We start from the raw sequence: 144179 nt of genomic DNA, 5'->3' as shown, positions 1-144179 counted from the left end.
CAAATTCGCCTTAGAGAGTTAACCACTGTCAACATTTTAGTGTTAACATTTAGGATTTACTTTCCTCTGTAGATTTCCATATGTAAATGTACATTTTGAAATATGCTAAGATATTATACATGCTGTTATTTTCATTTTTGTACCTGTTTTTATAATAAGAACATAAATCTTCAAAAATAAAGTTGATATAATTTTTCTGAGAAATCTCATTGCCTTTTAACCTTCTTTTTACATACAGGTTTGGAGAGATATGCAGATGTACACAAATAATGTAAACACAGGAACAATCATACCAGGCCCCAAAATAACAGTGTAAAAACTGTGCCGCTAAACAGCAATCCACACATGAGGAAAGCCGCTATTTAGCAACTTGGAGGAGAAGGCTTCTTGGTGCTCCCTTTTCTCTTATGGTAGCAGGTCTGCCTTAGAGGACTTTGAACCTGACTCTCACCCACAGCAAGTGAGGCCTGTTAAGCAAAGAGCTATGCCCAGCCAGCCTGCCTGAGTTAGAATTCTTCCTCTTCTTCCCCATACCGGCTCCCTGACCTTGGACAAATGACTTCATTTCTGTAAACTTCCATTTTCTTATCGAAAAAACAGAGGCAATTCTGTTAATGACCTCAAAGAGATACTATGTTGAATTGGGCAGTCCTTGCCATGTGCTTAGCACATTCAGTTAATATCTAGGTGGTGGTGATGTCATTATTATTTTCTAGGAAAGGTTGTCACATTTGTTTTGACTTGAATCCCACCCAGACAACAGGTATTTAGTCCTTGCACATATTCTGTTCACATTATGATGAAAGATTTTAATATAGGAAAATGAAGAAAATCAACAGGCAGGGGCATGATACATTATATAGTATGTATGTTATAATAATGTTCCACAGTCTGTTAGTATCCCATGTTGAGCATTAACAAAAAGTTTGGAAATGGGAAGAAAGGTTAACCTTTAGGTATTTACGCATTTCATTAGGCATTAGACATAACAACAGGAAGAGAGGGAAAAAAGGGCAGCTACAATTTTTGCATGCTTTCCATAGACCAAGCAGCATGTTCAGGACAGCTACAGAACCAAATCCTCCATACACATATTATTACCTCCATTTTATAAGTGGGGAAACTGAGGCTTAAAGAAATTAAGCGACTTACCAAAGGACATACACCTGGTAAATGGGTGACCCAGGATTTGAACCCAGTGCTTTTGATTCCAAACCTCTGAACTCAACCACAAGGGTAACCTTCTCAGCAAACTCCATGAAGTAGGCATTACCTGCAGTGTTACCCAAGGTTACCACCTAAGAGGGTGTCCATGCTGGAATTCACAAGATCTCTTCTGGAATAGTCACTCCCTCATGGCCCACATGTATTATATGCCTGTTCAGAAGCCGATTTCATGGCTGCACATTAAAATTGCCTGAAGAGGATTTTAAACAGTCTCCCATTTTCCACGGTTTCCCCCGGTCAACCATGGTCTGAAAATATTAAATGGAAATTTCCAGAAATAAACAATTCATAATTTTTAAATTTCACACCATTCTGAGCAGCGTGATAAAAATCTCACGCTGTCCCGCGGGGGATGTGAATCAGGCCTTGTTCAGAGCATCCCACCTGTCAGTCACTTAGTAGCCATGTTGGTTATCAGATCAACTCTTGCGGAACTGCGGTGCTTGTGTTCAAGTAACCCTTTACTAATAATGGTCCCAACGCACAAAAATAGTGATGCTGACAGCTCAGATATTCCCTTACTGTGTGTAATTTATAAATTAAACTTTACCATAGATATGTATGTATAGGAAAAGGACATAGTATGTATAGGGTTCAGTACTATCCATGGCTTCGGGCATCCACTGAGGGGTCTTAGAACACATCCCCCATGGATAAGGCAGGACTACTATAGAGAGTCCTCTCTATGGAGATTCTAATATACTATGTCCTAGTGGCCCCAGGCTCATCTTGGCCCAACTGAGCCAGCACAGAGAAGCACTGCCCTCAAGGGTGCCAGGGACACCCTCTGCTTCCAAAGGGACACTCAAGGAGTTTCCCCATCCCCTCAGCTCCCCAGAGATTTTCACTACATCCAGCAGCGCTTACAGCTTTTGTCCTAGGTTTGCTCTGCTCTCTGTCTCCTTGATTCTCTGCTCTGCCACCAGGGACCTTAAGTCGCTTTGCTAAATAATCCACCTCCCCCCTACGCCGCCACCCTTTCAAAGTTTCCTAGAAAGCTTTGGTGAAAGTGTGTTCTATTTCTTTGTTGCAGTGTACTTGGGAAGCCACTCTCTCTGTGGTTTCAACAATAAATAGGAAAAAAGAAAATAAACAGAAAAGAGAAAAGGGATGCTCAAAATCACCATTCATTGTTCCTAAGAACCTACCCTATCAGTGATTTTTTTTAAATATTTAAAAAAATTTATTTATTCTTTTTTTTTTTGGCTGTGTTGGGTCTTCATTGCTGCACACAGGCTTTCTCTAGTTGAGGTGAGCAGGGGCTACTCTTCATTGCGGTGCGTGGGCTTCTCACTGCGGTGGCTTCTCTTGCTGCAGAGCACGGGCTCTAGGTGTGCAGGCTTCAGTAGCTGCAGCACGCGGGCTCAGTAGTTGTGGCTCATGGTCTCTAGAGTGCAGGCTCAGTTGTTGTGGCTCACGGGTTTAGTTGCTCCATGGCATGTGGGATCTTCCCAGACCAGGGCTCAAACCCGTGTCTCCTGCATTGGCAGGTGGATTCTTAACCACTGCACCATGAGGGAAGCCCTCAGTGATTTTTAAGAAGAAAGGAAGACTTGTCAAACCTCTCTTGCCCCCAAAATTAGCTGGAAGGGATTTTGCTGGCTTTTTAGAAGTGTGTTCTTCTGGATAGGGGGGCTATCTTGGGGGCTGGCTGATCCTGAGGAGTTATAACTTCTGTCTTCTAAAAGTTACCCCCTTACATTGTCTGTGGAAGACTCTAATTACATAGATCTTGTCCCTCAAAGAGGGTTCAGTTCTTAAAAATCTCAGACCTTGGGTTTCCCTGGTGGCGCAGTGGTTGAGAGTTCGCCTGCCGATGCAGGGGACACAGGTTTGTGCTCCGGTCCGGGAAGATCCCACATGCCGCGGAGCGGCTGGGCCCGTGAGCCATGCCACTGAGCCTGTGCTCTGCAACGGGAGAGGCCACAACAGTGAGAGGCCCGCGTACCGCAAAAAAAAAAAAAAAAAAATCTCAGCCCTTTTAACTGCTAGAAGGGAAACACCACACTGATTTTTTCCCCAGTAAAACCATATTAAGCTATGGCTCCAAAGTAATAAATCTAGTTTTCTCTGCTTTAAATGATGTGCCACTATTGTTTGTATTGACTACTCCCTCCAGCACGTTCTATATTCACGTATGGAATACAATTCTGAAAATACTTCTTTTGACCTACTTAAGTCTTTATCCTCCCATTTTAGTTGTTTATCTCCACCTCAGATAACTCACAGAGGCATCAGTCAATGTAAAACTTTTACTACTTTTCACTGATAAACCCACCCAAAGGGGCTTTTATTTGAGATGAATTAACTGTTCTCTCTCCTCTTCTCTGACAGTTTAACATCTGTGTGGCCACAAGAAAAGCTTTCAATAGTTCAACCTTCAGCTCTTCCTCTGGTGGGAACTGAGAATAAGAATGATGATCTTGTCTGAACAACCTGAAACTGATTCCAGCCTCTACAGAAGGTTTTGCAGTTTTATATCCCAGTAGAGTCCAAGACTTTAGGCAGAATGTGAGAACTGAAAGCCCGATGTTGCTGTACAGGCTTCTCTTGAAAGGGCTTTGGCCTGATTCATCTGCACCTCATTATTAATTTACCTTTTGCTGCAGTAGAGACCAAGAGAAAAATGCCCAAGGACCAAATCTCAAAGAGGCCTCACTGAGCGCACTGAACAGGCTTTATCCTGCTGTTTCTGGAAAGCAGTCCCAAATTAGTACAGAAATAAGAATAAGTTGTTCCAGCAGCACAAGTCTGCTTCTTTTCCAAACTAGTCTTTAAAAAAAAGTACATAGAAAAGTAAGAGTTAAACAATGCTTCAAAAAGTTACTAAATCCAGCAAAAGCGTTGGAACTTGGGTAAGTAGTCACTTAGGGATAACACTGATTGGAAGAGCAAAGTGACTGAGAATTTTTGAAATCCTAGTTTACGGATTTAAGTTCTTAACTATTAAAAGTCACTCAAATCATATTTATTGTGAAATCAGCATCTTCTGGAGAAGGCACAATAAAATGCAGTGGATGTGCTCAGTTTTATAGATGAGGCGAAATAAATTGAAATCAGAATCAGACAACCAAAACGTGGACCAGGTTGTTGCAGTATTTAAATACACTTGTTTAAAACTGCTCTAAGGACACAGATATAGATGTGTATGAAGATACATTTTTTTCTGGACTGATAATCACGAACGTTGGCTATTTTTAGTTTTCATTTCATGTTCAGTGTAAAGCTACTCAGTTGAGCTTTCTAACCACATACTAGTGACAGTTTCTAATATAAAACGTTTTGTCTGGTCAGTGAGGCTAGAGTCCATTTTAATTTTTCTATATGCTTTCTTATATTAAAAACCAAATACAGGGTTTCCCTGGTGGTGCAGTGGTTGAGAGTCCGCCTGCCGATGCAGGGGACACGGGTTCGTGCTGGTCCGGGAAGATCCCACATGCCACGGAGCGGCTGGGCCCGTGAGCCATGGCCGCTGAGCCTGTGCGTCCGGAGCCTGTGCTCCGCAGCGGGAGAGGACACAACGGTGAGAGGCCCGCGTACCGCAAAAAAAACACAAACAAACAAAACTAAAACTAAAAACATTCTATTTTAAAGTTAAATATCATTACCTATTCTATTATGCAAAAAAATTGGGGAAGCGGGAAGCCATCCCATTAAAGTTAGAACTAGTAGAAAAACATTACGCAAGACATTCTCTAGGAATCCAATGCAAGACATTCTCTAGGAATCCAAACATTTGTTCCTGGTAATATATTTATTTCACTGCCCATTCATGACCAGTAGATTTCAGTTGTGTTATGTTCTAGTTGTTAAACTTCCTGAAATAAAAAAAAGCACCTCAAGACCAACCAGAATAGAGTCTTTTGAATACTAACAAGTTATTATGTGGTCATATTTTGAGTAGAGCCATAGGAGAGAAAAAGGAAATCTACAGTTTCATGAACTCTATTGCAGATTTTTGAGTAGAGTATGCTATTCCTCAGAGCTATGGGTACTTTTGTACTTCTTTACTTCTTTGTTCCTTACAAAGTATTATTGTTTTATGTTTTCCATTGTCCAGACCCCAAGAACCTTGAGTGAAGAACCAGCAGTCTGTGCCGGGTTTGAATTCACCATTAGCACCCAGGGTAACCTCAGTCCACAGAATGTAAGAAGACAAGCAAGGCAATGTTTGTGGAGTCCAGCGACTGAACCCACTCCACTCCAGAAGAAATACCCCAATTGTCCTTCCTAAGCAAAAATTGCCACGATTCCCCATAAACAAGCAGTTGTCCGTTGACTGTTATAAATAGACTTTAATACACAACCAGCTGTCTGAGAGAGTTTATAACTGTTGACCAAAGACACAGTGGGGAAGGGAAATGGGAGATTTCCGCATAGCAGGAGAATGGCTTGTCTGCAGTGAGTGAGCTTGTGCACAGATCCCCCATTAAAAATATGTCAGCATGCCTGGATTCGAGCTAAAATTAGGGAAAGGCACAACGGGCTTCATGTTGGAGTCTTCTCAATAGTTACTGTATTCTTGTCTCATGGGCATCCTCGAATTCAGGATTGTGAAATAAGTGGCAGTCACCAGCAGATAGCCTGTAAAGTGCTGGTCAGAGGAGATATTTTAGACGATACAGAGCAAGATGCCCCAGTTTGGCTGTGATAAGAGCTAACCTTTCCCCCTGGTTCTTCCCCCATTTCCGGTACTGTTTTCTTTTATCTTGAAGATGATTCTCCTTTTCCTTCTTTCCCAACCTCCCCAGATAAACTGGTGAGAACACCCCTAGAGAATGGTTATTTTCACCAGGCCCAATCCCTGGGGCAAGATGCTGTCTCAAAAATCTGATGGGGTGTGATAGAATGGGGCCGGAGCAGCCTGCCAGGAGCACACGCTTCCCTGTTCTGCCGCAGGATCCCGCCCACGGCTGCTCCGAGTTCTGACCAGCCAGCCGGAGATCGCTGGCTGTGGCTATGGCTGAAGGTGCAAGGGCTGTTGTTGCAAAGCTGAATGAAACTAAGCGTGGAAGGACAAACAGGCCTTAGAGGAACGAACATGGACACAAAGGGGCAGACCCAGAAGACAGACACAGGAGTAGAACCCAGAAGGGAAGACTTACATTTCTTTCCCCTGTAAACTAAGTAGGGACAGAGAATGAAGGCCATATTTGAAGAGAAAATAGTAAGTTGTGTGTAGTTTTTAGATATACCTCTTCCCAAAGGTCTGTGAAATATGCTTTGAGACACTGAAATTTCTCTTCAAATTCCCAGTTTGATCCCCACCCGCTAAAAATTTTAAGAGGTATTATGAACTTTTTACATTGAAGTATAATTGATGTAATTATATTAGGCTCAGGTGTACAACATAGTGATTTGATATTTTCATGTTACAAAATGATCACCATGATAGATCTCGTTACCATCTGTTACCGTACAAAGACAGTGCCTCGTTTACTATGTTCGCCCACACTTCACGTTTCATACCCATGACTCATTTATTTTACAACTGGAAGTTTGTACCTCTTCATCTCCCTCACCTATTTTACTCATTCGCCCACCACCACGGCCTCCCCTCTGGCAGCCACCAGTTCGTTCTCTGTATCTATGCCTCTGTTTGTTTTGTTACGTTTGCTCATTTGTTTTTTAGATTCTGTATATGAGTGATATTATATGGTATTTCTCTTTCTCTGTATGACTAATTTCACTTACCATAATACCCCTTAGATCTCTCCATGGTGTCGCAAATGGAAAGATATCATTTCTTATGGCTAATATCCCATTGTGTGTGTGCACGTATATATGTATACACACTGTGTGCACGTGTGCATATATATGTACATACACATTGTGTGTGCATATATATACACATTCTGTGTGTGTGTATATATATATATATATATATATATCCCACATCTTTAGCCACTCGTCTGTTAAACACTTATGTTCCTTCCATATTAGAGAGTATTATAAATTCTCTGTGGAGAAAAAGCCTCTCATGACTGGCTTTGAACTATCCAGAGCTAGCACCCATCCTATAATTCCAGCTTACCCTGAAATTAACATGAATGAGAAAGTTTATGGCTAAATGAGAATTTTTTTTCCTTCTGGTTGAGAAACATGCAATTTAACACCAGGTCCTATTTTTTTTAGGAATTAGAAGTTCTATTCTATAGACTGAAAAACTTTAAACTGAGTAAACAAGGGAGTGTACCTCTAGAGATGTATACCCTGAAGATCTGAGATATTGGATATCTCCTACTACACACCTACATACAACTACTCTTTCCTCAATAAACCTGTTCGTTCATTTCCTCTTTTAGAAAGTAGCACCTAACTCAGTATTATAAGAGGGTTAAATGAGTTAGAAGAGTGCCTTGCACCTGGCACTCAATAGTGTAACCTATTACAAATTCATTCGTTTCAAAACTTCCTGAGTCTTTTTCTTCCAGGATAACTTTGTACCAAAGCATAACGTTCAGACAGAAGTGCATGTAAGATACCTCTTGGTAAATCTTCACGAACTGAGGATAACCATGAGAGCCCTGCCTGGAATAAGAACATTCCCAGCACCTTAAGACCCTCCCCTCTAGCCATTGCTGCCTCACCTGCCAGCTAACAATAACCATTATCCTGACAATATTAGTTTTGCTTTTTTATAATATACTTTCATATTTATAATTGATATGCTTTATATATAAGATATATTTACATTTATATTTATGATATAATTATAAAATACAACCTAAAATTTGCCATCTTAACCATTTATGTGTATAGTTTTGTAGTATTAGCTATGTTCACAGTGTTGTGCTACCATCATCGGCACTCATTTCTAGAGCTCTTTATCCTTAAACTGCAACTCTGTACCCATTAAACAATCTCTCTATTCCCACCCCCAGGTCTTGCCAACCACCTTATATTTTCAGTCTCTGAATCTGACTATTCTAGGTACCTCATATGAGTGGACTCGCACAGTATTGGTGCTAGTTTTGGCCGTTGGTTTTCTCTAAAGATGGAATCATCCAAGTGTGTATTCTTCTGTGTCTGGCTTTCCCCACCTCAACATCATGTCTGTGGGGTTCATCACTCCCGTGGTAGACCGTTACACTTTATTTATTCTCACTGTTACATAGTATTCCTCTGTGTGACCATACCACAATTTATTCTACTGGTGATAGGCATTTGGGTAGTTTCCAGTTTGAGGGTTTTTATATATAGTACTGCTATATCTTAGGAGCAACATTGCTAGGCCATAGGTGCATGTGTTCAGCTTTAGCAGATAGCCCCATGAAGTTTTTTTTACTACAAGTCACTACAGAGAAGTGATCTCTTGTATCATGTGACTTAGATAATCTTCCAAGAAGAGCAATTACATGTTTGAATACATATGATGCCACAGGCTCTGCCCAGAACAGTTCTTCTCTTCCCAGGGTCTATCTGTCCACCCCACTTCCCTCAACTTCCCCTACCTCAAATCCATGCTCCAGCTCCACTGGGCTTTCTGCACTAACCCAAATGCAGGTCTTACTCTCCCTTCTTTTCTAGGCCATTGTGGATGCTGCTTTGTTCAGCTGGAAAATCTCACTACCCCACCCCAATAGTGTTTCAAATCAGTGGGGGAAAGTGTGAATAGACAATAAAAAAGGTCAGGACAGTTGGCTATTTATGTATTGTTTCAGTTGGCTATTTAAAAAAAAAAAAGATTCTCCTCAGGTAAGAATGCATTTAACTGCAAGTAACCAAAAAAACTAACAGTGGCCTAAACAGCTAGGGCTACATTTTCTCATGTAAGTCAGGAGAGACAGTTGCTAGCAGTGGCCCACCTGTTCAATGATACCGTTGGGCAGAGGTTGGCCAAACTATGGCCCATGAGCCAATCACTACCAGTTTTTGTACAGCTCACAGACTAAGGATGGTCTTTTTAAACGACAAAAAAGAAAGCAAAAAAATGTTTTGTGGCAAGTGAAAAGTCTATGAAATTCAAGTTTTGGGGCCTATGAATAAAGTTGTTGGAATACAGCTATGCTCATTTGTTGACATTTCCTCTGTGGCTGCTTCCACAGTGCAACAGCAGGGTTGAGTAGTTGCGGCCGACTGTATGGCCCACAAAGCCTAAGATAGTAACTATCTGGCCCCTTACAGAAAAAGCTTGCTGATCTCTGCCCAACAGAACCCAAGGTCATTTCAGTTTTCTCCTTTGCCATCTTTGCCACATGACCCCCAGTAATTTGCTAGGTCCCAAGCTCCAAAGCCGAGCTTTCCCGGAAACCTTGCAGACCTCTACTTCCACCTCATAGAACAGAATATCACAGGGCCCTAGATGCAGGAGGGTGTGGGAGATATCCATGTCTCCTCACTCAGAAACAAACTTCAGAAGGAGGAGACATGTAGGTAAAACTATCAATACAAAACACAAAAACGAGGAAGTGCAGAATGTGTATGATCCTTTTACATGGAAAACTAAGCAAACATGAAACCAAGGGTCAATAAAGACAGTGATTGACTTGTCTATATAAACCTCCATGTAGAAAAGATAAACTTTATATATTTGCCACATGCTAAGAGTTTCTACAAGAAAATAGAGAAATGATAGAGAAATTCAAAGAATTCACGTGTCCTACAAGATATTCAAATCTTCATTTTTAAAGATGCAACTTAAAACAATGAAATAATCAGATTAACAAAAATTATCTTGCCCAGTGTGTGTGGGGGGCAGGGAGAGAATGGACACTCACAGTGGATGAGAATATAAGTTGATACAGTCCTTTTTAGGAGGAAGCTCAGTATTGCAGCAAGACCAAGACACATCTCTGACTAGCTGTTCTATGTCTAGCACTTTCCCCTAGAGAAATTCTCCTAGAGCATGAAGAAATGTACTCAAAAATTATCATAGCACTCTAACAGCGTGTAACTTTAAATATTCTCTGAGGACCCACCAAGAATGCAATCCGTTAATTGGAACTTTGTTCATATGCAAAGCAAGCAATCTGGCAGGGCACAGTCAGGCCAATGGTAATGACTTCAGGATAGGATCAGTGGTGGGAGGTGGGCCTTTCATTTGTATATTTTGCTTTTCTTTACATTTAAAGCACAGACTACTTCCATAAATGTGTTAGAACTTCAGTTGCACAAACTTCCATAAATATGTTGAACTTCTGTTGCAGGAGTACTAAAAATCTAGCAAACAAGTTAGTGCATCCATTTAAAAAATACCATAAAACTGAGACAGAGCTTGGAACAGACAGGAGCCAGGGACCGTTATGTCTTCTAACTCAGTCCCCACCCCAACCACTATTCTTCCATATTGTCAACTTCATAAATTATGCTGCAAGGACAGGCTAACATGGAGAACTATGAATACTGCTGAGAACATTGAATGCAGTGATCTTAAGGTTATTTCCAAATGTAACTGATGTATTCCTCTCCTTTCCTAGGATTTTAGGACCCATCATACAATATTAAGGTATTCAGTAAATGCAGAGTGTCATCTTGAACTTTTCAGTTTCTCTCCTGCATCAACGTCTAACAAGTAATTTTTGCATGAGTAGTCACATTGGAGTACTTCCTTATATTTGTGTAGCTAGGTTTTAGAACTTAAAACCAAAAGTCATGAATAAATACTATAAAGGACAAACATTTCAAAGAGCATTTGAGTTACTTCTCTTTTCTGTGATCCTAGACAATAAGACTTGTGACCCAATACCTTTACTCATTCTGATTCAGACTCTCAAGGATATCAAAAGATAGCATGAGACCCACAAAACTAGTACAGATTGTAAAGAATATTAAAGATAGTAAAAGAGCTAATATAACTGAGTTAAACCATCTTTAGGCAGAAAGTCTCTTAAGTGATAATGAGAGACTTAATCTGTCTGTGAGGTTCAAGTTCTCTGCACCCAGGGTCAGTCTCCAGCGATGTCATCCATACCCAGCGGTTCCCAGGCTCTCAGCTGACACTCACCACTATCTAAAGCCTGGTGTCCTGCACCACGACTAGCCCATGCAGAATGCTCCCTTGGACAGAGTCCTCACCTACTCCAAAGAGGCCAGGAATGTTAACTGGGGAGGAGTTGACAGTCTGAGACTTAAGCCTGCTTTGGGCCAGCTGCAGGCCTATGGTATAGAGACGGACAAGAGGAGGGGAATAGCTTGGAAAGGTCCAAAGCAGAGCCCTGATTAACACCAGTAACAGTTCTACCCCTACCCCAAGGGCAGGCACACACCCATTCCAACTCCTCCTTCCCCTCCTAAGTGACCCCCAAGGTGACACAGAGCCTGGCCAACTCACCCATCTAGGACAGAGCAGTATCCAGACATCCTGACACACAGTGGGCCCAGCTCCCCCAGTGATGGGGTGGTGACAACAGCACTAGAGGGGCCTCTGCCCACAAAGACAAGCATCCAAGGAGGAGTTATTCTCATAGCTCCATCCTTCCTACTGTGCTTTGACAAATAGAAACCAAAGAGCTTCAAAGAGCTCTCATCGCTCTGAGGACTAACCCCAGGCCCTCACTAGAGTCCCGAGATTGCAGTGGCTGTGAGGCTGGTGGGAGGCTCCAGCGTATCTCAAAAGCAGCCTCACTTTTCTATCAGGGATGTGTTCATGCAATACACACTCATTGTGTTCACCATCCCGGACCATCAAGGAGAAAACCCTGACCTTGATGGGACCGCAGACCTGGAAGAACCACGCATGTCTCCTGACATTAAGGGGAGTTGGAAGCTGGGTGCAGCAATACTCTTTGCAGGCATCTCTGAAGTTTCACCTTGTGATCCTGCAGGTGATAGAACTTTTCTGCTGAAGACTTGGCCTGGCCAGGCCCTGTCTACCAGTGACACTGGCCTGGGACCCCCAGGACCAGCTGCTCCACATCAGGGATAAAGGGGTCCTGCAGGTAAGGCAGGAGAAACAGAGGGGGTCGTGCGAGGAACCAGGACATAACCAGCATCCCTGTATCCTGCCTGCCATTGGTGTAGACACACTCATTCAGGCCGGTGTCAGTAACATCAGCGATGGAAACTTTTCCTCTGCCATGAGGGTGGGTACCAGCTCCACCCAATACCTTAGTCAACAGTAGATCTCCAATAATGATCCTCTGTCTGACAGATAGGATGGAAAGATAATGGGGAAAGAACCCAGGAGGAATCTTTTGGTGCCCCTCCAATGATCCTCAAACTCTAGAAGTAGCTCAGCTCTGTGGGGGGCAATAGGTACTCAGGCCCACAGCTGAATCCCCAAGAAGGAAGCTGTTTCAGAATGGAGAAGCCAGTAACTGTACAGGATCCGGGAGCCTGGACGAAAGAACAGAGGATGCTCAAGGAGGCTGCTATCACAGAATGTCTCACAGAGGAAGCTCCTTCCTCCCCATGCACTCAGCCTCACAGGATAGGGCGAAGACTAAGCAGCCCCAGCACATGCACACCCACCCACCGAGCCAGCTCTGACTCCACAGCAGCCAGGCATGGACAGAGATTCCTCTAATCCCATCACCTACCACTTGTATTAAGGCCAAGAAAGACAGCTCCGGGGCTGACAACAATCCCAGTCACCATGACCTAGGATAAGCCACTTGCCCCGTCATGTCTCCTAAACACACTGTAGTTGCCCAGGTTACCAGATGTACACTTCATGCTTTAGAGCATCCTCGCACACAGAATATCAAGGACATCAGCCACAAAACTTAAGAACACCTCACCATCAGAGCTGCAGAGCCAAGACCAGGAAACAGACTCCTTTCCTGCTAGACCAGCTCTGGAGTATTTCCTGTCCCCAACTCCTAGCTCTACCCCCAAGAGGCCCAAACATTTGTGGTCTCTTACACCCCACTCCCACACTGGCCCCGCAAAATGCTACCAGGCAGCTTCTGGAACATTCGTTCCCTGGCAGGGACCAGAGCTCCAGTTACTTACTTTTGAACGTGAGGGGGAAGCCGCGTTGCCTGGCAGAAAAGGTCTCATTCATCTGGGAAGGCAGAATCTGGCCGGGACAGTCCTATGGCTCTGGCTAAACTTCATGAACCAAAAACCCAGAGCCGAAAGCACAGGGACAAACCAAAGCAGCCCCTCCTACCGACACCATCCCCATTGTGCCTACTCTCAGATCCTGGACTGCCCGCTCCATGGCCTTTAAATATCCTTCTGCACAGGTGTAGGCCCTTGTCTAACCCCTGCAACCTGGGGCCGATCCTGAATCCAAGAAGAACTGAATTCAGGTGAGAGAACCTCCCTCTCCCAGCACAACTTCAACACCTACTCCTGCTTATAGAGTGGAGGTGCAAGAAGAGGTAATACAGAGTATTTCTTAACCTAAACCCGAAAGCACAGTACACAGTTAGTAGGTAGATGCGCTTATGAGGAATGTGTCAGCCTATGTCAGCCCAAATGCTGGCAATAAGACAGAGGGGGGCAGTTTACAAGTTACATAACTTTACCCTACCTTTCAATCCTCCAGAGTGGCGCTCTTTAGACTTTAGCAAACAAACAGCAGAATCACCAAGAGGGTTTGTTAAAACATCTATTGCTGGGCCCCATTCCCAGGGTCCCTGATTCAGAGGTCTTGGGTGAGATCCGAGAATTTCTCTAACAAGTTCCCAGGTGATGTTGGTTCTGAGGCTACACTTTCAGAACAACTGATCCAATCATCTACACCAGGACTAGTAGATAGAAGTTGCTCACTAAGTGTATATTGATTCATTGATAACAAGCCATGCCTGGTGTGTTTTGCAGCTCTAGAATTCTTTAAAAAAAAAACAAAACAAAAAACCTTTGGAGTTCCCTGGTGGTCCGATGGGTAGGACTTCGTGTTCCCAGTGCGGGGCGGTGGGGGGGTGGAAGGGGCGGGGTTCGATCCCTGATCTGGGAACTGGATCCTGCACACGTGCTGCAACTAAGAGCTCACATCGCATAACTGAGTCTTCACGCGGCAACTAAGATCCCACGTGCCGCAACTAAGACCCGGCGCAGCCAAAATAAATAAATAAAACTTAAAAAAAAAACCCTTCAGGTTAAAAAGAGAAAATTCACTAAATCTGGAAATTATTGGAGGAAGTATCCGTGTAAGCAAAGTAACTGGTATTTGGAATTCATGTTCCCAGCATTCTTTTATCTTGTTTGAGGAGAGGAAATAGCTGGATCTCCAAAATTTTTGAATAATGAAGACTTAAGAAGCCAATACAGCCCTCCTCATGCTTCTTAACACTTACAGGTTATTATGAATATCATAGTAATAGTCTGTCAAGTAAACATGCAAGGGAGGCATACTTCATTCACAAATTAACCCGCACTTCACAATATTTGCTTTTCTTAGAAGACCAAATCACACTGACACACACACACTCAAAAGAAGAGAAACTCGAAGTTTATTTATTCTCACTAAAAAATCTGGAGTGTGTGTCCCAAATTATACAAATGTATCGAAAGGAGCCATAATCAGGACATTCCATCTTTTAAAAAAAATAAATTTATTTATTTTTGGCTGTTGGGTCTTCGTTTCTGTGCTCGGGCTTTCTCTAGTTGTGGCAAGCAGGGGCCACTCTTCATCGCGGTGCGCGGGCCTCTCTCGTTGTGAAGCACAGGCTCCAGACGCGCAGGCTCAGTAGTTGTGGCTCACGGGCCTATTTGCTCCGCGGCATGTGGGATTTTCTCAGACCAGGGCTCAAACCCGTATCCCTTGCACTGGCAAGCAGATTCTCAACCACTGCACCACCAGGGAAGCCCACTGGACATTCCATCTTTAGAAATGCTTCACCAACATTAGCTAATAGTCTCACACACCAAGCTGGTAGGCGTGATTATCCTTGTTTTGCAGATGGAGAAACTCAGCAAGGAGGTAATGACTTGCCCCAGGCAGGCATGAGTCAGCACCAAATGCAGAGACTCTATGTTAAGACAATTGCTTTGGATTTTCGTCTCTTAAAAATCAAGAAATACAAAACAGAAACAAAGGAGAAAATAACTCAATTTAGAAAAATGCGCTTTGGTGTGAGAAATAGGCTTTTTTTTTTTTTTAAACTAAGAACAGAATTTCACAAGCTAATAATTTGTATGCCCCCCAAGGTTCCTGCTAATTACCACCTCCTCCTCTGGGTTGTCTTTCTAGTCAATGAGAGGTTGATGATAACTCTCTCTTTCTACCTGATATGCTTTGCTTTTTAATGAGTAGTTTTTTATGAAACCCAATTAAATATGTAGTGAGCTTATGAAATTTCTAGCAAGCATGGCTTTCCTTTTTGTTTACATAAATTAATCTTCAAATTCTCAGCAAAGAATAAAGGGGTTGCTCCCATGTAATCCCCAGACCTTCCCTAAATGGCTTCAAAAGCTGTATCAAGTATGAATGTGTTAATTAAAATCCTTCATGACTTTGTAAATTGCTCTGAATAAAGCCTTTCAATAGTAATCTTGAACGAGAATCTTGTTTTAGTAATTTATAGCTAAGCAGCTGTTGTTTTGGTAGCATCTTCAGTTTCTTTTACACAAGAAAATCTGAAAAGGAGTCATGTAGACGGGAAGACCAGATTGCTTTCCATGGTAAATGTTTTTGTATGCTTATCTCATAGAACTCTTAAAGTTTCAGAGACGCAAACACCAGAAGAGACCATTCGTTAACCATCACATGGGAGAAAATGTTGGCCAATAATATGTTCGATTCATATTCCAATGGATTTTCTATTTCATCATTGCCATGTGATAGCTGAGCGTGTGTGATTAGCACATGGGCTAGCAAAATACAAGTCAACTGCTCTGAGGCCCTGCAAAGCTTAGCAAATGCCTCTTCAAGGGTGTAAGGTAGGATTGACTCCTCAAGTTATTTCCTCTGGTATACCTGTCTGTACCACTCAGTTCGGTTCACTTGGACTTGGCAAGAATCAGGAGCTGATGAAAGGTACATAGTTACTAATATGCTCAGGATCTTCTTGGCACTTGAGGTAATTTATGTAAAGCATATATTATAAATTGTAAATTACAATTCTCTTCCGTATACAAGAATGTCATATACTTCAGTAATGCAATTATTTCTAAGCTTTTGATTGAGTACCAACAAAAAGAAATTAACATTTACCCCCAAATCTATATGTGTTTAGTCATTCATTAATAAACTATACATGTATAATCTCTAATAATATATTATATATTATAAGACAAAAAATAGAAGTTGAAAATGAATAAGAAAATAAATAGGAATAGTTGCTCTAGTATTTTCTTCCTTCTTTCAATGGATAATCTTTGGAGACTACTGCTCTAATGGAATGTTAAATCTATCTTGAAAATAAGGGGTGATAACTATAATTAGCATTTAACATAGTGTAAGTAAATATTGCAAAAAATCATTAATTCTCATGCTTTATGTATATTAACTTGTTTTATCTTGGTATGAGCCTTATGCAAGAGGTATAATTATTATCTTCACTTCCCAAATGATGAAACTGAGCACAGACTTGTCACCTAACTTGCCTGTGGCCAAATAATTACAAAGTAAGAGGATGCGATTTTAACCCAGGCAGTCTAGAGCTAGATTCTAGCTGAAACTGAAGACCTGGCAAGTTATTATCATTCTAACCAGTGAGTGATAGAGGCCCCAATGCATTAGTTTCCATAATACCTGCATAATGGCATGTATCCTACCATATTAAAATGGTTCTTTTGAGTGTTTCTCTCTCCCACTAGAATAGAAACTTCTTGAGTCTGGTGACTGAAGCATTTTTATATTTGTATCACAGCACTGAGCACAGTGCCTGATATCTAGAAAGCACTTGGTATAGACACTTGTTGAATGGATGGCTGGATGAAAGAAGAAAAGATTTTAAAAATGGATGGATCAAGGGGTAGATTTACCTAAAGCTACTAGATATCCATTGAAATTTTTTTTTTCTTTTCCTTTTTTTTTTTTTTTTTTTCTGCGGTACGCAGGCCTCTCACTGTTGTGGCCTCTCCTGTTGCGGAGCACAGGCTCCGGACGCGCAGGCTCAGCGGCCCTGGCTCACGGGCCCAGCCGCTCCGCGGCATGTGGGATCTTCCCGGACCGGAGCACGAACCCGTGTCCCCTGCATCAGCAGGCGGACTCTCAACCACTGTGCCACCAGGGAAGCCCTCCACTGAAATTTGAATGTCCTTGAAATAGGGACAGGAAGCTATCCTGCCAACAAAGATATTCTCAGACTTTCTTCTTAATGGGATATTGCTCCATTGCTAAACCAACACATAGGAAAAAAATATCTGCTGATGTTATCCAAACCCCTTCAGATAGGAGTATTGTCCCACCCATGAGCTTTCCAATTCTTGACCCTAGAGAAACTGAAAAGATGAAAGAAGAAAAGATGGAAATGTTGTTTATGGAAATAATATGTCTCTCAGGAGCCTTATTCACAGTTTCTCTCATGAAAAGAACAAAACAACAAGCAAATCTGCCCTCATGCTCTGGAGTCAACAGGAAACTATTTCATTACAAACTTAGCCTGGATACCACTGGTGGCGGGGTAGGGCCATGTTGGGGGATGCATGGGTGAATGAATGAATGATGGGCTTGCTTCCTAAGAAATGGAATGCACATATCTGGGTCTCAATCCAGTCTCAGTCCAGCATATATGGTTATACTTCCTTTAGCAATATGCTTTGTCATAACACGAGCTACCCAAGCTGCAAACTGACATTTATCCTCAAACCACGGGAGTTAGTGTATTTCCTTCCCTTCATACTGAGTGGCACAAATCAGCACCAGAATGTGTCAGCCAAACCTTGAAAAGTTCCTTCTTATATTTGAAGCTGGAAAAACTTCAAGGCACTTTGACCCAAATGCACTTTCTAGTAAAACGTGTGTTTCTTTCACACCAGTTACTCTGTACATAGCTTAAAGCACAAAGGTCTCTGAATCAAAACAATGACTATGGAACTGCTTCAACAAATCAAACAATATACATAATGTAATGTGATGGGTTCCATCTAAGTACTATATAATTTTGTCTGTTTTCCATTGCTTTATATTCTTTCAAAGGAAATGCAGTTTCATGTCAGTTGAATTCTGGACTTTCTTTGTTACAATTATATATATTGTATATATTAATTATTGAATATATAACATATTTTCTATATAATATATATTTTATTTAGGCTCATTAGTGTTGCTCTTTGGACCTTTCTTTTGTTTGAAGCAATCAGATACAACTATCACTGTTCTAAAACACTGCCAGTCAAACTCATCATTTCACTCTGAGAGCTGTGCCTGCCTGTCTTTATTCTTCCCTCCTCAGGACAATGTCCAGCACACCGTTGATAAATTTTTACTGAACTGAGTAACTGTTGAACTACTTAGCAAAGGTAGAATTTTTCAAAGATGTTCATTTTAATGAGGAGGGAGGGAGTAGAGTCCTGCTAAAGTGTGGTTAAGAGGACCAGCAAAGCAGCATCAGTGTCACCTAAGAGCTTCTTAGGAATGCAGAATCTCAAAAACTCTCTTTCGTGTGCATTTGAACCAACTGGGGATTGTGGTAAAAAGCAGGTTCTGACCCCAAGAGTTGGGGTGGGACCCAAGATCCCGCAGTTCAGTGAGTTCCCAGGTGATGCCTATACAGCTAGTCCTCAGACCACACTAAATGGGAGGTGTAGGTAAGAAGCCCAGGAAGACACTGCACCCACCAGGTCTTCCGACCAAAACAAAGAGATTTAATGGGACAAGTAAGTAGTTGATAAATAAGGATTCACTTAGTATTGATATACAGTCTCTGACTAGACCTTTTATGACTGAGTTGCTATTTGACTTTAGTTAGACCATAAGATTTCTCTGCTTATTATCTCTATGTATTTAATGAAAGTAGGGCTTCAATTTGTTTTCTGATAATGTTTACATTTGTCCTTTGGATTCACTTTATGCATGCTATTCGTTGATACTACCAAGACCAGCTAATTTTTATTTATAGAAGAAATAATATAAAGATATAATTTTCAAGTAAAAAAGAGGACTGGTCTGTTAAAAATCTTTTCAATCTTGTTATGATTTAATCTTAATTAAAAGTTGTGGCAACAAAACCCAAGAAATCTCAGGGTTCCCCAGGTCTATTTTGTTAGTACAAACCTCAGAAAATCATCTAATTGATTTCCGCATTAGATTCCTCATCTATAAAATAGGTTTAAAGTTAAGTTTTCTCAAAGCATTAACGCTGAAAGATGCTAAGAAAATATATTGATTCCTCTACATAAGTGGGTCTCAGAGAGTGGTCCCAGGTGATGCCTACACAGCTAGTATGACTCCAAGGTCAGCGGCCCCAGCATCACCTGAGAACTTATTTGAGAAACAAATTCTCAGAGCCCACCCAAGACCTACTGAATCAAAAACTCTGGGGACAGGGCCTGGGAATCTATGATTTTAACAAGCTCTTGTGTGAATCTGATATATGCTAAAATTTTTAAAACCCCCGCTCTCTCTATAAAGTGTAACAATGATCATTCTTAGTCAGATTTTCCCAATTTTTAAAGGACTTTTATATTTAGTTACATAAGTTCATAGGGTTGCGTGGTACAAAGATTTTATTTCTTTTTTTAATTGATAAATTTATTTTTGGCTACATTGGGTCTTCGTTGCTGCACACAGGCTTTCTCTAGAGTTGCGGCAAGTAGGGGCTACTCTTCGTGCGGTGCGCAGGCTTCTCATTACGGTGGCTTCTCTTGCGGAGCACGGGCTCTAGGCACATGGGCTTCAGTAGTTGTGGCACATGGGCTCAGTAGTTGTGGCTCGCGGGCTCTAGAGCGCAGGCTCAGTAGTTGTGGCGCACGGGCTTAGCCGCTTCATGGCATGTGGGATCTTCCCAGACCGGGGCTCGAACCCGTGTCCCCAGCATTGGCAGGAGGATTCTTAACCACTGTACCACCAGGGAAGTCCCCAGAGATTTTGTTTTAACAGTATAAAAGCAATGTAAACTGGTTCCAAGAACATGGAAGACTGGGGTACTGAAGAATCTCTCATATCACAGCATATAGAAATGTATAATACAAAACTAAGCTCCAAAGAAATAATAGGAAATCTCAAGATGAAAAAAGTGATGTGGGAACCCACAGACAGAACAGTAAGTAAGAACGACAGAGTGTCCCAGGGGATGGGGTTTATTACCCACAAGGGAACAGAGATGTGGCCTGGGCCCAATGAAGTCAGGGACCTAAAATTAAGACTCCTTCAGAAAGCTGAGATACACACCCCCTCCCATATTGAAAGGAGGATTAGAAAAACTCTGCTCTCTGCCCAAGGAAGCTTGTCTTTTCCTCAGGCTCTGAGGAGAAAAAAGAAAGATTATGTGGGAGATTTCAATCCCCAATGGGCCGTGTGTGAATGTGGAGACTGTTTTAACACTGCAGGATGTGGAAATCCCAAAGTGAAATACCTGAAACTCCCGGGACCAGCGGAAGCAAAAATGAAACCTCCTTGCAGGAATGTTTCCACAGCCCAGAATAGCAGGCAAAAATGAAACCTCCTTGCAGGAATGTTTCCACAGCCCAGGATAGCAGACTGTCACGAGAAGACAGAGAGAGAAAAGGTAAGTGTAAAAAAAAAAAGACATTTTCAAACAAGGAAAGTCTACCATCCAAAAACCTTGGCCAAAGAAGCCACTAAAGATTGTACTTCAGTGCAAAGAAAAATGAACCCAGAAAGAATTTCTTACAATTCCACAATAAAAAGACAACCCAGTTTAAAAATGAGTAAAGAATTGGAATAGACATTTCTTCAAAGATGATAAATGAGTGACCAATAAGCATAAGAAAAGATGCTCAACATCATTAGCCATTAGAGAAATGTAAACCAAAATCACAATGAAATACCAATTCATGCTCACTAGGACAGCTACAATTTTAAAAACCGATAGCAGTAAATGTTGGCAAAGGTGTGGAAAATTAGACCCCTTGTACATTTCAAGTGTGAATGCAAAATAATGCAAACATTTTGGAAAATAGTTTGGCAGTTCCTCAAAATGCTAAACGTATAGTTGTCATGTGACCTCACAACTCCATTCCCAGGTATCTACCTATGAGAACTGAAACATGTTCACATAAAAACTTGTACATGAATATTCATAACAGCACTATTCGTAATAGCCAAAGGTGGAACAGCTCAAATATTCATCAACTGGCGAATGGTTAAATAAAGTGTGATGCATCTATACAATGAAATATTATTTAATAGTAAAAAAGGAATGAAGTACTGCTACATGCTACAACATGGATGAACCTTGAAAACATTACAGTAAGTGAAAGAAGGCCACCCCAAAACTTGGGAAAATGTCTAAAATCTTTATGGAGGAAATTATAAACATTTATTCCAGACAAAAATGAAGACTTAAATATTTGGTGGAAATCTCCCACCATATTTTCCTGTAGTAACTTTCCCTGTAGTAACACTTTAGGCATTGCTTCCCACTCCTTAAGTGAGTTTTTAGTAGAGAGTTTGTCTGACCTCCATGGGTCCCATTTTCTCTATTGGATGCAGCTAATCTATTAAATTGCTCCAAGCAGTGCCGATTCTCCCTCTCTGTTGTCCCTCTTCACTCTATCTGACCTTAAGTAACAAAGCTGGTTGGAGTGTTTACTTTGCAAGCCCAAACTTTCCCTAAATCCCAAGGTCTCCAAGACTGACTGGGGAAGAGAGTAGAGGAAACCATGTCTTCACAGACCTAAAGCACATTCCCTAACCACTTTTATCAACAATAAAAGCAATACTTTGATCACCATTTATCCATCTCTGCTAGAGCAATTTGGGAGGGAAAGGGGGGAATTATTTAATGATCTCCGAAAACCCCAACACGACATCATCACATTGAAGGCTTACTATGTGCTGTACCCTATTCTAAGTGTGCTTTGTGAATTAGCATTCTTAAGCCCCACCAAACTCTGAAATAAGCACTATTGTTAGCCTTTTTGTATATGAGGAGAGTGGGACACACTGAGTAAATAAAAGGATGTATCACCTCATGAATGGAAAGATCCAATAAAATAAAGAGGTCAGTTCTCTCCCAAATGATCCTGTAAATCCAGTGCAAACTACAATCAAAATTGCAACAGGTATTTTCAGTAAACTTGAAAGTGGATCCTAAAATACACATAGAAGAGGAGAAACAAGAATAAAAAGCAAGAATATTCAAGATTTTGAAGAGGAGTGGAGAGAGGGAGGTTAATCCTTCCAGATATTAAACTTAAGATAAATCAGTGTGGTTGGTAGATAAATAGATCATCAATGGAGATTAGCAAGTCCAGAAACAGAGCCAGTATCCACGAGAACTTGGCGTGTGACAGAAGAAGCTTCACAAATCCGTGGAGAAAAGGGTGTGCTCATCTAATTAGCTGTCCGTATAGAGCAATAAACTAGGCCTCACCTCACAAGAACATAGATTTATTTATTTTGGCTGTGTTGCGTCTTCGTTTCTGTGCGAGGGCTTTCTCTAGTTGTGGCGAGCGGGGGCCACTCTTCAATGCGGTGCGCGGGCCTCTCACTATCGCGGCCTCTCTTCTTGCAGATCAGAGGCTCCAAACGCGCAGGCTCAGTAGTTGTGGCTCACGGGTCTAGTTGCTCCGTGGCATGTGGGATCCTCCCAGACCAGGGCTCGAACCTGTGTCCCCTGCATTAGCAGGCAGATTCTCAACCACTGCACCACCAGGGAAGCCCAAGAACATGGGTTTAAATCAACACTTATTAAAGGTATATGTATGAAAAATAAAACATTTAAAACTTTTTAAAATTTTTAATACATTAAAATTAAGTGTCTAGACAACAAGAGACACAACATACAAAATTAAGACAAATACTAAGAGAAGATACATCCAATGTAAAGTTCTTAAAATCCAGTAGCCCTAGTATAAATTTCTTAGAACTTTACAAATCAATTTGAAAAACACTATCCTTTTTTTTTCAAATGGGCAAAAGATAACAGCTAGTTCACGTAAGAATGATCAATAAATATGTGAAAAGATTCTCATCAACAATCAATGAAACACAAAGGAAAAGAATATGGAATTCTATTTCTTACACAAAGGATTGGCAGGAGATCAAAAGTCTAATAATATAAACATTGAGGAGTTGGCAGAAAATCAAAAGTCTAATAATGTAAACATTGAGGGGTATGTGGGGAAGCAAGCACCCTAAGTGTAAATTATAAAATTTGGCAATATCTAGTAAAACTGAAAATGTACATATCCTACAAACTAGCAATTCTACTTCTAGGAACTGACCCAGAGGCTCTCTTTCACATTTTCACTGGAAAGCTATACAAGGATATTCCAGGTAGCATCCTTTATCTTAGGGAAAAACTGGAAGTAATCTAAATGTTCAGTGATAGGCCAATAGATTAAAATAAAATTGAAGAATATTTACACCTAAGTGTCCCTCAACACAGTGGAACACTATAGAGTCTTAAAATACATAAGATAGTTCTACACGCATGAAGGTGATTAAATCTCAAAAACATTTCAAGATAGATTCATATAAATTTTTACAAACCATGAAACAATATTATATTTTGTTTATGGATACAAACACATAGTAAGAGCATGAAAATATGGAACAATTTCAGGATGGTGATTACTTTTGGGGTTCAGGGAAGGGAATAGGAAAAGGAAGATTTCATCCTTATCTGTCATACTGTTTTATTTCTGCAAAACAATATTTGAAGCAAGAGCAGTGAAATATCAGCGCACATTAAAACTGGTTAGTGAGTATCTAACTCTTTACTACCGCCAGCAATTTTTGTAATTTTATATGGTTTAATAATTTAAGAAACAAAATATAAGCTTCATTTATTTCTGTGTTCCTCAAATTTTTCTGTGCTCCTCAAATTCTTCTAAGTCATCAGCTACCTTTACGTCTCCTTAACTACATATGAGAAACATATGCTTTAAAAACTAATAAAAAAGTAACAAACTTCATTTTTATCGATTGTCACTATGATATCAAATATCTATAAAATTGTGAAGAAAACAAAAATATATATACAAATAAAACCTTTCTAGTTGGTTTTGGAGTAGGGAAAATGCCAAAGTAGAGAATTTTCTGCATCTTTATGTGGTGTAGAAATGGACTTGAAGGCTATAAGGAAAAAATCAAGACCATAATTTATTCCCATGAATCCATCTAGAATGCACTGCTTGAATGAAGGAAAAAGTAGCTGTTTACCAATCCAAAAATGGGCAGAAGACCTAAATAGACATTTCTCCAAAGAAGATATACAGATTGCCAACAAACACATGAAAGGATGCTCAACATCGCTAATCATTAGAGAAATACAGATCAAAACTACAACGGGTATCACCTCACACCAGTCAGAATGGCCATCATCAAAAAATCTACAAACAATAAATGCTGGAGGGGGTGTGGAGAAAAGGGAACTCTCTTGCACTGTTGGTGGGAATGTAAATTGATACAGCCACTGCGGAGAACAGTATGGAGGTTCCCTATAAACTAAAAATAGTTTACTAAAACTAAAACCATACGACCCAGCAATCCCACTACTGGGCATATACTCTGAGAAAACCATAATGCAAAAAGAGTCATGTACCACAATGTTCATTGCAGCTCTATTTACAATAGCCAGGTCATGGAAGCAACCTAAGTGTCCATCAACATATGAATGGATAAAGAAGATGTGGCACATATATACAATGGAATATTACTCAGCCATAAAAGGAAACGAAATTGAGTTATTTGTAGTGAGGTGGATGGACCCAGAGTCTGTGATACAGAGTGAAGTAAGTCAGAAAGAGAAAAACAAATACTGTATGCTAACACATACATATGGAATCTAAAAAAAAAAAAAACTCATTCTGAAGAACATAGGGGCAGGACAGGAATAAAGACTAAGACGTAGAGAATGGACCTGAGGACACGGGGAGGGAGAAGGGTAAGCTGAGATGAAGTGAGAGAGTGGCATGGACATATATATACTACCAAATGTAAAGTAGATAGATAGTGGGAAGCAGCCGCATAGCACAGGGAGATCAACTTGGTGCTTTGTGACCACCTAGAGGGGTGGGATAGGGAGGGTGGGAGGGAGACGCAAGAGGGAGGAGATATGGGGATATATGTATATGTATAGCTGATCCACTTTGTTATAAAGCAGAAGCTAACACACCATTGTAAAGCAATTATACTCCAATAAAGGTGTTAAAAAAAAAGTGGCTGTTTAGTGCTTAGGGGCTTTTTTAGAGGATTTAAGAGACTTATTAGATGCTTAGATATTTGAAACAGGATAACCAGCTTTCAGGCACAGGTGGGCCTTAATTCCAGTTGGTTTCCTTCTGGTAGGACAAAGTTTCCATATGCCCAGCTTCTAAAATGTTATCTCAATTTTACCTGCAAAAATTAGATTATCCAATTTATGTGTGGGGAGTTAGAGAATTGTCACTTGACTTTGTACATATAGGGTGTGGCTTCTCACAGCCAGGGCCCTTTGGAGACCACAAACACTGAAAAGATTATGGAGTCCTCTCACCCAATTGGTAATTCAAATTTCTATTTTGACACAAGACTTTCATGCATGCTGAAATTAAAAGAATCCCTCTCTCCATTTTTGAGTGTGAAATTCTAGAAAACTATGTCAAAGTTAACTTGTTTATTTGTAGAGGGAGGATGCCCTTGCTTTTCTGGTGCTCTGAACACATCATAATCTATGGAGTAGTCCTGCACTGTCTCAGCTATCTGTAAAGCTAAAGGGCTCTTTAAGGCAACCCATTATTTTAAACCTTAGAAGTGACTAGAAAAAGCTACTAGAAGCTGTAAGTTTTCTCACTGGTTCAGGACTCAGATTCTAGTCTGAAAAAGCAAACACTCTAGTAGTTGAATGAGTAAGTACCACAGGGCTGAAGCCTAATGTTGAGATAGATGTTCATTTACACTCTCCCGTCCTCTGCCACAAAACGAGAATGTAAGACATCAGTGGAATTTGGACCTAAAACCTTATGAATATGCTACGTGAACACTTTTTGAAAAAGGTATACACTTTAGCTTCAGGACTTCTTTTGTTGTGTTTGATAGAGTGCAATTACTGGAATAAGATTGCCAAAATGCCTTTCCCAACCAATGCTACAGACTTCTGCAAATAAAGGTCATGTAGACACGCTCTTTTAGGTTTCAAAAATAAGGTTAATTGTAACAGTAGGTATAGCTTTAAGCCAATTAATTTTAAGCCCATGCAATCTTACCAAAGAGCTTTATATTTTTATAAACTTGTTTCAGCAAACTTATTGAGAGCCGGGTCTGTCTATCTGTGACATTCTGCTCAGTGCCCAGTGAGGCGATGGGTAAAATGTCTAGTTGTTACATTACAAATCATAAGTCACCTGTTTTCAAGTTATGTAAAGACATTCAAAAGTATATGAGTTAGGGACTTCCCTGGTGGCACAGTGGATAAGACTCTGCACTCCCAATACTGGGGGCCTGGGGTTGATCCCCAGTCAGGGAACTAGATCCCACATGCATGCTGCAACTAAGAGTTCACATGTCACAGCTGAGGAGCTGGCGAGCTGCAACTAAGGGGCCTGCCTGCCACAACTAAGACCCAGAACAACCAAACAAACAAATAAGTAAATACTCTTTTAAAAATAAATAAATAAAATTTAAATAAATTTTTTTAAAAAGTACATGAGTTAAAATTCACATTAATCTAAAAATTTAATTTTTTAAAACACATTCATGGAACTGTAGTAGGAAATACCACCTGAGACCTTTTTGTAAAAAGTCCTTTTTTTGTGTGAGTCTCCAAATCAGTTTAGTAAATCCAAGAACACCACCAATCAATCTGTCAATTAATCAATGTTCTTGAGTCCTTGTTATACGAAAAGAATCACAACAGTTGCTGTGTGGAATTTTTTTTTTTTAAATATAAAGGGTTTGCCCTTAAGAGATTTATAATTTGGTCAGGAAGAAAAGGCTTAAGTGCATTAAAACATAAATTACCACATAAGAAAACAACACAAAAGCAGACAAAGGCAATGTATGATCAGTTGTCCAATCTAAATAAATGTGATTCTTTCATAAAAGGAAGAAATCATTGTGAACAAAATTTGGTATGTGAAAATTTCACTATTTAACCAAGAAATGCTAAAGGACAGGCCAGTCACAGACCAGTTGAGCAAGAGGGCTCCCTTGCTCCAATGTTAAGACCAAACTAGGTCAAAACTATTGGGTATTTACATGTCTTTACGGTTGTGAACTGAGATTGTAAACAGGGGAAAGATTAGGATAGCAAGCTGAGGTTGGAGAACCAAAATGCTGAGAGCTCCTTGCGCAGCTCCTAGGAACCCTTCTGGTCAGCAATTCTGACACATCTGACATGTTTAATGTGGATGGTTACATTTGCGTGTGATCTCACAAAACGGATAGTATTGTTTTAACTGCAGTTAACTGTAACTCAACCTTAATGAGATATAGTTCACATACCATACAGTTCACTCATTTAAAGTGGACAATTCATTGGTTTTTAGTACATTCACAAAGTTGTGCAATCATCACCACAATAAATTTTACTATATTATCTTCCCACAAAGAAACTCTGTACCCCCTGATGAGTCACTACCTATTTCCCTCTGCCCAGCCCTTGGCAACCATCTGCTTTCTGTCCCTATGGATTTGCCTCTTCAGGACATCTTGCATACGTGGAATCAGACAATATATGGCCTTTTGTGTCTCACTTCTTCCACTTAGCATAACAAGGTTTATCCATGTTGCAGCACAAATCAGTACATACTTCATTCCTTTTTATGGCTATATAATATTTCACTCTATGAATTGACCATACTTTGTTTTATCCACTCATCAGTTGAATGGATAACATTTGGGCTATTATGAATAATGCTGCTATGAACATTCATGCACAAGTTTTTGTGTGAACATATGTTTTCAATTCTCTTGGGTATAAACCCAAGAATGGAATTGCTGCATCATATGGTATGTCCATCTTTAGCATGTTGAGGAACCACCAAACTTTTTCAAAGTAGCTACATGATTTTATATTCCCATAAGCAATTTCTCCACAATCTCACCAACACTTGTTATTATTTGTCTTTTTTTTTTTTTTTTTTTTTTTGCGGTACGCGGGCCTCTCCCGTTGCGGAGCACAGACTCCGGACGCGCATGCTCAGCGGCCATGGCTCACGGGCTCAGCCGCTCCGCGGCATGTGGGATCTTCCCAGGCCGGGGCACGAACCCATGTCCCCTGCATCGGCAGGCGGACTCTCAACCACTGCGCCACCAGGGAAGCCCTATTTGTCTTTTTTTATTATAACCATCATAGTGGGTGTAAAGTGGTATTTCAGTGTGCTTCTGATGTTCATTTCCCTGATAGTTAATGACGTTAGGCATCTTTTCATGTGCTCATTGACCACTTGTATATCCTCCTTGGAGAAATGTCTATTTCAATCTTTTTCCCCCTTTTTAAAATAATTAATTAATTTTTATTTTTGGCTGCATTGGGTGTTCGTTGCTGCTCACGGGCTTTCTCTAGTTGCGGTGAGTGGGGGCTACTCTTCATTGCGGTGTGCAGGCTTCTCATTAAGGTGGCTTTTCTTGTTGCAGAGCATGGACTCTAGGCGTGCAGGCTTCAGCAGTTGTGGCACGCAGGCTCTAGAGCACAGGCTCAGTAGTAGTGGTGCACGGGCTTAGTTGCTTCGCAGCATGTGAGATCTTCCCGGACCAGGGCTCAAACCCGTGTCCCCTGCATTGGCAGGCAGATTCTTAACCACTGAGTCACCAGGGAAGTCCTGCCCCTTTTTAAATCAGGTTATCTGTCTTTTTATTATTGAGTTGGGAGAATTCTTCATATGTATTCTAGATACAAGTTCTTTATCAGGGTTGTGTTTTCAATTCCTTAATAGTGTCCTATGAAACACGAAAGTTTTTCATTTTGGTGAAGTCCACTTTGTCTATTTTTCTTTTGCCTCTTGTGCTTTTGGTGTCACATCTAAGAAATGATTATGAAACACAGGTCACAAAGATTTACCTCTATGTTTTCTTCCAAGAGTTTTATAAGTTTAGCTCTTACATTTAGCCCTTTGATCCAATTTGAGTTAATTTTTGTATATGCTATGAGGTAGGGATTCCACTTCATTCTTTTGCATATGGTTATCTCATCCCAGAATCATTTGTTGGAAATACTATTCTTTCCCCATTTAATTTTCTTAGCACTCTTGTCAAAAATCAACTGACTCTAAATGTGAGGGTTTATTTCTGGATTCTCAATTCATTCTATTGATCTAGATGCCTGTCCTTATGCTAGTACCTCAATGTTTTGATTACTGTTGCTTTTTAAAATGTTTTGAAATGTTTGACTCTTCCAATTTTGTTATTTTTCAAGACTGCATATACTTTTTTATTTATAACATATTTCATTTTTTATCCACATATCCCTTTTATAGTTGATTTTGAAACAAAGTCCTAGTGATAATTTACATAAAATCTGTCTTTTCCTCTTTGTGGAGGTGTCCTGTCATTCTCGTCTTTGGGTTGATGTTAACCTTCTTCCTCAAAGTTCCTTCTTAAACCAGATCTTGTCTCTTTGCATTGTTTTTTTAAACTCTTGAGACCTTCAGGACAATTGCTCTATCTTTGATAATTGCAGTTGAACTGCCCAAACTGAAACTGAGTGAGTGAATGCCTTAATAATAGGCTTTTTAACCACACTATAAACTTCTTTGCTTTATACCTCTTTCAAATGCCCTCTTGGTTCCACATAGCTAGGGATATAATAGATTCTCTATAAACAATCCAAATAATCCATGGTTAATTGATGATGTTAGGCAAAAAAATGCCAGCTTTAAATGTTGATAGCAGTTAGTGAAAAGAAATCCAAATCTATAATTTCTAAATTTCTTTACCTGTAGCTACTTCATATATGTTGTTTTATATAGAAGTATAATAACTAACACTTATGTAGTACTGTCTGTGTTCCAGGCACTATTTAAGTGCTTTTCCTATTTTAACTCATTCACTCCTCTCACTGACACCACAAGTTTGGTACTACTATTAGTCCCATCTTACAGATGAGGAAAACAATGCACATGGAGATTAAGTAATTTGTTCAAGATTACATGACTATTAAGTTGCAGAGTCAAGTTCAAACCTGGACAGTCTTGCTCCAAAGTTTGTGTGTGTGTGTGTGTGTGTGTGTGTGTGTGTGTGTGTCAGTCGCCTGTTTATATCAACATGGTATGATACCATTATGTGGTAGAGGTGATTAGAGAATAGCATGCCATACCATAATGTACAGTGTGGTTCAGAGAGAGAATGTAAAAGGGATCAGAGAAGAGAGAGGTCCTTATGCATAGAAATGACTGGAAAAGAATTTCCTAAGTAGAGAAGATATGAGCAGGCCTTAGGTCCGTTTGCTCTAAGTCAATTTACCAAATGATCAATTTGCCAAATGACAAATTAGCTAAAATTTGTCAGAAAATTCATTGCAGCTATGTTACTACAAGAGCCATCCACATGGCCAAGAGCAGAAAGGGACAGAGCTATCTAAGTTGCAAGATTGATAGCCAAAATTGATAGTCACTTGACAAGTCTAACAAGTCGCTATCTACAGAATTATTCAGTTTCCTTAAAGCTGAAGGAAACTGAAATGTGGGAAAAGTCCCCATTAAGGCAATGAATTGATGATTCAGCACATTAATCATTTGTGGAACTGATTTTTGGTGAACTGGCTTGTGGCAAATTCACTGTCAATGAGTTGATTTTTGCTGCATGTGCCTGATTCAGCATCTAGAACTGTAACGTATAAACGTTGGTTTGATCCTACAATCCCCAACCCAATGACCTTGAATCCTTTTTTACTGTAACCTACAGTAAGGAATACACTTTTACACTTTACAGTGTGACCACACACACACACACACACACACATACACACACACAAGATTCACATTGCCCTTACCTCAGGCAATGCACTCTGGTATTTTCTATTCTATTCTATTTCTTTTTTTTCCCAATACTGATTACAACCCAATAACACGATTTCATCATCACTCAGTTGGTTATGACCTGCAGTTTAGAAAACCTCCTAACAGAAAACCCGTTGTAACTTTGAATATACAGTACAAGGCTAACAGTCCTATAGCACCAAACTAACATGTGTAATACTATTTTGGAGATAATAATGGATATAATTCCAACTCAGTGTTTCAGGATACAGTTCTCCACTTACAATGAAACCGGGAACATTCTGTCTACTCTAAATCCTGCTGTGGGGCTGTAGGGAGATCTTGCAGATCCAAATAGCTTGTATGGCTGCCATGGCCTGGTGGGTAGAGGTAGAGCTAGTTAAGGGGCTGGGGGGCATATGCCTTGACCACCAGATGCCTCACTAGTGGGGCCATTTTTTTCCCTCTACCAAACCTGCAAGTCTCACTTTCCACTGCTAGAACTTGCTATCTGGTGCCCATAGAAATTGCTCTTTCCCTTGTTCCACTAATAAACCAAACAGCATCTTTCAAGTCCTGGAATCAAGTCATCAATCCTTCGAGATTTTCTAGGGGGATATAGTGCTGATGATAAGAAGGTAGAGATGGGATGGAAGTTTTCTGCTGTGTTTGCCTCATCCTTTTCTTTTTCCCTTGGGCCATGTAGGAACGACAAAATTGCACATAGATTCTTGTGGTGGGTTGTCAAGTACAGTAACATTGATTCATCATCATTTCAAGAAAAACCAGACTTGGGCGGGTCTGACTGGGCTTTCAGATCGTCTGGCTATTTTATGATATTTATTATATTATTATGATATTATTTCTAATTCAGTGACATGTATTAGAGGGAACAATAATTTTAATAAGTACGCCATGTGCTATTTTATAATGTCCTTTCATTTAGCCATGCATTTAAACAAGTTAGATGCTGATTATACTTCAAGTGTAAAATGCTGAAGGCCTATTCTGCTCTTTTGAGTCCAATTAAAATTTTAATTACTTGGTAAAGTGAAGCACTTCAGGAAGGAGAGGTGACATTTCACCCAAAGATTTTTCTAAAGTTAAGGGTTGAAAAACAATATTTTTATGTGCTATTGTTCACTGATGACCAACCAGTGCTTTTCTTATGAGCTCATTTTGTTCAATTTTAACTCTCTCCATTTGTTCATCTCCAGTGGATTTGTATCAACACTACTGAATGCTAATAGAAAAGATTCGAGTCAAAGACAAAGAATAAGGAAAATATCTGGGATTTGCAAATCTCTGGGATTACATCCTTTGCAGCTGGAACTTCCCATATTGGCGTCAACCCAAACTTAATTTAGAGAGAAAATTTGATTAGCATTCCTTCAGTTATGAGGACTTTATAAAGCAAAATGTTTTCTTGCCACTTTTGTTAGATTTTTTTTCCTTCTTCATCCACGTGAGTATCTTTAGAAGAAGAAGGAGAAAAAAGAGCTGCCCTTTGAAACAGACTTAAGAAGATGAATGTGGGGACCCCCTGGTGGTCCAGTGGGTAAGACTCCGTGCTCCCAATGCAGGGGGCCTGGGTTTAATCCCTAGTCGGGAAACTAGATCCCACACGCATGCCGAAACTAAGACTTTGCATGCCACAACTGAGTCCACATGTCGCAATTAAGAGTCCACATGCCGCAACTAAGAAGCCCGCATGCTGCAACTAAAAAAAAGATCCCACATGCTGCAAGAAAGACGCGGCACAGCCAAAATAAATAAATAAATAATATAAATAAATAAGGAAAATGTGAAGTACTCAATTTGCAAAACTGAGAAAATACAAAACTGAGAGTATTACATTGGCATTTGAGTATCTCGAATGCCTACTGTGCGTGTTGGATGATCCTAGTGAATGCATGTGAATCTGTTGTGCAACTCTGGTCCCATGTTCTCTGGTGTGGCCCTGCTACCTCTGTGAATTAAAGTATAATGCTAATGAGGTGACATGGCAGGCATGGTCCCTGTTTGAGTTACTCAGCATCATTCAGAGAAATTTTACTTTTATCACCAGCTAAACTTCTAACTCCAGTGAACTACTGGGACATTTTGTGCTACTGCTGACAATAGTACTGGCCGAGGACTGTGAGTGATAACGCTATCGATACTCAAGAAATCTTCAAGTGCCTGGTACCTCATAGGCACTCGATAAATATTTGTTGACTGATTAAGTGGTGCCTGATTGTTATACGAAGAATACATTTATTCTTCCTGGAAGCAGTGATGTAGAGTGGGAAGAATACCAAATATAGGGTTAGCAGCCTATCCTGCCAATTTGCCAGCTAAGTAATTTGGGGCAGCATAAAAAAAAAAAAAATCTCCCTGAGGCTCCATTTCCAAGTCTGTAAAATGGGAGGAAGAACTCTGTCTCGAAAAAGAGTTGTGGGAGAATTAAATGGGGTGACAGAATGCAAAAACACCTGACACACAGGCGGGAACCTCAGTAAATGCTGGTTGAATCAAATCCAAAATTACTCATTCTCATGAAAGAATTTGTCCCTAATTTTAGTCTTTCCACCAATAATTTTTATCTATATATTTATTTTGTTCTCTGCGTTATTTAGTATTTCTCCTCCCTTAAAAATAATCAACTCATTTTTGGCAAAGTACAGATGCAGGCAAAAATAATAAAAATATTAAATATTACAATGTCAATAAAAAAAAGATTAAGACCTTCTTTGAGATATTAGTAAGCTCACAGAGCAGGCTCCTAAGTGTACATTAGTAAGGGAAGCAATGAATCCAACAGTAAATTCCCTGGGTAAAAACAACTGTGCTCTTCACAGAGAACCCAACTGATTGTAATTTTATGCCATCCTCTCATCAAGGATGGCCTCTTGGCAGTTACCTAAGCTGGCATTATTATTAGGTTAATATGAAAATTTATGACAGATGCTGAGATACTTCCCTTCAAATAAAATGAAAATAGCGTCCAAGGAAGAAGAAAGACATACATGTGAAGGGGCCAAAAATCAGCTGAATTAGAAAGGGGCCACTCTGAAGCTATGCTCTGCCTAATAGGAGACTGACAGCTCCAGTCTGTGACAGGCCAGACTGCTTGGGAGCTGCCTCTTCTCTTCCAGACCAGACCAGATGATAATCAGTAACTGTCACGTGAATAGGCAGAGCTGGGCCTGGGCCTGAAACTGCAGTGAGGAACACCAGTTCCAGCCAACAAGCCTGCAAAGCAGTTGGGAAATAGGAAAATGCAAATGTCCTGGGTCTCCTCAGCCTTCAACGCAGAATCTAAGTACCACCCAACATACTGTCGGCTGTTTCAGGAACATAAAGAATTTCTTTTAGGGACTTCCCTGGTGGCACAGTGGTTAAGAATCAGCCTGCCAATGCAGGGGACACAGGTTCAAGCCCTGGTGCAGGAAGATCCCACATGCCATGAAGCAAGTAAGCATGTGCGCACAACTACTGAGCCTGCACTCTAGAGCCTGTGAGCCGCAACTACTGAGCCCGAACGCCTAGAGCTCATGTTCCACAACAAGAGAAACCACTTCAGTGAGAAGCCCATGCACCACAACGAGGAGTAGTCCCCGCTCGCCGCAACTAGAGAAAACCTGCGCACAGCAATGAAGACCCAACACAGCCAAAAATAAATAAATAAATGAATTTATTTTAAAAAAAGAAAAGAATTACTTTTAGGAAAAGATGGCAATTTAAAATTGGCTTTGAAATGTCCTTAATTTCAGAAGCTTTTGATTTCCAACGATATTCCCATATAATTTCCATCCCTGCAAATTTTAGTGTTTGAAAAATTAAAAAACCTAAACCTTCTTGGAATTAGTTCAATTTACTTTGTCAGTATCTATTTCTAAAGAAGGAGATGACTCTTTTAAAACAAAATTTTGAGACCTTCTGAGATATCAAGTGATTTGAATAAGAGGAAGTGTTTATTTACATGGTCTCATTCTGCCTAGTCCACTGTTTTCTTATCTTAAAAGGAGTTGGCATTCCAGTGTTTTCATATGTACTAATGAGCTATAACAACAATTGCCCACCCACTTAAATGAATCTATTTAGTAATGAAGAAGATAGTCTTGTGGTTTCCCCACCATTAGGAGCACTTCCCAAAGAAAAGCCATTCTTAGTTTACCTTTGCCTCCTCTCTCCGACTGGGATAGGATACAACTTGCTTTGTAGACTACAAAGTTGAGGAGAGTAAATGCTCCTTTTTAAGCTTCCACATCTTGCCATATTCTCCTACAACCGGTCCTGCAGGCTCTCTGCCCACTAAATCATCTGAAGCAACAGATGCATTCTGCAATTGCCAGTAAATATGTGTGAGGGGAGGGCTCTCTGCAGGCGTTTCCTGTGGTTTAGAGCCATTACTACATGACACTTTTACTTTTTCATCTTAGAAATTATTTTTCTTTATAATTTAATTACAGATGGAAGTCAATGATAGGTGTCCTCTTAGGAAAGACAGAGCAGTACTAAACCAAGTCCCCAGATCAAGACTGTTTCCCCCACCTCATGAGTTGTATTTCTTTTTTACTTTGGTTTCTTTTTTTGTAACTTGGCAAAACCACTTTAATTACTTAATGTACTGAAGAACATACTGTGTCCACAACGTGCACTGAATATATAGCAAGGATCAGTCTCTCTGTGTTGTAATTTCAGACTGAAATGCAAAGTCTTCATAACCAATTCAAATGTTCACCACTAAGGTTTGGGGAAAATAAGTAAATAAAATCAGTTGTAAAGTTTTATACTTCCAGAAGAGAACCTGGCATTCTAGCATTTATTTATATATATATATATATTTTTTTTTTTTTTTCTATTTATTTATTTGGCTGTGTCGGGTCTTCGTGGCTGCATGCAGGCTTTCTCTAGTTGCGGCAAGCGGGGCTACTCTTCGTTGCGGTGCGAGGGCTTCTCATTGCAGTGGCTTCTCTTGTTGTGGAGCACGGTCTCTAGGCGCGCGGGCTTCAGTAGTTGCAGCACACAGGCTCAGTAGTTGTGGCGCACGGGCTTAGTTGCTCCATGGCATGTGGGATCTTCCCGGACCAGGGCTCAAACCCGTGTCCTCTGCATTGGCAGGTGGATTCTTAACCACTGCGCCACCAGGGAAGCCCATTCTAGCATTTAATGTCACCCTGGTTATTTCCTAAAATGTAAACTTTGTAATGTATGTAAATTGGGGGATTCGTTACAGAAACACTTATTTTCAAAAGTTAGGCAAGTTATATCAATCTAACTAAAACTTAGCCAAAACAATATCACTGATAATCAGGAACACTTTTTGGAAATATTTATTATGTTATGTTTATACATATTATTTAAATGTATTATTATTTATTATTGAAAAACTGATATATGTCTGTTTTAAAATGTACAAATAACACAGAAGTAAAAATTCCTCCATCCAACTCCCAACAGTACTATTAACCATCTTACATGTATTTGAAATATATTTTTAAAAAATTTATCATATCATATTAGCATTATATATAATATACATATATATATAATAATATATGTATAGATTTTACAAAACTGGAATTATATAATGTTCTGCTGCTTGCTTTTCCACTTAACTACATTTCAGATACCTTTCTTTCTGCGTCAATACAATAAATAGGCAGAATGAGCTATTTCACTCTTCTTTATTACTGAATATTAATTCAGTTTGCATAATTTTTTTAATCTAGCCACTACTTAATGACATTTGACTTATTGTTACTCTTTAATGAATATAAACACTGCCCTAAAGGACATTCTTGGTCTCTGTAGAATAGAAATTATTCTCTGCAGAGTAGAAATGCTGCTTCAGAGGATAGGTTTATTTAAATTTTTGAACAATATTTCACATTGGCCTTTAACTATGGGACTATATTGGATGCCTCTTGTGCCCACCTCACATCTCGGCCCACCGTTTACTTCCACTATTGCTGCAGCTTGGTGCAGCTGTCTGCAGCCTGACAGCACCTCACTCCAGCCTCACCTCGTCTCTAACCTCTGCTCCAGGTTTCTTAGGCTGTGTGGAGGGTGCCTGTGGGACCCTGATCAGCTTTGGCACTTGCGTAAACCTTGGAATGTGAAAGGCTGACATCTCCTGGTGCAACCCTTGTCCAATGAGGACAGGAGCTTGTGGGGAAATGGTCCCCTCCGCTCTCCCATTCTTTAAGAGGGCAATTAGGAGGCCAGATCTACATAGCTCCTCAGTAGGTCCTGGAAAAATCCAGCCCTGATTGCCCACAAGGGTGGTGGCCAGCTGGAAAAGGGTCCCCTGGACTGGTTTTTCTCTCACTTTTTACTCCCCTACTCCTGTTCCCCTGTCTCAGGCTCTACTTTCTGGGGGGACCTCAGCTAACACAGGTACAGATTAAATCTTACCACTGATGACTGGTTCTTCTTGTCCTCAGCCACAGCAGGCACTAGCTACGTTTTTAAATATTGTCTAGCTGATAGGAAATCTCACTGTTTTAATTTGCATGTCTGATTAACAGTAAGTTAAACATAAAACATATGTTTAAAAATCAGCAAGTGAACCACAATCAAGAATCAGTCATTTCGTCTAACATTAAAACCCTAAGGAAAAACACTTTGTTGCCTCCCTCCCTCCCCATCAGGGTAGTACTTTCTGATTTTCAGATAATCATTGATATAACAAAGGCAATAGCAAGAAACAACATGACCAGAAGTCTTTTCTTACTGCCTTATAGCCCTTGAAATGTTAAAAGAGGACCGGCAAATGATAACTATTTAATTTGAATTGGAGCTTTTGTCCATATGTGTTAGACTTTCATAAAATGTTAGAGCTACAATAGATGTTAAATGTCCTCTGGTTCAGGATCCTTACTTTGAAAATGGAGGCACTAAGACCCAGGGAAGGGAAGTGCCTGAACGACTCACCCTATATGACACAGACAGAGGTAGCAACAACTTAGGACTCATGGCCCTTCGTTTGGCACTTTTTCTACTAAATCATAATGCCCTCTCCTCGGAAACTGATCATTTGGCTTTTCCAAAACATCCTCAGTTCTGGTATCTGTTAGGACCCCATTTACTTTTGTTTTTTTGTTTTTCTTTTAATTAATGAATTTATTTATTCATTTATTTGGCTGTGTTGGGTCTTCGTTACTGCACGTGGGCTTTCTCTAGTTGTGGTAAGCAGGGGCTACTCTTCGTTGTGGTGCGTGGGCTTCTCATTGCAGTGGCTTCTCTTGTCGTGGAGCATGGGCTTGAGGCATGCGGGCTTCAGTAGTTGTGGCTCTTGGGCTCTAGAGCGTAGGCTCAGTAGTTGTGGCACATGGGCTTAGTTGCTCTGCAGCATGTGGGATCTTCCCGGAGCAGGGATCAAACCCATGTCCACTGCATTGGCAGGTGGATTCTTTTTTTTTTTTTTTTTTGCGGTATGCGGGCCTCTCACTGTTGTGGCCTCTCCCGTTGTGGAGCACAGGCTCCGGACGCGCAGGCTCAGCGGCCATGGCTCACGGGCCCAGCCGCTCCGCGGCATGTGGGATCTTCCCAAACCGGGGCACGAACCTGTGTCCCCTGCATCGGCAGGCGGACTCTCAACCACTGCGCCACCAGGGAAGCCCAGCAGGTGGATTCTTAACCACTGTGCCACCAGGGAAGTCCCAAGACCCCATTTATTTTGAAATAAGAAATGTTATTCATACTTTCACCATAAAGACACCACAAAGGACTATTTTTAAAGAAAAATATCCAGAGAGGTTATATCTTTGTAAGCAACTTTGTAACAGTGACCTCATGAAAGAGCTTTCCGGTGGCTCCAAAATTGTGATTTATTACTAGGATACTGGGATCCCGGCATACATCACTGTTCCAAGTTGACATAAAAATATGAGGTCAACACAAATATCTAAAATAAAAAACAAAATAAAACGAAACTGACAATTGCTAAGGAAACATCAAGATCAATTAGAGGTCAGAGGCCTTAAATTTATTAGAAGCCTATAGCTACCAGCAATGTAAAGGGAAACTGGAGATCTGTATCTCACAAGAGTAGATTCCAGAGTTAACTTTGTCTCTTTGGATGTATTAGAGATTTACCTTGAATTTTCATATGTGTAATTTTTATTTATTATGGTAAAACTCTATTTAAAATAATGAAAGTTTTAAAAAGTCATTGGAAGTGATTCATGTATTTGGGCAATTGAGTTTTTAATGCATACTTTCAATTCCTATTATGGTTAACTAACCTATAATAACTCTGCTGAGTTTGCTTTAGCCATATAGTATTTTAGCACAGGGAAGAGGTAATATTTGCGGTGCACCTACTAAGTGCTATGTACTTTGCATGATTTCAACTTCATTGCTAGACCCTGTCCTAGTTTGAGTTCCCATTAAAGCAGACCTTGAGACAAGATTCTAATGCAAATAGTTGTTTGGGAGGTGAAGGCAGAGTAGTGAAGAAGTGATACAGGGAAGGCAGCTAATAAAGGTTTATTTCCAAGCTGGCTACTAGTATGAGTAACTGGAGCTTAGTCTTGCTGGGAAAAAATCAAGAAATCATTGTAGAACACACTCCTGGGTTATCCCACATCGAGGGTAAGAAAGCTGGTATGTTGGTCAATGTTTAACAAACAGCTCTGGGAGAGGGTGGGAGAGTTTTGATTTGTAGCATTTGTTTATTCCCGTGGTGTAAATACTCCCATCATGACCAATTTTAAGCTGTCAACGTGACATCACTGAACTTGGAGTTGGGAAGATATGTGCATTCCAGGTTCTCATAAGTTGGTGCAAACCACCTGTAGTAGTATACCCCTGCAACTTCCAACATTGGTTAAGGACCGCTCAGGATTGAAAATTGGGGCCCACTTCCAGCTGGCCACATGGTCAGCAAAGTGAGCTTCAGAGGCCAGAGAGATGCAGTGGCCAGCATGGCAATCTGGCTGCTGTGTTCCAAAGTAGTGGTAAGGGTGAGAGGAAAAGGGCGAAGTTCCAACAGAATAGCCCCGTATTGATGATGACTAAAGTGTGTACAGCTTGCCAAAGGTCACACAGCTAATAATGGAAGAGCAGAGATTCAAACAGAGACCTGGCTAATACTAGAGCCCTCTTGTCTCTATGGCATGCTGCTTCTCCTGTAGAAAGCTGTAAGTATTACAATGCATTAGTGAACAAAGAAAATTATACTGTGTTACTTAGGGTAGATTAAACTGCTATAACAAATAGATGTAAACAAGTACACTAGAATTCTATTCCTTGGTCAGCAAAATAGATTTTTTTTTCCCTTGGAAGGAATTCAGGAGGTTGTCTAATGGGGCTGTCCTCTACCTAATCATTTGGGGACCCTTTTATTCTGTGGCTCTGCCATCCCATGGGGCATTATAGTCATCTGTATCCAGACAGTGCCATGGCGCATATCCTATTGGTGAGAACAAGTTGCATGGCCATACCTAGCTGCAAGGCAGGCTGGGAAACATAGTCCCTGGCTGGGTAGCTGCTTCCCAACTACAACTATATGGTAATGGATGGAGAGAGGGAATTTGGTGGGCAGCTAACTGTCTCTAACACATCTTTCCAGAGAATATTTAGGCTAGATATTAATTTCCATTTCTTTGCATAATAAATTTAAAGATCTATAGTAATTCAAAGGTAATTTTTATGTTTGATAGACAATGATTTTTTTCAAATATAAGATTTGAAACAGCTTGGAACTTTGGGTTAAAAAATAATACAGAGTATAATATCCTTTTTCCCATTCAAAGGGATGTGTTAGTAAAGATCCCCATGGTAAAATTTTCACTTGAGATGCTTAAATCATTGGGGAATAAAAATTCCCCATTCTCACTGAGGCAAGAACTCTGAACGATCTCATGAATATTTTTATGGTCACTAAGAGAATGATATCTAACCAGTGAAAATCAACAAATATATTTAATATGTTATATTAGTATATATATCCAATATCTATAATGGATATATATTGCATTTTTAAGATTTGAAGAACAGGCTGTGCAGTCAGAGCATATAAGTTCAAACCCCACCTCCACCACTTCCTGGCTGAGTAACCTTGCTTAAGTTGCTTAACTTCTCCGTGGTTCAGTTTCATCTGGAAAATGCAAATGATGATAGTGCCTACTTCATAGGGTTATTGTGTAGATTAAATAAGTTAACATATATGAAGCACTTATCACCATACTGGCATATAGTAAATGCTCAATAAATCATTTATAACTATAAACTTTCTAGGATCCTGTTCCTACAAACTTTCAGATTTGTTTCATGTGTTACAGATATGGCTCCTTTTCTGCCATTCTCTTCTTCTGCATTTTAGATTCCCACTCCTCAGTTCTCTCTCATTTTCTCTCTGTCTCTCCCTTCTCTCCTTATGTCCCTCCTCCTCTCTCTCCCTCCCTCCCTCTCAATTATCCCCAATAAGAGACAATTAGAATGCATATAGAAATAAATTCTCACCTTCTTCTAAAGAAAGTGCAAAATTATATTTGCAGATGCATTCATATTCTTTTAAGGAAAGAGAACTTTTCCCCCATTAGGGATGGAATGTTGTGATTGAAGCTCAAATCTTAAGGAGTCTTGGACAGTTTGTGTTTTGTAACAACTGGAGTCAACTCCTTTTAATTCAGCATCTACTACATGAAAGGCACTGAGCTAGGGGCTCTGGGGAGACAAGGATGATGAAGAGGAGATGGTTCCTCTCTCCAGGGTCTCATGAGCTGGTGGAAAATGCAGACACGGACAAAAGTGGCTCTCCCACAAGGGCAGCCTCTGGAAGTTCTCTGAGGGAAAGGGCATCGTCTCACTTTCTCTACTCCCGGCACCTGGAACAGGGCCTGCTCATTAGCAGGTGCTTAGCAGTACCTCCCTCAGACCTGGGCAGGAGAATACAGTGCACCATGCATCACAAATCTGGAAAAACAAATGTATTAAAGAACACACAGCTATCCTGGTCACTCAAATCTGGTGTGCAGTGCTGGCTTAGCATGACCCATAACCCTAAACATCTGCTCTAGAGACCAGTGCCTTTCAGGCCCCAGGGAAACACAGCTTCACATGTCTTGTCCCATGACCTTGACGTGTCGAGAAGGTCTGTGGTTGTGCTCCTGCCGATGTTGGACATCAACATTAATTTGCAGTCGGGGAGAATTTCACTAGTTGAAGTGTTCAGTAAGAGAAGAGATAAGCTAACTTGTCAAATCTGCCCCTCTGATAACAGGAATGCAATAGATTCCTGTATAACAACGTGTCATATCCTCTTCGTCGGAGTGCTCCTGTTCTTGCTTCTCTTTTTTTTTTTTTTTTTTTTTTGCGGTACGCAGGCCTCTCACTGTTGTGGCCTCTCCCGTTGCGGAGCACAGGCTCCGGATGCGCAGGCTCAGCGGCCATGGCTCACGGGCCCAGCCGCTCCGCGGCATGCGGGATCCTCCCGGACCGGGGCACGAACCCGTGTCCTCTGCATCGGCAGGCGGACTCTCAACCACTGCGCCACAAGGGAAGCCTTTGCTTCTCTTTTTGACCTATTTCATAGGTCCTGAGCTAGTCACCCATTAGGCCAGTATTCACAACAGTTGCTCACAAATGCTGAGAAAAATTTTGCAGTATTAAGCAATATGTATGACTTAGACTTGTATTTATGGAGGTATAAATAAAACATGTGAAGTATGTTGCTATTCCTTACATTGGCAACTGTATGGATGTTGAATGCTAGGACTGCAAATAGTTTTATCCTAATAAAATATTTGATGACATTTAATTAAATTTTCAGAGTTAAAGGCTCAGCTTTATTTGAATAATTTTTATTTAACATTTTGATATTCATCAAATTTGTAGTTTAAAATAGAATTTTGCCTTTTAATAATAACAGATAATTGGATTGTCTCAAGTGATCAAATGCCAATTATGTGAAAATCCCAATTATAACAACATAATTAGTAATTTTATTGAAGTAAAAGTAGGAAGTTAATGTATGTCTTTATTTTAGTCCTCATCCAAACACTCTCAGCCCATCAATGGAACACCAGATATAAATACAATTGTCTTTAATATTTTGTTGTCAGTCATATAAAAATCACAGCTTTACATGTAACATTCAAATTTGTCTTTATATATATCTAGGTAGGAGCCTAGAACATATTTTATTTACTGTTGGTTTACAATTTGACTTTTAACTAATTTAAAACATTGTATGGGGCCTTCATGTGTACTCACCCTGGCCCTCCAAATGTTAGGAATGGGCCAGGCCCAGGGGTAGTGGTGTCCAGACTTTGGAGGTGGGGTGGATATAAGGAAGTGTTTTCAGAAGAAGAGGGCTCATGGGTGAAAGCATGGAGGAAAGAGAGCGTGATCTGTTCCTAATCTGTGGCTGGAGCCCAGGTGCAGGACAGGGTGAGCTGTGTTGAGAACTGAACAGTCAATGGTGGAGGCAGAGGGACGTGGTAGACTGGGAGTGTGATAAGGGCAGATGGTAGGTCTACTCTGATCTCTGTGACATCCCTTGGCCTTGCATGGTGCCCAGCACATAGGAGCTAATGCATTTAATACTCACTGAATGAATGAAAGAAGGAATTTGGACCCTATACTGTATGTAATGTAGAACCACTAAAGAGTTTGAGGAGATGGGACAGAATCAGAACCGTAGTTTGGAAAGATAGCTGACAATGGTGCCTGAAATTTGTTTGAAAGTTTAGCTGCTGGAAGTAGAAAGATTAATATACTTAGCTATAACTAAGACTATACTTAGTCTTAGTTAAAGACTAATATACTTAGTTAACTAATATATTAGTTATATGTTACCAATTTATATCTATTGTGATTCTTTATTTCCTGACCATATAAATGTGGATATTTAAAATTATACACTAATCTGGCCTAACCAGACATTTAATGGTCCATGGAACTCCTAAGTCTTAGGTACAACGGCTCTAGGGCTGTGCTGTCTGATAACACTGGCCACTATCTACATGTGCCCTTTTGAGCACCTGAAATGTGGCTCAAATGATGTTCAAGATGTTCTGAAGAGTAAAAAACACACCAGATTTCAAAGATCTAGTACAAAAAGAAATGGTAAAAGATCTCATTAGTAATATTTTACAATGTTGATTACATATTGAAATAGTAATATTTTGGATATATGGTGTAAAATAAAATATATTATTGAAATTAATTTCACTTGTTTCTTTTTAGTTTTTTTTTAATGTGGCTACTAGAAAAATTTTAATTACATATGTGCCTTGCATTTGTAGCTTGCGTTATAGTTTATCAGGCGGCACTGTTCTAGTGGATGCCAATTTTGTATACATCTTTAGCAGTTTGGACCCCAAAACAATGCACATCGATTGCAAACTGAAGGTGCAAATGTTGCAAAAGATGCAGAAGTTGACTAAGCCACAGGAAGTGGTACTAAACTTCCCAGATTATATGTAAATTCTTGTCAGCATAGGATTTAGCAGAGTTGGATCAGTGGACCACAAAGGAAGAGAAAACCAACAAGGACACTGATTCAAAGAAAGAAATTGAATATTACAGGAGGACCTTGGGGAAACACAGGAAGTCTTCAAATATTTTTTTGCAAAAATGATAGTCATGATTAAGACACAAAAGTTAAATGGAAAAAGAATATCTCATCATACATCAAAAAAAAAGCAAGCAACAGGGCTCATGCAAAGAATTCAAAGAATCAGTGCAGAGTTGTAAAGGTAAGCAGAATTTTGCTAACTGTGAGATAAATGAAACTTCATTAGTTGTAGTTGTATTTTTAAATATAAAAATCCCAATTCAACTGGCTTTCATTATTTACCATAAAATTAGTTTCTGATTTTAAATACAAGTAAATACATGCAAAATGTTTAGATGGCTGGTTAATAAAAAGGAATCTCATATATATGCATATATGTATATATAATATAAAATATTTTCTTTTAGCCTAAAACATAAATAACAGGGTTTTGTTTTGTATAGTTGGGGGGTTTTAACCAGTATTTGGCTGTAGGGGCTTGGTCTTTTGAGTGTGGGTCCACTATTCAGAGCCCTATGTATCTTTCTCCCATATCTCGTTGACAATTTTCATTTTTAATCTCTTTCAAGCAAAGTGAAAACTGATAGATACGTGCAAAGTTCTTACAGATTTGAATGCTTTTTTCCCCAATCTTTCACAATCATCATACCCACAACTAATGTGACAGAGATTCTTCTGTGTCTCACCTTCATTCATTCTTTCAAAGCATTTAACTTAGTTTTCATTGGAACAACTTTCATTTTGCACTTACATACTCATGTTTAATAGTATTTAATTAAATTCCATAAGGATAGTTACAACAGGTATAGTCAGATTTGTGAAAAAATATGATGGATTCTCTTGGGGTCCATAACTCACCTGGTGTGCAAGTGTCATGAGCATTCATTGTGCTGTGGCATCCCTCTGCCTGCTGCACACCACACCAGGAATGACAGGTATCTGTTACTGGATGAGTCAGCTAAGTGGAGGCTTGTTAAGAAACTTTTTACTATAATGTCACCTACAGTGTACTTGTAGAGGGACTACTATCTCATAAATGACAAGATTTCCTGACTTAGGACATCTGGAAATATCTGGGAATTATGGTGTCTGGAAAGAGCACAGAGAAACCAAGTTCCAGCCCCAATTCTCCTGCAAGTATTCCATAATAATATTGATAACTCTGATAGGACACCAGCTTTTACTCTGTTCTCAAGGTTATCTTCTTACTCTCTATGACTACCTAAGACATAGATCTCACAGAGGAATGAAACCACACACACTGATGGATCTGAAATTCTATCAGAGTCAGCCTGATAAATACCCACTAATAAAAATACTTGCAGATGGGAATGTTTTATTTATTTACTTTTATAAATATGAAAAACAACCAACAATATCCCCAGAGAAGAAGAAAACTTCTTGCATGTGCATAATAGGTGTTTAATAAACACATGATGAATGATACATGGGCTGAAATATTTCTGCCAGTGCATATTAACTCCATTCATTCTAATATCAGTGATGTTTATGCATGATGAGGAAATGCACCAATATTAAACTGGATCCTCCAAATGAATGTGATGTAGGAACTGAAGTGTGACTTAGGGATCCCAGAAGCACTATGTGGAAGCAGTGATCTGTAAAGCACTGGCATAAAGGTTACCATAGCTGTCATGGCATAAATGAAATCACTGCAACATGTGTACCTGAGTGAGGATAGAAACAAAGAAAATGAAATCACTGCAACATTTGTATCTGAGTGAGGATAGAAATAAAGAGCTTGGAAATAGGAACCAGAATTTTCAGTGTACAAGCAACCTTGGAAGAGACACCATTATGTCATTAAAGAAATCAAATTAAGGCAATTTGACATATGCTTTTATGCATTAATATAAAGCAGGCTCCTACAGCACCAAACTAGAACTAGAATCTTAACCATGCTTAAGCTGCAAAAACTATGGTAGCAATTCGATGGGTTAAAATCTCTTCAAAAATACGTTGTATCAACATATGGCAGAGGAAGAACACCCTTTTCAGTCAAGCATGTCCTTTGATTATTTTTCTACCTTAAAAAAATGTCTGGGGCTTCCCTGGTGGCCGCAGTGGTTGAGAGTCCGCCTGCTGAGGCAGGGGACACGGGTTCGTGCCCGGTTTGGGAGGATCCCACATGCCGCGGAGTGGCTGGTCCTGGGAGCCATGGCCGCTGAGCTTGCGAGTCCGGAGCCTGTGCTCCGCAACGGGAGAGGCCACAACAGTGAGAGGCCCGCGTACAAAAAAAAAAAAAAAAAAGTTTGTCGGTGTATAGATGCATGATGACAACATGAATATTTACATAAAAGATTAAGGGGAAGGGCTTCCCTTGTGTCCCAGTGGTTAACAATCCGCCTGCCAATGCAAGGGACACGGGCTCGAGCCTTGGAGCCTTGGTCCGGGAAGATCCCACATGCCGCGGAGCAACTAAGCCCGGGCGCCACAACTACTGAGCCTGCGCTCTAGAGCCTGTGAGCCACAACTACTGAGCCCGAGTGCCACAACTACTGAAGCCCGTGCACCTAGAGCTCGTGCTCCACAACAAGAGAAGCCGCCACAATGAGAAGCCCGCGCACCGCACCGAAGAGTAGCCCCCACTCGCCACATCTAGAGAAAGCCCGCTCGCAGCAACTAAGACCCAACATAGCCAGAAATAAATAAATAAATTTTTAAAAAAAGATTGGGTTTCCCTGGTGGCGCAGTGGTTTAGAGTCCGCCTGCCGATGCAGGGGACACGGGTTCGTGCCCCGGTCCGGGAAGATCCCACATGCTACGGAGCGGCTAGGCCCGTGAGCCATGGCCACTGAGCCTGCGCGTCCGGAGCCTGTGCTCCACAACGGGAGAGGCCACAACAGTGAGAGGTCCACGTACCGCAAAAAAAAAAAAAAAAAAAAAAGATTAAGGGGAAAATGACTCAAAGTACCAAAAGCTAGATGAAAGACCAGCACTTAAGGTTTCTCCATAGTGGTGTGATGGATGGAGGTCAGAGAACTGTGGCTAGTTGATAGTGTTGTATTTGGTGCTCCTCTCACTTGGTTCCGTTTTCATCACTGTACAAATGAAGAGGCAAAAGTAAATGTTTTGCTGGAATTCCATTTCCACTTTTCTACTCTGGCCAAACTTCAAAACTGGAACAATTTTGAAAAGCTGAAGGCGTCTACTTAACTTTTCTCATTTACAGTTACCTAAATATGTGTGTGCAAAGTTAAAGGTTTTCTGATCTAAATAGGAAAGAAAAAAGTTTATCCTTTCCAATGTAGGATTTGGTGGGTGTGGCAATCCGGGAAGACCTGGGAAATAACGACTGTTTTCTTTGGATGATACACTTGGCTACCGTTAAAAGAGTGTATAATTATAGCCTAAATGTAGACTTAAACTTTTAACAGATTTATCTAAAGTTTCAAAATTTGTGCCATTGGATGTAATTATCTAAAACTATCTTATGGCAGATGTTGCAGTACTCAAAACACTGAGCTAATATGAAATCTGAACCCGCTTTAAAAATCCCTCGGATATCACCATCCTCCTCAGTTACCATTTATAGCCAGGAAGGAGGTTTTCATTTTATCTATTTCCAAAAAAATCAAAGGAATTATTTTGTAGACAGTTTAGACTCCTGTCGAAATATATGAATACTGACAGGATACCGCTCTCCTTTCTGTTCCTGAGGAGCCCTCTGCCTCCCCCCCCAACCCAGCCCCCGCCTTAATTCCTGTTTCACAAAACAAATCTAGGGACTCTGCTCCCGGGTTGTGGGAGATTTCTCATCACAGACAAACCGGCTGGAGGAAGAGAAGGGAGGGGAGAAATAAACGCGACACGGAAGCCTGAAGAAAGGTCGAAAATCATTAACATGTAAATGGTGCTTTTTCCATTCCAAAGCACCTTATCGCCAGACGCCCCCAGGGACTGGAAGGGTTCGGAACTCCGCGTTAGGCAGCTCGGGCACTGCAGGGGCGGGGGCGGAGGGAACCCGGACGGCGGCCCGACCCTGCTGGGAAGAGGCACGTGCAGCTAAAGGCATAGGATTCGGGGAGGGCCAGAACCTGGCCGAGGATGACAATAGCAAACACTTCCTGGTTCCTTCCCCAAACGTGCTCTCTGTGGTCCTGTATATCGCTGCCTTCCCCAAAGACACCGGAGGAAAAAATAGAAATCTATAAAGATCCCCCGGACACCCGCCGCCCGCTCCTGTCTCTCTCTAGCCGGGGGCGGGATAGAGGGTGAGAAGAGTGTCCCAATCGGTGACTTCAGGTTTTGAACAAGATATTCCAGGAAACTTTTATTTGTAGCATGATTTGGGGGGTGGGGGTGGGCAAAAGATGAGGAAAGCTTTTATAAAACTTGTTTTTTTTGGTGCGCGGAACCAGGGCCGCTGAACGTTGGGTTTCTTTCGCTTTGCAGCAGGCGACAGCCCTGGGCGCCACCTGCGCGCCCCGTACGGAGTGGAGGCGGGGTCGGGGGTGGGTTGGTCCGCGCCCGGGTTCCCCGACGCCCACTGCAACGGGCAATGCGAATGACAGGCTGCAGACCCTCTCGCCTGCGTCCTCTTCAACGGCCCATACACCGAAGTTCGAACTGCGGCTCCCGTGAGGCGAGTCCCGGCCGAGCCGGGCCGAGATTGCGGCGGAGAGGAAGCGGCGCTCCTCCACCGAAGCTCCTCCTCTCGCCGGTGCAGCCCGGGACTACCTGGCGGCGCGGCGGGTGCGCCGCGCAAACCGCAGCGCGCCCCCACGGCGGCCACCTCGGAGTCCACCTTGCTGGCCGGCGCGCAGGACGGAGCGCACAGCCGGCCCCCCACCAACCTGCGGCCGGCTGTGCTCCCTCCACTGAACCCCGCGCGCCCGCGCGTCAGTCCCTGCCGGGCGCCCAGAGGGCCGCGCTCACGCAGTTGGTGCAGGCGGCCTTACGCTAGAGGCGCAGCGCCCGCCCGTCCGCCCGCCCCCTGCACTCTCCCCGCCCCCTCCCTCCCTCGCAGGGGCCGAGCGAATGTAGCCCGCGAGAGAAAATGGCGGCGGCGGCGGGGAATCGCGCCTCGTCCTCGGGATTCCCGGGCGCCGGGGCGGCGAGCCCCGAAGCGGGCGGCGGCGGAGGGGCCCTCAAGGCGAGCAGCACGCCCACGGCAGCCGCGGGGCTGCTGCGGGAGGCGGGCAGTGGGGGCCGCGAACGGGCGGACTGGCGGCGGCGGCAGCTGCGCAAAGTGCGGAGTGTGGAGCTGGACCAGCTGCCCGAGCCGCCGCTTTTCCTCACCGCCTCGCCGCCGTCGTCCTCCACTTCCCCGTCGCCGGAGCCCGCGGACGCGGCCGCTGGCGGGAGCGGTTTCCAGCCTGTGGTGGTGCCGCCGCCCCACGGAGCCGCGAGCCGCAGCGGCGCCCACCCTACAGAACCGGCGGCCGCACCGGACAGCGGCGCCCCGAGCCCCGCGGGGGCCGAGCCCGGGGAGAAGCGGACGCCCGCCGCCGAGCCGCCTCTTGCGGCGGCCCCAGCCGGGTGAGCAGCGCGGCCGGGGGCGCGATGGGGACTTGGGGGGCGGGCGGGCGAGGGCAATGAATGAACCCCGGGCACTGCGCAGGGCGTCCCGGGGATCCGCGCAGCGAGGCTGCACGCCGCTCGCCGGGAGCCCTCTGGCACCCCCTTTGACCCTTCCGGCGTCGGGCGGCGCCCCGGACCTGGCCTGGGGTACGGGACGGGGGCCCGGGGCGGGGACATGCGGGAGAGTTTGTTATTGTTTGCGGACATGTGACAGGCGTGCGAGCCGCGCTGCGGGTACCGGTTGAGATAAGGTGTGGGGGCCCGGGCTGGCTTTTGGGGGCTCCCGGAATCGGAACTCTCCGAGGAGCCCCGGAGCGGGACCCTGGCGTTGCCCTCCGGGTCGGGTTGGGAGGCGGGCAGCCGTGCAGCGGCGGCGACCCCGGACGAGAGTCCTCGGGGGCGCCGGGGTGAGGCCCGACCCTGCGGGCGGGCGGTGTAGGTGGGCGGGGTAGGTGGGGAACCCTGCCCGAGGCCGGGGGTGGGGGGGCCGGAGCGCGGCGGAGAAAGCGGTGGGGTCCCCGCGGCTGTGACAGGCAGAGTCTCTCGGCAGGTACCGGGGGCTGGGCTGGGACGAAGGCTGCGCGCCCGGAGCGCGGCCGCAGGGGGCTCCGGGTGGACGGCTCCGTAACGTCTGTCAAAGCGGTGTGGGCTGATCGGCTGCAAATGCTCGGGGGCTTGCGGTCTTTTAGGACGTGGGGTTTTCTGATTGCGTCCCCCAATGTCCTTGGGAATGAAGACTGCACCACTAAGACTTGAGTGACTTCTGTTTGGAGTTTGAATTTGGCCTTTGAGGTTTGCATTTGGCGGAGTGGTGTAAGAGCCAGGACCGGATGTGTCAGCCATTCAGTTTCAAAGCGGTGGTGACTGCTCCCCGCAGCCTCTCCGGCGTGGTTGGGGACCGCGGCGCGGGTGCGGTACTTCCTGCTCCGTGCAGCTGCGCGGGCCGCCGCCGACTGCCGGCTTCCAGGGGACACAGTGCTGTGGCTCCGGCTCCGTAAGAGCCGTACTGCCTGTGCGCTACGGTGTTTGTAAGGTAACTCAGACCAGCCGTTCCTGGCCTGACCCTTTTTGGCAACTGGAAATTTTTATGTTTAAGGAAGTTCTTTTGACTGTGACAGCCATCATCCTTGTTTTTAAAAGAATCTGACTAGTGTATGCAAAGCACAAGTTTGAGAGGTATTTTGAGTTGCTGGAAATGTTTTTGTGATAGTCACCCGTTTCCCTATAGGGTTTCCTGACCTTTATTCTGAGTATTTTAAAGACTGCCTTAGGTTTGTTTCCCTTGTGAAACGAATTTGACAGTAGGACTCATTGGCTTTGGTTAATTATCTAAAGTGATTTTGGGGGGAACTTGATTGTTTAAAACCACAGTTCGTTGATTCCTTGGAAGTTGCCCCTTTCCCTCTCCCCGCCTCAACCCCCCCCCCCCAAAAAAAAACCAACTAAAAATATGGTCAGCACTGTGCCATGGCAGTATTGATAGGAAAGATTTGTGACTGTGGTAGTTTTCTGTGTGCTCTTGTCCATGTAACTTAGTCTTACAGGGTTATTCCTCTACACTACTGCTCCTGGGAAGATTGGATTAAAACTTGACTAGGATAATTCGTTGTAGGCAATTGTTACTACAAGTGAGCTCCAGATAAAAATATTAAACCCAAAATTTGAGAGATTAATTTTGTCTGTTCTCATGAGACCGAATTTTTGGATACAGTAAATAGTTTAACAAGTGTCAGCATTCTAGTCATCTTAATGAGCTATTGAATATAGCAGAAGAGGAACTACTGTAAAATTAACATATAGATGTTGTTTAGTGTTGTCTCCGCACAAAATAAGAGGACGAAGGTGTAAGCAGATAGAATTCAGGTACTGAGTAATCCATGCTTAATTTTTGCATTTTGTAACCTAGGTTTTTCCCCCCTTTTGTTTAAGGGGTGGATAATAATTGCACAGTATATGAAATTATGGGCTAATCAGCATAATCATTTTTTAAAATGAATGTCACTAGCCAGAATGCTGTTTGTTCATCCCAAATCTTATACCTAAACATTTCATTTATAGTAAAATGTTGATTCCCTCTCCTCTTGAAATAGTGATTTTTTTTTTTTTTTACAATTTCCTTGTTAATGGGGTTGAAATTCATTTGATTCTATTGGTATAAACACTTTGATTGTAAGCAGTTAGTAAAATCTCACTTGAACTTTACTTTTTTGACAGTAGTTGCATTCATACTTTCAGGAGGAAAATCTAACATTGAGATTTTGAAATATTTTTGTTTCAGTGGTACTATAGGTCTGGAGACCCCTTCTGTTTAAAGACTTATTGTATTCTTTTAAAGAGAATTCTGTGAGATTTTTAATTTCATAATTTCCTCCAATTTTTGATCTTCGGATGTAGAAATTTAAATTGTAGAAAATACATTTTTGTAGTATAACTTATATAAAGAATACTCATATTAAAACAGAAGATTTTAAGTACATCCCTCTTTTACAGGTTAGTAACTGAAATCAGTGGAAGTTTTTTGCCTGTAAGTGGCGCCCAAGGGTTTGGGATTTTTCCTTATATTACAGAATTAGGGGCTTTTTCTTCCTATTTACGGTCTTTGAAGAGAAATTACAGTGTTACTCTCCATTGAACAGGCTATTGTGAGTTGGTAGATATAATTACTCCATTCTATTTTTGTAACTTAAAAAAAAACAACTATCAATTTGCTGGCCCCATGAAAGAACAAGATATGCTGTACTTGTTAATGTTAGTTTTTGTGTAAAACTAAAGCTATTTCATAGGCTGCTTTTATATCCTCATAGAGCCCTTAGCTTTCACTTCCTTTTAGAAGCTGCTAGACTATAAATATAACTTAGTGAATTTTTACTAGAGGAGGTATAGGAACATTATTACCTAAAAACAAGTTTTTAAAAAAGTTAAGTTGGTGATTTTATAAAACAATAGAGGTAGTTACATAAGTTAGTCTTACATGAATTTGTAAGTTTTGTAATTATGAATTGTCTCCAAGTTCTGTTTTAAATTAGGTAAGGAAATTAATGCATTCTTCAAAGACTAACCTTATTAAATATAATTCTGAAAAAGAAATATCAGAACTAGAATTGTTGCCAACTTTTGTTGTCTTTTCATATCTGATTTTGGCAAGGGTGACTGGTTAACCAACATTCCTTAATATATTATCCCCAATACACTATAATAACTCCGTTTTGTTAGATACAAAAAACAGGAAGTAGCTCTGTTCATTTATATTCTTTCACATCTCCTGTAGCACCTCAAGCATATGTTGCATGTTTTAGAAATGGTCGCGGACTTATTGACATAAAGATTCCAAAATATGGAATGAAAGGAGTGTTCTTTGCTTTCAACAAGAACAGAAGAACCAGCTACAGCTTGCCTAGGCTGTCTGCTGATCAGCCCTTGACAGTTGCTGTGAGCATTCCAGAAGAAGAAATGATGGGGTGGCAAGGCAGTTAATGGGGAGTGGATTCCCCTGAGGAAAAATGTAGGGCATTCAGAAGTGCTCTGAGTTAGAAGGCACAACTTTTGCATTTTGTACCCTATTTTCTTGGGTTGAGAGTTATTTCTTTATGAAGAAGGCAATAGGAGAACGTGGCATGGAAAAGTAATAGTCTCCAGAGGCTACTTAAGAGCTGCAGTATATTGCACTTCTAACCTTGAAATGCCTTGCTATATCAGATATACCAAGTATATTCCTTAGACTTGGTTGTTTTCCTCAGTCTTGGCCTCCTTTTATATCCTGAGTCAAAAATTAGAGCTACTTTAAAATGTAAACGGGTAAAAGATTAATGTGAGGAAATGTGCAGTATTAGGAATCAACCCAAGTTGTTTTTAAGAAATAATTTAAGAACATTTTTAAACACGAAAGAAATAATCAGGAACAGAATTAAATGTTCATTTACAAATGCTCATTGCAAAGCAGTGAAATGAGTTGGGTGTTCTTATTGCAAGAATATAAGAGGTTTTTTTGCTGTGGCTAAACATGTACATTGAGCATAGAGACGTATTTAGATACCTTTTATATAGTCACTTTTTTTGCCTTCTGTGTGTCAGGCAAGTTATATATATTATCTCATTTCATCATCGCTGCAGCCGTCCAGTGCATTGTAGTTTCTGTTTTCAAGAGGTGGAAACTCATGTGCAATGCTAAAGCCCCATTATCACACAACTAGAAGACAGGCTAGGATTCAAACCCAAGTTAGTCCCACTCCACAGTCCATTTCTTTTCATCACTCTCTAACGTCTCCATTTTCTTTTTCAAGTTAATAATCAGATTAACTAATGATTTTGAAGGAGAAAGTTGTTCTTCAAGAGTCAATAAGCAATTGATAGGTTTCTACCCAGTGCCATTGCTAATACATTTGTCTCCTGATGTGTATGTAATGCATAGCTTTCTGTAACCTGGCCTCATCCATGTAATACAAGTAGGCTGTGCTTAGATCACCTTATCATGTTAGGCAGGGAGAATAATTGATCAGTGTTGAGTGTTTCTTAGGTTCCTTGATTTGTGCTGTTTACATCGTAAGTGGAAGGAAATAAAGAAGCTGAAATAATATCACATATTTATTTTTAATCATCACACATGGAGACAAGCTGTTGCAGTATAGCTAGACCCTATCCCTTTGTACTTGTTTTAGATTTCATGCATCCAGCATTTATGAACCTCTGCAAGGTGATGTTCTGGGTGGTAGAGAAAAATATCATCAACGCACAGCCTCTGTTTCTGTTGGCAGATTGTAGTATGAACATGTTTCACACCACCATGTTAAGCGTTGTAAGAGAGATAGGAATAGAGAGGGGCATCCAGATTAAAGAGTAGTGCTGTGAATCTCACCCATGACATTCCACACTGTATTCCTGCAGTGAATACAGTAGTACCTCACTAACTTTCTGAGGAATTAATTGACCTTCTAGGTTTGTGGTTAAGGGTGGTAGCTTTGTTCTGCTTTCTGCTTGTACATTTGGTCTGCTAGTTTTTGCTCTTTCCCTTTGGTCTCTTTACCTTTTCTTAGGACAGACATATGCTGTAGCTTTTCCATTTCCACAGCAATGGCAACAGGAATTCAGATACAGATTAGTTTCAAACTATTTCTGCCTACTCTTAGGAGGTATATGTATGGAACTGCAAGTTCAGACATGATTTTTTTCTTTCTTGAAAGAGAAAATTAAAATGGGGGTATAGGAGCAAGAAACCGAGTATCTACCAATGCTGGCTTTAGAATTCAGACTTTATTATTAGTAACAGCAACTCTGCTAGTTAAGAAAACAACATTGGGAAATGTAAAATATGCTCTAGGATGTAAGATAATCAAGAAGATACCCTTGTCTTCATTTACTCTGTGACATATCATGGTTGGTTCAGGTATGTTTGGTATGGAGAGGAGCTCTGTACTGTTAGTGATTGAGTCCTTTGAAATACTAGTCTGGTTAGTTTTGGTGTAATAGATTGAGATGTTGTAGACTGCCAAGAACTCTTCAGGTTCTTAAGACCCACCAAACGTGTGTTTCTGTAAGTACAGTCTGTCACCTGGGAATTATTGATGAGACAGTCAGACTTCTTGAAGACTGGAGGAAGTGCCCGGAGCTCACACAGTGCTGTAGTTAGTGTGTTTACTAAGTTTATCACATGTAAGCATGATGATGATGAATATATGCGGAGCAAGGAGAGGGTAGATACTGGGCGGTGGGTGGAGGTGGTACTCTTGACAGATAAGATATGATTATTACCTTTCTTTATTGCTAAATAGCCATTCGACTGATATAGCATCAAATAATCTTCAAACTGGTCTTACAGCATTCTGAATACTAAATATCAACTGCTAACAGACAAGGAGCTCTGTCTTATTCTTTGTCATTGCTCAGCACCTAGGCTAATGTCTAGCACCCATGAATATTGGATGCACATGAGTGTTAGGATGAATTCATTTTCCCAAAGTGGTTATTTTTACATAAGTGTATAAGAAGATACACTGACTCATGACTTACTGTGATGTGATGTGATTTTAATCATAATCTAGCTTGAGGCAGGTTTTGAAGGCAGGAACTATTTCTTATGAGTTTTTGTGCATTGCTTGGTATTTTGTAGCAGTAGTTGGTATTTAGCAAGCAGTAGTTAATAATAATGACCAGTTTTATATAATGTAAACCAAACAGTAATTAGTTCAATAACTAAGTGTAGTTACAAAATAATTGGAGCCATGTATAAACTGTCAGATGCTGAGAAAATTGAGTTTCTGGTATTTGAGTGTCTAGTTATTTGGGCTGATAGGTAAGCCCTGCTGATTTTCTTCTTAACCCTGTGGCAACCCTTCCTGAATGGCTTCTCCTCATCTTCTTGAACATTAATATTAGAACATACTCAGGCCCAGGCCTTCTGTCATTCCCTGTCTTCCACCCCCACCCCAGGCTCATTAATGCATTTAGATCAATTTTTGGCCGTTCACGAATGATTGCAGAGTTTATTTTCCTAGCCATGATCTCTCCTAAATGCCACACCTGTCTACATGACACATCCATACTCAGATATCTAAAACCAAATTTAGGATTTTCCCTGTACCTTGCCCTACTAATACATTCCCTGCTCATGAAATGGCAGAACCAGAACCTAGGGTTGTCCTTGACAACTTCTGGTCTTCAGGTGATTTCATCTATTATCACATCCCTAGTCCACCTTCCGTGATCTCTCATTTGGACTAATGTAATAGTAAGTAGCCTTCTAACTTGCTCACTCTCTCCTACCTTCTCCCTTCCAGTTGGTTCTCCATATTACGTGGCCAGAGTGATCATTTTACAATGTAAATCTTATTATAACAATTTTCCTCTAGAGAAGTAAATTAAATTGAATTTTAAAACTTTCAAATGCTTTCCATTTGGATAAAGACCACAGAATCCTTAACATGCCCCACAGAGTCCCTGCCTGGTTTAGCCCGTGCCTGCCTCTCCAGGCCCATCTCTGATCACGCTCGCCCTTGTTCTCTGCAGGATTGCCGTAAGTTCCTCAGACTCAGCACACCACCTCCTGCCATAGGGCCTTTGCACGCACCGCATGCGCCCTCTGCCAGGAGCACTGTGCCTAGTCCCGAGCTAGCTCCTCAGTGTTCAGGTCTTAGCTCACTGATGCTTCCTCAGGGAAGCCTTCCTTCCCTGATCTCCCAGACTGGCTTTGTAGCTCAGTGTCCCTACTGTCAGTGTTGTGATTTTATATTTGTTATGTCATTTGGTGAATGGCTGCCTTCCCTGGAAGACTGTAAAATCTGAGTGGGCAGAGCCTTTGGCTGGTAGCAACCCAGCACCTAGCAAAAAGCCTGGCACAGAGTAGACCCTCGATAAATATTTGTTGACTAAATGGATGAGGGTAATAATGACATGGCAAGTTCAACCTAGTCTATGGATTATCTGTTCTTCCCCTTTGTCAGATGCAGTCTGGGACCTAGCTAAGACGGGGTTAAATGGCAAAAGCCTTGTCGGTTTGTGATAGATTCATTAGGCCGTATCTGGACTATTAAACACACCAAGTGCCTCAGGTGAAGTAGGACAGCTTAATGTGGTACAGAGGAAATAGCTATATTGCATGATTATATGCTGTAGGAAGAAGTGTTTGCTATCTGTATTTAGTTCTCCTGCTCTTACCAGGGAGTTGAGAGAGAGAGTATATGTGTGGGCTCATGTGTGTGTGCATATATATGAATAAATATACACCTGAAGGTGTTATGCATTAATATAATGATTCCTTCTTCCGAGTTCTCAGTGTTATCTAAACTGAGGGTACCACTTTTAGGATTTTTGTGCCAATAACCCTGCTTCATCCAAAATTTAATTTGTTATTGATAATAATTCAACTTGGGATAAATAGTTCACATTTGCATTAAAGAGGAGGTTTGCTAGACAAGTACTATATGAGATTTCAGGAGCCAAGAACCCACGTAACAGAAAACGATTTACCGGTGGTAACTAAAGCTGGCAGCCTCCCTTATCTAGAACATGGTTTAGCACTAAGAAGTAAGTAAAAAAGGCTCTGAGCTGCCAAAGGGCCTGTAACAAAATCTGCACTTTGAAGTTCTTTGATTTTACACTTAGAAGAGTTCCAAGGGCATTCACTCAGAATTCACTGCCATTTATTTAAGTTATTATTCTTGCAGTCTTGTCCATTTGGTGTCCCTAACATGCAGCAATTAAAAGCAGCCAATTAGAAGGCGAGTAGTGTGAGCAAGAGACAGGTTCCCTGAAGGCAGCATAAAAGCAGAGACCTGACAGGTGAGGAGAGAGAAGGGAGGAGAAAGGGAGAGATAAGAGGACATTAAAACATTGCAGTTGGGGCCACCTGGTGTTTGAACGTTAGGTTCCACATACCTGGATTGCCTCTAAGATTATAAATTTATTAAATCACAGCACTTTCCAACATTACTTTTTGGGCATCAGCTTCCTTATTTGTAAAATGAGAGTGATCAAGGTTATATGATTGGCTTTGTTTTTTGTAATGCTGATTACTGTGGCTCATTATTGCAAGGTTGTTGTGTTTATAGTTTTAGAAAGTATTTTGATCCTGAGTGGTAAACATCTAAATTATCTGGACGGGGTCATCCTGTAGCCTTGATGATGCTGATTGGAATTACATGAAATTGGATGCTGCTCATTACAAATGTCTTGTGGATTGGCTTTGTGGGAAAATCATTTTGCTTTATTTGTTGGCCTGAGTCATTTTATATCCTGCAATTTTTAAAAAATGCTTGATAGTTAATCACCACCACCAGTATGTACTGCCCTTTCTCCTAGCTAGACTTTGAGAAGTCAGGCAGTAAGCGCCAGCTTTGCAATGTTGACCAAGTTATTTAATTACTGCAAGGACTTTGGTTTAATAAGATGGCTACTTGTGAAAGGATTCTTGATGTTCACATGCTCTTAAGATGCTTAGTGTTTTGAAAAAGACATTTCACAATTCTTTTTTTCTCTTTCAAAATAATTAATTGGCTCTACCTGTTATTTATGGTCTGGATTTTATTGGTATTCTTAAATTCTTCTTGTGTAATAAATCAAATTATTTTCGCTGAACCTTAGATTTTAAAAAAGATGTGACATATTAATGTAGATGTTCATATTCCTGGAGAAGGTTTAGTGTCTTAATATAAATTTATTTTGAATTTTGAAAATATATTTCAATTATTCTGGTACACTGGCACCTCCACACTGTTATACAAGGTCCTTATGATTTCTCTGGGATTCAGAATTTATAGAATTAAACTTCATTAATAAAATGATTAGACAGTCCTTTTGAAAGCAACAGGAAAATTTATTTTTTTACTTCATTTATCTTTTAACAAAAGAACAGTATTATGTAGACTGCTATATAGTTTGCTTTTTTCTTAATAGTATTTTGTTCGTTATCTTAATGATGAACATAGAGCTGTCATTTTCCATGACTGCGTAGCATTCTATCATTTGCCTGTCTCATTAACCAGTTTCCTAGTTTTAGACATTTATATTGTTTTGTTGTTATATCGAGCTGTAGTGACTACCATTGTACCTACATTTTCATATGTTTGTGCATTTGATTTTGTAAAATAAATATTCAGAAGTGAAATTGCTGAGTCAAAGGACATGTATATTTAAAAATTTTATCATATAGCCAAATTGCCCTGTAAAACACTGCCAGTTTACTTTTTTCTCATGGTGAGAGTGCGCATTGCCCCACGTTCTTGCCAGTGTTGGATATTATCAATCTTTCATTTTTGCCAATGTGGTGGATGAAAGATGTTTTCTTATTTTAATTTGCATTTCTTAGCTTTTTAGCATCATAGTACAACTTGTGTTTATTAACAATTTCCTACTTCTTTTGTGTATTTCCTTTCACACATGGGAGAGAATTGTTTGTTTTTTCTTACTGATTTTTAAGCATCCTTTGTATATTAGAATATTAGCTCTGACATTTATTGGAATTGTTTTCTTCTACTTTTGTGTTATGAATTTCAATTATAGTATTTTTCTATAAAGAAGCTTTAAATATTCCTTCAAATTTCAATCCCTTCCTTCCTTCCTCCCTCCCCCCTCCTCCCTCCCCCTCCTCCCTCCCCCCTCCCTCCCCCCTCTCCTCCCTCCCTCCCTCCCTCCCCCCTCTCCTCCCTCCCTCCCTTCCTTCCTCCCTCCCCCCTCCTCCCTCCCCCCTCCTCCCTCCCCCCTCCTCCGTCCCCCCTCTCCTCCCTCCCTCCCTCCCTCCCTCCCTCCCTTCCTTGCCTTCTAGAGAGGGTAGGCTGTGTAGTGGTTCAGAGTACAGATGCCTGAGTTCTAGTCAGAGTTTCACCACTATCAAGTAGTGTATCTGGGAAGTTACTTAACTTCTTTGCACTTAAGTTTCCTCAACTATAAAATAAAGATACTACTTCAGAGTTGTTAGGACAAAGTGTTTGTATAGTTCTTAAAACAGTGCTTGGTGCTGGCAAACACTGTATAGGTAATAGCTATTATTATTCCCTACTGCAAGATTATAAAAATTCACCAGTCTTTTCTAATACTATTTTTCTAGGTTTTTTAAAAAAAATCTCTTATCTGTATGAAGTTTAAGGGGTGACACAGGGCCCTAACTTAATTTTCTCCAAATGATTGGCTAGGTGTCCCAGCACTGCTTATTGATTAAAAGTTTCCCCTTTATCATATACTAGATTTTCAAATATTTCAAAGTTCCCAAATACATTTCTTTAGATCTTATTCTTGCACCAAGGGCCTAAATTCCTATATAACCACATTTCAAGTTTTGTACGAAGATTCTAAAAGAATGTCATTGACTAGAGAGAAGAAGATCTATCAGAAGACTATTAGCTGTGTCTTTGCTGAATCGTTCTTATTAATATTTTGGTGCCTAAAATATCTTGGCTTCAATGACAGAGCCTCTGGGATAGCTTCACCAGGAGGTACAGCTCTGCCAGGCACTGCAGCCGGCGCAGTGTCCGAATTGAATCCCTGTCTTCCGCAGCCTCTCTGTCTTCCCCTTCAGATCTCCTGGTCCTTTGCGGTGCCGTTGGTAATTCCTGTCACCATCTCCCTCATCACCGTGCTCTTACTCCTCTGGCTTTCTCAACCTCAGCTTCCAGTCAGTGTCCAGTTCTGTTGTTGCCAGTTGTCTGCTAGCCCTGGAATCCACCCACGCAGCTGCTAACCCAGGGTCAGGCCTCTGTCACCTTGTCCCAGTTCTTGCAAACCTTCTTCCTAACTAGCCTCTGGCTTTTGGACATGTTCTCCTCAGTCATTTCTCTACACTGCAGGTAGAGTGAGGCTTCTATGATGCAAGTCTGATCTTGACACTTCAGTAGACAAAAATCTAATCTAGTCTTCTCATTTTAAAAATGAGGAAACTGAAACACAGGCTTAAACAGCTCAGATAGCTAATCAGTGGTAAAGCTGGGAAATCCGAAGTCCATCAGAAATAATTGGCACTTTTTTTGGCATTCAAAAATAATTTCTTTTCAAATATATGCATAATAGATTTTGCACCTTGTGAGTGGTGGATAATATATGTGATTTGAACTGCTGGTGTTCAGCATGCCTTCTACACACAAACTGAGGCCAGGAGAATGATGAAATGCTGTAGAATGAACTCCTGCTTACAGTATACTATACAGTTCAAAAGATGCTTTTGTATTTGCTGCCATCTAATTGAAATATATAGGTTATTATAATCTTTCAACCTGAAAATCAAGCAGTATCACTCAACTTAGATACTGTTAGTTACTTGTGTCATTAGTGTCTTAATAAATCTTAAAATCTACAATTGTTTCTTTTAAGATACTTATTCATGTAAAGGAAATGTAACAATTCAATTTAATTCCCCAACTTTATTCTGTGTTGATATTGTGTTCCACACTTTCAAATGGCTGTGTTCTATCTTTAGATAAATGAATTCAGAGGAAAAAAAAAAAAACAACAACTTTTCTTCATCCTGAGAATAAAGTCCAGACTCCTTAGTGTAGTTCAGAAGCTCTGGTAATTGGCTCTGCTCCCCTCTCAGCTCCCCCTTCCAGAACTCCCTGCTCCAGTCATTCAGTGCTATGTTCACATTTTTGTTTCCCCGGCTAACTCTTCTTTTCTTTCAATGGGCTAAATGTTGTTTCTTCTGTCTGGAACACTCATTTTGTCTCTGTTGTGAGATACTTTTTAATATGTTTTTATTCCCTCTGCAATAAAGAATTATTGGTATCCTACTAAATATAAATGTGTCTATTTACAGAAGTCAGTACTGTATTGTGAATTTTGCTGAACTCTTTGATTTAAAGTTCCTTGGTATCTGAGTTAGATATCCCACTTTTAAAACTTTTTAGTTTTTCCTCTGTCATTGCATACATAGTCATGTCTGACTGAACAAGTGTTTACGAAAAGTTCTTTTTAAATTATACATTATTGTAAAGTGAATCAGATTTTGCTGTTAATTTGTGTTAAAATTTCAGAGGTACAGTCTCAGGAAGATATTTTGGTGCCAAGCAGTGTACAGTCAGCCCTCCATATCTGAGGCTGCAGAACTCGCAGGTACCGAGAGCCGACTGTACTCAACAGTTTTATAGTATAAGGGCTTGAGCATCTGTGGATTTTGGTATCCGCAGGGGGTCCTGGAACCAGTGTCCCGTGGCTACTGGGGGACGACTGTATTGCTGTCATCCAGAATAATCCAAGACCATCTCAAGTCAGAGAACAAATATGCTCAAATGCTTCAAGCACAGAGCTTGATCGTGGCCTAGGCACACCCATCACAAGGTTTATGTCAGCTGCGCAGCCTCCACGGGCAAGGTGCCGGGGAGCTGATAGGTTATATGAAAACAAGCACATCAGATGGAGGGTCATTCCAAATCTTTTTGTCTGGTCTGTGGGTGCTCTTTCTAGAAAAACGAAAGGGCAGAGTAGTAAACATGCCAGGATGAATGCCCATGGTCAGTGCTGTCATCGCTCCTGACACGGGCAGGGTCATGCCTTCATGAACACTCTTGGAGTGACTGCTGTGAGCCAGGCTCCAAGGTGCTGGGGACCCAGCAGTGGGGAAGCCCACGAAGGAGTTTAACAAGGTAACAGACTGCCTGGTGACAGCTGGGAATGAGGAGGGTATAGGGAGGGTTTTCTGGGAATTGGGAGGTCCACCAAGTCGTGACGAATGCCGAGGAGTTAAACAAGTGAAAGGGACTTGGAGGGAGACTGTGGCCTGCGGGTGGGGTTGTGTGGAGAACACACACAGGCCCGGAAGTCCATGGTAGGCTTGCACGCTGATAGGGAGAACTGTGAGTATAGTTCAGGTAGCCCTGTGTGGGTGGGAGCAGGGTGCAGACAAGGCTCAGCAGCCAAGCCTGGGGTAGGGTTCCTGGCTCTGGCCAGAGAACCATGCAGAGCTCCCTGCCTCCTCATTGCCGCCACTGGGCAATCCTTAGATCGCCGTGCTTGGGACAAAATAAAAAGCCTTTGAAGTTCGGTGAGTAACTACAGTGCCCTAGGAAGTCGGTCAGGAGGCCCAAAGGGGGAGTTACATCAAAGCTGGTGCAAGACAGTCTGAGTCTGAGATCACAGTCTGGGAGCTGTGTGGCTCTTGCATTTCCAATAGCTTCCCATAGTTTCAGAGGCTCACAGATTGGGAAATGTAATCAGGCAAATGAATTCCATCCAATCTGGTCATGAATGTGTTTTGGAACTGCACGATTACATTTCAGGGGCAGCACAGGGTAGTGATGAGGATGCTGGACCCGAGGAGTCAGGTCCTCTTAGGCACTGACTGTCGCTGGACTCCAAAGAAGTCACTTAACTTCTCTGAACCTCACATTTCTCATCTTGAAAATGGGGTGAGTGGGGGTGATTAGACAGGATGATGAAGTCCGGTTCTTAACCCAGAAAAGCACTCAGTAAAAATTAACTGTCTATAATATAAGTGAAAGTAACTATGAAGACTCACTGCTTAAACCTTGACTGTACAGATGAGGATGAGGTAAAGAGACTCACAGTTCCCTTACTAGTTACCATTAATTTAACTAGTTACCATTAATTTATATAGATTATGCATCATCTTGGGAGCAGTATATTTTCCTTATTATTTTGAAATTATTAACGAGAATAATGGAAAATGCAACTTTCAAAATTATGTGATGTGGGATAAAGCATGTCATCGGTAGGACATAATGAGGGTTCTCATCACTTTGTGAGGACCTAAGGCTGATCCCCTGGGTCTCTTTCTCATCTGTGAAAAGAAGAGGTTGGCTTACATAATTTTTTCGTTCCCTTCAAGCTCTAGCAAATTATATGCCAAAATTTTAATTTGAAAATTATTTCTTGTGGCTAAATTTAGTTCTAATTATTAAAACAAGTAGATTTTTGAACTTACAAACTCTTGAAATTTTAAAGCTGGGTACCAACTATAAAAAGAAATGCAAATGAAAAGCAATGAAGGCTCAGAAAAGAGATAATCATATTTATTACTTGACATTATATGATGAGAAGTATTTTTTAGAAAGCATATAACTGTCGGGAGAACAGTATTTTGCAAAATGGAGAAAATAAATTAGGGTAGGGTCGTTTGCATGTTTGTGTTTAGCAAATATGCTTAGAGAGTAGTTTTGAAAATAAATTTTTACGCCTAATTTTTAGTAACTTTACTGCTGTTAAAAACTATCTTTTTTCCTCAACTTTAATTATATAAGGAAGGGACATTCCCTAGGGATAACCTGTAATAAGCAAAGCAATCCTTTGACTTTTTCCTATGTTTATAAAGACCTTTTTGTAAACATGCATGTGTATGCATACTCTTTTGTTTAACTAAAACTTTTAAAAGACAGTTGTATTGTTTCCTAATTGTGAAAATTCAGATTTCGTTCTGTTTCAGGAGTTCTTTTCACATGATTTATATAGAGTTGGCAGTTGCTGGAAAGTATGAATTTCACTATGAATTTTTTTTCTTTTTAATCTAGTAATTTGGGGCTCAAGTGGTAGAAAATCTTGAGTTTCAAATAGTTTTGGAATTGAACTTTTAAACTGATTTAATCATTGTGGTTACACCAATTTGAAGCATATTCACACAAAACTCTCTTGCCCGTCACTATTCTTCATATATAGAACTGAAGCTGCTTATAATTCATTGCAGAGCACCCGGACATCCAACAGTAATTACTGTTTTAGATTCCCGGTAGTGAAGAATACTTGACCCTTCCTCCTTCCATTAAAACCCACACAGCTCTCTAATTCTGATTGTTGTGATCAGTTATTCAGATATTTGGGAGCATTTACTGTATGCTACCAGCACGTGATTTCCAGACAAGGCTGTGATAAGAAATAGAGCAAAGTCCTTTTGAGCCTTGGTTGCCTTAGCACCATTCTTCCATCCTGTCGTGACTGATTATGGTAACTGGCTATAGGTTTTGTCACCAATAAATACGGGAGCTAGACTGTCATTTGCACAATGCAAACTGAAATCATCCTGCAGTTTTATAAGTGGATAGTAGAACATTCCCTCCACTGCAAGAAGATTTGCTAGGAGAGTCTTAAATAATGCCCAAAACACATGAGAACAAAGCTTTCCCTTTTGGCACTTAGGTCCATAAAGGCAGTTTTGGCATCGAAGAGAAAAGGTTTATGTTCAAGAACTTCTTGATTTCTATTCTCCCTCTTACTTCCTAGGCCAAGTTTTGGTGATAACATATAAAACCATTAGTGTGTAAAGTCAGCTTATCTCTAAGTACAGCAACTTGAAAAAGAAATGTGTTCAGAATTACATTGTATAATATAATGCTTTATTCTTGTTGAAGATTCACCAAAATAATGTATTTTAATTACTAAAAACAAATTAGTAGAAATTTCTTATCTACGTAGAAAATATGGTCAGTCATGCACTGAGCCAAGATGAAATTGTTTTTTCTGAGTTGTGTTTTTGTTTCTTATTCCCCCAGTCCCCAACACATAGACTTGCCACCTCCCCCATACACACACACACACACACACACACACACACACACACACACACACACACACACACACACACACACACGTCTTGCTAAAGTACTGACTTTTCATTCCATGCTGACAAGTTGTGCTGGAACTTGCCATTACAGGGTCTTCAGTAAGCAACTTACACAGAATTCTGTGCTGTAGCAAGGCTCGTGTAGTGCCAGTGCATTCACACTTTTTCCTATATTTCTCTGTTCTTTATTAAAAATAAATCTCATTTTATAAATTATTTATTGAACATTTATAGGGTTTGCATTTTTTATCAAATCTGCTTTACACTTTAGATTACCTATACCATACTTTTACTCCTAGGCTGACTTCCCGTCCTTATACTGTTGAGTAACCCCTGCCCTGGTATATCATTTCTTGTGAATGTAGGGCATATACCCTGAAAAACCATAATTCAAAGAGAGACATGTACCACAATGTTCATTGCAGCCTATTTACAATAGCCAGGACATGGAACCAACCTAAATGTCCATCAACAGATGAATGAATAAAGAAGATGTGGCACATATATACAGTGGAATATTAGTCGGCCATAAAAAGAAACGAAATTGAGTTATTTGTAGTGAGGTAGATGGACTTAGGGTCTGTCTTACAGAGTGAAGTAAGTCAGAAAGAGAAAAACAAATACTGTATGCTAACGCATATATATAGAATCTAAAACAACAGCAAACACAAAAATGGTACTGATGAACCTAGTTGCAGGGCAGGAATAAAGATGTAGACATAGAGAATGGACTTGACACAGGGTGGGAGGGGAAAGCTGGGGCGAAGTGAGAGTAGCATTGACATATATACACTACCGAATGTAAAATAGCTAGTGGGAAGCAGCCGCATAGCACAGGGAGATCAGCTCGGTGCTTTGTGACCACCTAGAGGGGTGAGATAGGGAGGGTGGGAGGGAGGCTCAAGAGGGAGGGGATATGGGGACATATGTATGCATATGGCTGACTCACTTTGGTGTACAACAGGAAACTAACACAGTATTGTGAAGCAATTATACTCCAATAAAGATACATTTTAAAAAATACATTTTATTTAAAAGCCAGAGAGTTTTTAAATCTGTGGCAAAGGTTAGCCCAAAGACATAGAAAATTGCATACTATTAATTATTCATTTTTTAGATACCTAATCTAGGATTTTTTTTTTTTAGTGTGCTCTGGAGATTGCCTACATTAAAAGCATTGAAAATAACACACAAGTTTTGTAAAAAGTTTTTACGTAAGGAATAATATATTTAAAATGTTGATTCATTCTTTACCATATGCTTAGGCAGCCACGTGTCAAATCTTTTTAAATACAATACTGTCTTCTTTACATAAACCATTGAAACTTCAGCATTCCAGCTCTGTCTTCCAACAACTCTTACCCATGAAAATGAGATAAAATTTTGGTTTCTTAGGATCATGTGTGTGAATTTGAGGTTCAGAGACTGTGGTCACTATGGTGATCTGATAGCCATCACCAGCTCTCCTCCAGGATTATGTCACCTGTAATTGTCATGGGGGAAATGGTGACATCAGCACTCTTAGCTGCTATAATTTCAGAATCACAGCCCAGTAACTATTTTGGAGTCACTCCTATAGGTCTGGGAAGTGAAACATCACTAGGCTCATGTTGGATCCTGGGTAGCAGAGGGATCCGCTGCTGTGCTGCAGCTGAAGCCAGGGTGAATTCCTTGGCATGGCTCATTTCAGATGTCTCTAAGAGCTGCTCCTCCTGAATAAGGCTGGCTCAACAGGATGCCGAACTGTTCTTGCCTGCTGGAGCATAGAAGCAGCCACCGGGACGTTTTTTAGGAGACAGGTCAGGAATGGGATGGAGAGCAGGAAGGGCGGGTTGTGGTGGCAGCTAGAAATCAGTCTCTAGAACCAGTGAACTCCGAAACCTTATCGGGCTGCTTCCAAGGTAGTTAGACTCAGAGAGGGAGGTGGGCCACAAAGACCTAGGCCTAAATTAGCTTTAACCCCTGATTTGTAACTTAAGTTTTCCTAGTTGTTCATTTTGTAATTAAAGTTTAATTCGACTAACCACCAAGTGGGCCTTTAGACTGCCATTTCAAAAAATTGGTAGCATGCTAACTTTCACACTTATTAAATATTTAGAATCATTGACCATTTGTTTCCCTTAGAACTTCAAATATTAAAAAAAACACTTTTGAACATTCTAGTCTATTCAAAATATCTATGATTGTTTATGTAGGACTAATAAAAAAATTAGAAACAAATGAATTCCATGAGAATTCTTTTTTTTTTTTTAATAACCATGAGAATTCTTTTTTGACCTCTCACTAGTCAAGTAGCGCTACTTGAAGATGAGGTAATGTGGATAATACTTTAAAAACCAAAATTATTCTGATGCAAAACTTGTCTTTACTGTCTCGGGTAAAATGAAAAGCCTACTCAAATTGCAGTCCAAATTCAAGAGTTCCTTATGGACATATCTGATTCCTTCTTTCTCCCTTGTAACTATTGGATAGGGAATTGCCAGGTGTCTTTAGTTGAAAGGTACTTAACCTGCTTTCCGACTGCTTATTGTGGTGGACTAAGTGTTGGCATTGGCTCAGGCCCATCAGGCCCGTCTCCAGTATTATCTTACCACTTCTGCAGGACATTGAGTAAAGTTATTTAACTGCTTTGAATCTGACTGTCCTCATCTGTGAATTAGAAATAATGATACCTTTCCTACTACCAGAATTTGAAAAGATCGAATGAGATGGTGGATATGAAATTACTTTCAAAGGGTGAAAATAAAGCCCTAAGGGACTTACCTGGTGGTCCAGAGACTCCATGCTTCCAGTGCAGGGGGTGCAGGTTCGATCCCTGGTCGGGGAACTAAGATCCCACATGCCACGTGGCACAGCCAAAAAATTAAATTAAATAAAAAAAATAAATAAAGCCCTAGGATTTATGGTCACAGTATTTTAGAATTCAAAAGTACAACCTCCTGACTCTTAGAGTGGCATTAGAGAGGTTCCGTCATTGAGCACTGAAGTGCAGTGTGGGGCTAGGGTGCCCCTGCGTAGCTCACCTTAGTCCATCCTAGTTTAGCTGCATTCTCCTGCTGTGCTTGCCTTATTGGAAATATCAATAGTAGTTAATTTCCTCTGTGCCTGGTACACTGGTACATTATATAGCTTGTCTCATTTTAAGCCTTGTACTATCCTTGTGAAGTAAGTGCGGTTTTTATTCCTATTTTACAGATGAGAAAACAGAGACCCTGAGAGGTGAGGGAACCTGGCACCTAGTGGGTGGGTGAAGCCTGGGTGTGAACCCTGGCAGTTTGACTCCAAGACTGTGCTCTTTAACCTTATGGTAATCTTTTATGCATATTTTAATATTTTTTTAAATCAGGAGACGGGTTTGAGTTATATCAGAGAACAAATTTCATTGTCTATTAACTCATTTTCCCTGTCTTGGCTGTTTAGTTCCTCCAAAATATACAGGAAGCATCAGTGAAATGTTTTAACATTTTTCGTTGTTATGTGAAGTTCTTATAAAAGAAGACTGGTTGTAAACACAAATTTAGACTTCAGTATGTTTACTGTACCAGAAAAGAGAGTAGGCTCAGGGTGCAGATGTGGCTGAACTTCCTTCATGCGCACACCTTTGCCAGCAGAATGGGAGATGTGCTTGGAGTGCATGGTCATTGTTAACACTTGTGGAGCCTTCACCCTTTACAGAGTGCTCGCACAGACTGTCTCATCCTCGCCCTGAGACACAGGCATCTTCCCATTTTACAGCTGGTGGGAATACCTCAGAAATGTTAGGGGGCAAGAGGCAGAGTGAAAACTCCTGACCCTCTGCTCTGTATATACACACGCTCCCTCCTCTGGGCTTCTCCTAGGCTCACACCTGCATGTCCTATTGCATGCTCTGAGGTAGCTGCCTTGGGTAGCTCAGGCATTTAAAATTTGTTTACAACTAAACATAGCTGTTAGAGCTCTTAATAAATGGGTCATGAAAATAATAGCTAGTTTTCATTTCCAGTGGTTTCAAATTAAAGCTCAATTTAGACTTCGGCATTCTTTTAATTGGTGTGTTTTGAATGTTGGTTGTGCCTGTTTACTCATTAGAATAAAGATACTAATTTCTAAGGCACACATCCAATATAGCGTTATGCCTAAATGGGCTTCAGTTCATTTATTCTCTTACTGTTATTTGTTCTCTACTAGTAATATAAGTTAACGAATGCCTGCCTATCAAGTATTTTGTCTTCAGCAGCCATCTTCTATAATTAAAAGAGCTTAGTGGCTCTGAGAGAATTCAGTAATTTCCCTGACCCTATGCCTCCCCAACAAACAAAGGAGATTATCTTTGAGTTTAACTGCAGAAAGGTCACTCAGGTAAAACTGAAATCTCCTTTAAGGCAAGATAAATATCTTTGCCCTTAACTGGGTCTCTAATATTCCATTATTTTGTTTCTTAAATAACAGTAGTAATGTGTTTGCAGTCCCAGAAATCTTATATATGTGCTGCTTCTGGAAAGTTTCACTATCATTCCAAACTCAGTAATGTTTACTGATATACCATGTGGCTACTACTGTTCTAGGAACTGAGTTATCCCCAGATAAGAGCTGGTAGGTAACAAGATAATTCAGTTCTTGTGTTCTCTAGCTAGTTACTGATTACCAGTAGCTAGTTTCATGAGAAACTCTTGGAGAAAACTGAGGAGTAGTTGTAGGTTCTACCTGGGTTTGACCATTTTCATGTACACACTGGATATGAGACAACTTCATGAATGCTGCCTGTTGATTGTCCTTTTAGGGTACAAATGATGTAGGCAATGAAGAAAAAAGATGAAGAAAGAAATACTGTTGCGCTTTAAGAAAGCCCTCTTAATAAAAACGTGAGTTGACACCCCCCCAAAAAAAATCAAGAATGATTGTGTCAGACTCCTGAAAATGATTTTATTATGTGTATTGTATTTATATACAGCTTTTAAGAAAATAACTTGTAGAAAGTAAAATATGCTTAGCTTTATATCTTATTACATTGATAGTAATTCCACCTCTGGGATTGAAGTTTCCTGGCTGAGACGCTTCTCTTTAATGGTGCCTTTGCTCAGTTCAGTCTTGGGTTTCTCCGAATCTCTCACAATGGCCAAGAATTGAGGAATGAATGGGGACTTCCTATGGGCAATTTTGATTTCCTGATAGGCAGGCCCCGGCTTATATCCATACCTCTGAAAGGATAGTGGGGAATTCTAGCTCAGATTCCTCCGAGCAGTGCCAGGATTTCCTGGAAGAGAGCAGAGAAGAACCTGCAGGAAAATGATACCTGAGAGGCAGAGGAGACTATTTTACCCAAGGAGAAAATGGTCAGCAGTAGTAATGCCACTGGGCAGGATGCAAGGGTAGCTGTGACTGCCTCAAGGCCAGAATTAGTGGAGTATTGAGCATTGGAGCCACTGAGCTTCCTTAAGGGATGACAGGGCAGTGAGGAAGCCCAGGCTCCTCTTGAGAAGCTGGAGGAGGACGGAGTGGGAGAGAGGCAGAAGCCTAAGGATTTGCAAAAGCGGGGAAGCGTTTTGGGGTTGGGTTGGTTTTTGTTTTAAGGCAAGAAGGGAGGATGCTCATAGGCTGAAGAGACGGAGCATAAGAGGGGAGGTTTGTTGTTAAAGTAGTGAGTGTGCTTTCCTGGAACACTGACATTTCTTAAGGGAGGGGCTTGGAGGGTGCGTGACTGCATAGTGAATAGGAAGCCAGTCTGTGAGAAGTTTGCCATGGTTATGAAATATGTTGGTAGGGGTTTTCTCGGTGTTTAAATTATTATTGCTCATGGTGTAACAAAACATTCATCCACCTGGCAAATTTATTAAGAAGTGGCTACATGCCAGGCACTAGGAATATAGCAGTGATGAAACAGACAAAAATCCCTGCCCCCACAGAGATTATGTCTTCACAGAAACATGGTTGTAAGTATTCTTGGAATCCATTTCATGGTTTCTGCTTGCACTTTTTCTCATGTTTTATGGCCTTCCCTTAGAATGACATGAACACTAAAGTGACCTTCCTGTACCAGATGTTCAGAGGATTGCTTTCTGTCCAAGCCTTCCGGGTGGCTCTTGGATTTTTCTACCCTCTTCCTAATTGCTGTTAGTAGTTACCTTATGGAAATACTGTCCAGGTCCCATTTTAACTTAGGCAGCATGTGTACCTGACTGGTAGCCAGTCAGATTTTGATGTCGAAGGTGTGGGTGTGGCGATAGTCTGGGGAGGTAACCCAAGAGTACTTTCTTAGTAATAATAAAATATCAAAGTTTTAAAATGATTTCTTTTTAGAAAAATAATTTAGGACATATTTAGAAATATCCTTGTAAATATTGCTTATTATCTTGCATAACTGATAGACTTTCTTGGATGGAAAGTGGTAGAGATATGGCTGATACTTTGGCACTTAGGCGGTTTATCTTTGCTTCAGGTAGAGGGTGACTTGTTACTTATATGTCGCTAGTGGTTGTGCCATTGATAAACATTTGTTTATGTCCCCTAAACAAATTTTTGAAGTTTTGTCATACATATGTGATCGTCAGATTGTGGGAAAGTTGTTGAGAACAGCTGCTTTAGCTTATTGGTGAACATCCATTCGGCAAACTTCTGTTGAAGAGAAAGGACCCGGGAGCATGCTCTGCAGCCTGCCATTCTGGGAATGCTTACTTGGAACATTGAACAAAATTGATTCAAGTCCCTAGTCTCATAGTTTACCTTAATTCATTTGAGTTTTATGTTTTAGTCATACTTGTTTTTTGTTTTTAGTTTCTTTTTGCGGTACGCGGGCCTCTCACTGTTGTGGCCTCTCCCGTTGCAGAGCACAGGCTCCGGATGCGCAGGCTCAGCGGCCATGGCTCACGGGCCCAGCCGCTCCACGGCACGTGGGATCTTCCCGGACCGGGGCACGAACCCGTGTCCCCTGCATCGGCAGGCAGACTCCCAACCACTGCGCCACCAGGGAAGCCCCATATTTGTATTTTTAACACAAAACTGTCACTGCACCGCTCTCCCAAATCTTGGAATAAAATTGACATTCTAGAAGTAGATGCTTTATTTTTTTCATGCTTATGCTGTGGTTTCAAATGCATCCTGCTAGCCGTATCCCCTCCAAACTAGGAGAATCCAGGTTTGAGGAGTCTGGATTGGGAGTTCTAGCGCTGTCCCTTCTCTGGAGACACCCCATTCATTGACCTCCTCAGCTAGTTCCCTTTCTTCCACTCAGGTTTCTTCCTAATAGGATGTAGCCTTGTCTTCTGCCTCTTCCCTCCCAGGCACAAAATCTTTTGGGATTTTCTTTAGAATTCTTTCTTCCTGTTAACTACAGGAAAATCAATAGGTATTAACAAAATTAGAGATATGGACAAGTTCCAAAGTTATGGAAAAGTTTTTTCCACTGAAATACATGTGTCTAAGCTTATGGTTTCGGGCTTCCTTTACTGACCATCTCAGTGTTTTACTGGGGGTGAAATCTGTCACTCTTACTACAGCTGGTATTCCCAGCTCTTCTCTCTTTCTGCAGTGTTCCTAAAACTAATGGTGGGGAGTTAGTTTACACAAAGGCCTCAGTGAAGCTTATTTACATCTTAGAGATCTTTCGTATTGGAAGGGTGTTACTTCCTCATCGCCTGCTGTGTACAAGTACCAGGCATTTCAGAGTCAGTACTGTTAGAGTGGTGGATGAGTAGGACATAGGCCTTGCCATCAAGAAAAAACACAGCCCGAGGGGAAAGATCAATCTGTTCCTTTATTCAGCACATATTTATTGAGTGTCTGCCATATGCCAAGCTTTCTGCTAGGGCAAGGAGCATAAAGTTAAGACTCATTTCTGCTCTCAAGGATTTCACAGTCAAATGTTGGAGACAGACAAGTAAGAAACCATTATAACAGAGTGCTATTTGCTGAGTTGGGACTGAGGAAGGACCCCCCGCCCCGACTGAGTTAGAGGGGCTGTGACCAGTGGGGAAGGCTGAAGGCAGCTTCTGGGATAGTTTCTCCAAGGAAGGGAGGACCCTAGAACTTGTGATGAGGTGGGAACCACAGGATATACCTAAGGAAAATTAGACAAATTTTATTTTTATTTTTTGCTTCTTCTGTATACTAGATAAACTCACATTTTATTAATTGTCAACATTGTTTCTGTTTTTCAACGTAAAAGTTTTGAGTTTCAGCCAGAATGATAATGAATTTAGTCAGTTTTTTTGTTTGTTTTTTTGCGGTACACGGGCCTCTCACTGCTGTGGCCCCTCCCATCGCGCAGCACAGGCTCAGCGGCCGTGGCTCACGGGCCCAGCCGCTCCGCGGCACGGCGGACCCTCCTGGACCGGGGCACGAACCCGCGTCCCCTGCATCGGCAGGCAGACCCCCAACCACTGCGCCACCAGGGAAGCCCTTAGTCAGTTATTTAATTAAAAAGAATATTAATATGCATGCTTATGAAAGAGTTGCTGTCATGTTTTAAAACAGAAAACAATAATACAATTTATAAAGTATAAGTATAGTTCTTTGCCCCATTTCCGTTCAGGTTATTCTTTTATAATTGAAGTCTTTAAAATTAGAAAATGGTTAGGAAGAATGGCTTTTGAAGCATATATCAGGCTAAACTGTAAGTCAAAACCTGCCAGTTTAAAATAAATGCGATTCTTTGGTTCTCCTAAATTGTAGCTTTTGCTACAGTGAAAAGAAATTAGCATATTTATGAACATCTGCAAAATTCCATTGAAATGAGAAGACATTATTCAGGTAGACAGAATGTAATGATTCAGACTATATTTGGGACAGGATATCGGAATTAATGTGGCTTCTCTTTCAAGGTATTTGTGGGCAGATGACATCTTTAATATTAATAATTGCCTAAGTTACATTTTTAAGGAAAGAGTGCCACCTATTGAATGAAGGTTTTTTTCTCTCCTCCCATTCCATTCCTAGAATGTTCTGTTTCACTTTGAATCCTTGGTTTCTCCAACTGTGTACTATAATTAATTCCAATAGGTAATTTATGCCAGACAGTGAACAAAGAAGTTAGATTCACTCTTGATCCTATCTTCCAATGGATTAACTAGGGTGGCTAGTATTCTTAGAGGGAGTTTGTGCCTCCAAAACCAACTGTAGAAACGAAACCTAAACATAAGCATGATTCAGCTCTTTGCAAGTTTCAAAACCTTCCCATTATTTTAATGTATTCTCTAGCTGAAGGGTTTTTTGTTTGTTTTAAGATGGGTGTATGGACACTCAGTGAATAGGAATTATTCCGGAATAATTGAAAGGGATTGAGGAATTTATGACATTGGTCAAGATCTACTGGGGAGACCTCAGTCTCCCAGGGGATATTAGTACAGAGATTGTTGGATCACAACTTGGCCATAGGTCACTTGGGGAGATTCCTGAGGTTCAAATCCAAATACCTACTTCAAAATAAACCACGTGGTACTTTCCGGTAGTTCTTATCTGTGAAAGGCTGAGAACATGAACACTAGCAAACACACCAGTATCAGAAGTAAAAGATTTCATTTGAGAATTTACGTGGCCATTATTTGTAGTTTATTGGCACGTTTGTGGTGTATCGGCTTAATACATTGCTAGGCATCGATTGTCTCCAGCTTTTCCACTTGTTTATTGGACTGTGCAAGTAGGGAGTGATTTTTTTTAAAGGAGGTGAACTGTATGCTAAATTGATTTATACTTGCTGATGTAGACAGATTAATCGTACAGCCCACTGAGGGATGATATTTTGTATTAAAATCCTAAAGTCAAAAACAAAAAAATAGGGCTTCCCTGGTGGCACAGTGGTTGAGAGTCCGCCTGCCAGTGCAGGGGACACGGGTTCATGCCCCAGTCCGGGAAGATCCCACATGCCACGGAGCGGCTGGACCCGTGAGCCATGGCCGCTGAGCCTGCGCGTCCGGAGCCTGTGCTCCGCAACGGGAGAGGCCACAACAGTGAGAGGCCCGCGTACCGCAAAAAAAAAAAAAACAACCAAAAAAATATATTGTGTAAGGTATTAAAATTCATTCCATATAAAATGTTTAAGTTGTCTAACCCAAATATGTCAAGCTTATGTCCTAAATACCAGATGTAATTAACCAAAGATGTCACTTTTTTTTCAGTTTAAAGAATAAATTGCATCTAAGAGAGTAGATCTTAAAAGTAAAATAAATAAGTAAATAAATTGCAGTGACATCTATTCATGTTACTTAAATAAGGAGTACTAATTGGCTGAATGGCAAGCATTCTCTGAAAATATTATGATTTTCTAGTAATACAAAAGCAAAAAAATTTTAGCAGTAATTGTGTTTTCATATTAGCAGTCAGAATGACTCATTAAATGTTAACACTGTATCCCAGCTTTTCTCCATTTAAAAAAAGCAAACTCTCACCTCTCTGACTTGACACAGATTAAGCATTTCTGAAATGATGATACCACATTATGGGAAAAGCAGGCTTTGTGGCCGCAGAGAGCCCTGGACTCGGGAGTTAGAATTCAGATTGGAACATTGTCACAACTGAAGCTGAGACTTGGCCAGAAAGCCACCATGCTTCATTTCTCATTTCAGGCTACTACTTCACATCTTTTTGACTCAGAGCACTTAAATATGCAAAATGGTTATGTGTCTTTTAAGGAAGAGAAATCTGTGGTTCTTTCATTTAAAAAAAAAAAACTAGAAAAGTTAATGTTTTCAGTGTTTAAAAAAAACCCCTTGAAATCCATGTTTTGTGGTCTCTCCTTTCTTGAATGTTTCTCCTAACGGTTGTTTTATCTTTCTGAGAGAGCTTTGACAGAGTCCCTTGTACATAATACATACCCTTTTAATAATTAGATTTGAATTGCTTTTATCATAGTGCCTATCGGGGGTACTGAGTCTAAAAGTTTAGTAATTTCTAGTCTGAGTTTTCACAGGGTCTGTGGATCTGTATTTGTTCTATGGTGTTGGTAATGTTGAGAAAGGATTCTCACATTTTAAAACACCAGGAGTCACTGGATTATAGATGTACAAAGAATATTTTATACAAATAAACTGTTGGGAGGTATTCTCCAGATATAACAATTAGAGGGAGTTTGTGGATCCTGTTGAGCTTTATATTTTTTGATATTATTTCTCCCTCACAGAACTATAGCATTTACATAGTGGCATTAATAAATGAATCATGTTCATTCTGGATGGCCCTGAATCTTGTAGTCTGATCTGATTTGGTAAATTCCTGAATTCCAGAAAGGTTGTGAATCGCTTAAAGATTGTGTAGCTGGCTAATGGCCTAGTTATGACCTGGCTCTTAATCTCAAGACTCCCCAGTCCTGTTATTTTTCTTTGGTTTTGTGAAGCCTCCCACAGTGTAGAGAAGAGTAATTCAGTAGCACATGTTTATTTTTAAGGAATATATCAGCCATACAGAGGGAAAATATTAGAGCATAATATAACGAACAGCCATAAAACCATTGCCTGTATTTAATAAATGTTAATATTTTATCATATTTGCTGCAATTGGGTATCTGTGCTTTAAAGAAACAAATATTAAAGACACAGTTGGAGCCTCCTTTGTCTTCTTACCTCTCTCCTTGCACCCCACGGTAGTGGGCCACGTAGTAGCCTTGTTTGGCAGTCTTCACATTCCAGATGTCTCTAATCAACATTGTTACCTCCTGAAACTAGAAAAAAAATAGTTGTATTTTGCTATTTTCATCTGTTTTTCAACTAACATATTGTTAAAAGAAATTATGTGTAACATAGACTAGAAGGAAGAGCACAGGGCTTTGAAGCCAGAGAGACCTGGTTTTGAAACAAAGAATTCCCACTTACTGTGGATCCTTAGTCAAGTTACTTATCTTTCTGTAAGAGTTTCTTTGTCTGCACAAGGGAGACAATGTGTCTTACTTACATTGTAGCCTCGTGTGAGAGTTGGAGCCCTTGTAAGGATAGCACCTAGCATGATACCCAGTTCAGAGGAGGTCTCCATAAAGAGTAGCAGATCATAAATAATGATCATAGTAATAGTTGTCGTAGTTGCATTTATTGTGTGCTTACCATATACTTGGCACTATTTTAAGTGCTTCATCCATGTTCATTCATTTTAAAACTGTGAGATGAGAACTATATGCTAAGGGCTTAAAACAGTGAAAGGCACAGAGAGGTTAAATAACTTGGGCCAAAGCCATACAGCTAGTAGGTGTCAGGCCTTGGATTTTAACTCAGGCATTCTAGCTCCAGAGCTATGCCACTGATCACCATGCCATCCATCTTGATGATGTTTGTGGTATGACTTCTTTATCTACCCTATCCTAGGAACATGTCCTTCAAGTTATGTCATTTCTGTTGAATAAGAAGCCCTTTTGATTTTGCTATGTATACAACCAAGATTTTACTGGTTTGGGTGGCTATTGCCCCATCAATGCCCCTAACAAACCCCACCGCCGTACTTTCTAAACTCCCCAGTGTGGGCCTGGCATGACTAGTGAACGAATTTGGTCAGTTCCCTGTAGGCATCTCTGGACAGCTCTGCCTCCTCGGCCATTGCCCTCGCCTCTTTCAGCCACACAGGTCTCACTGCCTCTGCTGAGCACTGATGCTGCTTCTGCCCTGATCTGCTTCCCACCAGTCACTGCCAGGAGTGCTGTCATCAGTGCTGAAGACACACGAGTGCTTCCACTGTGCCAGAGCTCCAGGGGTTTGCAGTGAAGTGAGGACCGTGCCCCAGGCCCCTTTTTTATTTCAGATTCTGGGGCTTTCCTCTAGGCATATAGAGCTATTTAGAGCAAATGGCTTATCGGGTTTTTGGCTTTGTTTTTTTGCCTGATACCTTCTTTGTCTTCACCCCGGACCTAAGTCCTTGGCAGAGAGTGAGCAGACTGGGCCTGGGGCAAATCTTAGTGACAAACTCTGGCCTCTGCTAGTGGTTTGGGCCACGTTTGTATGTCTGACATCCACTTCTCTTAAGATGAGTTTGTACCAGGTGAATTTACTCATCTCAAGCTGGCTGTCAGGTAGGTGATCTTTTTCCCACATATTTTGATTCTTGGAGGCTTAGTTGCACTAAAGACAATTGCTGAATTTTATGATAGCTCGTGAAGCCTTATATTAAGACATTAAAACAGCTGGTGTTAGTTTCTTCTCTGGATTTTTCTTCTTAGACCTATTGACTCAGTTGAGCCAGAAAGGATATAGAGATGATCACATACACATTTCTCTCTAAGGACCACTACTACTCTGTCAAAGATGTTTTGCTTAAAGGACTTCTGTGCCAAATGAGTGCAAGGAATACTGTGTTACCTTCTTTTTTCTTCCCTCTTGGAAAAATATGATGCACATAGGTCTTTAAATTAATGTGTTTATTTTAGTGTTTCCTAAACAGCAGAATCATAAACTGTTTAATATTCTATAGAACATTATTTTCACCAGAGCTGTTTCTTTTGTCAAGAAAATCTTTCAGCCTTCATTGGCTCCAAGCCTGCCAGTCCTGTTCTTTCATTAAATATTATTCAGGTGGGCTTCCCTGGTGGCGCAGTGGTTGAGAGTCCGCCTGCCGATGCAGGGGACACGGGTTCGTGCCCCGGTCCAGGAAGATCCCACATGCTGCGGAGCGGCTGGGCCCGTGAGCCATGGCCGCTGAGCCTGCGCGTCCGGAGCCTGTGCTCCACAATGGGAGAGGCCACAACAGTGAGGCCCGCGTACTGCACACGCACACAAAATATATATATATATTATTCAGGCATCACCTCCTCTGTAGATCTTTCTAGGACTCTCCTAGATAAAATTAAGATGGAGATCCACTCCATCCTTGCAACTATTTATGATATATTAAAATACATCTATTATAGCAAGGTTGGCATCTGTTTTCTCTGTTCTGCTAGACTAAGCGCCTAGAGGGATAGAGATCCTGTCTTACTTACTTTTCTTTATCCCACTTCGTATTTGTATCTCTGTTGCCTAGCCCAGAGCTTACACGTAGTAGGCGTGCCAACATTCATTGAACAGAGTGGTTTTCTAGCATTAAAAGCATAGAGAAGAAAAGCTACATTTGTCAGGAAGTCATTCTTCCTCATTCTGAGCATCCCAGTTAACATGCCTTTCCACCAGCTAGGAGGAAGTACTGTAGAAATAGTGCTAGCTGTTTCACGGGGTTTGAAAGAAATCATTCTCCTAGCAAAAAGGCTGTAAGAGGGCTTTGTGCTCTACTTCAGCACTATATGCCTTCTCATCCATTAATCTGGGAATGTTAAAAACAGTCCAAGGGTTTTTATTAACACAGAAGGTACTCAAAATGTTACATTTTTAACTTTAAACCACTTTTCTTAAACTGTGGGAGGGAAAATGTTCAGTAACATACCACTTTTGCAATTATTAGTTTTGTTCATTTGATCTTTTAGAATATTCAAACTGAAGCTGCCACATTTCTTTCAAGATAATTGACTTAGTAAAAATGTAATCACACACCCATTGGAGAAGGTTCCAAAGAAAAACATACATCAGAGCCCCCCATAACACTGACTTGGGAGCTTTTTGATGAAAACCAAAATGGTGAAGGAGCAGCCATCTTTTCCCCCTGGAATACCTGCTTTGTGCCATGGATTATGTACCAGTGCCCTTAGATGGAGGACAGGACACATTGCTTTTCTGAAAACTGCCCCAATAGTAGTAGTGTAGGGAGTTCCGATATACTTCTGTAATGTAGTATAAAAGCTCACTTACATTTATGCATCAGTTGTCTTTTACACATTCCCAACCCTAGGTTTGTCAAGTAGCATGAAAGAGGAATTCTTGAAAGCAAATACACATTTAGCCAAATACTGTAAAAAATTAGCATCCTTTTCCTTGCTTACTGATCTATATTCAACAATTAAAGAAGAGGATGTTCATACGTCCCATTTTTTCCCCAAAGGTTTCTAAAGGTTCTTCGTCAGTTATCAAGGACACAACAAAGGAAGGAATAAACAGTGGAATATTTAGCACTGAATATTAAAAGAATACAGGCTTACAGAGTAAAAAGTATTTGAAGCTTTCATGGGTTTTTATTGGAAAGGAACAAATGAGAAATGCAACCATATTGGTTTTAAACTCCCCCTGTAAACAATGACTCTTAAAAAATAGTTTACATTAAACCTGTAGATTTTCTTGAGTTCATGAGTGAGAAGAAAAGAATAGTGTGAATCTTATCCCATAGGAAGATGGGTAGAAGAATAGTAGTACTTAGAAATTTTGTTACAGAAGTGATTACTTTGATGAGTAAATAAAGTATTTTTGTAAAATATTTAGTTTAATAAACGTTCCAGGGACACCTAGCAACTTTTCAGTCCATTTGTTTTATCATTGGTAACAGAACTGCATTCAGTTTTTCTGTCACTAAGATATTCATATATTTTGTGACATGATGAATCTTACAAAATCACAAAACTCATTTCTGTCCAGTTCTATTTTTATAATTTTCACTTGTCTTCATAAATATTGCCATCAAATTTCAGCTCATAATTTGTGACAAGTCAGTGAATTTCATTGAACTTGAATCATAAGACATTATAGAACTGACGTGTTGGTTTCACTTTAGTCTGATTTGTTTTCTTTTATGCCCACACGTGAGGGGTGTTCACTTGAAGAGACACCTGCCCTCACCTTCTCTGGCTTTCCTCCTTGACTACTTTTTAAAAAATAATATTTTTTATTTCAAATTGCTAAATCTTCTAGGATATTCATTTCCTTACTAACCTAACTTGATTACTGACTTGATTCATCTTATTTCCTTTAATTTTCTTTAAATTTCTTATCAATTTTAATAGTCATTGCATATACTTGATTGTCTCTACATAACTACTTCCCTCCTGAATTTGCTGTATGTTTGAGCTGTCTGAATTATCTTTTCCTCCTGATGAGTTTTTTTTTTTTAAATTTACTTATTTTATTTATTTTTTGTCTGGGTTGTGTCTTTGTTGCTGCCCACGGGCTTTCTCTAGTTGTGGCGAGTGGGGGCTACTCTTCATTGCGGTGTGCGGGCTTCTCCTTGTGGTGGCTTCTGTTGTGGAGCACGGGCTCTAGGCACGTGGGCTCAGTAGCTGTGGCTCGCAGGCTCTAGAGCGCAGGCTCAGTAGTTGTGGCGCACAGGCTTAGTTGCTTCGTGGCATGTGGGATCTTCCCGGACCAGGGCTTGAACCCACGTCCTCTGCATTGGCAGGTGGATTCTTAACTACTGCGCCACCAGGTAAGTCCTCCCAGATATTTGTTGATTTGAAGTGATAACCAGCTGCTCTGACTCCAAATCATTGGTTGCTTATCAAGTCCGTGGCATCTGTTGCTCTGGGTGCTTTGTTTGTGGCTGCAGGACATGCCAGGGGAAAGGACCTGCCCTCAAAGAACTTGCACTTTCCTTGTCTAGGCTGACCTAGGTCAGCTAGAGAGTGAGTATTTGCAGTATGATTATCCACTAATTTTTTGGTTTAATTTTGGTTAATTTCAAACATACTTATCACGATTCTATACCATGTTCTACTTTTCAGAATTCTGTAATTTTTAGTGGAGAATAATTATAATCTTAAAAACTCAAATGGGGTGATATTTTAATAGAAAGGAATCCTTGATATCAGGTAAGTTGATTTTTAGTATGTGCAAGACAATTTAGAATAATTTATAAATATGAATCAATCAGAATAACTAAGGTGGTATTAAGCTGCTGGTAATCATTGTTGATAGTAAGCTATATTGTCATCTTTGTTATTTGACCTCCATATTATTTAATTTTTGATGTAGTTAACCAGAACGTGAGCTTTTTGAGGATGAAATTCTGTGCCTGTATCCTTCAAAGGACTAAATAGGAAGGTTTGCACACAATACTAGAAATAGTTTTTCTCACCCTGATGAAGATTTCTGATAGAGATTCAACATATTATAAAACTGATTATACCATGGCCATACCCATATTAAGAAATCAACAGTCCTTTGTTGTGCGAAAGAGAGGATATTTACTCTGTATTGAGGGAAGAAAAAGTAGTTGCCTGTTTCTTGGTAAAAATAAATAGGAGTTGTGCCATCTTTAGTTCTTAGGGCCAAACATTACCGAGCACAACCTGGAATGAAATCTTCTGGGGACTAATTTTCATAATGTGAGCCACTTTTATATATTATTTCTTATGTAAAATTAGACATGTTGTAAATGTTGCATTACATAAAGATGGAAGGGTTGGCCTTACCAATGATTTTGTCTAATCCTTCTTGCTCAGAAGAGGGAAAAGGCCAGCAGTTGCCAATGACAATATATCTCTGGAGGAATTATCTTAAGGAAAAACAGAGTTGTTCCACCACTGAGATACAGATTTTTTGGCCTCAGATCTAGGTGTATGAATTTTAAGCAGTTGTAAATACTAAGTTTGCTTTTGCCCTGGAAATCATTCATATCTGAGTTAAATCCAGTATTTTTCACAGACTTTATCACCTTGGACACATAACCTCCCTGCTTTTTTTCTTATCTGCCAGTGGGATAGTTAAGAGTCCCATTCTCATGAGAATTGACTGAGATGACCCACTGTTAGCACAGTGCCCTGTCGATGGTAAGGGATGGTCAGCCTCTGTTGTTAGCCTTTATGCTTCACCACATTCTCGTCATCCTTTCCGAAGTCATTCCTTCTCTTGCCTTTTGCCTGGCAACTTAAATTTTAAGGGTCCCAGAGTGGTCTAGTTTTGTTTTGGGAGATAGTTCCTCCCTTGCTCTCTCTCCTCTTGGTAACAAAGCTTGTAGGTTTTAGTATGTGAATTCCTGCTGCTAAGATAACTTCCCAAGCAGACCTCAGTTGGGTGGCTCTGAACTGTGCCTGTCCCAAATAATTCAGTGCATTTTCCAGGGTTCCTTGAGATTGCTTGGACACTGAGAGAATTGAGATTCTCCCTAAATAAAGTTATCCATAATCTAAACTGTTCTGGAAATCTTTATGTATACTAAGGTTAAACCCCATTAATTTCCAGAAGGGTTTCATATAATCATTATACTCTTTGTTACTCCTATTACAGTGACGTACTCTACTAATGAATAAAATTAATGTGCTTCTTTAATTCTTATAACGAAAGTCACCATTTAAAAAACTTGTTTAAACTTTTTTGAATCCTCATCAAGTAGATACCAACTTAGATATCTGATGCTGACTCGCTGTAAAGACAAAATCAGATTTGACAGTGACCTGCTAGACCAGTGAAGAGCACAGGCTTCAAAGTCAGATTGAGTGGGGTTTGAAGCCTGTTCCTACCACTTACAACTGTGTGACCCTGGGCTTGTAACCCAGCCTCTCCAGACCTCAGATGGTAAAGACCTGATAGGGTTGTCGGGAAGATGAAATGAGTTAATACTTCTAAAGCACCTAACACCTTGCCTGACACATAACATTCACTTTTTCTGTTATGACATAAGTCTGGCAGTTACTTCTCCAACCACTAGTTGTTGACTAACATTATATTTTCATGCTAAAGATGAACCATTTAAGAAATACCTTAAAGAAATTATAGTAAACTTGTAGGATTCTGTTTTTCAGTGTTTATCGAATGTCCTCTGTGTGCCAGGGAATGTGCTGAGTTAGTGTTTTCATCCGGCTCTTCGGGGTTGCAGGGAAGAGAGACGTGTTAGGGTTTATTTCAGTGCAAAATAAAGGACCCGTGAAGTTTCTGCACATACATGTGGCCTCTGGAGAACATGGTGATTCACCACGTGGGGAGGTATGTGTAAAAGTAGCTCCGGCTGGCTGACATCATGGACAGGGGACCCAGGTACAACTCTTAGGTTTATTGCTTATTCCCTTCTCCCTGTCTCTAACTACATCTTCCTTCTGACTGATTTCTCTCTTCTGCCTTATTTCTGTCTCATTGATCCTATTTACTACTTTGCTCTTTTTCTCTATTTTGATGCCATTCTTCCTGCCATAACACTCTCCATGTATCTTGTACTCAAACTCCCATAGAGAGGAGGTCTGGTGAAGATGTATAGCACCATCCAGTGTAGAGGGTGTTTGGATCAGGGCACATTCTTACACCAGCCAGCTGTGGACTTCAGGATGGGTTCAAATATATAAAGCATGGTGCCCTGGGTGTCAGACACCACCCTGGGAAGAGGAATTGGCTATGGCTGGATAGGCCCTCTGGCTTCTTGTAGGGTGCCTTTTGTGGCCTGTCCAGGACATTTGGCACTGATGATAGAAGAATGAATAAGATGTGGCAACCTGTCCCAGAAGAGCTCCCAGTGTGGTGAGGGAAGCAGATATTTAAACAAATACTTGAGTTTATGCTGTATGATAATTAATACTAGCATACGGGGAGGGAATGGCTAACTGCTGTAGAATGGCGGTAGGAAATTCTTTACTGAAGGCATATGAGATGACAAAAGGCATATTCCTTTCAGGATATAAATCATCTGCAAAGACAGAGAGATGTGAAATATCTTGGTGTGCTTAAGAAGAGAGTATTTTAGTGCTGTGAGAAGAGGGCAATGGCTGGCATTTAAGGAGTTCCAGGAAGAGGGTCTAGTATATGATACCAGTGAGGCTAGTCAGAGTGTTAGAAACAGAACTAGGGAAAAATCATCTCCTAGAAAACAGGTGGGGGAGAGCTACAAGAGTGGCAGTCTCATCAACAATGGCTGGTACCACAGTGGGTCAGATAAAGGCAGGACTGAGTGGCTTCACTGAGAAGGGGCCATTGAAGCATCTCGTTTTATAGCAGGTAAATTCTGTAGGTCTAGGAAGAGTCTAAACTAGAAACCTAACCTCAGGGGAAAAAGGTTTTTTGAAGCTCTAGGTCAATCACAAATTCATTCTGAGGAATGTTTAGAAACCAAAAAATGCAAGAAACCTCATGTTTTCTAAATAAATAGGAAAGGAGGATAAAGCTTAATCTGTAACAATGTTAAGTTTCTCATAGTTATCTGAATAAAATTTTATTAGGTCTTCAAAGTAGTTTCTCAAAATATATATGTTTGTTTTGCTAAAAAGTCAGAAATATACAAGCTACTATTTTAGTTAAAATAAGAAGTATGGTTCTAAGTAATAGATAGGGCAAGAATAACTCTCTTATTCATGTTTAACCAAAATGGATTAGAGGCCCTCTAATCTCGCAGTGATTTTACAACTATCTGTTTAGATTAGTTTGTGTTTAAAAAAAACCAAACAAACAGCTTTCCTGCTATAGCTATGATATTAATTGGATAAGATGCCTAATCACTGCTATATACATGTAGACATACACACATAGCTGGTAAAAATAAAAACCCTGTTTATGTCTGATCTGTGAAGACTATATGTTAAGGTTATAACAAAACGGTAAGTATGTAAGAAAAACTTGTTTTTCTTCCCAGTTTGGTTTTCTTTTCAGAGATAAATGAAGCTAAGTAGGTATGATTTTTTTTTTTCTGGCATGTAGAATAGAATTTACTGTATATTTCATTGAATCTAAGATTCCATTGGTTATAAATTGTACCATTATTTTCTATACCATGAAGAAATTTTTAAAACCCTGTCCATTAAATTATAACAGCATTTGATTCTAAGAGGCATTCGGATTTCAGAGATATTAAAATGTGAGGCACAGGCATGGGAAAGTTGAACTAAGAAAGGAAAGTTTATACAAGTTTATTGGAGATGGCAATGGGGCCGGGGAGCAGGTGCCCCCATGGCAGGCTTGGAAGAGCTGGGGCTCCAGGAGGACACGCTGAGGGTCCTAGCTGCCTTCCTTAGGCGGGGTAAATTTTTTTTTTTAATGTGAAAAAATACACATTTTAGAATTAATGATATATAGTTATTACTTGTGACGACATTAGAAAAAACACTTAGGTTTATATTTGCAGATCAATTTAGGAACAATAAAAATTGTTCTACTGAATAAGATCTAAATTACAAACTGAGTCTTAATTAAATACAGAACTGTAAAAAGATTAACATGAGTAATCATTAAATTTTAAAACTAGGAAGATCCTTACAGCTGCCAGAGATGTTAGTAAATGATCATTTAATATTTATTTTAATACCTACTGTAAGCCAGACATTGTTAGATGTTGGTTGTATAGCCATGGATGAAACACTCACTGTGCCCTCCCTTTGTGGAGCTTACATTTTGGGGGGGTGGGTGGTTTATAGGTTTGCAAATTGCAGTGAGCACTTTAAAGCAAAAGCACAGAGCTGTGAAAGAGTGGAACTCGAGATCCCTAATTTGAGATTGGGAAGGTCTGTAAGGAGTTGAAGAAAAGCCAAAGAGTAGGTAGAAATGAACAAGGTAAAAAGTAGACAAGTAAGAAACAGCCTGTGCAAAAAACCGGAGCGGGAAAGATGTTGGAGCCAGGCAGTGAAAGAAACAACAGAAGGGGGTGGGCGGTCCGGGTGACTTCAGTTGAGGTAAGACTGGATGATGCAGGGCCTCACAGGCCATAACATTCTGGATTTTAGTCTAAGCCCAGGGGGAAGCCACCGGAGGGTTTTAATGGGGGAGGTGACCTTGGCTGCTCTGTGAAGCCTGGATTGGAGTAAGATTCAAAGTGAAGAAGCTGTTGCTAGTTCAGACCAACTAAGTTGGCAACTTGGCCTGGGTGTTTTGAATGGAAGATCTGTTTTCTTGAAAATAATTTGTCAGTATTACCTGAAGGCTTAATTTTGTGTACATTTGGACCCAGCAGTTCCACTTCAGGGCATTTATTCTAAAGAAATAATCTTAGATGTGTGCAGAAATTGAGCTACTTGTATGTTTATCCTCTATTATTTATAATAAGAAATTGGTTGGAAAGATGATAGTATTTTGAAAACAAGTGGAAAGGAAAGAGGAAAATCATACTGATTTTAAGGAAGCCACATCATCCAGGAAGATTTGTTTAGATAAGGAGAGTTCTCTGTGTGTTTGAGCGGGTACTAGGGAAAAAGACACTGAAAATACAGAATTGAGAAGAGATGCTCATAAAACAAATTTGGGAGAGGAGAGACATCTAGGACCAGGGGAAGATAAGCATCTTTGTCAGGGAGTGCTGTACCATCTGGTGTAAAAATGCACTGCAGTTCTACAATGGGACTTACGAGCCTGGGAACCTAAGCCATGCCTTGCAACATTGTTACAGGGGGGAAAGTGCTTTTCAAACCAGAGTTGTAAGTGAATTTGTAGTATGCAGTCAGCCCATGAATTTGATTGCCTATAAATCTGAGCTTCCCTGGGTAAGTACTGACTGAGCAGGATGAATTTTTGAGAGAGTATTGCTCTGTCTCTACCCTCCCCGCCTTCTTTCCCTCTCCCTTACTTTCCCCCTTCCCTTTCCTCCCTCCCTTCCTTAGCCTCTCATCCCTCCCTATTCCTCTGACCACCCCTAACATTTACACTTCATGATATATTTAGGGAAGGAATAACAGCCAAACACTTAAGTGTTTTATTATTTAAGTAAATAATAAAATCAACTTCCTCCCTCCTTCCCTCCCTCCCTCCCACTTGCCTCTTTCTTTGTGAGTTTTTGTACCTGTGTGGTGGAAATATTTTACTATACGGTCTTAATGCCCCTTTGCAAGTTTCAAATGTTAGTGTTCTTTGCATTACTTAAAAATATCTAGGCCAGTCTCTGGCACAGAGGTATTTAACATACTGGTTTTCACTCCCCTCACAGTGTTGATGCTTAAGTAAAACCAGTTAACTGTTATTTCCTTTCTAGTGCATATTTAGTTTTAAGTAGGTTTTTTTTGTCTTGTTCTTTGGGTTTTTTTTTTTTCTGGATTTTTGCAAATACTGCTGCTTTATAGTTATGATTAGCTGGAAAATTCCTAGAGGAGTTTAAATTTGACTTTTTGGTAAGCTTGCAGTTATCATCTCTGGTATTTCCTTGAGTATTTCCTTTTCCTATCAGTGTAAAGAAATAACTATTCTGTAGCTCTACAGAATTTCCAAGATAGTTACTGAAGTTAGCTTAGTATTTTTAAAATTGTTACTTCTCCCAGAATGCAGTTGCTTTAACTCTTTCCTTATGAACCAGTTTTAAAACCCATGGCTGTATATATTGTGTGTTGCATATATCCATGTATGGATATGAGTGTATTTTGAAGTTAGTGGATGTTTTACCTATTAGGCTTTGTAGAAATAGTTCTCAAAAGTTACCAGCCTGCAGGTTATTTTATTATGGTAACTCCACAATATATTATGGAGTAAAGGTCAAAATGTTTGTACCAGGTAATTTTTACTATTTATATATGGAGTACCCCAAGTACTATATCATGTTCTGAGAAAACAAATTTAATGATTGAGGTGCTGAAAAAACATTGTGGGATCACAGAAGATGTGGTTAGGTTTCACCTAGCTTATTAAATATTTAGCTGATTTCAGCAAATGAGCATATCCACCAGATTTTATCTATATTGACTTAAATTGTTGGAATTCCTGGGATAAATAGTAGTAAAATACTCTTCTAAATATTTGTCTGTTATCTACTTGAGTATGTTAGAATGGTGTAATTAGAAACAGTGCAGTTTTCATGAATGTATTTGTTAATGCAATGCTTAATGTCTTAGGATGCTTTTTATTAACTACCTAGAAACAAAGGTCTGCAGTAATATTACTAGTAAGCCTGCACCTTCTAAATAGAACCTTTCTTTTTTTTTTTTTTATAAATTTATTTATTTATTTATGGCTGTGTTGGGTCTTCATTGCTGTGTGCAGGCTTTCTCTAGTTGTGGTGAGCGGGGGCTACTCTTCGTTGTGGTGCGTGGGCTTCTCATTGTGGTGCTTGTTGCAGAGCACGGGCTGTAGGCACACGGGCTTTAGTAGTTGTAGCATGCAGGCTCAGTAGTTGTGGCTCGCGGGCTCTAGAGTGCAGGCTCAGTAGTTGTGGCGCACGGGATTAGTTGCTCTGCGGCATGTGGGATCTTCCCAGACCAGGGCTCGAACCCGTGTCCCCTGCATTGGCAGGTGGATTCTTAACCACTGCGCCACCAGGGAAGCCCAGAACCTTTCTTTTTAAAGGCTAATATTATTGAACTCATGTTATCAGGCAACATTCAACACTATCCATGTTATAATTTCAACAGTATAATGTGATTCACAATGATATTTTCATATCTTGCTTAAATCATTTGGGGTTTTAGCAGTTATCTTTTTAGTTACATGTCCATTGAAAGTATGAAATAGAACCGTATTGTTCTTGGAAATTTTTTTTCATATATAAATCTCATTCTCCTTCCATTTTAGTCGTGAGATGGAGAATAAAGAAACTCTCAAGGGGTTGCACAAGATGGACGATCGCCCAGAAGAACGAATGATCAGGGAGAAACTGAAGGCAACCTGTATGCCAGCCTGGAAGCACGAATGGCTGGAAAGGAGAAACAGGAGAGGCCCTGTGGTGAGTGACTGTGGGTTACCTGCTAACAAGGAAGAAAGCATAGGAGGAAATGAAAAATTAAGCATAAATAGATCCTCTTGTAAGCTTTTTTTTCCTTCTTCATTTTATATGCAGTGGTTTTATTTGCCTTGATATTTTCTAGACAATTGAACAAAACATAGCTAAAACTATTCTCATTAAGCAACTTAAACTGTTCTAAGAACTAATCCCTTTGGTTGAGTGGGAGAGGTAATGCTTAAAGCAACACTGCCCTCTAATGTTAGTATCTAAAATCCTTTAATTAGAGATTTCCATTGTACTTAAAAAAGAAAAGCAATTTTTCCAATTTTATTTTGATGTTTTATCTCTAAGGTAGGATCTAAGGATCTTAATTCCAAATCTTCTAAAATCATGTATGACAACATTTTAAAATGTATTATGTATTATCAACATTTAGTTGATAAAGCCTAAATGACTAAAATCTGTGTGGGTAAAAAATAGTCTTCATTTATGGCTTAAAGTAATAATAAAGAGAAGCTGATATATTGTCTGTTGTATTTGTATAATACTGCATAATAAAAAACTCACTGAGCTCATGCCTTAGTCTGATGTTCAAATTTACTTATTTTTTTAATTTTTTAACTAATAAAAATATTGGCATTTTAATTTAGGTGGTAAAACCAATCCCTATTAAAGGAGATGGATCTGAAATTAATACCTTGGCAGCTGAGTCTCAAGGAGAAGGCCACGCAAGCGCTGCTTCCTCAGCTCCCAAAGGCCGACGCAGTCCTTCCCCTGGCAGCTCCCCATCAGGCCGCACAGTGAAATCTGAATCTCCAGGAGTAAGGAGAAAAAAAGTTTCCCCGGTGCCTGTAAGTTAATGATTTAGCAAATATGTTAAGTTTCTACAATCTTTAAACTTATTTATAACACAGAAAAGATTGGCTAGCCGTCTATTAGAGCAACAATTCCCAAAGTATGGCCCACAGACCCTCCTTGCTTGGGGGAACCTGCCCTGAGATGCTTCCTGTGGATCCATTAGGTCAAAACTAATTTTGTAATAAAACTGAGATGTTATTTGCCTCTTTTACTGCATTAACATTTACAGTGGTGGGTAAAACTGCTGGTGAATTTGCCTGAATTAAAGCTATGACTGTAGAAACTGTATTCTTCACTTGGGTATTTGGCAAACATTTTCCTTAAGAAGAATTAAGTAAGACTCACTTCAAGGAAAACAACTGATATGTTTCTTCACTAGTGGTAAAATTTGAGATTTCAAGCAAAAATTAAGAGTTTTGGAAAACTCATATCCACCACTGTAAGCTTGAAAGCTTCCCAATACTTAGACTTTTCTATAGGCCAGTGATATTATCAAATGTGATTTTTTTTTTGTATATTGCACAATGAAATGTATGAACTTTTAGAAGATCTGCATAACTTAGTGAACCAGAATTTTCCATATGACCAGTGAATGATGAAACAAAATCATTCTTTAGTAAATGATCCATTCCAAGTATATAAAATAAACCATCTAGATTTAATGTAACAGTAGGAAAAGTTTGTTTATGTGGTTTCAGATTCCACATTACAGCCTCCTTTAAGGAAACCACTCCTTTGATGTAGTATCAAAGAAGAATATTCATCATTATTTGAAAAGGATTTTCCAAATACGTATCTGTGTGAGGCCAGATTTTCTTCATGTACTTTAACCAAAACACCGTTATCACAGCAGATTGAATGCAGAAGCATAGATGAGAATGTAGGTGTCTTCTGTTTTGAGCCAGACATCAAAGAGACTTATAAAAAGATAGGTGCTAACCCCTCTGAGAGAGACAGACAGACTTCCACTGGCAGAAAGCAAGTTAAACATTCTAACCTTGAAGAACAAGTGAGTGAATGGCAAATGACTGAGATATAGTGACCACAATGGGAGATTTGGTTTTCCTCACATCCGAGGTTGTTAAAGCATATAAATACTTCAAAAAGTAAATTTTAAGTAAAAATTTTTACAGTAAAGCCCAAAATTCTCAATAGTATTTATTGGCTTTATGTGGACACACCTTTAAATTAGCTGCTCAAAACAGGATCTTATTAGCTCAAGAATCTACAAATTGGGCAGGGCTCAGCAGGAGTGGCTTATGTCTGCTCCCCATGGCATCTGCAGAAGCTGGAATATCCAAGACTGCTTCTTCACTCACATATCTGGTGCTTCACCTCGAACAGTTGGGGGCTGTTGGCATCTCTTTCTTACAGTATGGAAATTGGGTTGCAACAAGTGTTTCAAGCTAGGAGAGCACAAGGAACAGATTCTCTCTCACAGCCCTCAGAAGGAACCAACCCTGCCAGCACCTTGATCTTGGACTTCAAGCCTCTGGAACTATGAGACAATAAATTTCTAAGTCCAAAAAAAAAAAAAATATGATTCAAGAGGGCAAATCTCAGCGTGGAAGCTCTTATCAAGCCACCACTTGCATCATGTTTACTAATGCCTTATTACCCAAAGCCGGTTACATGCCCAAATCCAGAATCCACGTGGTAGAGGACTACAGAAGGGTGTAAATACTGGGAGGTGTCGTTCATGGGGGCCATTCAAAGTAAAAGTCTACCACAAGTAAATACAGAATTGTGTCTCCCCTCCCCCTACACCTATTTTGGGATATGTGCTAGACAAAGTTACTTCCTCATTCTTTATAACAGCTACCTAACATTTCATTATCGGGATAAATCATGGCTTATTTGGTGAACTACATCCTAATGGACATTTATATTCCTTCTTAACTTCCATTACTAAAAACAATGGTGCGAAAGTATTTTTTATGCATACATCATTTTGCACATCTTTGAGCATATCCATAGTCTGAATACTTAGCAAGTCCAATAGCAGATGCATGTGTACTTGTTTTTGGTTTTGTTTTACTTTTTAGTAATTGCCTGTTAAAAAATAACGGTTTTATTAAGATATAATTCATATAATGTACAATTCACCTGTTTAAATTGTACTGTCATTGAGTTCTGGTATATTCACATAGTCGTAGCCATCACTACAATAAATTTTAAAACACTGTCACCACCCCAACAAGGAACCCCAGGCTAATTAGCAGTCTCTCCCCAGCCCTAGGCAACCACTAATCTACTTTCTGACTATATATAATTTGCCTATTCTGGACATTTTATATAAATGGAATCATATAATATGTATGGTCTTTTGTGACTGGTTTTTTGCACTTCGCATCATGTTTTCAAGGTTCATCCGTGGTATAACTCCATTCATTTTTAATTGTAGAATAATATTCTATTGTATGGATATACATATTTTGTTTATTCACTTCTCAGTTAATGGGCATTTTGTTTCCACTTCTGGCTATTATGAATAATGCTACTGTGAACATTTCTGTACACAGTTTTGTGTGGACATATCTTTTCATTTATCTTGGGTATATACCTAGGAGTGGGATTGCTAGATCATATGTTTCACAAAGCAGCTACACCATTTTACATTCCCGCCAGCACTGTATGAGGCTTCCAATTGCTTCGTTTTCTCGCCAACTTTTATTACCTTTTAACTATTTAGTTAGGCATCAAAAAGAACTAGAATTTCCAGTGGGCACTGATGGAAAGACCAAGTTCTAGGGGAATCAGTGAAGTGGAGTGAGAGCGACATATATCACCCTCACCACAGGAGAGTTTTTATCAGCCTCCAGTGAGATGTCTTAATCTGGGAAGAGTCACTTGCCACTAGTTCTCTACAGAGTGTACCGTGGGGGGAATTCCATGGAGCTGTTTGTAAATTACCAGTCACAAAAGAGCATTTAGTAATCCCTTAAGTGGAAACCAGGAAATTGGATGCTTAATTTTTATCACTAGAAACAAATCATTTTACCTGCTTATAAGGCGAATTTTCTGTGCTTTTTATTTTGATTTACATAATACTTTTCAAAGAAGTCAAGTACTTATATAGTAATCTGTAAAATTACCACATGGTTGTCTCTCTAGGCCAAAGATTTATTATTAGTTACAGGGATGACAGATTTTAGAAGTTTACTCATAACAAGTATATCAAACAAATGCATTTGCAAAATACATTTTGTCCCATCATATTATATATTAGGCATTTTTTCAGAATATGAAAATGGTGTCGGCTATGACCTTTTTTAGGTAACTTTTTTCTAATGGAGAAGTGAGCAATTTACCTAATTTTTATTTTTTTAAAGCATTTCTTAATTTTTTAAAAAATTTATTTATTTTATTTTATTTTTGGCTGCATTGGGTCTTTGTTGCTGTGTGTGGGTTTTCTCTAGTTGCGGCCAGCGGGAGTTACTCTTCTTTGTGGTGCGCAGGCCTCTCATTGCGGTGGCTTCTCTTGTTGCGGAGCGCAGGCTCTAGGCGCGTTGGCTTCAGTAGTTGTGGCACGTGGGCTCAGTAGTTGTGGCTCGCGAGCTCTAGAGCTCAGGCTCAGTAGTTGTGGTGCACGGGCTTAGTTGCTCTGCGGCATGTGGGATCTTCCCGGACCACGGCTCGAACCCGTGTCCCCTGCATTGGCAGGCGGATTCTTAACCACTGTGCCACCGGCGGAGTCCCCTAATTTTTAAATCTTGTGAAGTTTCAGAGCGGGAGAATCACACCACCTCGAAGAGCCCCTTCACCAGATGGCTTCTCACCATACAGCCCTGAGGAAACAAACCGCCGTGTAAACAAAGTGATGCGGGCCAGGCTGTACTTACTGCAGCAAATAGGGCCCAACTCCTTCCTGATTGGAGGAGACAGCCCAGACAATAAATACCGGGTGTTTATTGGGCCTCAGGTAGGAATTGTCACCATTTTACTTTTTATTAGGATGTGGTACTAACTCTATGCACTGTAACATTCTTAAATTTAGATCAGTTGTGTAATTCTCTTTAGTAAACTAAAGAGAATTCAAATTATATTTTGGGAACTAATAAACACTTTTACTTAATGTGTTTATGAAGGGTTTTACTATGATTTAATATACTTCAGAATACAAATTTGGTCTTTTTAAGAAACCAAAAATAAGAGATTAATTCATGGAGATAGCTGTAGGCTTTTCTTGCGTATCCTTATATATCTTATTATATAAGGATAATGAAGAAAATTATAGAAAGTTTAGTATAATAAACTTGGAAATATTTAAAAGTGATCAACTTAGGAGTTCTAATAGAACACAGATTTATTAAACTATAGGTTTGTGTTTTTTTTAAACTCTTTAGAACTGCAGCTGTGGGCGTGGAACATTTTGTATTCATCTACTATTTGTTATGCTCCGAGTGTTTCAGCTAGAACCTTCAGACCCAATGTTATGGAGGAAAACTTTAAAGAATTTTGAGGTAATTTTTAAATAAATGCTTTATAGTAAAATTGTCAACAGATTTTTATGATATTCTTGACATTTTTCCATGAGCTTTAAATTTAAATAGACAGTGGTCATTTTAAAGGTGTGAAGGTATGTAAGGATTACTTGATGTTTGTAAATAGTTCTCTTATAGTCTATTGACTAATTAGTTTTTTTCTTCTAGACTAAAAAAAAGTAAACACTGACCTGCTGTAAAATACTATCCTTAGTAAGCTATATGTATTCTTATTTTTGAAGCCCTTAAATTGGCTTTGTGAAAAACTTAGAAAATAAAAGGCAAATAATTCAATCTCTAGAACTCTTAATATGTATATTATGGCACAAATGTCATTGTTACTGTCTTTTTTCAATGTTAGGTTGAGAGTTTGTTCCAGAAATATCACAGTAGGCGTAGCTCAAGGATCAAAGCTCCATCTCGTAACACCATCCAGAAGTTTGTTTCACGCATGTCAAATTCTCATACATTGTCATCATCTAGCACTTCTACATCTAGTTCAGAAAACAGGTTAGTACTTTTTAAGGAATTAAAAGCATTAATCCAGTGTTACTTTTTAATTTTAGGGATAATTTTTATATATGTACTTGTTAAGTTGCTCTAAAATGATGTAATTATTGAATTTTGGCTTTCAAGGTAAAATCAAGGGTAAAAAATAGTAAAGGTCATCTAAGTATATATATTTGGATATTTTGTCCTGAAAACTACAGTGTTGAAAACGGCACCTTAAATATCAGAATATAATAAATGTCCATTTCACAAGAAAAATTAGGTGGCAGGTATAAAATAAGTGGCTACTGTTTATCAATCATTACTTTGTGCCAAACACCTTATATGTTGGTCTCATTAGGTAGGTTTTATCACTTTTGCAGATAATGAACCTGAGGCACTATATAAAGAATATGTCTATAATTTTTTGATATAAATAAATTATGTACAAGGCAAAGTGGTTATCCAGAATCACTTTCAAATATAGGATGTTTAAATTTCATGACATCACTACTTCTCTCATAGATACTCTCAGGGAATCCTCATTACAGCCTATTTTACATGTGAGAACACAAGCAGGCTCTTCTGAACAAAGAGACTAATAAGCTGTAATTAAGAGATACAGTAGCTGTTAATCATAGTTGTTAATTAAAATCTGCAGTGCTTCTCAAACTTTCCCATTACTTAGTTGCTGATAAGAATAAACTCATGAAGGATCTGAGATGCAGCCCAATATGACAGGTGTGAAAAAATTAAGAGTATTATCATAAAAAGTCATGTCAGTTTTCTTTCTTTCCCAAGATTTCTTTATTGCTTTAATGAAAAAATGAGGTTCTTAAAAATTACTCCAGAAAGGAGTGCTGCTTCTCTTAGGAGGGCACCCCCTGTGTGTTCCCAGGAACCTCAGTCTGAGAAGCACTGGTGTAAGTGCTTTTAAGTCTCATTCTCATCCCATCAATCTTTTAAGTATTGTAACTACTTCAAAATTCATGAGGAATAGAAAGTGATGATATCAGGACAAGGGCATGATGAAGTAAAGAATTGAGAGAGAAGTTTTTTCATCTATGGAAAAAGTAAATGTTTGAATTTTATTATTTTATATTAAATGAATTGATTTTAGAATGAGAATTTTATGAGTTTTTTTGGACATTAGAGATTTTCCAGTTTACATGGTTCAGTGATAAATAAAGCCAGAAGAGGTCATTTGAACAAAGGCAGAACTGGAACCTGAGTATCCTGATTTCTAGTTCAGGGCTCTTTCTCTTACCTGTTATCTCTTCTAAATAAATGAAAAAATTAGCTTTACTTCTCAAGCTTCCTTACCCAAACTTCTAGAGCCTTTCTCCTTTTGATTGATATTTCTGTAGCTTTTTATTTTGGAAAAAAATAATAACTGCTTAAAACCAGGTGGCCAAAGTTAAAATAGAAAGTCTCTCTCTCTAAGATGAAAAAAAGTACCCTTTCAATATGGGCTGGCCATAATTTGGGGGTTTTATTGATTCATTTGAATTTTTTGTATCCAAGGGGGGAAACCAAAGAAGTTGTAATCTTCCTAAGATTATACTGTGTAGGTAAGTAGGTTAATGTTTCATGTAATCACAAATTTTTATGTCTAAAATAAATATTTTAAGACTAAAATTAATAAAAAAATTTATCTGGAGATCTTATTGCAGTATATTAATTTTAAATGGTATATAAGAAACAATGAAAAACAGAATTGGGACAGATTGAATATGCATATAAAAAATAATTAACAAAACCTTACCAACGAAATAAAAGCTGCAAACAGAAACTTATGGTCCAGGACATAAATGGGCAAAGGACGTGAAGAGAATTTCCACAAAAGAACAATTTCAGGGTGCTGACAAACATGAAAACTGTTCAGGCAACCTAATAACTAAGGAAATGCTCATTTAAAAAATATATATATATATATCAGATTTATTTACAGAATTAGTAGATCCTTTGTAATGCGACAGTTCAGTTCTTATAAGATGCTTTACTGTATGTGGTGGTATAGCCTTTCTGGAAAAAAATAAATGTGACTTTTTAAAACGTTTATAGTCATTGATCCAGTAAATGTATTTGTTTTTTAAGAAAAAAATTTTAATTTGAGAAATGTACAAGACTTACATATATGGCTGTTTCTCACAGTACTATGGTGAAAAATTGGGAACAACTTAAATATCCAGCAAATGAATGGTTAAAATATACCCATATTATGAGTATTTCATGCAGCCATTAGAATTATGCTGAGTGGCATGAAATAAAATCCAGATTATAATACTGTCATGCATGAACCCATTTTTTATATATAAAAGGTATTATAGGTACATAAATATTGAAATGAATAAAAAAATTAATGGTTATTAATGGGTGGTATTATGATAGGTGACATTTTTATACTTTAAATACTTTGGGCTTTGAGGGTCATTGGGTCTCTGTCACAACTATTCAGCTCTGCCCTTGTAGCTGAAGTAGCCGTAGACAATATGTGAATGAATTGGTGTGGCTGTGTTCCAATAAATCTTTACTTACAGAAGCTTGACTAATTTGATCCCCCTTTAGTTCGCTAATCCCTGCTCTCTACTCAAGTGATTTTACTTCTGAAGAAACTGCTAGAAACAAAATCTGAAATGTCAAAAAAGAGGGCACAAAGAGGTTTCTAACGGTTTCTTAAAATGTGGAAACAACTCAAATGTCCAGCAATAAGTGGGTGCTTAAGAAGTTAGGATCTGTCTAATCAATGAAAAATTATGCCACCACTTTAAGAGTTTAATAATTAGAATTTTTACGATAAATCTCTTAACATGAAATTGTACATGTATATAGATAAATGATCTGAATAATGTTTACAAAATATGTACTTGGAAAAAAGGCAGAAAATACCCCAGAATGGAATATTTTTAAGTCAGAAAAGCATTTAAGAAATAAGTTGCACTTACAATTTGACTAAATTGTGGAACTTTATTTTTCCTGTATTTAAGTCTTTTGAATAAGCTAATTTTGGTGTAATTATTTGAAAAATTATTTGATCTTGGGTCATCTTTGCCATTAGTATTTTTATTTTAGATTGTTGTGTAAATCATTTCTGCAGTGTTTCGTTAATTTTTGTCATTAATACATGCATATTTTAGTAGCTTTTCCTGCCTCCTCATAGCTCCATAATTATGAAAAGAGAGAGACAGGATAGATAAATGGGAGGGAGAGAGACTAGTAAGTGTGCTTCAGCTCAGGAATCACACATCGTGACATTGATGACATATTTGTTCAGCTTTCAGGGAAGTTTTTTGGGGAACTGTTATTTGCTGTCAGTCACTCAGACCTGTTTTTCAGGAATTATAGCTTAAGATAGTAGAAGTGTAATGTTGAGCCCAGGGGAAAGCCTGAGCTTAGTAGAAGCACGAATTTGTAGGGATAAGTAGGTTATGGGATATTCTCCTCAGGTTAAAGCCAAATGATAGATTTGCCACGAACTGTTCTGTGATCTTGGGCAGCTTACTTATAATACCCCAGAATCTTGTCTTTATGTTGTAATGGAAATATTGTTATTTTATTTTTTTTCTTTTTCTAACATCTTTATTGGGGTATAATTGCTTTACAATGGTGTGTTAGTTTCTGCTTTATAACAAAGTGAATCAGTTATACATATACATATGTTCCCATATCTCTTCCCTCTTGCGTCTCCCTCCCTCCCCCCTTCCCTATCCCACCCCTCCAGGCGGTCACAAAGCACAGAGCTGATCTCCCTGTGCTATGCAGCTGCTTCCCAGTAGCTATCTACCTTATGTTTGGTAGTGTATATATGTCCATGCCTCTCTCTCGCTTTGTCACAGCTCACCCTTCCCCCCCCCATATCCTCAAGTCCATTCTCTAGTAGGTCTGTGTCTTTATTCCTGTCTTACCCCTACGTTCTTCATGACATTTTTTTTTCTTAAATTCCATATATATGTGTTAGCATACGGTATTTGTCTTTCTCTTTCTGACTTACTTCACTCTGTATTGACAGACTCTAGGTCTATCCACCTCATTACAAACAGCTCAATTTTGTTTCTTTTTATGGCTGAGTAATATTCCATTGTGTATATGTGCCACATCATCTTTATCCATTCATCTGATGATGGGCACTTAGGTTGTTTCCATCTCTGGGCTATTGTAAATAGAGCTGCAATGAACATTTTGGTACATGACTCTTTTTGAATTATGGTTTTCTCAGGGTATATGCCCAGTAGTGGGATTGCTGGGTCATATGGTAGTTCTATTTGTAGTTTTTTAAGGAACCTCCATACTGTTCTCCATAGTGGCTGTACCAATTCACATTCCCACCAGCAGTGCAAGAGTGTTCCCTATTCTCCACACCCTCTCCAGCATTTATTGTTTCTAGATTTTTTGATGATGGCCATTCTGACTGGTGTGAGATGATATCTCATTGTAGTTTTGATTTGCATTTCTCTAATGATTAATGATGTTGAGCATTCTTTCATGTGTTTGTTGGCAGTCTCTATATCTTCTTTGGAGAAATGTCTGTTTAGGTCTTCTGCCCATTTTTGGATTGGGTTGTTTGTTTTTTTGTTATTGAGCTGCATGAGCTGCTTGTAAATTTTGGAAATTAATCCTTTGTCAGTTGCTTCATTTGCAAATATTTTCTCCCATTCTGAGGGTTGTCTTTTGGTCTTGTTTATGGGTTCCTTTGCTGTGCAAAAGCTTTGAAGTTTCATTAGGTCCCATTTGTTTTTGTTTTTATTTCCATTTCTCTAGGAGGTGGGTCAAAAAGGATCTTGCTGTGATTCATGTCATAGAGTGTTCTGCCTATGTTTTCCTCTAAGAGTTTGATAGTTTCTGGCCTTACAGTTAGGTCTTTAATCCATTTTGAGCTTATTTTTGTGTATGGTGTTAGGGAGTGATCTAATCTCATACTTTACATGTACCTGTGTAGTTTTCCCAGCACCACTTATTGAAGAGGCTGTCCTTTCTCCACTGTACATTCCTGCCTCCTTTATCAAAGATAAGGTGACCATATGTGCGTGGGTTTATCTCTGCGCTTTCTATCCTGTTACATTGATCTTTCTGTTTTTGTGCCAGTACCATACTGTCTTGATTACTGTAGCTTTGTAGTATAGTCTGAAGTCAGGGAGCCTGAGTCCTCCAGCTCCGTTTTTCGTTCTCAAGATTGCTTTGGCTATTTGGGGTCTTTTGTGTTTCCATACAAATTGAAATTTTTTGTTCTAGTTCCGTGAAAAATGCCAGTGGTGGTTTGATAGGGATTGCATTGAATCTGTAGATTGCTTTGGGTAGTGGAGTCATTTTCACAATGTTGATTCTTCCAATCCAAGAACATGGTATATCTCTCCATCTATTTGTATCATGTTTAATTTCTTTCATCAGTGTCTTATGATTTTCTGCATACAGGTCTTTTGTCTCCTTAGGTAGGTTTATTCCTAGGTATTTTATTCTTTTTGTTGCAGTGGTAAATGGGAGGGTTTTCTTGATTTCACTTTCAGATTTTTCATCATTAGTGTATAGGAATGCCAGAGATTTCTGTGCATTAATTTTGTATCCTGCAACTTTACCAAATTCATTGATTAGCTCTAGGGGTTTTCGGGTAGCATCTTTAGGATTCTCTATGTATAGTATCATGTCATCTGCAAACAGTGACAGCTTTACTTCTTCTTTTCCGATTTGGATTCCTTTTATTTCCTTTTCTTCTCTGATTGCTGTGGCTAAAACTTCCAAAACTATGTTGAATAAGAGTGGTGAGAGTGGGCAACCTTGTCTTGTTCCTGATCTTAGTGGAAATGCTTTCAGTGTTTCACCATTGAGGATGATGTTGGCTGTGGGTTTGTCATATATGGCCTTTATTATGTTGAGGAAAGTTCCCGCTATGCCTACTTTCAGCAGGGTTTTTATCATAAATGGGTGTTGAATTTTGTCAAAAGCTTTCTCTGCATCTATTGAGATGATCATATGGTCTTTTGTCTCCTTCAGTTTGTTAATATGCTTTATCACATTGATTGATTTGTGTGTATTGAAGAATCCTTTCATTCCTGGAATAAACCCCACTTGATCATGGTGTATGATCCTTTTAATGTGCTGTTGGATTCTGTTTGCTAGTATTTTGTTGAGGATTTTTGCATCTTTGTTCATCAGTGATATTGGCCTGTAGTTTTTTCTTTGTGACATCCTTGTTTGGTTTTGGTATCAAGGTGATGGTGGCCTCATAGAATGAATTTGGGAGTGTTCCTCCCTCTGCTATATTTTGGAAGAGTTTGAGAAGGATAGGTGTTAGCTCTTCTCTAAATGTTTGATAGAATTCTCCTGTGAAGCCATCTGGTCCTGGGCTTTGCTTGTTGGAAGATTTCAATTTCAGTGCTTGTGATTGGTCTGTTCATATTTTCTATTTCTTCCTGATTCAGTCTTGGCAGGTTGTGCATTTCTAAGAATTTGTCCATTTCTTCCAGGTTGTCCATTTTATTGGCATAGAGTTTCTTGTAGTAATCTCTCATGATCTTTTGTATTTCTGCAGTGTCAGTTGTTACTTCTCCTTTTTCATTTCTAATTCTATTGATTTGAGTCTTCTCCCTTTTTTTCTTGATGAGTCTGGCTAATGGTTTATCTATTTTGTTTATCTTCTCAAAGAACCAGCTTTTAGTTTTATTGGTCTTTGCTATCGTTTCCTTCGTTTCTTTTTCATTTATTTCTGATCTGATTTTTATGATTTCTTTCCTTCTGTTAACTTTGGGTTTTTTTTGTTCTTCTTTCTCTAATTGCTTTAGGTGCAAGGTTAGGTTGTTTATTCGAGATGTTTCCTGTTTCTTAAGCTTGTATTGCTATAAACTTCCTTCTTAGAACTGCTTTTGCTGCATCCCATAGGTTTTGGGTCGTCATGTCTCCATTGTCATTTGTTTCTAGGTATTTTTTTATTTCCCTTTTGATTTCTTCAGTGATCACTTCGTTATTAAGTAGTGTATTGTTTAGCTTAGCCTCCATGTGTTTGTATTTTTTACAGATCTTTTCCTGTAATTGATATCTAGTCTCATGGCATTGTGGTCGGAAAAGATACTTGATACAATTTCAATTTTCTTAAATTTACCAAGGCTTGATTTGTGACCCAAGATATGATCTGTCCTGGAGAATGTTCCATGAGCACTTGAGAAAAATGTGTATTCTGTTGTTTTTGGATGGAGTGTCCTATAAATATCAATTAAGTCCATCTTGTTTAATGTGTCATTTAAAGCTTGTGTTTCCTTATTTATTTTCATTTTGGATGATCTGTCCATGGGTGAAAGTGGGGTGTTAAAGTCCCCTACTATGAATGTGTTACTGTCGATTTCCCCTTTTATGGCTGTTAGTATTTGCCTTATGTATTGAGGTGCTCCAATGTTGGGTGCATAAATATTTACAACTGTTATATCTTCTTCTTGGATCAATCCCTTGATCATTATGTAGTGTCCTTCTTTGTCTCTTGTAATAGTCTTTATTTTAAAGTCTATTTTGTCTGATATGAGAATTGCTACTCCAGCTTTCTTTTGGTTTCCATTTGCATGGAATATCTTTTTCCATCCCCTCACTTTCAGTCTGTATGTGTCTCTAGGTCTGAAGTGGGTCTCTTGTAGACAGCATATATATGGAAATATTGTTATTGATTTTACAAGCTGTTCATCACATCATGAAGGTTCAAACAAAAATCTGTGAAATAGAAACAAACCTCCTCCCACTCCAGTCTCGGCTGCACACAAAATGACTACTGTTAACAGTTTTTAATACATCTTTTAAAATTATATAAAGCAAGGAATATAAAACTCTTCTCTGCATTCTGGGTATGCAGACACACACACACCCCAATACTTCTCTCATCTTTCCTATTGTTAAGCAATATAGTCATGACATATATTTTGATCTGCAACTTGCTTTTTAAATTAAAAAAAATATTTACTTTATATATCAAGAACATTTTCCTCAATACAAAAAATATACACTACTTCAGCTATATAAGATTGTATGGATGTGACACAATATATTTTGCCATTGCCGTAATTAATGGACATTTAGTACACCTAATTTTTTGTTGGCCTATTAAATGCAATAAATTTTATATTTTTTTGTTTACTTAAAATATTTCTGAAGGATAGAATTCTAGAAAATAGGTTTTTTTAGGTCATGGATATATACATTTAGTATTTTAAGAAATACTAGCAAATTCCTTTCTAAAAATTTCAGGATTTTTTTTACTCCCACCATTAGTGTATATGAGAGCCTGTTTTCCTATGCCGTTATCAGCCTGCTTAATTTTTGTCAATCAGATTATCCCATTCCCCCCACAAAGACAAATAAAATAAGATAGAGTTTTATTAATTTAACATGTATTTTGTACTTCTCTTTTCACATTTATTGGCTATTGGTCTTTTTTATTTCAACTGCCTTTTTATCTTCTTTGCTTGTTTCACTGTTGAGTTGTTAATATTTTTCTTACTGATTTTATATTCACTTTGTATATAATAGGAATAGTCAAATATATACAGTATAATTCAGATACACATAATAAAGTTACAGTTTTGCCATAAATGGAACCATTCTATACAAGTTTGAATTCTGTCAGGTTATCTGCTTTTTTTCACCATATGGTATATTATGGATATTTTTCTTTGTCATCATTTATGGATCTCTGATCCTTTTCAAAGGCTTCATAGTGTCTGGGTGTACCATTTTTTTAACCTTTTGATGTTCCTTTGGTTGATTTTTTTCCTTATGCTAAATAGTTCTGCAGTGAACATTCTCACACACATATCTTTATTATGTCTCTTTATTTCCTAGAAGTCTAGTTGAAAGGTTGTGTGCATTAAAAATGTGACATACTTGTTTCTAGGAAAGTTGGACTATACATGCACCAAAATTGTCTGAGATGGGTCTTCATACTTAAGGATGTGGAATAGATGAGTTCTACAGTCCTTCTAATACTTGAAATCTTGAAACTGTTGGCATGTAGTATGTTTGTACATAGTCAAATCTTATAGCAGTTTGTTTTCAAAAGGTACAATAACAGAATTTGGGGGATACATATCTCTCTAAGGTTGTAGTTCATATATTGAATTATATTCATAGCAAGGAAAGGTTAAACCATATCCACAACCTATAAATACGTGGTGGTATGAGTCTGATTCAAAATTACTGTATATTAATAAGAGAAATATTTCTCAAATAGTTCATATACAAGACGCTCATAAACAAGAATTTCTAATTAATTTTTTCATAGTCTAAAGAAGCCACAATTGTTTTTAGCATATGGCATTAATTCTGTTCTTTTGTGGTTAATGCTTTTGTTTCCCCTTCTTTTATAGTATAAAAGATGAAGAGGAACAGATGTGTCCTATTTGCTTGTTGGGCATGCTTGATGAAGAAAGTCTTACAGTGTGTGAAGATGGCTGCAGGAACAAGCTGCACCACCACTGCATGTCAATTTGTATGTGGCTCTTTTTCTCTCTGTGCTTACTCAACATGGTTACTCTATCAGCTAAATATATTATTTAGGATTTTAACATGGCCTTCAGCGAGACTGGTGAGAGAAGAAAAGAAGTATACCTAGGCCCTATAAGAAGTTTTCAACAAGTAGGAGTTTAGGATCTCTTAGGGATGAGCAAAGAAATGTTATAAAGTGTGACGCGTGGTAATGGAAGGCATGCACAGAAGGGAAGGAGGTGGAAGAAGGTCTGGGCAGGCCTTCCAGAGAGGGTAACGCCAAAGCAAGTTTTGGAATAACATTACCAGGTTATCAAGTGGGCAGAATGTTTTGAAAAACAGTAAACAAAGTACATGTTATATATAGCATGTTTAATAAAATAGCATTTGCAACAATTACAAGCATCAGAATAATTTAACCTTCCGTGTTTGCCTGCGTTTAGGTAAACGTATAACGTTTTGAGGTTCCTTCCATATAAATCCTATACTAGCCATTGTGAACAATTATTACATAAATACTTAATGGTAAACATTTATACTTTTCTAAGTTTTTTTCCATAATTTTTCAGGGGCAGAGGAATGTAGAAGAAACAGAGAACCTTTAATATGTCCCCTTTGTAGGTCTAAGTGGAGATCCCATGATTTCTACAGGTAACAATTATGACTTAATGATTTGGGTATGTTTAATAAAGAATAACAACGCTCTCAAAGTGTTATTTAAATCTGTTAATTATTTTTAGCAAGCTTTGTTAATTTTTCATTTAGCCACGAGTTGTCAAGCCCTGTGGATTCCCCTTCTTCCCTGCGAGCTGCACAGCAGCAAACCACACAGCAGCATCCCTTGGCTGGATCACAACGAAGGAATCAAGAGAGCAATTTTAATCTTACTCATTATGGAACTCAGCAGATCCCTCCTGCTTATAAAGATTTAGCTGAGCCATGGATTCAGGTAAGTAGTTCTGATTCTTCATTTCTCAAAGAAACATTTATAGACTAATTAATGTAGTTGTCTCCCCAGTTGTTTATAATTTAAGAAAGTACTTTTGCTTGCCTCCATCATGACTCGTATTCCATTGAAAATTTTAATTTTACCTTTGATGTTAATACTATGCCAACTTATTATAGAGCTTAAACTTCAAAATTTCTTTGTAATCTCACCTCCCATCTCTAGAAACATCTTTCTAAACTAACAGACATAAAAGGTTATTCAAGGATAGACACTAGAACCATTTAATGCTAAGTTGCTCCAATGTTTAATCCTGCCAAGAATTTGTCATTTTCTTATTTGTTGCTATTTAAACTCAGTTTCTCCTATTCATATTCTCATGGCATATGTTAGGTACTCAGTAATTGCTGAGTGGATGAGTAAGAAAAGAATGTGGTATTTACCTTGTATTAGTAATTTTTATTTGTAAGGACAGTTTCCATTCCTTTACTTTCTCTTCTGCTTAAATACTTTTTCATCCTTAGTTAATCGGAATTTCGATTGGTTGGTTGGATTCTAATGATTTTCTTTGTTGTTATCTGCTTAGTCCATATGTAGAATCCAAAAGCAGACAACATCTCCAGATTATAGTGAAGTAAAATGTTTTTGATAATCTGGTAAATTCTATTAAATTCGTTAACAGACACAATAACTCATTAAGCTTATACATCAGAAGGATTTATCTCCTTTTTCTTTTTGTGACCATTATAGTCCTGCAGCTTTTGAATTCTTTTCTTAGCATGTTAACAGCCTAATAGGAATCTAATAAAATTTACAAACTTAATAAATATATTATTTATTTTATCTAGTTCATTAATGGTATTTAACATAGGCCCTCACCTGCCCCTTCATGAGTCCTCAAGAAAACTCTCAATTTGATACTGAGCTATTGCATGCCATTTTTTCAAGGCAGTGGTTCAGGTTTGTTTTGCTTAAGCTTTAGGTTGGCCTAGGCTATATATTCCTAGTTTTTTAAATTAGGAATATCATATAAGACATAATTAAGACTTATTGATATGCTGTTTAACAGTGCCAGGCATACAACAAATTCACTATACTCTAATTGATTTATTCTCCTTTACTATCACTTTAAAACAGAACACATAAAAAAGTCATGATTTATTTTCCCCAAAAATGTGTTTATTCATCCCTAATATTTAGAACTTTTTCAAATGATACATTATCTTAGATATTAAGTTTACTTTTAGCTAACTGGTCCATAATGTCAAGACCATGCACCCTTTCTTTTCTTTAGGGATTCTCTGGCTTTGCAGATGTGATAATGATGACTATAATCACATGTACTTTAAGTATTTCATTATCCTTTGCTGATTTGAACACAGTGTTTTTCTTTAGTCTTGATTTTTCCACTCCATTCATTATATTTTTTCTAGTTAACCAAATAAGAGCCTTTGACTTACTACTGTCATTGGTAGGAGAAATACTCTTATCTCTTGAACACCTGCCCCAGTGCCTTTCTTGAGTTGGCTTTTTTTAATCTTCAGTTTTTTTTCTGTAAACTACCTTAACACAAATACAAATTTGAGGTTCTTTACAGATATGTTTATTTTGTTTTGTGGTAAGCGCCGGAGTACAGAAATGCATATATATCCATCTGATTACTTAATGGTGTTCACTCTTAGTTTTACTTGAGCTAATAAATGTTAAGGAGTTTTGCTAATTACCAGTTAAACTTGAGTATGTCCTTACGGACACAGTTGAAAATTGTATAGTATGGTGAAGACTTAAGAAATGTCCAATTTTCCTTTAGTAACCAAAAATCATACTTAATTCAAAACACTTCAGTTTTTCTTCACATTGAATTCATTTTGTTTGTCTGATTATAGGTATTTGGAATGGAACTCGTTGGCTGCTTATTTTCTAGAAACTGGAATGTAAGAGAGATGGCTCTCAGACGTCTTTCCCATGATGTTAGTGGAGCTCTGCTGTTGGCAAATGGGGAGAGCACTGGAAATTCCGGGAGCAACGGCGGGAGCAGCCCAAGTGCTGGAGCTGCCAGTGGGTCTTCCCAGACCAGTGTCTCAGGAGATGTGGTGGAGGCATGCTGCAACGTTTTGTCAATGGTCTGTGCCGACCCTGTCTACAAAGTGTACGTTGCTGCTTTAGTAAGTAGCTTTATTCTACAACCATAGCGTTATGGGTTTCTTGGGGTTTTTTTTTTTTTTTGACAGTTGGCAGATATCATTTTTAAGATTCAGTAAAACTACTTTACCTAATTTAATTTTGGAAAATCCAAAATGTTTTTTATTCCATAATCCCAGGAAATTGCAGTCTTCCATTTAATCTCCTCACTTGGATTTTACTCGTTTTAACCTGGTCAAGATTTCTTATATGCTGTTTACTTTCCTCTACTCTAAAGTAGCAATAGTAGGACTTCCCTCATGGCGCAGTGGTTAAGAATCACCTACCAATGCAGGGGACACGGGTTCGATCCCTGGGCCGGGAAGATCCCACATGCCGCAGAACAGCTAAGCCCTCGAGCTACAACTGCTGAGCCTACGTGCCACAACTACTGAGCCTGAGTGTCTAGAGCCTGTGCCCTGCAAGAAGAGAAGCCACTGCAATGAAGCCCCTGCTCGCCACAACTAGAGAAAGCCCACGCACAGCAATGAAGACCCAACGCAGCCAAAAAAAAGCAATAGCTTGCTATTCATACCTTCACGTTTGCCTTACATTATACATGACCAAATTAAAGATTCTTTATGGGATAGCAAAGTAACCAGAGTTACTTTGATTTTTTTTAAATTTGATATTAGACATTTATTTTTTATTAATTTGATATTAGACATTAAGAAGAACTGATTTGGGGGACTTCCCTCGTGGTCCAGTGGTAAAGAATCCGCCTTGCAGTGCAGGGGACACAGGTTTGATCCCTGGTCAGGGAACTAAGATTCCACGTGCTGTGGGACAACTAAGCCTGCGTGCCACAACTACTGAGCTCACAGGCCTCAACAAGAGAGCCCATGTGCTGCAAACTACGGCTGACACACCCTGGAGCCCGTGAACCACAGCTAGAGAGAGAAAACCCACATGCCACAACTAGAGAGAAACCCGAGCACTGCAACGAAAGGTCCCACGTGCCTCAACGAAAGATCCCGCGTGCCGCAACTAAGACCTGACACAGCCAAAAATATAATAAATAAATAAATATAAAAAAAAGAACTGATTTTTTTTTTTTTTCTTTTTTGCGGTATGCAGGCCTCTCACTGTTGTGGCCTCTCCCTTTGCGGAGCACAGGCTCCTGATGCACAGGCTCAGCAGCCATGGCTCACGGGCCCAGCCGCTCTGCAGCATGTGGGATCATCCTGGACTGGGACACGAACCAGTGTCCCCTGCATCAGCAGGGGGACTCTCAACCTCTGCGCCACCAGGGAAGCCCAGAACTGATTTTTAATGAACGTTGTATGGCAATTCAGAAACCTTTTCACAAAAGAGGATTCCATGACATAGATTACTGAGTTGTTTTTCTAGTTTAACCTGTTAGAAGTTGTCTTTCATGAGTGAGATGGAATGACAAGGAGGCTGTTCTGTTTGTAATTTTGTATGCTAAAATTTGACTTTCTCCATTACGAGTATATATATCTTTACAACAGGGTTTCTCAACCTCAGCAATTACTGACATTGACACATAATTATCTGTTGGGGGCAGGGGTGCTGTCTTATGCATTATAGGACGTTTAGTAGCATCCTTGGACTATACCCACTAGATACCAATGGCCACCCTATCCTCCCCTTAGTCATAACAACCAACAATGTCTCCAGGCATTGCTGAGTGTCCCCTGAGGGCCAAAACTGCCCCCAGTTCAGGACCACTGCTTTATTTATTTATTTATTTTTACAGCAGGTTCTTATTAGTCATCAATTTTATAATTTTATCCACATCAGTGTATACATGTCAATCCCAATCATCCAATTCATCCCACCACCCCGCCCCCCTGCCACTTTCCACCCTTGGTGTCCATATATTTCTTCTCTATATCTGTGTCTCAATTTCTGCCCTGCAAACCGGTGCATCTGTACCATTTTTCTAGATTCCACATATATACGATAATATATGGTATTTGTTTTTCTCTTTCTGACTTCACTCTGTATGACAGTTTCTAGATTCATCCACATCTCTACAAATGACCCAATTTTGTTCCTTTTTATGGCTGAGTAATATTCCATTGTGTATATGTACCACATCTTCTTTATCCATTCATCTGTCAGTGCGCATTTAGGTTGCTTCCATGACCTGGCTATTGTAAACAGTGCTGCAGTGAACATTGGGGTGCATGTGTCTTTTTGAATTAATGGTTTTATCTGGGTATATGCCCAGTAGTGGGATTGCTGGGTCACATGGTAATTCTATATTTGTTCTTTAAGGAACCTCCATACTGTTCTCCATAGTGGCTGTATCAATTGACATTCCCACCAGCAGTGCAAGAGGGTTCCCTTTTCTACACACCCTCTCCAGCATTTGTTGTTTGTAGATTTTCTGATGATGCCCATTCTAACTGGTGTGAGATGATACCTCATTGTAGTTTTGATTTGCATTTCTCTAATAATTAGTGATGTTGAGCAGCTTTTCATGTGCTTCTTGGCTATCTGTATGTCTTCTTTGGAGAAATGTCTATTTAGGTTTTCTGCCCATTTGTTGATTGGGTTGTTTGCTTTTATAATATTGAGCTGCATGAGCTGTTTATATATTTTGGAGATTAATCCTTTGTCCATTGATTCATTTGCAAATATTTTCTCTCATTCTGAGGGTTGTCTTTTCGTCTTGTTTGTAGTTTCTTTTGCTTTGCAAAAGCTTTTAAGTTTCAGTAGGTCCCATTTATTTTTTTTTTTATTTCCATTACTCTAGGAGGCGGATCAAAAAAGATCTTGCTGTGACTTATGTCAAAGAGTGTTCTTCCTACGTTTTCCGCTAAGAGTTTTATAGTGTCCAGTCTTACATTTAGGTGTCTAATCCATTTGGAGTTTATTTTTGTGTATGGTGTTAAGGAGTGTTCTAATTTCATTCTTTTACATGTAGCTGTCCAGTTTACCCAGCACCACTTATTGAAGAGACTGTCTTTTCTCCATTGTATATCCTTGCCTCCTTTCTCATAGATTAGTTGACCATAGGTGCGTGGGTTTATCTCTGGGCTTTCTATCCTGTTCCATTGATCTGTATCTCTGTTTTTCTGCCAGTACCATACTGTCTTGATTATTGTAGCTTTGTAGTATAGTCTGAAGGCAGGGAGTCTGATTCCTCCAGCTCCTTTTTTTCGCCTCAAGACTGCTTTGGCTATTCAGGATCTTTTGTGTCTCCATACAAATTTTACGATTTTTTGTTCTAGTTCTGTAAAAAATGCCATTGGTAATTTGATAGGGATTGTATTGAATCTGTAGATTGCTTTGGGTAGTACAGTCATTTTAACCATATTGATTCTTCCAATCCAAGAACATGGTGTATCTCTCCATCTGTTTGCATCATCTTTAATTTCTTTCAACAGTGTCTTACAGTTTTCTGCATACAGGTCCTTTGTCTCCCTAGGTAGGTTTATTCCTAGGTATTTTATTCTTTTTGTTGCAGTGGTAGATGGGAGTGTTTCCTTAATTTCTCTTTCAGATTTTTCCTCATTAGTGTAAGATTTCTGTGCATTAATTTTGTATCCTGCAACTTTACCAGATTCATTGATTAGCTCTAGTAGTTTTCTGGTGGCATCTTTAGGATTCTCTATGTATAGTATCATGTCATCTGCAGACAGTGACAGTTTTACTTCTTCTTTTCCAATTTGTATTCCTTTTATTTCTTTTTCTTCTCTGATTGCCACAACTATGACTTCCAAAACTATGTTGAATAATAGTGGTGAGAGTGGACATCCTTGTCTTGTTCCTGATCTTAGAGGAAATGCTTTCAGGTTTTCACCATTGAGAATGATGTCTGCTGTGGGTTTGTCGTATATGCCCTTTATTATATTGAGGTAGGTTCCCTCTATGCCCACTTTCTGGAGAGTTTTTTTTATCATAAATGGGTGTTGAATTTTGTCAAAAGCTTTTTCTGCATCTATTGAGACGATCATATGGTTTTTATTCTTCTATTTGTTAATGGTGTATCACATGATTGATTTTCATATATTGAAGAATCCTTGCATCCCTGGGATAAATCCCACTTGATCATGGTGTATGATCCTTTTAATGTGTTGTTGGATTCTGTTTGCTAGTATTTTGTTGAGGATTTTTGCATCTATATTCATCAGTGATATTGGTCTATAATTTTCTTTTTTTCTAGTGTCTTTGTCTGGTTTTGGTATCAGGGTGATGGTGGCCTCATAGAATGAGTTTGGGAGTGTTCCTTCCTCTGCAGTTTTTTGGAAGAGTTTGAGAAGGATGGGTGTTAGCTCTTCTCTAAATGTTTGGTAGAATTCACCTGTGAAGCCATCTGGTCCTGGACTTTTGTTTGTTGGAAGATTTTTAATCACAGTTTCAATTTCATTACTTGTGATTGGTCTGTTCATATTTTCTATTTCTTCCTGGTTCAGTCTTGGAAGGTTATACCTTTCTAAGAATTTGTCCATTTCTTCCAGGTTGTCCATTTTATTGGCATAGAGTTGCTTGTAGTAGTCTCTTAGGATGCTTTGTATTTCTGCAGTGTCTGTTGTAACTTCTCCTTTTTCATTTCTAATTTTATTGATTTGAGTCCTTTCTCTTTTTTTCTTAATGAGTCTGACTAATGGTTTATCAATTTTGTTTATCTTCCCAAAGAACCAGCTTTTAGTTTTATTGATCTTTGCTGTTATTTTCTTTGTTTCTATTTCATTTATTTTTACTCTGATCTTTATGATTTCTTTCCTTCTGCTAACTTTGGGTTTTGTTTGTTCTTCTTTATCTAGTTCCTTTAGGTGTAAGGTTAGATTGTTTATTTGAGATTTTTCTTGTTTCTTGAGGTAGGCTGGTATTGCTATAAACTTTCCTCTTAGAACAGCTTTCGCTGCATCCCATAAGTTTTGGATCGTCATGTTTTCATTGTCATTTGTCTCTAGGTATTTTTTGATTTCCTCTTTGATTTCTTCAGTGATCTCTTGGTTATTTAGTAACGTATTATTTAGCCTCCACGTGTTTGTGTTTTTTACGGTTTTTTCCCCTGTAATTGATTTCTAATCTCATAGTGTTGTGTTCAGAAAATATGCTTGATATGATTTCAGTTTTCTTAAATTTACTGAGGCTGATTTGTGATCTATCCTGGAGAATGTTCTGTGTGCACTTGAGAAGAAAGTGTAATCTGCTGTTCTGAGATGGAATGTCCTATAAATATCAATTAAATCTGTCTGGTCTATTGTGTCATTTAAAGCTTGTGTTTCCTTAGGAATTTTCTGTTTGGATGATCTGTCCTTTGGTGTAAGTGAGGTGTTAAAGTCCCCTACTATTACTGTGTTACTGTTGATTTCCTCTTTTATAGCAGTTAGCAGTTGCCTTATGTATTGAGGTACTCCTATGTTGGGAGCATATATATTTATAATTGTTACATCTTCTTGGATTGATCCCTTGATCATTATGTAGTCCTTCCTTGTCTCTTGTAACATTCTTTATTTTAAAGTCTACTTTATCTCATACGAGTATTGCTACTTCAGCTTTCTTTTGATTTCCATTTGCATGGAATATCTCTTTCCATCCCCTTACTTTCAGTCTGTATGTGTCCCTAGGTCTGAAGTGGGTCTCTTGTAGACAGCATATATATGGGTCTTGTTTTTTGTATCCATTCAGCGAGCCTGTGTCTTTTGGTTGGAGCATTTAATTCATTCACGTTTAAGGTAATTATCGATGTGTACCTATGACCATTTTCTTAATTGTTTTGGGCTTGTTTTTGTAGGTCCTTTTCTTCTCTTGTGTCTCCCACTTAGAGAAGTTCCTTTAGCATTTGTTGTAAAGCTGGTTTGGTGGTGCCGAATTCTCTTAGCTTTTGCTTGTCTGTAAAGCTTTTGATTTCTCCATCGAATATTGCCGGGTAGAGTAATCTTGGTTGTAGGTTCTTCCCTTTCATCACTTTAAATATGTCATACCACTCCCTTCTGGCTTATAGAGTTTCTGCTGAGAAATCAGCTGTTAATTTTATGGGAGTTCCCTTGTATGTTATTTGTTGTTTTTCCCTTGCTGCTTTCAGTAATTTTTCTTTGTCTTTAATTTTTGCCAATTTGATTACTGTGTGTCTCGGTGTGTTTCTCCTTGGGTTTATCCTGTATGGGACTCTCTGCGCTTCCTGGACTTGGGTGGCTATTTCCTTTCCCATATTAGGGAAGTTTTCGACTATAATCTCTTCACATATTTTCTCGGGTCCTTTCTCTCTCTCTTCTCCTTCTGGGACCCCTATAATGCGAATGTTGTTACGTTTAATATTGTCCCAGAGGTCTCTTAGGCTGTCTTCATTTCTTTCTTTTTTCTTTATACTGTTCCGAAGCAGTGAATTCCACCATTCTGCCTTCCAGATCACTTATCCGTTCTTCTGCCTCATTTATCATGCTACTGATTCCTTCTAGTGTATTTTTCATTTCAGTTATTGTATTGTTCATCTCTGTTTGTTCTTTAATTCTTCTAGGTCTTTGTTAAACATTTCTTGCATCTTCTCGATCTTTGCCTCCATTCTTTTGCTGAGGTTCTGGATCATCTTCACTGTCATTATTCTGAATTCTTTTTCTGGAAGGTTGCCTATCTCCACTTCATTTAGTTGTTTTTCTGGGGTTTTATCTTGTTCCTTCATCTGGTACATAGCCCTCTCTGCCTTTTCATCTTGTCTATCTTTCTGTGAATGTGGTTTTTGTTCCACAGGCTGCAGGATTGTAGTTCTTCTTAGGACCACTGCTTTAGAATAATTCTTATCTTGTCTGTTTTTATTTTTATTTTTTATTTTGGGGGTAGGAGTTTATTAATTAATTTATTTTTGCTGCGTTGGGTCTTCGTTTCTGTGTGAGGGCTTTCTCTAGTTGTGGCAAGCGGGGGCCACTCTTCATCGCAGTGCGCGGGCCTCTCCCTATCGTGGCCTCTCTTGTTGTGGAGCACAGGCTCAGTAGTTGTGGCTCACAGGCCTAGTTGCTCCGCGGCATGTGGGATCCTCCCAGACCAAGGCTCAAACCCGTGTCCCCTGCATTAGCAGGCAGATTCTCAACCACTGCACCACCAGGGAAGCCCTCTGGTCTGGTTTTTTTTTTTAATTCTTCCACTTCATTTTTAAAATTTATTTATTTGTTTTTGGCTGCGTTGGATCTTCGTTGCTACACACACTCTCTCTAGTTGCAGTGTGCGGGCTTCTTGTTGCAGAGCATGGGCTTTAGGCGTGCAGGCTTCAGTAGTTGCAGCATGCAGGCTCAGTAGTTGTGGTTCGCGGGCTCTACAGCATAGAGTCAGTAATTGTGGCACACAGGATTAGTTGTTCCACGGCATGTGGGATCTTCCCAGACCAGGAATCAAACCTGTGTCCCCTGCATTGGCAGGAGGATTCTTAACCACTGTGCCACCAGGGAAGTCCCTGGTCTGTTTTTAAAACTCATTTCATTTCTCTGCTTCCACTCTTAATCTTTTTCTAATCCATCCTATAACAACTATGCCTAGCAAATCTTCTTTTTGAAAGGTAGTATAGTATAGTGTTTATGAACATTAGTTTGGAGTCAAAATTGAGTGACCTCATAATTTATCATCCCAACTGGGATACTTGGATAATCTGCTAAACTGGGCCTAGCCTAGGCAATCTGGATATATGGTCAAAATCAGAGGGACTTTGATTCGAATTCTGGTTCTCCAGTTTGCTAGCAGTGTAACTTTTTAGGACTCGTAAACTTCATCTTTTTCACCTATAAAATAATGAAAATATGTACCTCTTAGGTTTGAAATAAGATTGTGTAGATACCTCTAACTGTAATGTCTAGTACATTGTGAGAACATTGAATATAATAGTCATCATTATTCCTTAAATGCCACTTTATTCCCCAGCTCAGAAACCTATAGAGGTTTCTGTTTCTTCAACAGCATTTCCTAAGGCATATTCTGTGGAAGTTTGGCTGGATTATGAAAAGCTCCTTCCCTTTCTTCCCTGAAGAAAAGAGTTCTGTGTTCAGTTAAAATTGGTGAATACTAAATTACATGAGGTTAAATGGGTCTGTTCACTGAAAGTCTTCTAGGAACCTTCATAAGTTAACATACATTGGGAATCTCATCATGGCATAAGATGCATTATTTCCCAAATTTATCTTAACCATGGTCTTTTTTTTAATGTAGCATCTTGAGGGACCAACATACTATAGAATACTATAGAATAAAGACCAGCATACTGTAGAATAAAGACCAGCATAATATAAAGACCAGTGTTCTTGGCTCAACTTTTTACCTCTTTCTTCTTACTGTTTTCCAACACAAACCTTCAGACATATTTGACTGTTCAGTATAATGCCTTACTATCTGGTTGTTTATTATCACTTCACATGGTTTCCCAATGTGTTCATGAGCTCCTAGAGTGCAGGGACTCTGAATGATACTGTATTCTGATTCCTCTACAGTTATTTAGTGTGCCAGGCACAGTGAGGGCAGACATGGTTCCTGCCCTTAGAGCTCTCCCTTCCCTTTCTCCCCTCCCTCTTGCCCTTCTTTGTTTTCCCTTCCCCTCCCTCCCCATATATAATTTTTTGCTGAACAATTTGAAAGTTATGTGCAGGCATCATGACATTTCACTTCAAATACTTTAGCATGTATCTCTTAAGAATAAATAACATTCTTCTGTATAATCACCATGCAATCAGCAAACTCTGAAAATTTAGCATTAATGGACTATATTAGCATTATGGACTATAAAGTCCATATTCAGATATCCCCAAACTGTCCCAACAGTGTCCTTTTCAGCTAAACTACAGACTTTATTCATATTTCACCCATTTTTCCATTAATGTCTTTTTCCTCTTTTAGGATCCAATCCAGAATCTCACATTGCACTTAGTTATCATGCCCTCCTAATTTTCCCATCTGTGACAATCCCTCAGTCTTTACTTGTCTTTTGTAGACCTTGACACTTTTGAAGTGTATTGGCCAGTTATTTTGAAGAATGTTCCTCAATTTGGGTTTATCTGGTATTTTCTCATGATTACATTATGCATTTTTCGCAAGAACACCAGAGGTGATGTGCCCTTCTCAGTGCATTGTTATCAGGGGGTATATCATGTCAGTGTGTCTTATTATTGGTGATGCCATCCTTCATCACTTGCTTAAGGTGCTGTCTACTGGGTACTGTAAAATTACTATTAATAAATGTCTTGGGGGAGATACTTTGAGACTATGCAAATATCCTGTTTCTATTCACAGATTTTAGCATTTGTCAGTGGATCTTGCCTACAGCAATGACTACTGTGGTGTTCTAATGGTGATCTTCTATTTCCCATATTCCTCCTTTATTAGTTAATTGGAATTTGTCTATAACGAAGAGCTGTCTCTTCTCTCCCATTTATGTATTTATTCAGTTTTTTTATTTCTATCACCATAGACTCGTGGGTATTTATTTTATTCTATGGGCTATAATTCAGTACTATCATCATTTACTTTGTGCCCAAGTTATTCCGTCTTTAGCCATTGGGAGCTCTTTCAAGTTGGCTCCTTTCCTCATTTTCTTTTTAAAATAACTTTTTATTCTGAAATTAATTCAGACTTTTAAAAATTACAGAAATAGTTGAGAGTTCCTTTCTACCTTATCTATTTATTTATCCAGTTTTTTATGTGTATCAGTATCAACTCATGGATTCTTATTTTATTTATGGGTTATAATCTGTTCCTGTCATTATTTTATTTCTCAAATTGTCTCAGATTAGGCCATTGTCTCTGATGCTTTTTAAATGTAGTTAAACTGACCTTCAGTTTTTTTCCTCCAGAAAACGTTGAGAGCCATGCTAGTATATACTCCTTGCCATAGTTTGGCAGAAAGAATCAAACTGCAGAGACTTCTCCGGCCAGTTGTAGACACCATCCTAGTCAAGTGTGCAGACGTCAATAGGTAAGGCCCTATAAATGAACTGCTTCAAACCGCCTTGTCCTGAAAGCCTAGCACAGAGCCTCAAACCTAGTGAGTATTTGATACATACTTACTAAATGAGGCTTGGAATACTGTTTTATAATGTGAGATTTGAAATTAACATGTAACATTTAAAGCTCTTAAGGACTAGGAAGAACTAATGGCAAGTAAAAACCAGGCTAACAAACTGCGTGGACCTCCACATTATTGTATGGTGATTGATTCTCTTTTATTTTAAAGTAATATTCTTAAAACTGAAGTCCAGTTGATAAGAACAGCAGGTGATATATGAGATATTATCTCATTTTAGAGAATGAGTTACACAGGATAGGAACCAATAAAATCATTATACATGCTTTGCACTATCAGGACCAAAAAAACAAAAACCCCATTCCATTATTTTCTTTGTGATGGAATTTTACTCTGTGATAGTTTTGTCAGATAACAACAACAACAATTCCATATATCCCTGCAATATCCTTAAAAATCAGCAAGGAACGAGAACAGCCCTAACTGGAGGTAGAGAAATGAGGGTATGGTGATAGGGAAAATGAGCACAAGCTATGCTTTTATTAGACCGCTGGTTCTCTCTCTCTCTCTTATTTTTTCCCTTTCCATAAAGTGGGAGGAAAAGACCACTGTTCATATAATGAGCATAGCCACAGTAAACACTTTTTTGGCAGTTCTCATCTCTTCGTGTCCCAGCAGATCTCAGGTGGTAAGAAGCACTGACTCTCCCTTGGTTTGCCTCTGCCATTACCTCCTTTTGGAGCTCTTCTAGTCCAATTTTGTCTTCCTCCCTAAGTCACATGATGTAGTCTGTAGGGGATCTCAGAAATTAAGCACTTAACTTTGACTTGTTTCTCATCTCATAAAGTCTGTCTTTTGTCTCCATTGTTTCTCTACACAAGCCTACAGATTGTAAGTATTAGAGGTTTTCTTGTTGCTTAGAGAGAATACTATAAATATCTGAAAAAAATTAACAAGTAATTTGAAAAATGCATAGAAAAATCATTTCATTTCTTTAATATTATAATAGGGTTTTTTCCCCTAAGAATTTCAATGCTTTTATGGCATTTGTTTTGTTGTCCACTTTCTGAAATTCTAAAGTTAGGTTGTTTACTTGGTCACTTGAATGACTGAACATCATAAGAAATATGGTAAAGAGATTTTATGATATTTAGAAGTCATTCTGGCTATATAAAGAGAATATAAAGGTTTTGGATGGGAAGACTTTGTTTTTAATTCAAGAGAACTTAATGAAAATTCAGAAATCAAAATGTCTGAGTCTTTTCTTTCTTACTTTAACAAGATATGATAATGAAAATAAGCCTTTTATCTGGTTTCATATTTAATACTTGCTGTTTATAAGAGCCAGTAGTGAAGATTCTGTGCTTAACACAGAAGATAAGGTAACATTTATGGAATTAGACCTAATAATAAATATTATTACTTATAGTGACATCATTAATGCAGTTTTAGTGGTTGAGAAGCAAACACTCCTAAAAACATTTTTTCCCACCTTTTCACAAGGCATTACATTACTACTCTCCTTTTAATATGTATTTTATCCAAGATTAAAATCTGATGTTGCTTTCCTTTCATTTTTAGTCGCACAAGTCAGCTGTCTATATCAACGCTATTGGAATTGTGCAAAGGCCAAGCAGGAGAGTTGGCCGTTGGCAGAGAAATACTTAAAGCTGGTAATAACTTTTTACTTAAAATTAATATAGTATGTTTTATCATTTCCTTAGACGGTCTAATCTCATAATCTCTAATAGGGCAGTTACAGGATTTTGAAATAATTTTGTAAATTGACTCAGCTAACATTAGAAATAGGAATTAATCTAAAAGGGAGAGTCTTAAAATTAATATAATTCAAGTATTTTTGTTAACCTTAAACCATTTGATCATGTTTTGTTTTAGATTTTAATATCACTGTTTTTCATTTATTTTTACTTTCCTTTCTGTAGGATCCATTGGTATTGGTGGTGTTGATTATGTCTTAAATTGTATTCTTGGAAACCAAACTGAATCAAACAACTGGCAAGAACTCCTGGGCCGCCTTTGTCTCATAGATAGACTGCTGTTGGAATTTCCTGCTGAATTTTACCCTCATACTGTCAGTACTGATGTTTCACAAGCTGAGCCTGTTGAAGTCAGGTAATTTTTCTTCTGAAAATACATTTCTCTCCTCCTTTTACCTACCCCATCCCACCGCCCTTAAAGACTCAAATTACAGCACACATGTAGGTTACTGATACCTTAATATTTGATTGGCGAACACCTGAAGTCTAGGCTATTTAATTAAAAATTTTTAGATCCTTTATACTGATTTTTTTAAATGTAAAAGTTGTGAATTAGTACCATTTTATTTGTATATATTTTGCAGTAATTTTAATTTGTTTCATAATTGAATGTGTTTTTTCTTTCAGGTATAAGAAGCTGCTGTCCCTCTTAACCTTTGCTTTGCAGTCCATTGATAATTCCCACTCAATGGTTGGTAAACTCTCCAGAAGGATATATTTGAGTTCTGCAAGAATGGTTACTGCAGTACCCCATGTATTTTCAAAACTGTTAGAAATGCTGAATGTTTCCAGTTCTACTCATTTTACCAGGATGCGTCGTCGTTTGATGGCTATTGCAGATGAGGTGGAAATTGCTGAGGCCATCCAGCTGGGCATAGAAGACACTTTGGATGGTCGACATGACAGCTTTTTGAAGGCATCAGTCCCTAACAGCTGTCCAGAAGCCACAGAGAACAGTTCCTTTGAGCGCACAGACCATTTAGAGAAAACTGGAAAAGGATTTTGTGCTACAAAATTGAGTGCCAGTTCAGAGGACATTTCTGACCGACTGGCCAGCATTTCAGTAGGACTTCCTAGTTCAACAACAATGGAGCAGCCAAAGCCAATGGTTCAAACAAAAGGCAGACCCCACAGTCAGTGTTTGAACTCCTCTCCTTTATCTCATCATTCCCAACTAATGCTCCCAGCCTTGTCAAGCCCTTCTTCATCTGCCCCATCTGTACCACCTGGCACCGTAACAGATGTCTCTAAGCACAGACCTCAGGGGTTTGTTCCCTGCAAAATACCTTCTGCATCTCCTCAAACACAGCGCAAGTTTTCTCTACAGTTCCAGAGAAACTGTTCTGAAAACAAAGACTCAGATAAACTTTCCCCAATCTTTACTCAGTCAAGACCCCTGCCCTCCAGTAATATACACAGGCCAAAGCCATCTCGACCTACCCCAAGTAATACAAGTAAACAGGGAGATGCCTTAAAAAATAGCTTGACACTTGATTTGAACAGTAGTTCCAAACGTGATGACGGCTTTGGCAGCAGCAGCAATAGCAGTAATGCTGTTATACCTAGTGACGAGACAGTGTTCACCCCAGTAGAGGAGAAATGCAGATTAGATGTCAATACAGAGCTCAACTCCAGTATTGAGGACCTTCTTGAAGCATCTATGCCTTCAAGTGACACAACAGTAACTTTTAAGTCAGAAGTTGCTGTGCTGTCTCCTGAAAAGGATGAAAATGATGATACCTACAAAGATGATATGAATCATAATCAGAAGTGCAAAGAAAAAATGGAAGCTGAAGAAGAAGAAGCTTTAGCGATTGCCATGGCAATGTCAGCATCTCAGGATGCCCTCCCCCTAGTTCCTCAACTACAGGTTGAAAATGGAGAAGACATCATCATCATTCAACAAGATGTAAGTATAGTCTTGAAGAGGTTAGAGAGTTTCCTCAGGCCGTGCTAAAATAAAACTAATTCAGAAATACAGCTTTTAACATGAGTTAACTGTTAGAAGCAGAGTTTTCACATAGAATTAATTATACAACAATTTTTGTATCATTATTTGAACAGAAATACTCATTGCCTATTTCAGAGGCCCTTCTGGTTGATTCTACAGTGGTGATCACATGCGTTTGACATTGGTCACCAACACTGTCCACTCAGAGATCAAGTTTATAGGCGATTTGGGGAAGCCAGACTAAACAAGAGTAATATTTTGCCAGGCTGATTTCACAAACTCTTACTCTTTTAACTTAACAGTAAAAGGATTGCTCTCATTTAATATGCAGACACCAGAGACTCTACCAGGACATACCAAAGCAAAACAACCTTATAGAGAAGACACTGAATGGCTGAAAGGTCAGCAGATAGGCCTTGGAGCATTTTCTTCTTGTTATCAGGCTCAAGATGTGGGAACTGGAACTTTAATGGCTGTTAAACAGGTAAATATCTAGTGAGCATATAAATGATTACAATTATAAAAGTGAAAAATGAGCAAATAAAGGATGTATCCCCATATGTATATATTTTAGTTTTTAAAGTTTTCAGAAACCTAAATTTCTTTTTTTAAAGTATTTATTTATTTATTATTATTTTTTTTGCTGCGTTGGTTCTTAGTTGCGGCATGCGGGATCTTCATTGCGGCACGTGGGCCTCTCTCTAGTTGTGGCTTGCAGGTTTTCTGTCTCTAGTTGTGGCACGCAGCCTCTCTCGTTGAGGCATGCGGGCTCAGTAGTTGTGGCGTGAGGGCTTAGTTCCCCGACCACGGATCAAACCCACGTCCCCTGCATTGGAAGGCAGATTCCTTACGACTGGACCACCAGGGAAGTCCTGAGAAACCTAAATTTTAAAGTAGATGTTGCCACAGCACCAAAGGTATCCTGAGTTCTATTTGAAAGTTGAAGCGTGATTATTGTCATGGTTCATCAAGATGAAACATCAGGATGGGCCCTATAAAGGTTGCAGTTTTTGTTTGCACTTTTTTATATTTATTAGAGGTATGGTTTTATACTCCCTTCAGCAAAGTTACTGGTGCAATGTCATCTTGGGATTTCTGTGGTTTACTTTTTATAATGAGCATGCTTATCAAGATATGACAATAGTTGGGAACTCCCCTGTGGTCCAGTGGTTAGGACTCGGCGCTCTCACCGCCGGGGCCCGGGGTTCAGTCCCTGGTCGGGGAACTAAGATCCCACAAGCCTCATGGTGAGGCCATAGTAAAGTTTTCATGTTTAAGTCATGTTGGTTCTTATGATTGGGCTTTTCTCATTTTTTTAGTCTGCCTTCAGACAGTTTCGAAAGATTGGTTATGTCTCAGTCTTCTTTCATCTCCTGATATTTTACTGCTGCTTGTTAGATTCTTATTATTTAAAAGAGTTTGATTTGGTTTTTTTTATAAAGTATCTACATTGCATCCATGAGCATAAATGCCTTCTACTATTGATGTATAAGTTAATTTGGGTTTGTCCATTTTAGATTAGATTGTTAGTGAATATTATAAATAGAAACTCATCAGAATTCAAAACTTTGTAAACATGTTTACTGAAATAGGTGACGTATGTCAGAAATACATCTTCTGAGCAAGAAGAAGTAGTAGAAGCATTAAGGGAGGAGATAAGAATGATGAGCCATCTGAATCATCCAAACATCATTAGGATGTTGGGAGCCACATGTGAGAAGAGCAATTATAATCTCTTCATTGAATGGATGGCAGGTATGTTCATGTTTTAAATTACAAATAGTGATACATAGATTTAACTTTTGCTTGATATTAAATTTAGGAAAAACCGTTTAATGAACACTTATTTTTATTAAATAGTTCAGATTCCTAAAAGTAAATTGCCTCAACATAGTAGTATGAACTGTAAATAGTTTGTCTTTCATTTAAATATAAATAAAATATTCATTACCTCTAACTTGTAAACTTTTTCAGTGTGTCTTTTAAAATGATTGTGTACCATTGTTTTATAGGAATAATTTTTTTAAACCTGCCATGGTAAGATCCATATTTGTCCAGTTGGCCATCATTAATAGGACAGATTTAGGAAATATTTTAACATAACAATATAAAAATAAAATTAGTTAAGATATAGCTTTAAAAACTAACAGGTAAACTAGCACTGAAGCGTAAAGTTGAACCTTGTCATCTACTTGAACAATTAGAGACTGAGTTTTATTTTGTATTATACCGTATATACAGTAAAATAAATGACTTGGGACGTAATGAATACACAAGCACTTGGTTTCTTATTTTTTTGTGTTTGAAGAGTGTATTTCTATTTACAAATCAGTTCTTTAGTACATTCTCTGATGTTGGTTGTTACCTGGGTTGATGGTTGACTATTATAAACAATTTTAGATGAGGCTTATTGAGTGTGTGACTTGTCCTAGGTCAGAGCTGGTAAACAGTAGGATATGAAGCCTAACTCTGGGTCTTCTGGCTCCTCCCATTCTTTTTACCTTCTGTTAAATAACATGTTACCACTGTTTACTTACATCATTAAGAAAGAGATTTTGTATATCTTGGTCAAAAAGACAGAGAGGTGAATTGTACATAAGAGGAATAGTTCCATCCAAAATTGTTAACTTTTAAAGCTTTCTGAAATCTTGACCTTCCAGAAAACCAGTTAATGAGGGTTCCATGAAAATGTCTCCTAATTGATAGGTTTTAAGATTACTGGAATGTGTTAGTTTTTAAACCAGTTTCACTTCTGAAGCAGATGATAAATTTAATATTTCAAATGTGAATGTGAGCTCATGCAGTGCAAGCTTATGTAACCAAAGTGTAATGAACAATTTTAATTTTGGCTTAAGTTTATGACAAATTATTATTATTACATGTTTAGGGGGATCTGTGGCTCATTTGCTCAGTAAATATGGAGCCTTCAAGGAATCAGTAGTTATTAACTATACTGAACAATTACTTCGTGGCCTTTCATATCTCCATGAAAACCAGATCATTCACAGAGATGTCAAAGGTAGGAATTCTTTTAATTATTATCTTCTTATTATCAATAAGCAGAAAACAAATGTAATTTTAAAACTTAGACCTTTGTTGATAGTTTCTAACTTGAAATCAACTATGAGATTGTTTCTCCTGAGTAACTCAGATCACTAGAATTATCAGAAGTGAAAGGAACTTTTCAGGGTAATATATTCTGCCTTCCTTAGGCTGAGACTTTTTCCACAGTCTTACTGCTAATTGATGGCAAACCAAGTACCGAATCCAGGTCTCTGATTCCCCTGTCTTGGTCTCATGATGTACTTACTGCCTCCCCAAAGGTTCCTATTCCTGGCTTTATTTAAAATAACTGGGATACTGTAAACTCCTTTTAAGAAAAATCCTCTCTAATCTTTTGCAGTTTATTAAAGAGCAACTTCGGGGAATTCCCTGGTAGTGTAGGTTAGGACTCCGTGCTTTCACTGCCGGGGTGCAGGTTCGATCCCTGGTCAGAGAACTAAGATCCTGCAAGCTGCGTGGCCAAAAAAAGAGAGCAACTTTGGTTTTCTGACATGAATGCCTTTAGGATTTGATATAACACATTCAAGTAATTTTATAACATTAATTTTTTTTAAGCTATAATTATGAAATTACAGTATAAAGTCTGAATTGGGCTAGGTCAGTATGTTTCAACAGAGCTTTGTCTCAAAGTGTAAACTACACTAAAATTGGAACTTTGAGTAAAGATTTTGCTAAGAATCATTATATTAAAGGTTTAACACTATTTAAAAGTTTTATGAAATCTCTGCTTTTGTTCCTTATGCCTTGATGCTTTGTCTGATTTTCCCTCTGAGGCTTTGGATTTTTTTTACACATAGGCAGAGACCTATGTGCCTTTACTAATGAAGTGAATTGAGAGGAAGAGTAGATTTCTCTGACACACAATCTAGTTTCTTTCTTTTGTCATTATCCTATTTCATTAGTAGTATTTTACTGAGTTTTTAATCTGTTCTTTTGTTTTTAACATATAAGGTCATTTGCTGTTTTTGTTGACAGGTGCCAATTTGCTAATTGACAGCACAGGTCAGAGACTGAGAATTGCTGATTTTGGAGCTGCAGCCAGGTTGGCATCAAAAGGAACTGGTGCAGGAGAGTTTCAGGGACAATTATTGGGGACAATTGCATTTATGGCACCTGAGGTGAGAAGCAGCTTTGAGTGTGATGAAAAAAAAATATTTTGGAGTTCTGTGTGACAGCATTACACCAAATAATTTTGCAGTGTTATCCACTGTGTGACTACTAATTAGAAGTCCACGGCCCTAAAACTAAGGTCTTAATGATAGCCTTGATTTCAGACCCTTAATCCCTGCCTTTCCATAGCCTTTAAGCAAATCTATTAAAACCTGTTTCTAACAAAGAATTATTCGGTAATTTATAGTAGTTGTTTTCTAGTAAACCCAAGGTGCATAATTGCTATTCTGAACTCGGCCTCTTCTGTTATGTTCAGAACTCTTCACATTCATATGTAGTGATAATTGGTTGTCCTCTTGCTCTGTAGTTTACTGCGCGTACTGAGGCGGCTTTGAAATTCTATGATATGCCTCTCCTTCAGAACCTCACAATTCTCCAAAATATTTTTGTCCCACATAGGAGATTGAGCGTGTTAATGAAATAAATGAGACATCAGGTAGTCTGTGGAATTGTTCTTTGTACATTGTTTTGCTCTGAAGTAAAAAAACCAGAATCCATAACTACAGAATGGCTTTCTCTTTTTCTAATGAGTCATATTTCCAAATTAACTCTCTGCTTTATTTTAGGTCCTAAGAGGTCAGCAGTATGGTAGGAGCTGTGATGTATGGAGTGTTGGCTGTGCTATTATAGAAATGGCTTGTGCTAAACCACCTTGGAATGCAGAAAAACACTCCAATCATCTTGCTTTGATATTTAAGGTAATCATGAGATAAAAATTACTTCTTTCTGCTAAAATTGGCAGAAGGCAAATTTTCATGGGTTCTCCTTCCCTATCAATCTAATGTGAAGGCATATCTTCTTTGAAATAAATGTATGTGTATATATCTCCAGGAATTGATATGGTGTGGTGAATGTTGGCAGCATGAACAGTCAGTTCTCATTATTCACGGTAATCATGCTCTATCAAGTCACTGAGAACACTGAATTAGCAAATACTGAATCATTGCTCCTGGGTGAAATATGTACATATATATATATATATATATATATATATATATATAATGTGTGTGTGTGTGTATATATATATATACACACACACACGCACACCAAACTTTTAAATTAAAATACTTGAAGCTCTTTATGTATTGTACTGTCACAAATTTTTTAATCTGTTATTTCCTGTATTTAAAAAATTCACACCTAAGTCAGAGGCCAAGGCTGTTCTACCTTTCTGACAACTTCCAAATCCATTCTCTCCACTTCCACCAGAGAATAATGTAATGTTTGAGATTTTTAGCATTTGAGTTGCACATGTGCTCATTTAAAAGCTTGGGCTTTGTAGTTATACAGACCTGGGCCCAAACCCTGGTTCCATCCTTTAACAGCCATGTGACTTATTCTGTCTACTGTCCGTTTTCTTGTTTCTAAAATGGGTGTAATAATAGCACCTCCTTGATGAATTATTTATATTACATCATATTATGAGGATAAACAGAATTACCTCTGGGCCTGAGAGTAAAGCACTTAAAACACACAGTCTGTGCAGAGTGGGTAGTATTAGTCCTCCGAGCTGATCCCCAGCGCCTCTCCCCTGCCGTAATCTCCTCCAGGTCTCCCCATGCTTATATAACTTCCTCAGTCACCTGAAAATAAAAAATCAGTGCAGTTGTGTTTCTGATATACTAAATTGACTGACCAGGTTTAGTCTTACTTACTCTGAATAGCTCTCTGTGCTGAAAAAACAGAAAATGTGCAATGAAGGAAAGAGGACAAACCATTTTGGAGAGTATGAGGAAGGCAGAATTGATTTGAGTGACTATTTCACCTGCCTCATCATTGTGATGCACTTTGCCTTGTTCATTTGAGACAATAAAGAGAACTGTAGCTCCATCTGATCAGCATGTATTTGGTCAAATTCATGAGTTTTTCCATAGACACCGTGTTAGCAAAAAGTCTACCCACTTTTAATTCTTATATGTATAGGATGCATATATAGAGGTTATGAAATACATGCACGTGTACTTCTGTATCAGAAGCTCCAGTTGTGGAGGACTTTAACCCTAGTGTTTTCTCTTACAGATTGCCAGTGCAACTACTGCTCCATCAATCCCTTCACATTTGTCTCCTGGTTTACGAGATGTGGCTCTTCGCTGTTTAGAACTTCAACCTCAGGACAGACCTCCATCAAGAGAGCTACTGAAGCATCCAGTCTTCCGTACTACATGGTAGCCAATTATACAAATAAACTGTAATGGAGACAGGATGCTCAACAAGAGAAAAAACTTTTGTGGGGAACCACATTGATAATCTGCTGGCCTTCATGCCACTGAACAGCTATGAACAAGATCAGTGGGGAACCCTTACCTAAGTATGTGATTGACAAATCATGATTTGTACCTAAGCTTAGTATGCAAAAGTCCACAATTTGTGCAGAAACTGTAAACTGTGCCTTTCAAAGAACTGGCCCTAGGTAAACAGGAAAGCAATGAAGTTTGCATGATTAATTAACAGAAGCATAATTTTTTGGAGCACTTTTTCAGCAATATTAGCAGCTGAGGGGCTCAGGATCTGTTTTAATGTTTCAGTTATTCTTCCATTTCATATTGTGATCACAAGCAGGGGGTTCTGCAGTTCGTTTTTTTGTTTTTTTTTTTTTTTGGTCACTGGCTATAAAAATCAGTATCTGCCTCTTTTAGGTCAGAATATGCTATAAGTAGCAGTAAATAAATATATTTTTAAAAGTTGATAACTTCTTTATGACCCACAATTGACCTTTATCTTTTTAAATGCCTGGGCAATTGTGGTTCATTGTGCATTTTACTGTTGGCCCATTCATTTCGTTTTTGGAAATTATGGTTCTATATTTTCATTTCACCTTCATTTATGTTTAATATTCAGGGAAAGGTGATCTTTTCAAACCAGAAAAAAAAAAAAAAGAACTAGATGTGAACCAGAGTTTATTAAATATCTTGCTATTGCAAGAGTTTTTTAAAATATAGATGCAATTTTGTTTGTTTTTAAAATTGGAATATGATAAAGTACTACCTTCATTGAGTCAGTCACTGCTCTTCTTATGCAGGTTAAATATAAATTAAGTGAAAATCAACTGTTCTCTGTGATGCAGCTCACAACCAAGATCAAGATGACCTTGAAATGTATTTGAATTTTTTTAATGTATCGGTTTCTTTTGTAGGAAACTTCACACCATTTAAGTCTTACTCTGTATGTAATTATCCATCATGCATCATCACCACTGATAACAACGTTAACTGCTGTTTTCCTTCTACCATGCATTATCTCTTTACAGTAGGCCTGGCTGATAGATAGATAGATAAAGAAAAATTAACTTACTCAACTACGAATGAGTGTTTCTAAACAATAAATTTGCTTTGAACTTGGAAAATGTGTTCAGAAAGATAAGTGAAACAATTTCATTTACACACTAATTCCTTGGATTTTGCACAGTTATCTAATGGTTTTTGTCTAAACTGAATTCAGATGCATGGAATCCTGAAGGAAAATGGCAGCTCTTTTACCCTTTTTTCTGTGAGTCTTTTAAATTAAGTACTGATTAAGTATTTAATACAGCTTTTTGAGATGTTAAGTTTTAACTCTTCAGAAGCCAGTTGAATTGTTGCAGAGTTAAATAAAATTGGTTATTCTCAAAGACTCAGGATAAGCTAAATAAGCTATATAGAGTACATTTTAAATGTACAACACAAATTGGAAGTAAAATAAGTTACAAGATAAGTTTACAGGGATATATTGCATATAATTTTTAAAAGGCAGTTTTTTTATATGAATGTGTTTCTTAGTGAAATTTTACATTCCTTTGGTTGGAAGATTGGCAATATTTGAAGAGTTAAACATAGTACAGAAATGTGAAGTTTGGTAGCTCTAAATGTGTTGTATTTTCTTTCTTTTTTTTTTTTGACTACTTAGAATTTTCACAGTTCTAATAAGATTGTTTCCAAGTCTCTCATGTGCAAGCTTTAAAGGATGCACTCTTGCCATTTTATGTACTGGAAGATCATTGGTCAGATTAATACTGTGTCTGACAGAGATGTAAACTGTATAAACTGAGGAACCTCAGCTAATCAGTATTACTTTGTAGATCACCATGCCCACCACATTTCAAACTCAGACTGCCTCTAGATGTCAGAAATCCATTGTTTGAGTTTGTTTGCAGTTCCCTCAGCTTGCTGGTAATTGTGGTGTTTTGTTTTTTGTTTTGTTTTCAATGCAAATGTGATGTAATATTCTTATTTTCTTTGGATCAAAGCTGGACTGAAAATTGTAATGTGTAATTATTTTTGTGTTCTTAATGTTATTTGGTACTCAAGTTGTAAATAACGTCTACTGCTGTTTATTCCAGTTTCTACTACCTCAGGTGTCCTATAGATTTTTCTTCTACCAAAGTTCACTTTCACAATGAAATTATATTTGCTGTATGACTATGATTCCTAAGACTTCCAGGGCTTAAGGGCTAACTTCTATTAGCACCTTACTGTGTAAGCAAATGTTACAAAAAAATCTCTGGGTTAAGATAATTTGGCTTAAATGTATCCTTTGTTATTTTAAATATATCAAGATATTTTAATTAAAATTTTTACCCCATTGAACCACTTTTATAGTATTTGTACCTATTTTGGTGTTTTGTCTTTATAGTAAATAAAAGTTTTTGAACAAAGGTTGTTATTTTTATTTATTTTGAAATAATTTCATACTGACAAGAAAGTCCTAAGAACACCACAAAGTGCTCCCATATATACCATTCACCCAAAAGCCCCATTCAGATTTTGCCAGCAGCCCAGTTATATCCTTTATAGCAAAAGGATCCAAACCAAGATCAGCTTTGCTCTTGGCTATGTTTCTTGAGTCCCATTCAATCCAGAACCATTCCTTATGCCTTCCTTGACCCTGACGACCTTAATTTACTGTTTTATAGAAGTCCCTCAATTTGCATTTGGTGATTCCTCATGATTCAATTCAGAGTATGCATTTGTGACAGGAATATCTCAGAGATGATGGTGCAGGCAGTGTTCTTTTCAGTGTCTCCTATCCGGAGGTATACAAGGTCAGTTTGTCCCATTGCTGGTGATACAAACTGGGATCATCTGAGAAGGCTTTGCCACTGTAAAGTTACTCTTTCCCTTTATAATTAATATCTACCTTTATATTAAATATTTTGTGGAGGTGACACTTTGAGGCTACATAAATAGCTTGTTATTCATCCAACTTTAGCTCTCTGCTCTTAACTTTCTTGCCTGAATTATTACTCTGATGGTTGCCAGACACTGGTTTTCTGGTTCCTGCACTCCTTCTGTATTCTGTTAATGGGCATTTTTCTGTAAGGAAGACCTTTCTCTTCTTTGTTATTCATATATATCAAAATGGGTTTGTGGATTCCTATTCAGTGAGATAAAATCCATATTTCCTCAAATTGTCACATTTAGCCATTGGGAGCCTCTCAGAGCTAGCTTCTCTATGGACTGACAAGCCACCATTATTCTTTGAACAATTCTATACTTTCAGACCCATCTCGTGAGTTTGGTTCATCCCTGGGATCAGCCATTTTTCCAAAGAGCCCTGACTGGTATTTAAAAACTGGGTGCTAGATACACTCATTACTCCTGGGTATCACTGCTCCCAGGCCCTCTTGGTAGACAAAGCTAGAATATATGTTTTTTTGCATATGTATGCAAAATACATATATATATATACCTACCCATACACACACATAAACCATGAGTTCACACTAACCTTTCCATTTCAATATACCACCATCCAGGTTCATTCAAGCTTTCCCTCTTTCCATATTTGTAACTCCTTTTCTGGACAGTAAGAAACCTGGCTCCCATTTGCCTCAATATGTTGACTGACTTGCTCAAGCTCTCCACCCACCCATGTAACCCATCTCCTGATCCCCGTTAGGCTGCCACCTCAGTCGGCTGCCTTCTCTGCATGTGCCCCAACCCCTGCTGGACTGCCCTTGTTCCAGCTTACCTAAAGCCAGACATATACGTATGTATACTTTATTTTTTAGGGCAGTTTTAGGTTCACAACAAAATGGAGCAGAAGATTCAGGGATTTCCCCCGTAACTCCTGGCCTCACATACTGCACAGCCTACCCCACTATCAACACTGAAGGGCTTTTTGACAAAATAAAGGAAAGCTTTATTTAAAATTGTTCTATAAAAAAAAAATTTAACTGAAAATTATACCTTTTTTTAAAAAATCTTACGTGGTTTGACATGTTATATACTTGCACATAAATACTACTACTGTTCCCAGACAGCACAGATTAAACTTAACTGATCCTGTTCATACAACTCTTTTTATATCAGACATAAAAAAAGCATAAAAACCATCCTCTTATGTTAAACTGTTGGGAATAGGAATAAAGATTTATTCAACAGCTACTATTTGTCAGGCATACTTTACAACACAGTGATTATACTCCATTTCACAAATGAGGAAATAAGGCAATTTCAATCATTCTGCAGTTCAGGCTGTACCAGGGAACTCATTTGGCCTACCCCAGAGTTTTAGTCTTAGATTGTACCTTGTGTTTGTGTGTTACTGTTTTCTACTTTCATCCTTCGTATTTCTGCTCAGTAGTAGTTTCTCACATGATCACCCTGCAAGATGGGTAATGTCACTGAAAACTGTGAGTTCAGAAGCTATCTTGTGTCTCTACATTTGTTTTAAACTTTCTGTATAACGTGATTTAAAATGTACACCTTTTAAATAGGCCCTGGATATTTTCCCTAAAGGGCACACACTTCAGTCATTTCAGGAAAATATTAACTTTGAGAAAAGCTTTCTGTTTCAGAGGAATTAATAAATTAATTCTGTTCCTTGATTTTACTTCAATGATATTAACAGTTTTACAAAATGACCAAATCTGCAGGTTAGATGGAATCTAGAAAAATGTTGGGGTATCATGCCCACATGGAAATGCCAATGAATGCATTTGTGAACTGATACAGTAATTCACTTGTTAGAAAACAAAATGCATGAAATACTGCAGTCACTGGAGAACACAGTGACAAACGTATGCAAACTGCCATATTTCCATGTCATGACCATTTTTAGGTTTGTCATTTAAAAAATTTCTGCTATAAGCAAAAATCTCATGTTGAATTGAGACGTAAGGTAGGAAAGGATGGGTCTTTTAAAGTAGGTGATGATGATGGACTTCGTGACCACAGAGCCTGAGACATCACCTGGGTCAAGTCTGGCTCTGCCACTTGCTAGCCGTGTAACCCCACAACAGCTTTGTAAGAAGTAAGAGAACCTATGTAAATGGCTAAGAACAGTACCAGGCACAGTGGATGCACAATATGTATTTTATGAATGAATGAGTGACCCAAAAGTCACAGACTCAAATGCCTGTGGACCTAGAAGTGTCCTTAGCAGAGCTTTTGGCTGACCTGAGAGTTCATGCCAAATTCATGTCCAAGCGGGGTCCATGGTTACCATGTTGGAATGAAAAAAAAAAGCCCAGTGTTTCCAAAGCCTCTGAATTTTCAAAAGAAGCTGGAGAGATCTGGATTTTACATGCAATTTCTTGTTGTTTACACATTGGAAACTAATTTTAAATTTTATAAGGAACAGTAGGCTAAACAAAACTCATATGCTTGATCTGGCCTGTGACTAGCTGCTTTTTGACCTCTGACCTGGGTCCAGGCTTATAAAACAAAAAATGAAGTAGAAAATCAGAGTGAAATCTCAGCTTTAGGAAACTGGATCCAGGACTTTTGTCTTCTGAGATATATGACATAAGGGGGAAATGGAGATGCTGATTATAGATGCTAGAGAACTAACCTATGAAGAGAAAATGTCTAGTTTTATGCACTAATGTGAAATGCTTACTGCTAAAGCCTAATTATCATGTAGCAAACTATGTATATAGCATTCAAATATGCAGGACTTCCTGGTGGTCCACTGGTAAAGAATCTGCTTTACAATGCAGGGGACATGGGTTTGATCCCTGGTCTGGGAACTAAGATCCCACATGCCGCGGGGCAACTAAGCCCGTGGACCACAACTACTGAGCCCACACGCCTCAACTAGAGAGCCAGCATGCTGCAAACTACAGAGCCCACGTGCTCTGGAAACTGCACGCCACAGCTAGAAAAGAGAAAACCCACACACCACAACTAGAGAGAAGCCCGCATGCCACAAGGAAGAGCCCGCACGCTACAATAAAAGATCCAGCATGCCTCAATGAAGATCCCGCATGCTGCAACTAAGACCCAACACAGCCAAAAACAAATAAGTAAAATCTTAGAAAAACAAACAAATATGCCATCACAGTGGTATAGCTAGTCTGTGAGTTTCATTTTACAGTAGGTACTCTGCATGATCTGTGACTAAAGAACTTCATCCACAACTGAAGCTGGTCTCATCACTTGCGATCAACCTGGTATTACTGTGGCCCATGCCCCATAGCCCTCAGTTCAGAACTTTGCCAAACCTGTAAAGATAAAACTAGGCTAAGCTGATGACATAAGAGGCAAAGTCTTCATGCCCCAAAGTTCCTTTCCCACAACGCTGAAATTCGTATTGGAGTTTATTTTTGAGATAACTAAGTGCTATTTTCCCTTAAAGTCAATTTGCTTAATGAGATCTCACAACATCTACGTAGACATACTCAGAGGATGAGGGTTGTAACTAGGATGAAAGGCAAAGAAAGAAAAGGAGGAGGAATAATGAGGTATGGGGAAATATTGAAAAATCTTTGGCAGGGAGTAGCACAACTATATTTGCATTTTTTAAAGATCACTCCAGCAGTATCTTGAAGAAGGAATCAAAGGGGCGGCACCAGAGGCAGAAAGAAAGTCCGAAGACAACTGCATTATCTAGATAAGAAAGTGTGAGGGGAGGGCTTCCCTGGTGGCGCAGCGGTTGAGAGTCCGCCTGCCGATGCAGGGGACACGGGTTCGTGCCCCGGTCCGGGAAGACCCCACATGCCGCGGAGCAGCTGGGCCCGTGAGCCATGGCCACTGAGCCTGCGCATCCAGAGCCTGTGCTCCGCAACGGGAGAGGCCACAACAGTGAGAGGCCTGGTACCGCAAAAAAAAAAAAAAAAAAAGGAAGTGTGAGGGGAAAGTGATGTCAGCATCAGGGCAGAATACAATGTCCCTAACAACACTGAATCATGAAGAAAGAGAAAATCTGAACAGACCAATAACAAGTAAGGAAACTGAATCAGTAAACAAAAACCTCTCAACAAAGAAAAGCCCAGGGGGGCTTCCCTGGTGGCACAGTGATTGAGAATCTGCCTGCTAATGCAGGGGACACAGGTTCGAGCCCTGGTCTGGGAGGATCCCACATGCTGCGGGGCAACTAGGCCCGTGAGCCACAACTACTGAGCCTGCGCGTCTGGAGCCTGTGCTCCACAACAAGAGAGGCCGCGACAGTCAGAGGCCCGCGCACTGCCATGAAGAGTGGTCCCCACTTGCCACAACTAAAGAAAGCCCTCGCACAGAAACGAAGACCCAACACAGCAAAAATAAATAAATAAATTACTAAACTCCTACCTCCAACATCTTCTTAAAAAAAAAAAAGAAAGAAAAAGAAAAGCCCAGGACCAGATGGTTTCGCTGGTGAGTTCCATCAAACATTTAAAGAATTAACGCCAATCCTTTTCAAACTCTTCAAAAAAACTGAAGAGGAGGGAACACTCCCAAGCTCATTTTATGAGCCCAGCGTTACCCTGATATCAAAGACAGATACGGACACTACAAAAAAGAAAACTACAGGCCACAGGTGGTCCAGGATGGCCGTGTAGGAAGATCCTGAACTCACCTCCTCCAACAGGTACACCAAATCTACAACTACATATGGAATATTTCCCTCTGGAAAAGACCTGAAAACTAGCTGACCAGCTCCTTCACGACAAATGATAAAAGGGCCACATTGAGGCAGAGGCAGAGAAGTGATCTCACTAAAACTCCACCCTCAGTGCAGCGACCCACAGTCAGGAGGGATGTCAAAAATGCAGAGCTTCTCCCTGAGGAGTGAGGGGTTTGTGCCGCACATCGGGTGCCCCGACCCTTGGGACCTGCAGTGGAGAGATGAGCCCCCAAAAGGTCTGGCTTGGGAAACCAACAGGGCTCACGTCCAGGGGACCCAAAGGGCTGTACAGAACTGAGACATTTCTCTTAAAGGGCTGACGTGCAGAGTCACTTGCCCTGGGGACCAGTGAAAAGCAGCAGTTTGAAAAGTGCCTGTTCTCCACCGTGGCTGTACCAATTTACATTCCCACCAACAGTACGAGAGGGTTCCCTTTTCTCCACACCCTCTCCAGCATTTGTTGTTTGTAGACTTTTTGATGATGGCCATTCTGACTGGTGTGAGGTGATACCTCACTGTAGTTTTGATTTGCATTTCTCTAATAATTAGTGATACTGAGCATCTTTACACGTGCCTGTTGGCCATCTGTATGTCTTCTTTGGAGAAATGCCTATTTAGGTCTTCTGCCCATTTTTTTGATTGGGTTGGTTTTTTTGTTTTTGATATTAAACTGTATGAGTTGTTTATATATTTTAGAAATTAATCCCTTTTTGGTCTCTTCATTTGCAAATATTTTCTCCCATTCTGTAGGTTGTCTTTCTGTTTTGTGTATGGTTTCCTTTGCTATGCAAGAGCTTTTAAGTTTAATTAAGTCCCAGTTATTTTTGCTTTTGTTTCCATTAATCTAGGAGACAGATCCAAAAAAAAATATTGCTGCAATTTATGTCAAAGCGTGTTCTGCCTATGTTTTCCTCTAGGAGCTTTATAGTATCTGGTCTTACATTTACGTCTTTAATCAATTTTGAGTTAATTTTTGTATACGGTGTTAGTGAATGTTCTAATTTCATTCTTTTACATGTAGCTGTCCAGTTTTCCCAGCACAAATTATTGAAGAGACTGTCCTTTCTTCATTGTATATTCTTGCCTCTTTTGTCATAGATTAATTGACCATAAGTGCGTGGTTTATTTCTGGGCATTCTCTATCCTGTTCCACTGATCTATGTGTCTGTTTTTGTGCCAATACCATACTGGTTTTTTTTTTAACATCTTTATTAGAGTATAATTGCTTTACAATGCTGTGTTAGTTTCTGTTGTATAACAAAGTGAATCAGCTATACATAATACATACATCCCCATATCTCCTCCCTCTTGTGTCTCCCTCCCGCCCTCCCTATCCCACCCCTCTTGGGTCTCCCTCCCACCCTCCCTATCCCACCCCTCTTGGTGGTCACAAAGCACCAAGCTGATCTCCCTGTGTACCATACTGTTTTGATTACTATAGCTTTGTAGTAATTTATAGTATAGTCTGAAGTCAGGGAGTGTGGTTCCTCTAGCTCCATTCTTCTTTCTCAAGATTGTTTTGGCTATTGGGGGTCTTTTGTGTTTCCATACAAATTTTAAAATTATTTGTTCTAGTTCTGTGAAAAATGCCATTAGTATTTTGATAGGGATTGCACTGAATCTGTAGACTGCTTTGGGTAGTATAGTCATTTTCACAATGTTGAATCTTCCAGTCCAAGAACATGCTATATCTTTCCATCTGTTTGTGTCATCTTCAATTTCTTTCATCAGTGTCTTTCTTTTTTTTTGGCTGCACCAGGTCTTAGTCGCAGCATGTGGGATTTTTGTTGCAGCATGTGGACTCTTTAGTTGTGGCATGTAGGCTCTTAGTTACGGCATGCATGTGGGATCTAGTTCCCTGACCAGGGATCGAACCCAGGCCCCCTGCATTGGGAGCACAGAGTCTTAACCACTGGACCACCAGGGAAGTCCCTCATCAGTGTCTTATAGTTTTCCAAGTATGACTCTTGTATATCTGTAGGTAGGTTTATTTCTAGGTATTTTATTCTTTTTGATGCAGTGGTAAATGGGATTGTTTCTTTAATTTCTCTCTCTCATATTTTGTTGTTAGTGTGTAGAAACTAACAGATTTCTGTATATTAATTTCCTTCAACTTTACCGATTTCATTGATATGAGTTCTAGTAGTTTCCTGGTAGCGTCTTTAGGATTTTCTATGTATAGTATCATGTCATCTGCAAACAGTGACAGTTTTACTTCTTCTTCTCCAATTTGGGTTCCTTTTATTCTCTGATTGCTGTGGCTAGTACAAAAGTGGCGAGAGTGGGCATTCTTGTCTTGTTCTGATCTTAGAGGAAATGCTTTCAGATTTTCACCATTGACTACGATGTTAGCTCTGGGTGTGTCATATATGGCCTTTATCATGTCGAGGTATGTTCCGTGTATGCCCACTTTCTGGAGAGTTTTTATCATAAATGGATGTTGAATTTTATCCAAAGCTTTTTCTGCATCTATGATCATCTCCATATGAGATGATCATATGGCTTTTATTCTTCAATTTGTTAATGTGGTGTATCACACTGACTGATCTATGGATACTGAAAAATCCTTGCATTCCTGGGATAAATCCCACTTGATCATGGTGTATGATCCTTTTAATGTATTGTTGAATTTGGTTTGCTAGTGATATTGTGAGGATATTTGCATCTATGTTCATCAGTAATATTGGCCTGTAATTTTCTTTTTTGTGGTACCTTTGTCTGGCTTTGGTATCAGGGAGATGGTGTCCTCATAGAATGAGTTCAAAAGTGTTCCTTCCTCTGCAATTTTTTAGAATAGTGTTAGAAGGATAGGTGTTAACTCTTCTCTAAACTTTTGGTAGAATTCACTTGTGAAGCCATTTGGTCTTTTGTTTATTGGGAGTTTTTAAATTACTGATTCAATTTCAGTATTCATAAAAGTTTTAGGTCATGAAAAACAAAAGCAGAGGTAGATTAAATTAGACTAGATTAACTTTGACCCAGTTTAAAAAACAAATAATAAAAGAACAGTTATAAAAGGTATTTTTGAAATTAGAGAAATTTAAATATGGGCTATATTCATGATATTGAATTACTGTTCACTTTTAAAGATACAATGGTAATGTGATTATGTAGAAAATGTCATTCTTATATATGTGTGTGTGGAGAGAGAGAGAGAGAGAGAGAGAGAGAGAGAGAGAGGAATTGTTACAAAATGTTAACAACTGGTGAACCTACATAAAAGATATATGGCTGTTCACTGAACTTTTCTGTAGGTTAGAAATTTTCAAAATAAAAAATTGGGAAAATATTTATGTTTGTATATTCTTTGGTTTTTTGTCATTTATTTTTTTGTATTTTACTTTGATTTCCTTTTTTTTTCTTTTTTTTTCCTGCAGCTGGGCTCCTGTATTTCAGTGGCAATTCAGCCTACACTAATTGACCACCAGTGAAAGAATTATTTACGGAATTACACAACATCCAGAAGAGGGCAGCAGAGTAAAGGTTTTCTTTAATTAAAGGATGATCTTAACAGTGTACTGACTTTGCCAAATATCTGAAAATCAGAGTTTACATCACCTCTTTCTCAGGAATAAGCAGTTAGCTCAGTGTTCCTCTTAGAAAACTGAAAAAACTAAGGCAATTCACTGATAACTCCATTGTTCCAATCAAAAACTTAGACTCAGTTTAAGAATAAGAACAGGACATTCTTATTCTCCTATCCCCTTCAGACAAGAGTAACAGTTACAACCAAGGAGAGGCTCTAAAAAGACACCTGATGCCTTTTTCCTGGTTTCCTGTTCTCAAGACCACCTTGCTCTTGAATTGCCACCCACCCACCCATCCAGCCATTCACGCATCCATCTTGCCAACCACTGTTCGTCTTGAGCTTCCCAAACTATTCCTACATGCTAGTGCTCTGCTTAAGAACCTTCAATGACTACCTACCACTTACCTCAAGATTTCCTAATGGTCTGATCTTACTCTGCCTAAAAATTTTATTTCCTACTATTCCTAATGCAAATTTTTGCTCTACTCAGATTGTTACACTCTTGTTCTCTGAACCCACAGTATTCATTCCCACCTCTGCAGTTTTGCTCATGCCAATGGTTCTCAAACGTTTTGGTCTCATTCTCTGGTCTGAGAAGCAGCTGAGAGCCAATGGCATAGAATCTTCCAGTTGATATATTCAAAACTGCCATAACGAACTGTGTACTAATACACAGCTCTCTGGGGCATCATTCCTAAATATTTGTATGTTTATTATAATCATTTTCCACTAGATGGCAGTAAAGTGCCTGGAGGCAGAGGTGAGTTTTGCTAATTCAGACTAGCAGAGACAATTTTTTTCTTCTCCTTTTTAGGCAGTATGTTATTTTCTTTTACTTTTACTTTTTTTTTTTCAGCGGAGAGCATGAACACAGTCCCCCACTACCACAAATTATGCAGTCGAGTTTTCCACATTTGGGGAAATCGCAGGAGTCAACATATCCGGAGTACAATGGATAAGCCTCGCCCTGGGAAAACCACCTTTGAGATCATGGTATCTCCCCTGCCAGGTAAGTATTTCATGCAGTATTTTATAAATTTATTTATTTTTGTCTGCGTTGGGTCTTCGTTGCTGTGCGCGGGCTTTCTCTAGTTGCGGCGAGTGGGGGCTACTCTTGTTGCAGTGCACGAGCTTCTCATTGTGGTGGCTTCTCTTGTTGCAGAGCACGGGCTCTAGATCGCAAGCTCAGTAGTTGTGGCACACGGACTTAGTTGCTCCGCAGCACGTGGGATCTTCCCTGACCAGGTCTCGAACCCGTGTCCCCTGAATTTGGCAGGCAGATTCTTAACCACTGCACCACCGGGGAAGTCCCTCATGCAGTATTTTAGACCCTAAAGCACAAAATAACTTTGAAATACGTTGCGTCTAATTTTATCAATAGGCAATATACTACTGTAATTCATAGAATTGACATTAACTTCAATAACCAAAGTTAATGAAATGCCTTGTCACAAACTTTCCTTCTCAAAATTTTGCATCACAGTATGTGGCTCTAACACTCAATTCTCAAACATTTTTGTCTTCAGACCCCATTATACCTTTAAAAATTACGAGAATCCCCAAGGAGCTTTTGTTTATGTGGGTTATATCTATTGATATTTACTGTATCATATTAAAACTGATAAATTTTAAAATATTTACTTATTAACTCATTAAAAATAACAATTTAAAAATCTATTACATGTTAATATAGGTAACTTATCTTTATGAAAAATAGCTAACCCCCCCCAAATAGTGAAAAGAATGGCATTTTAATATTTTTGCAAATCTATTTTATTTTACTTCTGGCTAAATAAGAAACAGCCAGATTCTCGTATCTGCTTCTGCATTCAATCTGTCTTACCACATATCATGTAACCCCTAGAAAATGCCACTGTACCCTTGTGAGAGAATGGAAATAAAGGCAAATAACCTTTTAGTACTGTTATGAAAATAGCTTTGACCTTGCCAATCTCTAAAAAGATCGTAGAGACCCCCAGCGTCCTTAGGCTACACTTTGAGAACTGCTGGTTTATGCTATCCCTTCCTTTCCACCTCTCTTCTACCTATTTCTCTTTGAGGCACTCCTTACTTCAGTAACTCATATTCAAATTCTATAGTATTATTTAATTTTTTCTAAATTATATGTTTTTCCAACTACACCATAATCTTTTGAAGCTGTACCTAGGCACACAGTTATCAATGAATAAATATTTGCCAGTTATGTTACCCACATTAGATGATGTACCTATTCAAATAGCCTCCAGAATACCCACTAACTTTAAACATCCACTCTCTTACAGCAGAGAACTGTGAAATCATGATTCATGCAAAGTAAGCCTGTCCTCCAGTTTACAGTTTGAAAAACAGTTCTTTCTTGAACAAAGTCAAAGCTCTTAGTTATTTACTGATCTTGCCCATAAAGAATATTAAGCGGATAAATACTGCCAAGAATTCATAAAATGTTTGAATATCTGCTCGTTTGTCAACATAAACTCAGTCTTTTCATCACTTTCCACAGAGAAAAAACCTTAACGCCCTCCTCTAAGGGTGGGAAGAGGACCCTTCCTTGCTTGCCCAGGAGCAGATAAACATTGGTGGGTTCACTCTAAGTAGTTCAGCAGTTCCCTCCTGCATTTCCCTACAAGACTGGCTTTCCAATTCTGGGCTATTTTAAATCTTACCTTCTCATCTCAAACCTCCAATATTCCCCTATAAATATTCTCAGTTGAAGATCTTGCCTCATAGGTCAGTGAGAAACTAGAAGCCATCAGATTTAGCCCTCAACTTTCTCCAACCAAATCCCCTAGTATCCACAGAGTGCACATTCTCCGCCTTCCCTCTTACTACAGTTGAAGATGTATCCCTGCTCCTGTCAGAGGACAACCTCTCCACTTATGCTCTAAATCCACTCCCACCTTTTCAAAAACTTTATTCTGGAAATTACTCATACATCTATATAAATTTCTTTCTTTCTGTTGGATCATTCTCACCAGCACACAAATATGCTATAGGATCTTTCATCTTACAAAATTTCCCTTCACCTTTGGCCCTATTTCTCTGCCTCTCTTTCAGTAAAACTTACTAAAAGAGTTGTGTACATTTGTTTCTCCTTCCTCACCTCATATTTTCTCCCCAACACACTCAAACTTTTCACCAAAACTGCTTTTAATCAAGTCATCATGGGCCTGCATCTTGTAAAACTCATGGTCACTGATCCATCTACGTTTTTGCCATCTCCTTTTTCTTCATGTCCTCTGGCTGAAGACTCTGAATTTTATCTCCAGCTATGGCTTCATTTCAAAGCTCCAGATATGGATATTCAACTAGTTACTTGTCATTTCTCACAGGTATTTTAAAACTTCACCCTCCCACATCCAATCTATCATCAAGTCTGGCCAGCTCCTCCAAAATATAATCCTAATCCACCCACTCTCTCCATCTCCACAGCTACCACTCTAGTCCAAGCTATCATTATCTGTCACCTAAACTACTGTACTAGCCTCCTAATTAACCTTCCTTGTGTGGTAACTGCCCATCTAATTGTCCATAAAATACTCAAAGTGATCTTTTAAAAACAAGAATCAAATCATGTTACTTCTCTGCTCATAACCCTCCAATGACTTCCCACGCACACTAAGAATGCTAAATCCTCACCCAAACCTGCAAGGCCCTCCATGATTTGGCCACTTCCCTGACATCACCTTTCCCCTCTCCTTTACTACCATGTTCCAGCCACGTGGCCCTCTTTTCCTTGCTTGAATATATCAAGCTCTTCCCCACCTCAGTGCCTTTGCATTTCCTATCCAGAGACTCTCCCCATAGATCTTCCCAAGTTTGGTGCCTCCTTGTCATTTAGGTCTCAGTCACACATGGAGCCACCCTATCTAATGCTGCTACCCCTATTCCCACCCCAAGTGACCCTTAAGAGGGTGAAGTCCAGGAGGAAACAGAAGACATACACAAAATTATCCACCCCACTCCCTTCTCAGTACCCTATACCTCATTTTCTTCAGGGCACTAATCGCTATCTGATATTATTTATGTGTTTAATATCTGTCTCCTACACTAGAGCCTGGGATGCAGTAGGTGTTCATTAAATTATTTGTTGAAATCTCATTTTGAACTCTGGAAGTTACAATCCATTTAGGGACACTAT

The 144179-nt window shown here is 39.2% G+C and overlaps 1 protein-coding gene across 1 annotated transcript; it reads left to right on the top strand.

Annotated features, from left to right (window-relative positions):
* Positions 1-49607: 49607 nt before the first annotated feature.
* MAP3K1 (mitogen-activated protein kinase kinase kinase 1) lies at positions 49608-131328 on the top strand. The gene is made up of 20 exons (XM_082836792.1): positions 49608-50104; positions 90269-90419; positions 91070-91270; positions 94999-95199; positions 95624-95740; positions 96123-96271; positions 105586-105707; positions 106273-106354; positions 106469-106652; positions 108536-108814; positions 118577-118698; positions 120328-120419; positions 120690-120879; positions 121152-122433; positions 122807-122959; positions 124068-124230; positions 125363-125494; positions 126514-126656; positions 127275-127406; positions 128728-131328. The coding sequence occupies exons 1-20, from the start codon at positions 49623-49625 to the stop codon at positions 128875-128877; spliced, it is 4527 nt and encodes a 1508-aa protein (XP_082692918.1). The 5' UTR covers positions 49608-49622; the 3' UTR covers positions 128878-131328.
* The last annotated feature ends 12851 nt before the right edge of the window (positions 131329-144179 follow it).

The sequence above is a fragment of the Leucopleurus acutus genome, assembly GCF_964270905.1.
Source record: "Leucopleurus acutus genome assembly, chromosome: 3".
Taxonomy (NCBI): domain Eukaryota; kingdom Metazoa; phylum Chordata; class Mammalia; order Artiodactyla; family Delphinidae; genus Leucopleurus; species Leucopleurus acutus.
The sequence above is the reverse complement of the archived record's forward strand: the minus strand, read 5'-3'. Positions and strand labels throughout refer to the sequence as shown.

Excerpts from the sequence above, each read along its gene's own strand:
- MAP3K1 (XM_082836792.1), top strand. The coding sequence starts at position 49,623 with ATGGCGGCGGCGGCGGGGAATCGCGCCTCGTCCTCGGGATTCCCGGGC. Across the intron at positions 96,272-105,585 it reads ACATCTAGTTCAGAAAACAG|TATAAAAGATGAAGAGGAAC; the intron begins GTTAGTACTTTT and ends CTTCTTTTATAG. Across the intron at positions 120,420-120,689 it reads CAGAGAAATACTTAAAGCTG|GATCCATTGGTATTGGTGGT; the intron begins GTAATAACTTTT and ends TCCTTTCTGTAG.